Source organism: Onychomys torridus, chromosome 4, assembly GCF_903995425.1.
Source record: "Onychomys torridus chromosome 4, mOncTor1.1, whole genome shotgun sequence".
Classification (NCBI taxonomy): Eukaryota; Metazoa; Chordata; class Mammalia; order Rodentia; family Cricetidae; genus Onychomys; species Onychomys torridus.
Genome location: NC_050446.1, coordinates 107,080,722 through 107,218,900, shown reverse-complemented (window position 1 = coordinate 107,218,900; position 138,179 = coordinate 107,080,722). Strand labels below are relative to the sequence as shown.

Genomic DNA, 138,179 nt, shown 5'->3' with positions numbered 1-138,179 from the left:
TCTCCAGTTTGTTGGAGTCTAATTATTTGTATTTCTCTTGAGATGGGTTTTCAATATATTGCTTAGGCTGGCCTTGAGCTCTGGGATTATTCTCTTCCCTCAGCCTCACAAGTAGCTTTCTGTAGACACAGGATGTGCAGACAGCTAATAAGGGGATCCAGCTGCATTTCTCTTTTGTACTGCCTCGCTTCATGCTCTTTGTCAATCTTTTTCAGTCCTGGTTATGGAACCCAGAGCCTCATATGCACTAGACAAGCCCTCTACACTGAACTGTCTCCTCTCTTCTGCTTTGTTTTGGGCTTGTTAAATGACTCTGTAGGTAAGGTGCTTACTACCAAGCTGGTCAACTTATTTTTACCTCAGAGAACCAACTCATGAAGGTTGTCTTCTGACCACCACCACCCCACACACACAATGAATAAATCAAACACAATTTTGAAAATTAAATATTTTGTTTTAAAATGGGTTCTTCAAGCCTGCCTGATCTCTACCAGGATAGAAATCAGATGTTTTTTGTTTTGATTTTTTGTTTTTGGTTTTTGGAGACAGGGTTTCTCTGTGTAGCTTTGCACCTTTCCTGGAACTCATCTGTAGGCCAGGCTGGCCTCGAACTCACAGAGATCCACCTGCGTCTGCCTTCTGAGTGCTGGGATTAAAGGCGTGCACCACCACTGCCCGGCTGAAATCAGATGTTTTATTCTCAATATTTTTCTTTATTTCTTGCAATATTTTACTTCAGAAATTTTGCTTTTTTTTTTTTTTCTGTTATACACTTAAAGGCCTACAAATCCTAATGCTATCTTTGAGAATATACTTAGAAGAATGGATTTCAAAATCGCACTCTTCCTAACTAACCCAAAAAGAGCTAAAAAACAAGAAGGATTTAGTTTCAGGTAAATCATTTATTTTTATGTTTCAAAGACAGTAACATGGTCATTGTCACAGGCATGTGAACGTCTATTTTGCAGGAAGAATATGCTACAAGTCACTCTAGTCACATAGCATTAGCATTCTGGTAAAGATAAATGGTATTTCCAACTGCATCAAACATTTAATAAACAGGAAACTCTGCTTTCTGCCTTTGGGTGAGTCGATGGTGTCGTTCAGTGAACGGCCTGCCTCTTTGACCGTCAACCCCGCTGGCTGAACTTCTCCACTATCTTCTGCAGCTCCAGATCCATGGCAGCCAGGTTCTCCAGTTCCTTTTTCTGAGAAACAGAAAAGTGGAGTGCTGAAGTCAATTCATATGCTCCAGTTCACGGAGCTCTAAGGAGAAGGGGGAATTTTAGGTATAGTAGAGGCTGCCTGAGCCAACCAACATCAGGGGTCTTCAAAGTGTGTTTTTCCTCATCAGTAGATTGGGCACCCTAAGCAAGTGCCCAGGAATGAAGATTCCTGGATCCCACCCAAGACTACCGAATGAGAAACTCTGGGGGGTCAGAAATCCCTCTGACTCTGATGTACTTTCAAGCTTGGGAAGCACCATCTGACATGATCAAATTAGGTAAAGGCACTGCTTGGGTGGTCAGCATGAGCAACATGAATCACCTGGTCAGCACCAGGTGCCTAAGCACTAAGGTATACCCAACGCCCAGGCAGCACCTGGTACTCATCAGACATAATCTCCAAGGATAGATCCCAGACACAGCAGTTTTCCAAGTTCTCCAAGCAAGACGTGAAACACTGGGTGGTGGCTGGAAATCAAGCCTGCTGTGACCAGGGGGACTCACATCCCCACGGTGAAATTTCCCACCCGTCTTTCCCATGATCAGACATGTCAACGCTAACATCAACCTTGATCGTCAGCATCTAATTTTAAGCAAAAGCCTCATACTGTACCTCCTCCTCGGTCAGAACTCTCTGATCAGCCCTTCCCTTTTCTGCTTCTGCCTCCTGGTGGGGCCCCGTCTGCTCCTCTGCGTCATAGAAGTCAGGAAATTCAGCTGACTTCTTCCTGTAGTGAAGGAGCTGGTCCAGCTCAGCCACTCCATCATACTGCCTTCTCAAGTCCAGATGAGGGGCCCTGGCAAAGCTTCTCTTCTCGTATCCCCAGTTCACATCCTCTGAGAGGGGCCTTTTCTCCCACCAGTCATAGCTGTACTCTGGGAAGAAATTCTTCTCAGTCAAGGTCAAGCCATTTCCATCTTCACCTTCACCCTCAAGAAAATTGTCATCTGGGTGGCCTCTTTTCTCAAAATCGCTGTTCTTCCACTGGAGAGGGTCAAAGTAGGTGTTGAAGAGCGCCCCTAACCTCTTCCTCTTTTCAGTGATGGGATAGGGTGCATACTGTCTGTCGGGAAACATCACTTCCTCCCTGCCTTCTTCTGGGTCTAGCAGCTCTTCCTGTTGCCACCATTTGCCTTGGTTCCCTTCCTCCTCATAGTCGAGGTAGTTTTTCTCCTGTTCTTGCCATTTGCTTTGTGGATACCTTTTTGCCGTATCTATTGGGCCTTCGTGAACAGGGTAATGTCCTTTACCCAGGAGCCTTTTCTCTTCTCTGGTGTCAAGGGTAGAATAGGCACCTGGCTCACCTCCCCTGCCTCTGTGTTGGTGTCCCTTTGCCCCCTCATAGACCCTCTCTTCCTCAGTTTCTTCACTGTGTCTGTTGGCCATGTTTTCAAGTTCAGAGTTGGGGTGGCTTTTCTTGTACTCCTTTTCCTGGCTCTCCTCACTCTCGGGCCTTGGAGCTCTGTCCTCTTCACTTCCTCTGCCTCCATACTGTGGTCCCCGAAGGCCCTTGGGAGCCTGGAACTCTGGATAGCTTTTCATTTCTTCCGCATATTCGGGTTCTTCCTCTGAAGCCCTGTAGTGGGTTGGAGGGTGGCCCCTCTTTTCCCCTGAACTGGCTGTGGCCACATCTGCCTCCTCCGACTCCTCAGGGGCACGTCTCCTTCCCTCCACTACAGGATGCCCTTCTTGAGGGGACTTGGGGCGGCTTCTTCCGTGGTGGTGCCTGGGCCGCCGTTTGGCTACTTCAGAGGCCGTGTCCTCCTCATCTTCCTCGGATTCTTCTTCGCTCTGGTCATGGTTGCTAAGCTCCTGGGGTTGTTTCTCCTGCCTCCGCGCCTCCTCTCCACTCTCCTGGCTGCCTTGCTCCTTGCTGTGTGTCTTTTCATAGAGCTCCGTCGAGTGTGCATCTGCTCTGGCCACGGACTCCACTTTTTTCTGAGCCATAGTGTCGCCTCTTTTGTTGGAGAAGATGCTCTGTTTCTCTCCCAGAGCTTCAAGATGTTTCTCTTCGCCAGCATCTTCCCTGTGCTCCCCTTTTGGGTAATTCTTGCCGCCCTCTTCCTCCCTTTCCTCTCCCTCACTCTCTTCGGAATGGCGCGTCTTAGCTTCTTTGGACACTTGTTGGTTGGAGGGATGGAGGCTCTCCTGGGGTTTGTCCACTCCCTCTCGGCTGTGTTCTCCTCCTTCAGTCCACTTCTCACTGTCTACCTCTGTCTGGTCTTGAGGGTCTTCTACCGGAGCTCCTGTTTCCTCCCTACTGGGAGACCAGTGGGCTACTGAGGCATCAGCCGGGTCTCTTAGCAATCGTACTTCAAACTTTGTGTTCTCATTTTCACCTTTTTCTTCACCTTTGACCTCTTTCCCACCTATAATGAAAATACAGAAGTAAGCACAACTGCAGAAATGCTAGAGGTTCAAATACCAGCCTCAGTGATCATTAAAATTGCTGAGGATGCTGGGAAATCGTTACATGATAGATGATATATTCAGCTCTTTGAGAAGCTGATGCTGTGGAAGCTCTTTGGCTGTGTTTAAATCTAAGAGCTCTGCATGTTTAAGTTTTCACAATACTAACCCAGCATCTTTATTCATGACTGTCAATGATGAAATTGAAATCAAGATGTAACTTTATGAAAGACTGGAATTTAGAACCAGAAGAACTCTTACAATTCATCTGGTTCAGCCTGCTTGTTCTGCAGGTATAGAAGATATGGAGACTCAGGGCGAAATAAATCAGGACCATTCTTTCCATATTGGAGTAAAGTGGAAAAGTTAGTATTGTCTAAATGAATGTCTAACTATAATCCAACTAAATAACAGTAAGTAGCCAAAATAGGGATATACTAAGATTCAAAGGAGGATTCAAAATTTATTTACCAGACTTTATTGTCGAGTCAACTGTGTGCACCCTCCCCAGCAGGAAACGACAACTTCACCTAGGTCAGTCATGTGTGGTGTATTTCAATCCACAATGGACTGTGAATTTCTTGGTGGTTCCACACCATCATATCATATGATATCATCATATCACGTGAGTCATAGCCCTCTTGATTTCTATAAATGCAATCAATGATGTTTATACAGCAACAAAATGGCCTAGTGCTGTTCTTCTCAGTCACTAAATAGTTCATGGCTGTAACCGGTGACAAGAATGGAAAGGGCCTCTCTCTTTCTCCACTCAGGTCCCTCCTGCTCCACGTGGTCTTTGACGTTGAAGGTAAGTTACAGTACACTGGACTCTTCATGTTTCATGAGTCAGCAACAGAAGACATAACTGACATTTTGCTGCTCTCTCCCATCTTTTCCGAATGTCAGTAAGTCTTTACTACATTCTCCCCAAGGATACCCTATGAAAAGAGGTGTGGAGATCACACTGTCTTTGTTGTTAGTTGGGAGGGCTTAGATTTCATCCTGTCCTACCAAGTTCAGATAGAAGACCCCAAACCAAGGCCACTGGCAGCTAAGGGTCAACACCATACCCCCGTCATGAGACCCACTAGCTCTTTGTGGTTGTGGAACACTTGAGGTGTGGCTGGAGCACACTGAAACCTGGTACCTGAGACTTCATACAGAATCAGCGAATGTGTTAAAATAACAGTTTTGATAGATAAGGCAATATTAAATAGTATTTGGATAATATTAAATGAATAAAATACATTAGATAAAATTAGATATACTGTTGGCATTAATTTCACTTGTGTGCTTTTTTTTTTTTTTTTTTTTTTTTAAGCTGAGGATCGAACCCAGGGCTTTGTGCTTGCTAGGCAAGCGCTCTAACACTGAGCTAAATCCCCAACCCTTCGCTTGTGTTTTTAAAAAATTTTTAATGTGTCCACTAGAAAATTTGAAATTATATTTGTAGTTCATACTATATTTCTTATGAACAGTGCTGATGGGCCTTTCTGTTTGTTTTTAGACAGGAGCTTACTGGGTTAATTGGGTTAACAGGTAGGAGCTTAAGAGACAGCAAACAAGCACAGCAGGAGCAGACCTCAGGGGTCATTTCGAACTGATATGTACAAAGACAAAATGTATCTATTTTACAAAATACTCAAGACACTCTAGCTGGTTTGTACCTCTCTACAGCACGGCCTGGCAGGATAATAATGTTCTCATGTTTACAAAGCTGCAGGCATGTCTCTGACCTTCTGTAGACAGACATTTGAGTTCCAGTTCATTTGTCACAGTCCTGCACCGTGTAAAAGCCCATGATGATGCCAGGAGGATTGTGAGTTCTAGGCCAGCTTGGGCTACAAAGTGAATTTAAGACAACCTGAATAACAAATCAAAGAGCCTATGGTATTATAATACAGTGCTGGGGCTAATGAGGCAGGCACAAGTAAGCAGGGAGGCTTTGAGTGGTAGCCTTGACTTCTTGTGCCCCCTTTCCAAACTCCTGGGTTGAAATCCTAATCAATGCTATGATAGTTTGGGGAGATAAGGCCTTGGAAGGTTCTTTGGTCCAGAGGGTGGAGCCCTCATGATGGGAGCAGGGCCCTAATAAAAGGACACGTGAGAAACACAGCCTCCCTTCACACCGTAGGCCATGCAGCCAAGAAGTGGGACCTTACCAGGCACCCTGACCTTGTGCACTAGCTGCTACAACTAGAGACGTCAATGTGTGCTGTTTAAGCTGATGGGTCTGTGATACTGTCTGAAGCACTCACAGCTGACTCAGACAGATGCTGATGTTATTCTCGGAGTCTGCTGGAGGACAACAGAAGCCACACACTCCTCTTCCTACCTGATTAGGGGGTGGGGTGACTTAGGTGCCAAGAACAAAAGTATTTTTACTTTTTTTGAGTTAAATATGTACTGCCTATAGCAGCTTGTGCCTGGAGCTGAGCACTTCACCCTAAATTTAGCCCTAAGGCCAGCAGGTGAGATTGGAGAAGGGCTGATTAGCCGACGAAGTCTTCCCCACTCTGTAACACCGAAGTGTGACGTTCACCCTTGCTTCTAGGCTAAAAAGGGAGCATGTCTCATCCATCCTGTTGTAAAGTTGACCAGTTCAACCTTGGTCAACCCTGGCCAGAGAAATCTTGTACTTGGTAAGAAACTGGACTTCTCTAAAGTCTCTTTAAGCCAAAAACAAACAAACAAACAGCAACAAAAAACCCAACCCACAATTCTTCCTTTCTTCCCAAATACTTATTCATTCACTGAGTGCAGGAGAGTGGGAGTGGAGGCTGGGCTTGGGGTGGAACACAGGCCAACAGGGCATTTCCTGCACGCAGCTGCACATGTGAGTCTGCCCATTGGCTTAGGAGAAAGAAGAGCAGGCCGGGAAAGAGAAAACTGCCCAGGACGGCATGACTCAGAACTGGGCTCCCTTTGACCTTCAGAGGCAGTATTTAAATATCAGATGTCACTTTAAGCAGGATGTGGTGGTGCACACCTCTAATCCCAGGACTTGGGAGACAGAGGCAGGTGGATCTCTGTGAGTTTGAAGCCAACCTCCTGCTTAAATAGTGAGTTCCAGGCTGGCAAAAGTTACAGAGTAAGACATAGTGACATTCTGTCTCAAAATAAATATGTAAGTAAATAGACAGACAGACGGACAGATAATTAGCTTGGGATTTAACTCTGTGGTAAAATGCCTACACAGCCTGAGTGAGACCCTGGGCTCGAGCTTCACCACCACAAACAAAAAGAAAAGTGCAAGTTTTTAACTTCCTTAGAAATTTACAAGGTCTAAGTAGCAAAATCTGGTAACAGAGTGTGTACTTCTTCCCTAGAGGTTGAAAGCGGCACACACTCCACACTCCTGAGAAAGGTTGCAAAGTTGCACTGTGCTGCCAGCCCCTAAGAAGGGGACTACACTGCTGCACTACTGATCCTCAGAAGGGCCCCGTGCGGCGCCACTTCTCTGCTCTGAGTCTTTCCTGCTCCTTCCTGATTTTGTGTCTAGCTTCAGTGATTCTTGATGCTGTGACCCTGAAGGAGCACTTCTGTCTTCCCGGCCTTTCTGTCTCTGTCTATTCCATGTCTTTGTTAGAGATCAGAACCAAGTGTTTTGTTCTCTGAAGCAGTATCAACAGATACACAATTGGCAAGCTGGAATTATTAAGACTACAGCCCGAGGGCTAAGTACCTGATTTTTTTGGAGGCAAGGAGAGTCTGGCATTAGGTACCCCCCCCCCATTAATCATGGCTATCTGGTGACCTTTTATGACAGACCCTCTCCTTTTCATCTGGTAAATGAAGACAGGGAAGGGGAGCAGTACAATGGGTTGGCTCAAAGAAGTAGGTTTGCTTCCTGTGGTGACTTAGAACTGCGGATACAAACAGAAAGAAAACTTGAGAAAGAAGTATTTTGTCCGGAGTGATTGGGAAGCTTCCATTCATTGTTTAATGGGGATCCTCATGTTTCAGGGCTCCCCACCCCCATAACTTCAATGATTCTGAGGCAGAGTGAGTTAACCCAGATTCTCTGAGCCAATTGTCCATGGTTCTTGTTTATCACTTTATGCATAAACCCCACGTGCAGCAACTACAAGAGCATTTGTCTTAGAAGCACAAAGAAGAACTCACTGTTTCCAGCTTGACTAACATCTTCAGAGCAGCCTTTGTTTGAGTTGGTTTGACTTCCCCAATGACAAGGACTGTGTATAGTTTTGTAGAAACTGATAACAGTAGATACTGCCTACATCACTGTTTAGGCTTTGTTTCCCACAAAAGCTCTTCAGTACAGAGAAAATGCTCCACTAGCCTCAGAGTTGTTCTCCAATCTTGACCTCCTCTCATTTTCCAACACTTCCTCGGTCACCTCCTCATCTACCCACAAGCAAGCTCTCCCCACACCCCTCTCCACCAAAATGAGGACGTGTTTTAGATTTTTTTAAAATATGAAACGAAAGAATTTAAGAACCAATGGACAGTTCAAGGACTACAATCAACCAAATTCCCTCTTTGAAAACACAAGCCTGGCCAAAAAAAAAAAAAAAAGTTTCCCAAAGGATCTTCTCCACCATCAGACAGTTACTAAGGGACTGGAAGTCACATCCCTGTCTCCCTAGGTACCAGTCTAGTCAATCAACACTAGCTATAGAATTAAACTACAAGGATGCGTTTGCAGGTGAGGCAGAGCTGCAGGAAAAAGATTCACTGCAGGCACAAAGGTCTTTCTGGAGTATGGGACACTTACTCTTTTTCAGGACTTGCCGGCACTCAGGGGTGATAGTTGGAACACTGGACTTGGACAGGGCACTTGAGAGGACTTCAATAATGCAGCGAGTCACCTATGAGAAAGCACAAGAGCGGGTTGGAAAGCTGGTGTCACTAGAACACAATTCAGTCAGGAGCTCCTGTCACAGGAGCCTTGAGCATGTGCCTGGAACTGATGCAGGATCCTCAGGGCAGGGACACACACTGACAAGATCATGAGGAAGCCTCCCAGGGCACTACACTACCAAGTAGACATTGAGTGGTGATAGCCCAAAGAAGGGAGATGAAGACCCATTTCTAATGCTTAGAGGGAAATTGCCCTGTCTTCAGGAAAACTAAATCCTCTGGGAAGGTTGCATGTGCTTCCTACAGGAGAGGCAGTATCACTTGTCCTGGACTCAAAGGGACAAAACTTTGGCTTTGCAAGACAACATGGGGGAGGGAGCTGCCAAAGGGAGTGAGACACCCAAGTCTAGACTCCAGACCAACATTTCAACTTACCATTTCTTCATTGTGATCCCTGTTATCCACTGGAGCTGAGCCGACAGCTTTGAAGGAGAAAAATGGGAAATGTCTTGAGTTTATTTCTTGGAGGCTCGACGCCAAATTTGCAGACTCGCCCTGCTTTCTTTGAGGGGATGCAGAATGAATACTTCACGGAACTCACGGTTGGGATGATGACAATGATCATCATTTTCTACTCGCTTGTACACATGTGTGCACATGTACAGACTTGTGTGAATACACAAACATACACAGCTGTTTCCCAGCAATGTCTTAGACATTTGGAAAGGAATGCTGCCTTACAGCCTATATGAATCAAATCAAGACCACAAATGAGGGCGCTTCTTAAGTTTGGGCAATTTACCATGTCATGTGCTGGTCACACAGTTGTCCTATATTTGTGAAAAGTTTGTTAAGTTGTATACTCTGTGCAGTTTCTACATTATGTGCTGTAATTTTTTAAGTTGAAATAGTATCAGATGCCTTCCACAATCCTTCCCTCTGTCCACACCGAATGGCTACAGAACTATGGCTCTATCTGCCTATTCCTGTTCCCAAGAAAATCTCCCCTAAACTCACTTAAAAAAACACAGCTACTAAAGGCTACACATGGTGGTGCATACCTTTAATCACAGCACTCAAAAGGCAGAGGCAGAAGGATCTCTGTGAGTGGATTTAAGGCCAGCTTGATCTACATAACTTAAAGGACTTCATAGAAAGACACTATCTCAAAAAACAAACAAAGAAAAACCAACTTCAATAACAACAACAACAACAACAACCAAAAAAACATGGATATTAGATCCTTAATCACTCAAGACCTTTGCTTAAACAGTTTGCGTCTACATCTGTTTTAATATTAATATTTTTCTGCATTGTATACAATTGTGCAAACACCATTAGAAGTATCAAGTTCTCCAGTCCACTATTATCTAGCATATTAGGATCATTTAAAAATGTTTGAAAAGTGCCTAACAAGCTATGAAGAAAGACCCCAAGTTCTTCCTCAAACACAGGTTAGATAAGACCTGGCTGGCCAACTATTGGCACTCAGGGTCATATGCCTGGCTTTGGGGGTTTTGGTGTGGTTTTTCTGTTTCTTTCTTTCTGGCTGAAGATTGAGGCCAGGTCCTCACACATGGCTGACAGTCACTCCCCAACTGAGCTGCAGCCCCAGCACCAGGCCAGTCTTTTATGCTCCAGATGAGTGCTATTTTGAGAACATACTCACATTGACGCTTTTCTCTTTTCACCTGAAATCTATGAAATTCTCTGCAAAGTAACTATGGAAGAATTACTCCCCTGATGACAAAGAAGTCACCCTTCCCAAGTTCAGCCTTCCAGACCTTCTGTAGCAATGCAGCTCCACATACATAGCTCTGTCTGTTGTTTCCCCCAATGTAAAGTGAGTACTTTACCCTTACAGCCAAAGTATTAACCTTTATCAGATCTGATGGTCAAGGGATGTCCCATTGTCCTAGACAATTCTCAGTTTACAACTTACTATTGTATGACATCGATGTTTCTCTGAGGGAGGCTCCTCAGACTTTTCTTAATAGAAAGGAGCTAGGCTTTGCTTATGAAGGCACATTGTGAACCTTGGTGAGACTCCTAGGTGATATACATTTCTTCCAACAGAATCTGTGATAGCAAAGTAATAACTAAAGATATATTGAGTCCCCTAACCTATTGTAACTTATTTTTGTAGCAAGTAAGAAATAAATTTAACACTTATGGAAGAGTAAAATAATCAAATGGTTAAAAAAATGATCAAATAATAAGTCTGGTAATAACTTCTGAAGTGTCAGCATCCATAAGACTGTTAAGGTTTAACCCCAGATGGGAATTACAGCTGCAAAATAGATTAGCATGTTCTTCTGCTAGTAAACCATGGGCACCCCCAAAGCCCACTAGGTTGAAAGTCAAACAAGATATGCATACCGAAAAAATATCCTGCTGCACATGGTATGGATATGGATATCCTACAGTTAGGTCATCCATGTTAATCTTTGAAGTGCACATAGACAGCTGTGGATCTCCTTCTATAAGCCCTTAATGAACTAGATGTCTTCCTGAGGGCTCCCTACCAACCATGATTTTGCTAAATAACAAACTACTTGAAGTCTCTCATTGCCAGATTTGGGGAGGAGGAAATGGAGAGGTGGGTTGCTAAGATACCAGGGTCTTTCTGGGGTGATGAGCAAGTCCTGAAATTTGATAGTGGAGATGGTTACAGTCTATGGATAGCTTATATACCACTGAGTTAGACATTTTAAAGAGACGGGGTGCATAATGTGTGAATCATAGCCTAAAATATGAGAGGGTATCATAACTCCGTTTTAGTTACTATTAAATATGAGCTTTTATTTCTCCATAGGAGGTATGAAAATGTTTAACCACCACAGTTAAGTGAGTTACAAAAACATTACTATTTTGTAATCTAGGACACAGCGTACAGTATCACTGTGATCTCTTCAGCAACGCCTTTCTGAAATACTTTGAGCTTGAAGAATTCTGAATTTATTCAGTTTGTTTTCCTTAATCAAATTGAGAGCATGTATTAGTTATTCATAGGAATGATTTTTAAAGATTGAGGACATTGTGAATGCAATATAATAACCTTTGGCTCTGATTCTGTCAAACATCGAATCGAGTGATTCCTGCCAATCCAAGGCTTATATTTATAGAGTAAAGTCTAGTTAGGAATCTTAGTCTCAGAACAAAACATTTTTCTGCAGCCAAAGGGCCAAAGAAAGCTGCTAGCTTAATTTGGTGTTGTACTTACTTATCAGTATCCCAACACAAACACACTCTCAAATCATCAGAGATCATTGAGTAAATTTAGAGTAATTTGAAATTCAACCACCACAATCTTCCATACACAAATCGTCATCAAATATTAACTCCCTCTGTTTTCATCCTCCAAAATTGACTGAAACATTAGTTTACTACTCCAGAGGTACTTTTATGGTTATTACACAGTCTTGTTATTTTTATTTCTAGAGTATAAAAGAAATGTCCAGCCAGGATTCCATTCATAAATTAAAAACTGATCGACTTAAACGTGAATCACCTCTATCTAGAGACACAAATACAAAGCATAAATATATTAACCCTGTAAACACATATGCATGAAGACCTGCACACACATATACAACATGCTGAGGAAAATGCATTACATGCACACGGACCTAGTTCTAACTCGGCGTCTTTATAATAATAGAGGAAATCCGGCAGGTGCCAACTGCATGCATTCCCACCCCGCTGCAGGCGCAGTGCTGTCAAGAGTCACACATAGAATCAGAGCCTTGTAAGGCTCTCTCTAGCCCTGTAGAGAGCTTAACATCTCTGCAGAGAACACAGAATGCGACTTTGCTCGCTAGGGCCGCACAGCCCCTGCGGGGAAAGCAGGAAAAGGCTGGGAGGCCCCAACTCACAGCTCAGTGAGGCAAGGGATACAAGGGAAAGAAGAGGCCAGGTGGTGGATGAAATCTAGCGCTTGCAGCCAGGGGCTCCTAGACCAGCCCGGGAGCTGTCCGAGGTGCTGAAAGCCACTCACCGGCCAGAGCTGCAGCGCCCAGGAGGCCGAGGAGCACGGCGGTCTGCATGGCCCAGCTCGCCAGCTGCAGGCAGAAGGAGCACAGTGGGTGCGAGCTCCGCAGAGCGGCTGTGGCGCGGTGGACGCAGGCCTGGCTCTTATGAAGGGCGGGCGGGGTGCAGCGCCCGGGGGCGAGCGGCGAGCGGGGGCGCCCCTTGCTCAGCCTTGACGTCACGGAGCAGCCCCAGGGCGGCGCCAGCGGGCAGAACCTCCGACAGTGAGCGTGGCCCTTGCTCTGGGTCCCAGCAGACGCAGGCGGGGATGCGGGGATGCGGGGATGCTGTCTGTTTCAGGCAAGGAGGGGCAAGGGTCCGGCTCAGATTGCACGCGCCTGCGCTCCAGCTCCCCCGCACACAGCCTGCAGAACACAAGTTTGAGGCTGTGGGTCAGTATGACTCTGGTGTGTGTAAATGAGGAGGTCAGTTTTGTATCTCCTCTGCCCAGCTGAGGAAGATCCTTGCTTGAGACACACAGGAGGTTCTTAGGGCTGTACAAGAGAGTGATGGCCGTAAACCTAAAGTGTGCAGCCAGAAATACATAACCTGCTCTTGGTTCAGATGTTAGGTCTGTATATCTGTCTTCCCATCTATGCCTCGTCTGTCTTCCGTTTGCAGACACTTCCCACCTCATATACAGTGCTTATTCAGATGGGCTTAAAAAAATCAGACAGGCCAAAAGGATGCTCTGCAAAATTATCTCTCTCTTTTAACCGCAGTTTCCAAGTTCTGTTCCCCTGTAAGCATGTTCTGTGGCTTAGGCCTAATTTAGTTTGAAACGTATGTAACTGGTGCTATTCTTCTCTCTCCTTCCCCCTTTTCCTCTTGAATGGCCACACTGTGTTGCACTGAGTGGGTATTTTGGTATTTAACCAGCTCTTCCTGGTAGACATTTATTTAGGTTGTTATCACCACCACCCCCTGTTTTTGGCCTTTAGTTACTCCCTTATGACAGGGGCATAGCCAGAGGGCAGAGTATGAAGTAACAACCTTGCAGGAACTAGTATGTCCTTGAAAACCTGTTCATCTTCGCTTGCTTTTAAATTGAGATAGAAATGCATTTTAAATTATGTGTGCAAGGGAGATGATAACACATCTTCCAGATTATTTTTGACATGAATTCTGTTAGCCTACCTAATAAGGAATCAGGAAAAAGCACAGGCAAGTGTCCTGCCCAGAAGAGATACAATCTGCTCTGATAACAGATTCTGAGGAACAGTGAAACTGTATTTGAGATCTCTTTGGTTAGGTGATGAAGTTGTCTACAGACACAACCAAACAGAGATTTCCAGTTCCTTTTCCTGAAAAGTCTCCAATTCTTTTTGCACATGCTGAGTATATAGATAGATGCATCTTACTGGAAGATTATTTTTACCAAAACTGCAGCTACAGAATATATGTTTTTTTAATTTTTATTTATGTTTTTCTGCATTGGTGTGGAGAATATAGGGCCATGGGCATGCAGGCAAGCACTCTGCCACTGTTCTATATCATCAACCCCAGAATGCCAGAATTGTCTTGAAAATGATATGTCTGAGACAACAGGTAAAATTTGAAAAGATATAAAGATTACACCACGCTATTGTGTTGTGGTAGGAGAGCAGAAACTGGTGAAAGCAACATCAGGGTGAACATGTGAGAATTTGGCTCAGTAAGTAGAATACTTGCCATACTGTGACAGGGTCCCAACCCTAAGTAGTCCCCCCCACCCTCCAGACCTTAACACAACTGACTCCATGATGGAAATGCCATTCAGACTGGACAACTCAGCACATAGACTGAGTACCATCTGCCAAAACTAAAACAAAGGCCTAATCCATTAAAAATCCATAGTTCTGGGAAAGTCTCTAAATGTCCTAATCTTGCTTTTTCGCTTCTGTAGTTCCGATTCTGGCTAACTGTTCTGGTTAACTGAAGTATGTCAACCCAGAACATGGTACCCGGAGGAAGGCTTGGGGCTACACTTGGACCCTGAACACCCAATGTAGTTACCAGTCGGCTAATAAAGGCTTTTGATTGGCTTAGACCCATGTCCAAGCAGTCTTCTCTGGTGAATACCTCACAACCATGCAAGCCTGCTCACTGGAATTCAAACCCATTTAAAGGTAGAAGGAAGAACCAATTCCACAAGGTTGCCCTCTGATCTCCATTATTCACACACCCTTTACCACCCCCAACCCACCCCCACCCTCACCCCCCCCACACACAAGAAATAAAATAGGGTGCTGGAGAGATAGCGCAATGGTTAAAAGCACTTGCTGCACCGGAAGAACCAGGTTCAATTCCGGGCACCCACATTGTGGCTAACAATCTACTGTCTGTAACTCCACTTCCAAGAGATCTGACCCCTCTTCTGGCCTCCCTGGGAACTGCCCAAAGTACACAGACATATTTGCGGGCAAAACACCCATCCACACAAAAGTAAATAAATCTTTTAAAAAAATTTTTGAAAAGGAAAGTAAAATGTGAACATGGAAGAATCCTATTGGCAGAGAGAGACTGGGAACTCTTGCCTACCTAGGCTACATACAGAAGCAGAGGTGGTGTGAGAAAAGACAGTCTGTTACACTAGAGAGGCCAGCACTGTAAAAAACCAAAGGGGGACAAAATTCATGCTTTAAAATAGAACTTGTAAAGGACCTGCAAAAAGCCATATGCCTTGTGGCCCAGTACCTTTTAACCAGCTGCTTTCCCTAGTTCACGACATCATTCCCATCTTCAGGAGGGACTTTTTACAAATTTAATTATTTAGTTATTGAGACAAGGTCTCTCTATGTAGATCAGGCTGGCCCCAAACTCACAGATATCCACTTGCTCCACCTTCTAAGTTCCAGTTTTGTTTTCAACCATGTGTCACACTTCAGTAGGCCATCCTGTCACGTTTCCCAACCCCTCCACTGTGACCTGTGCCTATAACTGTGTTGGTATTTCTGTGTTGATTTTGAGGCAAGTCCCTTGAATATTCAAAAAATGTTCTTTGTTTTTAGGAAATGCATATTGAGATTTCTAGTCTCAAATTTTGAGAAAAAATATAAGGAAAAGAGAAAGAAGAAATCACTTTCATATTTTAAAGATTTTGGGGGCAGGGGGAACTGAAGATTGAACCACTGAGCTAAATCCCCAACCCCAAGATTTTTTTTTTAAAAAAAAAAACAGATCTTGCCCCAAGTTTATTTGTAAAAACAGCATATGTTACTGATCATCTGCAAATAATGTGTAGGTGTGTCACACCAGTCCACCTGTCTTGGCACATAGAAACCTTTTCTATGGGGCCTTCACAGGGGCCTGGGCACCTTTGGGAGCCTGAACTGGAGCTGAAGCCTGGGTCTGAGCTGGAGCTTCAGCCTCTGCCTTGGTCAGAGCATGGGCTTTACTTGGTAAAGTCTGTGCCCCTTGGCCATGTAGCTTCTGATCCACTTCCGGAGCTTGGGATAGGCAATGAAAGCAGGATGGCTGAGTTTGCAGCAGGGGCCCTTTGGCATCTTGGGCTTACACAACTTGGGTTTCACAGGGGCCTTGATGGCTTCTGCATGTGCACTCACTGCCTTCACACTGTTGGCCTGTGTCTTCTTCAGGCCTTTCTTGTGCTTCTTGACAAAGCACGTGGTCCTCAGGAAGTTGGGGGTCCACCCCCTTAAGAGATTCATGTCATCTTTGTGACCAGGGTTTCTTGATACCATTTCTATGCCATAATCAGGATTGGTTGTGTGTGGTGTGGTGTGGTTCTTGGGCTTGACCATGTCTTAATGGCAACCCACAGCTCCTGAAGCACCTGGAACCAGAAGAGAAAGAGACAGATTGTGAGTGAGTGTGTGTGTGTGTGTGTGTGTGTGTGTGTGTGTGTGTGTTGCAGCCCTGACTAGCCTGGGACTCACTATATAAACCAGGGTAACTTAAAACTCACAGAGATCCTCCTGCTTTTGCCTCCTGAATGCTGGTATCAAAAATGGGCACCACTATGCCTGGTTAAGTAAAGAAGAAGAAAAAAAAAACATTTGGCAATTGTGATAAATAATACACTATAATAGCATACTATTTTTGCATTTTTACAAAATCTGAAATTTTTCCAAAACAAAGAAAGATGAATGGTTGTGGAACAAAATAATTTACTTAGAAGCTTTATAAAGCAGTGGATACTGGAAACAGGAGACATGCTCCATGTGGTAGCTCACTATAAGTATGAGGCCAGCCTGGACTGCCTTGTGAATTCTAGGCTAGCAAGAAAAGACTTAAGGAGGGAGGGAAGGGTAAAGTATACGAGAGGTTCTCTCTCTATTGTTGACATTACACAAGGGTTAATACTACTCTTTGAAATGTACCAGGTATCTGTAGTTATTTAAAACTAAACCCTTAAAGTATTTGTGCTTTGATGCTTTCCCTCTCTTCATTTCCCCTAGAAAACCATGATTAAACAATGTTAAAGTCATCTTTTGGCTTCTCAGGTTGGGGTTGGACTAAGTGATTTTGCTTATTAAGACAACCTTGGTGAAGGAAAACTATTTTCATCATTGCCAATTAGTTGGGGGCAAGGAGGCAGCCCTGGCCAACAGCCAGTTTCTACATTCACTTTTAGATTCCTCTGCACTGGAGTAGAGGATGCTGGGAGTATACTGCCAACAAGTACATTTTTGTCTCAGGAGAGAAAGGGGAAAGGCTAAAGGAACCAGGGCTTAGATTCTGAGGGAGGAATATAATCACAGTTTTTAATGATATCGTGGGCTTGCTCTCCTGGGAATCCTGTTAAGATGGCCCTTCATAATTCCCCTATAATTTCACCTTGATGAAGAAATCAGAGTTTGTATGTGTATGGACATGTTTCTATAGACTACTTTACTTAGTGTGCTCCATTTCAGGTCTGTCTGCTTACGGACTCAGTACTCATTAACTCCATATCGCATCATTTTAATGAATCTTGTTATCTGCTGGTAAAGCTTAAAAACAGCTAGTTTTAACAAGAATGACACCAAACCCATATATCAATATAGAAGCAGCTGGCATCTTGACAATATTGGAAAGACTTAGCTTGTTGTTGTTGTTTTTGGAGACATGATTTCTCTGTGTAGCTCTGGCTGTCCTGGAACTTGCTGTGTAGAACAGGCTGGCCTTGAATTCACAGAGATCCACCTGTCTCTGCCTCCTGAGTGCTGAGATTAAAGGTGTGTGCCACCACGCCCAATAAGACTTAGCTTTTTGATTGCTGTTAATATTCTAGACATAATATTATCTCAGATAGCACAACAAAATACCAGGAAAAGAAGTCACAGGAAATAGTATTTCCCAGGAATTCTTTCAAAGAACTAAAGAGGAATAAACACAGCTCCAGGGGCCAGTATTGAAGAAGAGTGTGGCTTTGCACATGGCTTCTGGAATGATTAGCCTCGAAAATGAGACCAACAAAGGGAATTTGGTACTGACAAGAATACATAGGGATTAGAAACACTGAGAAAGCAGGTAAGGAAACTGAGAAAATCCAGAGGTTAGTAACTGCAGTTAGCTGCTACCTCTCCAGATGGAAGGATATAGCCACCCTGCAGCCCAGAAACAGAGGCCACTTAAGGCAAGATCTGGGGCCCTGGGAGAGGCGCTGGGCAGCAGCTGGAAACCAGAGAAGCTGCTACTGCCAGAGATGTAATGTTTTCTTTCCAAAGAGGGGGAGGGAGAAAACACATTTTTTTTTTTTTCTTTTCAAACCCAGTGCCTCTTAGCAACCGAAGCTACCTGGAAACAGCAGGGCAAACAAGGAAAATCATTTACAAGGGCCCAGTCTCCCAGTGAGACAGCTCAGATCAGAGAGAAAATTGGAAAGCAAACAGACAAACAAATGGCAAATAGATCAAAACACCTTAAAGTCCGGGCACTAACTATGGATTTTTGTTTCCCAGTTCACTAATTCAATTCATTTGTTTATATGGCTGGCTGGCTGTCGGTCAAGCACTGTGACTTTGGTAAATCCTGAGGTTAATTTCAGTGTCAGCCGCACAAGACTGGAGGTTAAAGGCGAGAGCATGCCTGCTGGGGGATGATGCACCCATGGAAACTGTTGCCCTGCAGGTCCATGTCCACAGAACTCCCTGTGTTGGTGGCCACCAGGATAGACATTTCTGTCTTGTAACTTCGACTTCCCCAAGCCCTCACTAGGGCCTCATGTCAGCAAGTAACTTTCCCTGGGTAAGTTTGATTCTGGAATACTTACTGTATCCAGTTTCTTTGTCAGGTAAGATTCTTGATGTATTTTGAAATAATATTTTGAAAGAAATAGCAAGCCTATCCCCAGCCTCAAGAAAAAAAGTTTTACCTTTTTTTTTGACCCACCAAACTGTGGATAATGTAACACCAGACAACTTTCATGCAGATAAATATTAATAAAGTAAACATTTCTCAAGAAAAGTCAGGACATAAAGCCATATCATTGTGTAACACAGTAGGGGGTGTTCCTCAGTTGAGGCTTGTATATGATAAGATTTGTCAGATAACATACTTGAGAGGGAGCAAGACCCTGACCGCAGGTCGGGGACTGGGGAGAGTGCATAGTGGGTAAAACCCCTTGCCGCCAATCCCGACAGCTCACATTCGACTTCCAAGCCCCACTTGGTAGAAAGAAAGAATAGACTCTCACAAGTTGTCCTCTAATGCCGCAACTGCCAAATAACTAAATAAATGGAAGAGGGGGGAGGGGGAGGGAGGAGGAGAAGGAGACAGAGGGGGTGGAGGGTTACCAATGCTTGGAGTTTGGTAAGTTTGATGAGACCTTCGTGCTTTTGGCAAATTACCCCTTGATGTTACTAACTCCAGGGTTCATAGCAGTGGTAGGTACACCACTTGATGTTACTAACCATGCAGTTGGTTCCAGTGGTAGGTACACCACCTGATGTTACTAATTCCAGGGTTGGTAGCAGTGGTAGGTACACCACCTGATGTTACTAACCACACAGTTGGTAGCAGTGGTAGGTACACCACCTGATGTTACTAATCATGCAGTTGGTAGCAGTGGTAGGTACCTAGAATGAAGAGTGTTTATGACCTTTGTGTATCCCTCCCATTAACACACACTCACTAGGTAAAGAGACTTGGTTTACAAAGCACTTTCATACATGTTACAATACAGTTTTTAAATTAATCTTATAGGACCAAATGCTTAGCTCTCTAATACTCCCTTTACTGATGAGCAAAATGAGACGTTAAAACAAAAGTTACAAAATATCCACAATTGTGCAGTGCAAAAGGCAGGGCTGAGATTTCTTTCTCTTTGTAAAGTTAATTTGAAGAATTTTCTTCCTAAAAATTCAGCTTATCAACTGAGTTACCTAGTGCAGTCCACAAACCTTACATGTACAGGTCATTAAAGTTTAACACATGTACCCATGTAGTGAACATCCAGATCCAGAACATTCCCAGAACCCAGAAAGCTCCCCATCCCTTTCACTCAACGCTCCCAACAAACAAAACCCCACTTCCAATATTTAACACCGCAGATAACTTCAGAATCGTGTATAAATGGCACCATGGAGCCTGTGCTCTTTTGCGTCTAGACACTTACTGTCAGTGTTGTATCCCTGAGATCTGTTTCTATGTTTCTATAGATCACTGTATTTGTGCTCTTTTGTGTCTAGACACTTACCGTCAGTGTTGTATCCCTGAGATCTGTTTCTATTGTGCCTATGTTTCTATAGATCCCTGTATTTGTGCGCTTTAATTCTGTGCAGTTTTCCATAATATGGTGTGGAACAATTTATACATTCTGCTGTTGGTGAGTATTTGGATTGGATTGTTCCCAGCTTAGAAAGAGCACAAATAAATACACTTGAATACTTGAATGTGAATTGGTCACATCAGCTCCTGTAGACACTACTAGCTTTCTGAAATGAGTATACCAGGCACTGAGATTTAAATGGGTATGTATAAACATCACATAATACAAACTCAGTAGAGCTGGTAGGATTGCTATCTTAGTTCCAGGATACACTGAGGCCACAGCACATGTCGCTTACTTCCCATATCTGTGTAAAGCTTGTGTCCAAAGACAAAGGCTGTCCTTGCTTACTCAGTGGTAATGCCCAGAGACAAGACAGGAAGGGAATTACCCTCACTAGAAGGACACTTTCTTCATTCAGATCACACTTATTTTTCTTAATTTTGGCATTTTTTCCTCTAGAAAATCTAGCTGAAAAAAGCAGATCACTGTGAGCATGTGAGAGGACACTTCAGTTTTCTTTGACTTCAAGCTTCAGAAGAGAGAAGAGAGAGACTACACACCTGCACCTGTGTGGAAATTTGGGTTAAAATAGTCTGTTGGGTGGTTCAGAATTAATGAGAGGCCTAGGACCTTGTCTAACAACCAAGAAGGGACAGTTGACAGAACCTGAGATAAGAATGGAAGCTGTGTCTTCAGTGTACCCTCCAAGTCCAGCAAAATGCTGTGTGTGCAACACAGGTTGAAAAATGCTCACATGTTGTATAAAGCAGATAGGTGCATAGCAAACGCAGAAAAAAGGGTCTCACAGGCAGGATTAATGCAAGGATTGGGTGACCTTGGGGTTCTTCCTAGCCACAAAGCAGAGGGGACCTGGGAGGAACTGTTAAGTTTGAGAGTCCAGGCCTGTAGCTCCATTCAGTTTGGAGTCAGAGACAGGAAGATGTCAAGATGAAGGGCTAGTCTACAGAGTGAGTTCAAGTCCAACTTGGGCAATTTAGTGAGACCTTGGCTCAAACTAAGAAGTAAACAAAGATCTGGGGTATATTTCAGTGGTTGAGAACTTGCCTAGCATGTGTCAGGACCTAAATTCAATCCTTAGTCAGATTAAAAAGAAAGTCTGATTGGGTTTGGGATGGAGGCACAGGTTTGTGGCACATGCCCCCTCTAATCCTCTAATATTCCACTGATTCTGAGCAGTGAGAGGCTGAGACCTTTGTCCTGTTCCCTTGGGGGAATCTTTCCATCTCCTAGTATCAATGTCTCTGTGTCCCTGGTGCCTGGGTACCCACAGCCTCTTTACCCCCTTCCTATTGAAGAAGCCTTTGGATATAACAGTCTTCCTATGGAGGTTTGATATTCAGCCACATTAGAAAACAACCATTTAAATATGTGGCATTTTCAGTACCAGTCAGAAAGGGTGGCCACAACTCTAAGCCATGTGGCTCTCAGGCTAGCAGCCATTAGTAAGAGTGTCCCAGCAGTCCTGCCCTGATGGTTTTGAGTTCTCCTCCCCACCCCCCCCCCCTGGCTGCTGAATTCGGTTGCCGGTCTCTGCTCTCATCCCAAGGAGCCATGAAATGTAAGTTGGTTCTGCCTCGTGAGTTTGAGATTTGATGACTTTGCTCTGTGAGGCAGCTTCCTGCTGATGCTGAAATTAAAGTTATTTATGGGGACTGTACAACATGGCAACCCCAGACAGCTCTTACCTAACAAAACTGCATTGTCCAGGGAAATGTCCAGGGAAAAATTTGCATGGAAGAATTTCAGTTTTATAAACCTATGAATATTTTATTTCTCAATAATTCATAATGGCCCTTGAGGAACCATTATTGTTAAGTAAATATCATAGCCTAAGTGGTCTCATGATATAATTACCCATATTTTTGTTTTGGGTAATAAATATGCAAATGTAATTTTTGCTAAAGGATTGCTGCCCCCCTCCCCTGTCTTACCGGCCTTTCATTTCTTTTACATAAAAGGAAAAAGAAAAAATAAATTTTATATTGCCACATGAATATGATACTGTCTAGAATGGCATATCACCAATCCATATGCTCATCTCAACTTAATCTATTTTAACCTTTAGAAGACATATTATCTTACAAGGCATAAAAAATGCTAGAACATTTACTGATTTTTGTCTTTCCTGTCTCCCACTCCACTCCAGAAGCACAGTGGAGGCAAATTCACAGAGTTCACAGGACAAAGAATCTTTGGCAGATATGAAGGGTTGAGTGGTACCCCAGCTCTAGATGTAAGCAGGAGTAGCAAGGTTTATCACACTAAGTCCATTTCAACATATGCCAACTTCTAGCCCAGAGGCAGAAAAGAAAGTCAAGAGTTTCAAAGCAACTGTCCTAGGCGCTTCTTATGTCAACTTGACACAAGCCAGAGTCATCTGAGAGGAGGGAGCCTCAGCTGAGAAAGTGCCTCCATCAGACTGGACTATAGGCAAGTCTATAGGGCATTTTCTTTATATATATATGATCTTTATTGACAGATAATTCACATAGTATGCAATTTTCCTGTTTGCACAATTTGATAGACTTTAGTCCAGCATCCTCATAGGCCCATGACACCATCACCACTTCCTGTTTTAGAACATTGCTGTCTTCAATTTCTTTCTTTCCTTTTTTTTTTTTTTTGAATGTTTTGAATGCTGAATGCTGTTTATTGAAGGAGGGAGGAGGTTTTAAATACAGGCTTACAGCACAATGGGGGAACCCCAGAGGGCAGAAGTTCACTTCCAATGTTTTACAATCTTGCATCTAAGCTGTTAATGCCCAATATGCAGGTTACACAGACAAGGAACTTCCCTTAAGCATTCAGGAAGGTGGAATCTCATGGAGAATTAGCATAGGAAGGATATCAAGGTCAAGGTCAGCAAGCAAGGCAACAGTTACCCAAAACAGGGGCCAGGGACCTACAGGTCCCCCCTTTTTTACTAAAAAAAATGAGGTTCTGGGGGCTGGAGAGATGGCTCAGAGGTTAAGAGCACTGACTGCTCTTCCAGAGGACCTGAGTTCAATTCAATTCCCAGCAACCACATGGTGGCTCACAACCATCTGTAATGAGATCTGGTGCCCTCTTCTGGCCTGCAGCCATACATGCTGTATACATAATAAATAAATAAATCTTTAAAAAAATTTAAAAAATATGAGCTTTTTAGGTTGCGTGGAACATCAGCAGGTTACCTTACCCATCATGGAGACACCTATCCAGGCCACACAGGCACTCTGTCTTAGGTTGGTGAGTGCCCCCCAGGTATTACCCATCTCTGAATACTCATTAACATACAGGCTCAATTGTGTGAGAGCTACAGAGTTAACTGTTGCCAAAGATCTCTAAGTGGCTATGGGCTTGCAATCTGTGTGTTTGACACTGAAAAGACCCATCCATAGCCGGTAGGCTAAAGGCAACTGAGCCATTCCCTTCCTTAACGAGCCTTACTGCAAATTGGAGTCCTTGTAAGATGGTATTAGGGCATTTTCTTAATTAGTGACTGATATGGAAGGCATGAGCCCATTGTGGGTGGTGCCATCCCTGGGCTGGTGATCCTGGTTCTATAAGAAAGCAATCTAAACAAGCAATGAGGAGCAAGCCAGTAAGCAGCACTCCTCCATGGCTTCTGCATCAGCTCCTGCCTCCAGGTTCCTGCCCTGTTTGAGTTCCTGTCCTGACTTCCTTTGATGATGAACAGTACTGTGGAAGCATAAGCCAAATAAACCCTTTCCTCCCCAAGTTGCTTTGGTCATGGTGTTTCATCACAGCAATAATAACCCTAACTAAGACAGCATCATACTCAATTTCAGCCCAAGGAGGGGCTGAAGATCAAAGAAACAAGAAGAAGAGAACTGTCTCTGGAGAAAAGATTATCGTTACAGGACCCCTGAGTCCCTCATTTCTTAGACTTCCTAAAGCAGACTTCCTCAAACATTCTTCAAAATTTTGACCAAAATTTTGCTTGAAATTCACTATTTGACCATATTACTTTGGAAAGTGTTCTGCCTGTGGGACTATGGAACAAGCAGACACAAACCCAAGTGTATGCCTTCCGCGTGAGGTGAACCACACAGTGCCATTTTGGATTTTGCATCTTCTTACTTTGAAGGAACAAAGAATGTCATACAAGGCTCAGAATAGTTGCTGAAATACTGAGTCGTTCACTGTCCCAACTCTTTTCTTTTTCATAGCCTTCTACATTTCTCCTTGTTCTTTCCAGTGAAAGACACCAAGACTGTTTGGGGATGAGTAAGAAGTAACTCAGGAGAACATCCTGCCTCTTTGTTATAGTGTTCTAAGAGATGCATAGAAATCATCCAACTTTCTGCTAGTCCTACAGTCTAACACCACACACATACCAGACACAAAACCAAATTGGCACTTTGCAGACTGTGCTCTTATAAAGCGCTAGTGAGTGCTGGTAGGCACCAAATTGAACATCCTTGGAGCCATTCCAAACAACCTTTTCCTGAAGATGTCCAAGAGGATACTGTCCGTGAGTATAAATATTGACTCAGTGCAGGAGCCAATTAGGGATACCTTTTTTTTTTTTTTTTCCAGAGCTGAGGACCGAACCTAGGGCCTTGCGCTTGCTAGGAAAGCACTCTACCAATGAGCTAAATACCCAACCCCTAAGGATACCTTTTAATAGACCTTTATGAGATCCCTCACTTACAACCAGTGAGTCATAGACCACTGAGTGTGCTAACTCTTCTGTAACTCCCTCTAGAGACAAAAACTCTCATGATAATATCCTTGAGGTATAAGGAACGGCCAAGACTCATCTCTATGAGTCCTTCAAAGTAGGTGGTGGACTGGAAAGCCTTTTAGAACTCCTAAGGGAATGATATTTTCTTCTTTGTACCCTGACATTTCTGGCCCAGTCTCCATGATAAGTCTCTGAACTAGGTAGTTTACATTTCATCAGGGCTAAGGAGATGTCATCTTGGACCATTACTTGGGGGCTTCTGCAGTTCTTATCTATCTACCAGGCACTTAAAGGCTCAGCTATGCCTGAGTGCCAGGGCCTCCTGCAGCCTCCATTAGAAGGGATGCAGAGAATTCAGCATCAGGATCACACTGGCCCAGTCTGGAATCTGAGTCCTGATGACTCATCTCCCCAGTCACTTCCCCTGTCATCTAAGATTCCACAGTGTGTGGTTAGGAGTTTGGGGAAATCAGATCCAATGCCATGTAGGTCACTTAACTAAGCTGTGATTATGGAGAAGTGGATTCATGCTGTGGGACTATAACTTTCTTATCTCTATGAGGAGGCTAATGATGAGAACCTCAGAAGCAGGATGAGGGAGCAAATGATGAGCCCCTACTGTGCTGGACACAGGGGAACCCCTAAGACACAGTGGCTGCTATTGCAACTTAAACATTGTATTTTGAGGTTTGGCTCCATACAATAAGTGTCAGCCTTTTAAAGTCCAAAATTTAATGGGTTTTAAAATTATACTTGCAGAGCTGTGTCCCACAGCCATAAATCACCAGCATTCTGCATAACAAATGGCTTCCTCAACAGGTTTCCAGCTTCGGTTCTTGGGTCCTCATAGTCATTCTCCACATGGCAGGCAGACAGAGTGGACTAGAATAATTATCAGTTTTCTCCAAGACAGGAAAACAAAACAATAACAACAACAAAGCAACAATCTCAAAATAGCTTTAGGAAGTCCCTAAAGCCAATAAGATTCACTAGGCCCCTCCCTCCCCAAGTACACACAAGTTGCAAAGACTGCTGAGAGATACTCTCAGACAAGCCCAGTTGAACCAGAAGAGGCTTAGACCGACTGAACGCCATAGAAAGGGTAGATCTACAAGCTGCCTGCAGGCAGAGCAGTGTCCTTCAGCGTTCCAGCTTTTGTGAACTGTCACTCATGCTGGCATTTGGTTTTGGGATGCAGCAGTCTGTAAGTCACTTCAGTTCCTGTAAGTGACCCCAATAAAACTCACTGGTTCACCAAACTGGACTTTTGATACCCTTACTGTGATCATTGATTGGTTCCTTATCCGGGGTGAGGATGTCTCCCCAGGAACAATGTCACACAAGGTTCTGTCTCTCACTGCTGGGCTGAAATGAGTATTCCAAGCTCAAGGCTTACAGTAGTCACCAGCCCTTCAAAATTTGGTTCCTCTCACCCTTCTCTGCACTGGCTTCTGCACCATTCTGGATACTTGTTTCTGCCACAGGTCCTTTGCACTTAGTATATACCCTCATACAGGGCAACAGCTCCATACCCCCTCCTTCCCTCCTCTACAGCTTTGCTTCAAGGTCACCTCTTCATCGATGCTGTCACAGACTTTCTCTCCATTTGTCCATTCTTCCAATCCATTAGTCTCTGGAGCACTTAACATTCTCAGTAAAACACCATACACATTTTACTTATTTGTAGCTTATCGTTCTGGTAGAGTATAAACTGTGGATGGGTGGCGGGGGGGGTTGCTTATTTCATCATATATTCTATTCCCAGCACCTAGAACAGGACTTGGCTTACAGTGACTGCATTGCACATCTTGTTGAATAAATAAATCAGGCACAAGCAGACATGAGAGTCATCCTTATGATGGTTAAACTTAGTTGTTAACTCCATGGGTTCTGGAGTCGTCTAGAAGATACACCTCTAGATTTGTCTGTGAGGGTGCTTCCAGAGAGAATTAGCTGATGGAAGAAGTTTCTTCTTCTTCTTCTTCTTCTTCTTCTTCTTCTTCTTCTTCTTCTTCTTCTTCTTCTTCTTCTTCTTCTTCTCCTCCTCCTCCTCCTCCTCCTCCTCCTCCTCCTCCTCCTCCTCGTCCTCCTCCTCCTCCTCCTCCTCCTTCTTCTTCTTCTTTTTCATCTACTGTGCTGCTGCTGCTGCTGACCTGCCACCATCCTCCCCTAACATCAGACTCCAGTTTCTTTGGCCATTCAACATGGGCTGAATAGCAATGACCCTCCAGAAACCTTCCAGGCCTCCAATGTCAGATGAGAACTGCTGATGCATCCATCTTCAAGACACTGCTCAGGACCTGTCACATAAGCCCATCGAGTAAATCCCGTATGTGTAGTGTGATCAAAATCATGACATTGTGTGAGTTGGGGAAAGATATGCTAAGTGATTGCTGTGTGTAAAAGACAAAACAAGATGCAACACCTGGCCTCAGTTCATTTGATCAGTGAGCACCTGCTGAGGGCTGATACTGTGATTGCTACTGGTATCTAAGGATGTGGATAACTGCACTCTGTGAGCCATTGGGAATTTAAAGAAGAGACAAATACAGGTGTTTTTTGACTTATCATGAGGGTACTCCCAGCAAACTCCTGGTAAAGTAGAAATGTCATAAATTGGGATTACATAACTAATCTACCCACATCCTGGCTGTTTCTATCCCAGTGTTATGGCTGACTTCAGCTGAGCCTCACTGCCACTGCCAGCATCACAAGAGAATACCATAACTGAATTTAGTCAGCCCAAGAAAATAGCAAAGTTCAAAATAATGTCTTCTACCAAATGCATATTGATGTTGTCCCATCAAGGACTGAAAAGTGTAAGTTGAACCATCATTAGCTGTGGAGGGGTGCGTGTGGTTATAATTTGGGACTCTGGGTGCTTCCTCAGAGGAAAACATCAAGGGGGACCAATTAGGATGTCAAAGTTTGGCAGGGGATCCTCAGGACCTGGAGGTGATTTTGAACTGGCTCTTTAGGAAGCATGTCAGAGAAGCTTACCCTTGCACAGGTTGGTGATATTGAAATTGAAACAGGAGTTGCAAAGCAGTGTGCTATTTATGCTGGAGTTGGCACACAAAACCAGAGAGAGCTGACTGTGACATTTTTAGGAATGTAAGAGTTGGTTGGAACATTAGTAGCGTGAACTTGGCTGTAGTGAAAGAAATTACAGCCCAGAGAGCAGCTGTGTAATAAATACCAGGGCTTTCTTTTTCACATCTACTCCAGACAGCACACTCAAGGGCACAGGACAGATTTACTCCTATGGCTTGTCTGAGGATGGTCACACCATGTGTCAGGGACAATACACCCAATACACTGGGCCTTCGTGGTGGGAAAGATTTGGACATGGCAGAGTGGAACCACTGCTTTCTATTTTATTTACACTCCACGATGAGCAAAACATGTCCCCCAAATTTCATGTCTACCCAGAGCACCAGACTGTGACCTTATTTGGGATGTAGGGTCTTTGTAGACTGTAAACAGCACACATCTAGCTTTCAGATCTACCCACACCCCCTGCAGCCTTGCTACCTCTGCATGTTCTAGGAAGAGCTGACAGGCCATACCTGCTGTGACCCTATAGTCTCTCTCCCCTCTTCTTGCTGTGGTATGATCAGAGACAACCTGACTACAGCTGTGTTCTGTGGACTGTTTATGTGCCCCCCCTTTTTTTGAGCTGAGGATCGAACCCAGGGCCTTGCACTTGCTAGGCAAGTGCTCTGCCACTGAGCTAAATCCCCAACCTATAATGGCTCAGCCGTTAAAGGCTAGGCTCACAACCAAAAATATATGTGCTCCCCTGAAAGACAATTCCTCTCAGTACCTTCCTCTAGATTCTACCACAGCATTGCCTTTCACCTTTCCTTCTTGCAAACCTAATGGTTAAGTCATTACCTTCTTTTACAAGTAAGGACACCAAGGGACTGGGGAGTTAAGCACCTTGTTTAAGACCCCCTCAGGTTTAAACAACAAAGCTGTTCAAACAACCCATTAGCTTGCAGCACCCATATGCCTCTTGCTGTTTCCTCACCTGGATGGTATGCTTTCCTGTGTGGTAAGAAGCTGCCTCAATGGCTCAACAGTATCAGATAGTGGGACAGTAATTGGGTATTAAAACCTTCTTCTTCTTCTTCTTCTTCTTCTTCTTCTTCTTCTTCTTCTTCTTCTTCTTCTCCTCCTCCTCCTCCTCCTCCTCCTCCTCCTCCTCCTCCTCCTCCTCCTCCTCCTTCTTCTTCGGACAGGGTTTCTCTGTGTAGCCCTGGCTGTCCTGGAACTCACTAGGTAGACTAAGATGGCCTCCTCACAAAGATCTGCCTGTCTGCCTCCTGAGTGCTGGGATTAAAGGTGTACCATTAAACCTGGCCAAAATGCCCACTATAAATGTACTAGTTGAAGAGGGGAGTGATTTTAATTTGTGAATTCTTTATTCTTTATATTTACAAAACATAGCTTACTTATAGGATATGATTTTCTCTTTTAATTACTAAATCTTTTAATTTTCTAACATAAATGCTACTATTTCGCCTGGTTGTCTTTTCTTTTTGACAGATCTCCCTGTGTCTCAGGCACCTTAGTTTCTGTAATAAAATAAAGAAAACAGGAAGAGGACATTTGAGGACTTTAGCTGTTCAACATCCCTCAAAGATGATGTGATAAAGACTGGTAAATGAGTCACTCAGGAGGTAGCACCAGTGGGTCCTACCGAAAGGAACCTAAGAAAGAAAGGGTTTCTTCTATATCACAGCTCCAGGCCGCAGTCCATCATGGTGGAGGAAATCAACAAAGACACCGGGAGCATGAGGCTGTTAGTCTATCAACTCCGGTCCAAAGAGGCCAGTGAGTGCATACGTGCTTGCTGCTCAGCCCTCCATCCTCTATTCGGTAATGGTCCCACCCACATCCAGGCTGGGTCTTCCCACCTCAATTAATCCAATAAAGAAGTTCTTCACAGGCACTGCCCCTCTCCCGAGTGAGTCTAAATTTTGTCACACCGAAGAAGACACTCACCATCATGTAGGCTATCTTAGAACTAGCAATCCTCCTGCCTCTGCTTCCCAAATGCTGAGATTATGGGAGAGTGCCAACACACTCAGCTTTTAATTTTTCTTTCTTTTTTTTTTTGGCAAGCGCTCTACCACTGAGCTAAATCCCAACCCCATTTTTTCCTTCTAAATTGCAATGGCATTGCTGTTTCATTGGAACATGGTATTTGTGGACACCCAGTTCTTGTTCTTGGGCTACTGTCATCCAACCGTCCGTAATGAGATCTGGTGCCCTCTTCTGTATACATAATAAATAAATAAATCTTAAAAAACAACAACAACAAAACTAACAGAAAATCTATCCCACCCTCCAAATCAATTTACTGTGTGTTAATTTATAAAGCAAAATTAAGCAAGATGTGGTGGTGTATTCACCTTTAGCTCCAAACTAAACCGTCCCTTTTTATCCATTTGCAGTGAGCTGTTTCTGTCATCGATGGTGCTTAGCAACCGGAATCGATTTCTCTTTGGTCTGTACCGTATTGTAGTGTTCAATGTAAAAATGAAAAACTGCCAGCCTGCGGGTCAATCCTGATTCTCCAGTGGGACATGGCTGGCATGTACCGACTGGCTGTTGCGTTTGAATCCAAGCCTTGGTTGTGATTTGCATTGGTGTTTTGCCACGCTCAGCCTCTCCACGGCCTTGCACCATGCAAGTCCTACAGCTACCGCCTTCACGCCCTTTCTTCCCGTCTTTGAAGAGAATGTCTGACAATTTTCCTCACTCTTGCAGAAATGTGTTCGTTGTTTTGATTTGCTTCTAATCCAGGTGGGAGATATATTAGCTCATGCCTCGGGGTGAGAGAGTTGAGTACCACTGCGTTCATCCTCCACCCTAAGGCCGGCACAGAGGTGACTGAAATTTTGTTGGTGGGAAAGTGGAAGTCACTGGGGCTTTATCTGAATCAAGTTAAGGGCATGTGGAGTAGGAGGACTTTGGGCAGTCAAAGCTCAGAATGGAGAGAGAACATTTCAGGGTTTCCAGGCCCAGGAACCACCATCTTAGTTCCTTTGTACCTCAAAAGAAATGAGGGCCGGGAGGTGGTGGTGCACGCCTTTAATCCCAGCACTCGGGAGGCAGAGCCAGGTGGATCTCTGTGAGTTCGAGGCCAGCCTGGACTACATTGTGAGTTCAAGGAATGGCACAAAGCTATACAGAGACCCCTTTCTCAAAAAAACAAAAACAAAAACAAAAGAAAAGAAAAAGGAAAAGAAAAAGAAAGAAAAGAAAAAAAGAAAAAGAAAGAAAGAAAAATGAGGAAACAGAACTAGGTAAAGGAAAATGAATTTATTTCCAGTTGGTCCATACTGGAGAGAGTAAAACTCTCTCTACCTTTCTTGCAGAAGCATTACAATTTTACAGAGAAGATTAAACCAAAGCTGGAAATATGTACATGCTAACTTAGTTAACACAAATTGCTGGAGCTGGGTGAGAAACAGCTCTTCCTTCAAGGCCTTCCCCCAGCCAGGGCCTTAGCCTTTTCCTCCCCCTGCATGGTTTTAAGGTTCATTGTTTGAGGATCCCTGCCTCAGAAACACTGATGTGCTAATGAGCAGTCTGACTGTGAGAAAATTCCTTGCGGCACCAACTGGACAAATTTTTGAAAACTTATCATTTTGAAATTACGGGTATGTTTGTGGGTATGTACGTGTTGTGTCAGATTACCCTGAAGCTATAGAGCCTTCTGATGGGGGTGCTGAGAATAGAACTTGGGTCCTCTGCAAGAGTGGTACTTAACCTCTGGACCATCTCCTGAACCAGCCCCGGTACAGTTTTTTAATAGACTATCTTCTATTCACTCTTCGACCACTTCCTACATGTAAACAATGAATCTTGATCATCGGCAACTCTAATCCCCTGCCACTCCTGAAAGAACCCCAACTCCCTCCTTTGACTCCTCTGGACACCCTAACATGTCCCCCCTTTCATGTCATCTCCCTTTTGTTGTTGTTGTTAATCACCCTTTGAGTCTGATAATGAAGGTAATAAAATTCTAGCCGCCTGTTGGACTGTTGAATAACCTTGTTGCCTTGGTCTTTTGCAGGTCAGCACTGGCAGAGATGTTGCATCTGTGCATCTTGTTCAGGATGTCACTAATACTAGGGTTCAAAGGGCATCACTAAAGAGGATCCGGGTTGCTGTGTCCTACAACAAAGAATTGGACAGAGGCACATAGATCACATCCAGCAAAGTGAGAGGACCGATTAAGATTAAGAACGGATACACTTCCAAGGGAGAGAGTGGCCCAAAGGGATTTCAGCAGCTCCACTGGCCCTCTCTACAGAACTGAGGCCTTTCACATGTTTCATAAGTGGAGGCTTTGGACTCACCTGTACATCCTCAGTTTCTCTGCACAGGCTATGTAACATATTTCCCATGACTCACTAACAACTTAAATATCCACCCAGAAGTCTGAGTTTAAGTATTAGAATGAGCCAGGTCACCTTCAGACACTGGAGTGCCTCTATGTCTGAGTCAGTGGTGGGTCTCAGTGAGGTTGGGATCGGAGCAGTCCAGGCTTCCTCTTTGACAACTTTAAAAAACTTTAATTGATGGTGGTGGTGGTGGTGGTGGTGGTGGTGTGTGTGTGTGTGTGTGTGTATTCAGTGACCTGTGGGGCACTTGTGGAGGTCAGAGGATAATTTTCAGGAGTTTCACTGTGGGTTCCAAGGATCAAACTCAGATCATCAGGCTGTGTGGCAAGTGCCTTTACCCACTGAGCCAACTCACTGGCCCTGCTGACTTGTTTTATCGCGTGCTAATTTTGTGAGGTTTTGCACAAAGCCTTCCAGACTTCACACTCTGCTCCACTCTTGTGTCTCATCACCATAGTATAAATGCATTTTAATTGGCCCTGCTGCTAATTGGGAGTCATTCTTCCAAATAAAGTAAATATTAGTAACTTTATTCTTTTATACAGTATAATATATTAGACCCTAAGAGTGGGTCCTAAGAAATGCCAGCTTTGGAAGCAAAAACCCGCCCATAAGTGGATTATTTTAAAGTGATTTTTATGCTGTCAGGTTCCTGGTTAGAGTAAATGCTGGATTATTTAAAGTCCCTCAGTAACTTTTGGTGGCATTTGTGATGTTTGGGTGTTTGCCATAGGCAATAGTTCTTCACATACTACCAAACAGAATATTTCTTATTTATATTTTTTAAAAATTAAAAGAAAACATATAGCAATGAAAAAATTTCTGAGCTGGGCATGGTAGTGCACAACTTTAATCCCAGCACTCGGGAGACAGAGGCAGTCAGAACTCTGAGTTCGAGGCTAGCCTTGTTTATGTAGTGAGTTTCAGGTCAGGGCTATGAGAAGAGACCCTATCTTTAAAAAAAAAATGATATTAAAGAAAAACCAAAAGAAAATAAAGAACTTCTGGCTTCTTCTAAACCCTAAGAACAAATATTGGTTGAGAATTTTTTTTTTAAGATTTATTTATTTATTGTGTATACAGAAGAGGGTGTCAGATCTCATTACAGATGGTTGTGAGCTACCATGTGGGTGCTGGGAATTGAACTCAGGACCTCTGGAAGAACAGTCGGTGCTCTTAACTTCTGAGCCATCTCTCCAGCACCCATTGGTTGAGAATTTTGAAAGAAAAAAAAAAAACACAATAAGGATGAAAAGGGTTAATCTATTTTGAAACTGTGCCTAGAGACACCCTTGTTCTGGGAGTGAACATGATGGTCTCCAAGAGGCCCCAGGTATCTAAAAGGAAGCAGAGTTACAACACACAGCAGACATCTGTAGAAGCCTCTGGATCTGCCCATTTCTGGTCCCTTGTTCTTAGTTTCACTCACGGGCATCATTCTCCTTCTGTCTTGGTTGACAAGTCAGCTCATCCAAGGAAGGATGCTCAGGGGAAGACAGCAACCCGTGGCTGCTGTGCCACGCAGGAAATCCCAGCTTTGTAAGCTTGTTGGTGTTAACTTCTCTGAGGTCCAAGAATCTTGGGTGAAGCTGTGGGCCCTGAAGCTCCCCATACAACCACTGCATGCTTTCTAGCCCATGCTACTTTGGGTGGAGCAAGATCCTTTCCTCCACTGGAACAAACGGCGAGACCATTGTGTCTGCACCAGATGCACTCAGTCCGGAGAGGCTGTCAAGCAAAGAGGATGTGTAAGATGAGCACCTGCCTGCTTACGCTCTCATGTCTATCCTGAGATCTGCTTATCTCCATTGCCCAGTCCTGAGATTACAGACCTATGCTACTACTACATTTGGCTTTTATGTGGACACTAGGGAGCTGAACTCAAGTCCTCCTGCTTTACAGCAACCATTTAACCACAGAGTCAACTCCTCAGTCTCTAGTACAGTTTCCACTAAAAGAATAGACTAGCTTCAGAAAAACTGTGATGGTTTAAAACTCCAAGTTATTATAAATAGATGTATGTGGGTTGTCCTGGCTAGTTTTATGTCAACCTGACACATGCTAGAGTCATCTGAAAGGAGGGAACTTCAATTGAGAAAAATGTCTCTATAAGATCCAATTGCAGGGCATTTTCTTTCATCATCATCATTATTATTATTATTATTATTATTATTATTATTATTATATTTATTCCCCTATCATACAATACATCCCAACTTCAGCCTCCCTCCCCTCTTCCCAGCACCACCCAGATCTCTCCCAGATCCACTGCTCTTCTGTTTCCCTCCAGAAAAAAGAGCAGGTTTCCCAGTGATATATCAATTGAACTCAGCATAACAAGATACAATAAGACTAGGCATAATACTCTCATATCAAGGCTGGATGAGGCAACTCAGTAGGAGGAAATAGGTCCCACAAGCAGAGGATGCTGTGGATATCACTCTGTATAAATAAAATGCTATTTGGCCAGTGGCCAAGCAGGAAGTATAGGCAGGACAAGAGAGAAGAGAATTCTGGGAGGTGGAAGGCTGGAGTGGAGAGACACGGCCAGCTGCCTCCATGACAAGAAAGATGTAAAGTAATGGTAAGCCACGAGCCATGTGGCAAAGTATAGACTAATAGACATGGGTTAATTTAAGATAGAAGAAGTAGATAACAAGAAGCCTGCCATGGCCATATAGTTTGTAAGCAATATAAGTTTCTGTGTGTTTACTTGGTTGGTTCTGAGCATCTATGGACCTGGTGGGTGACAGAGATTTGTCCTGACTATGGGCCAGGCAGGAAAACTCCAACTACAAGAGGAAAGAGTCAGAAACATCCCCCACTCCCATCCCAACCTAAAGAACCAGCATGCACGTAGAGGGCCTGGTGCAGTTCCAGACCCATGGTTGCCGTTTCTGTCTCTGTGAGCCCCTATGAGCCCTGCTCAGCTGATTCTGTGGACCATTTCTCCTAGTGTCCTTGACCCCTTTGGCTCCTACAATTCTTCCTGCCCCTCTTCTGCAGAGTTCCCTTCTGGCAGACTCCTTGCCTACTAGCTCTTATAACTTAACCCATTTCTATTAATTTATGTTTTGCCATGTGTTCCATGGCTTTCCAGTCGGCTGGCATGTTGTTCCTTGGTGGGCAGGCTGGTGTCTCCCTCCAGACTCCCCCTTTCTCTTTCCTGTCTCTCTCCTTGGATTTCCTCCCTGCCTCTAATCTGCCTTGCCATAGGCCAAAGCAGCTTATTTATTAACCAATGGGAACAATATATATTTTCACAGAGTACAGAAAGACACCCCCAGCACTTTTAGGTTGCGTTCATTTAACTCTGTAAAGCTGTGTTACTTTGCCTGTCTAAAACACCTGATTGGTCTAATAAAGAGCTGAACAGCCAATAGCTAGGCAGAAGAAAGGATAGGCAGGGCTGCCAGGCAGAAAGAATAAATAGGAGGAGAAATCTAGGCTTAAGGGAAGACCAAGGAGGAGTGAGAAAAGGAGGAGAGAAGGACACTAAGGGGTCAGTCACATAGTCACCCAGCCACACAGCCACCCAGCCAGCCATGGAGTAAGAAGGAAAGATGTATAGAATAAAGAAAGGTAAAAAACTTAGAGGCAAAATATAGTTAAAGAGAAACGGGATAATTTAAGTTAGAAAAGCTGTCTAGAAACAAGCCAAGCTAAGTCTGGGCATTCATTAGTAAAACTAAGTCTCTGTGTATTTATTTGGGAGCTGGGTGGCAGGCCCCCATAGAGTAAAACAAACAAACAAACAAACCACACACCACCCCACTCCTCCCAACACTGCATGTTCTTACTTTCTGCCCTGGCTGCCAGACTCTCCCAGGAGGAGTCATTTCTAGCACCCACTTGCTTGGTAACATCTTGGCTTCCAGTCCCCATCTCAGTGCCTCATCTCTGTATGAAGAAAAACTACTTTTATTTGACTTTGCTCCCTAGGGTCTGTTTCTGAGAGGAAACTGGACTCATGGGCGCTGAAGGTCTTTCTAGCTCATTGAAAGCAAAGGAGACCATATCTGCCAAACACTGACCCCAACCCAGGAAATTCAAGGGCACCTTTCGCAGTAACAACAAAGCTCTGAGCCTTCAGGAACTGTGTGCTCACAGTGTCGGCTGCAGCCTCATATTACTGAACCACACAACCCTATCTTCCATGATGAAATCTGAGAGCTATCAGAAATACTCTGAAGTGCAGAGGCAGAATCCTTGCCTCAACACATCTAATTCCAAGTCTGCCCTGATCCCGTCTGGGAGCTAGCAGCCTGTCATACTTTCATGAGCAACTCTAAGCACCAACAGAACCCCAGAGAAGAGATTTTAATGCTCTCACATTGAGGTTTGAGCAAAGTCAAGTGGATACATTGTGCTTGGATTTTCTTTAGAATTGGGCCAGGTGACAGTAAGGATGACACCAATACACAAAAAGAAAATATTTCCTCTTTAATGAAGTTAAATAAAGCCTTTGCAAACTTGGTACTCAAAATATTGATGCTTGTCTGGGGATAGAATGCATCAGGAAAGAGGATGATAAGGAATGCCTTACTTGGTAGCGACTGTAGGCTCTGCTCACCAAATTCAAGTGGCAGGACGTTTCATTTAGTTTACTACTCCACAGAGGAGGGCAAGAGCTAGGGACATCCTATCTGGAGTGTCTCTGAAGTGTGCCTTTGACTGTGTCCCTGCTGTCCAGCCTGGGCTTCATAAGGAGTTCCAGGGCCGTTGAGGCTACATGGAGTGACTTTGTATCAAAACACAAAACAAACAAACAAACAAAACAAAACAAAAAGAAACAAACCCTCACCTTGTCAATAAATATATTTTAAACATTACATTTCAAATGTATATGTTTACATATAAACACATATGCACACATATATATGTATACAGACACATGAATATTTCCAGTAAAATAGCATACAAGTGCTCCATAGAGCCCACAGCTGACATAGGGATTATATGTAATGATTCAAGTCAAGCATTTTGGTTTTACAAAAGAAGTTTTCGGTAAACAAGCAGTAATTTGCTGGAGAATGAGCTTGGTAAGTGTGTATTATGTAACTCTCAGATTATATAACCAACTGCTTTAGGCCACGGATCCTGTGAGATGCTGTTTCTGTTTCCATTGCGCTCAACCCAGGGCTGCAGAGTAAATGATGTTTAATAAACGTGGGCTAATGGACTAAACTCAGGAAATGAATTGTTATAAAGAGCAGTTTAATTTTCCATGCACTTACTCCATGCCGTTCAATCAATTTGAAAAAGCAGGCTCCCAGATCCACCCACTTTTGTCAGTGGATTTGGAGCTGTGCTAGTGTCCTCACTTGGCAGAAGCAGAAAAGAGGGCTGGAGGGGTCACAGGACATCTGTTTGTTAATGGCATGTTGCTACCGCATGCCCGCAGTTGAACAATCCCTGCTGCCATGTTGGCATTCAAAGGGCACAAACCTATCTCCTGCTCTAGCTGCTTGCTCTTAGCTTTGAGTGCCCGTGGTCTCAGCTAAGAATAGAAAGAGGTTGTTGGAATGCTTCCCCATGAGGCTGAACAGGAGACATGAATATAAAATTCATGTTCTGATTAACTTTTGCTATCTCTGGTCCCTGCCTGGCGTTGGCAGTGTAGGGAAAGGAAGAAAATGTGCATGAGCTAAGAGCTGAAAGATGCCCTGCTTGTAGGATCACTGCAGCTAAGCAGTTAGGCAGAGCCTTGGTGATGGGGGAGGAACAGAACGGCTTTGGAGGTTCAGGTCCAAAAGGCAGAGAGAACGCAGAATAACTGGGTTGGTTCTGGCATGGCCTTCCCCTTGTTGACATTCAGGGACTTGGGAGGCCTCTGTGGGGGAATATTTGGAATGCCTGTATGGGTGGACAGAGAGGGAGGGAGGATGAGAGAGCTGTGGCGGGAGAAACCGAAAGGGGGGCTTAAATAGACGGAAATTTGAAACAGGTGCTGGTCATTGGGAAAAAAAGACAAATGCAAGAGTCTGTGGGTTTTTTGTTCTGTTTTCTTTGTTTTTGTTGTTTTAGATAAATAAACAATCCTTCCTATCCTTTATGGAAGATTCTTTAAAAAAATGGCATTCGGTGAATCATGTCTCTGTGTTCATGCTCTTGCATAGTCCTTTCTCACAATACTTCTGAACTTGACCACGTACTTTGTGTCAGCCTATGAGGCATTGGTAAATATAATGAAGGGAGAGGCTTAAAGAATGCTTTGTGTGGCCGGGCGTAGTGGCACACGCCTTTAATCCCAGCACTCGGGAGGTAGATCTCTGTGAGTTCGAGGCCAGAGTGAGCTCCAGGACCAGGCATCAAAACTACACAGAGACACCCCCCCCCACACACACACACACACACAAGAATGCTTTGTGTAGTGGGAGTGGAGTATGTCTTTGGAAACTGCGCTCCACAGGATGGTCTGGTCAGCAGCTAGACCCAACAGATATAGACATGTATGTAAGGTCATGTCAGAATGTCCAGCACTAGTGGACAGGTGAACAAAACTACAAGAGCAGCCATCAAATAGCTGCTTAGCCAATCCTGACATGACTTGGTAACCCTCAAAAAATTGTTTTTGAGACAGGCTCTATGTAGCCCAGGTTGGTGTTGAACTCTCTACCTTCCTGCTTCAGACTCCTGAGTGCTAGGATTGCTGGTGAGCACTACCTAATGCCAGGCTCTTCATTGTTAGATTGCATTTATTCATTATTATTACTTGTATTAGTTGTGTGTGCACACCCGCCAGGTCATGTGTGTGGAGATCAGAGAACAACTTTGGGGGAGTGGCTCCTCTCCTTCCACCTTTCTGTGGGCTTGAACTCAGCCAGCCAGACTTGCACGGCCAGAGCTTTACCTACTGAGCCATCTCCTAGGCTTTTTTCAGTTCTTTAAACTGGATTTTAAATTTTGTTGTAAATGTATATCATCTGTACCTGTGGGAAATAACAGATATCCTGCATATTCTTTACTCCATTTCCCTCCCTGGCTTCATCGTGCAAAACTATAGTATAATATCACAGTAGTCTATTGCCATTAGTAGATGACATGGGTCAGATTTCTCCATTTGCCTTGTACCCACCCTTTTATTGTATGACAGGTCAACTATCTCACAGTGATGTTGGTGATTTGAAAGGTTTATTCAGTTTTATTTATATTTTTGAAGAATCAACTTTTAGTTTCATAGTCTATTGTTTCCTATCTAGTTTCTGTTTCTGTGATAAAAATCCTAACCAAAAACAATCTGGACCAGGAAAGGTTTTCTTTAACTTACAGGTCCATCAACAACGGAAGCCAAGGCAGAAACCTGGAGGCAGGAACTGAAGAAGGAACCATGGAGGAATGCTGCTTCCCTGGCTTGCTTTCTTCCCTGGCTTGCCTAAGCCCACCTGCCCACAGATGGCATTGTCCACAGTAGGCTGGGTCTTCTCCCATCAACCAACAATCAAGAAAATGCCCCACAGACATGTGCACAGGCCGATCTGACGGAGGCAGTTCCTCAATTGAGATTCCCTCTCCTATATATAGGGAGGGTTGTGTCAAGTTGACAAAAAACATAAAATAAAAAATATCATGTGCATATGTGTGTGCGCACGTGTGCACACACACACACACACACACACACTCACACACTCACACTCCTTGTTGATGTTCATGTTTTCACTGGTTCCTGTCCTTATTTGTAACTCCGACTCTGCTTCCTTTAGATGTATTTTGCTTTTCTGGAGGTATAAACTCAAGATTCTGGATTTACGTTCATTTCTAATGTAAGTACTTACTTCTGTGAATTCCCCCACTCAGCATGTGTTAATTGCACCCTACTGTTAGTTCTCATTTTCATTTTCTGTCTTCTTCTCCCCTTTGAGAATTTGTCCTTTGTTTGTGGGTTATGAGCATGTTGTTTCATTAGCAGTGGGCTGTCAAAATTTCCAATGTTTGAAGATAATCTGATATCTTCTGTTGGTTTCCAGGTTGACTCCATGATGGTGGCTGTTTAGAAAGTCTTGCTGGGCTTTGAGGCTGAAAAAAGACGAGTTATCAAGGGAGATTTCTCGGCTGCTGGTCATGGTCATGGCTGAAGCTGTGGAGCTTGGGTAGCAAAGACTATGGAAGTGTTCAGTGTGAAACAAAGGGTCCCTCACCCTTCCACAGCACCCTGTAGCTTATAAAGAGTTTGGGGCACTATTTGCAAGCACATATACACTGAACATTCATTGATCTGTAACTGTTTAACATGTACAAATTACAGCCTCATGAAGCCTGAGATAAAGCAATGGCCCACTAGTTTGAAAACTTAGACCCTTGGATGCTGAGTGACTTGCACAGTGCAAGGACCAAATCTCAAACCTAGGCCTTCTTGTCTCCATATTCCAATGCCATATTAGGTCATACCTCCTTCCTGGGTTTAGACAATGGAAGCTGAGGGAAGAGGAGGAGGTGGACAGAGGAAACTATGATTAAATGAGGGGCTTGGTGGAGGTCATTTATTTTAGTGGATGGGCTGCATGCACAGGTGTTTGTTTGTTTGTTTGTTTGTTTTAAGAAGCAGACCCTTGGGCTGGAGAGATGGCTCAGATGTTAAGAGCACTGACTGCTCTTCCAGAGGTCCTGAGTTCAATTCCCAGCAACCACATGGTGGCTCACAACCATCTGTAATGAGATCTGGTGCCCTCTTCTGGTGTGCAGGCATACATGCAGGCAGAATACTATATACATAATCAATCAATCAATCAATCAATCAATCTTTTAAAAAAGAAGCAGACCTGTAACTGCACAATAGAAAATGAAGCAGGAAAGACAGCAGGCTGGGGATGTTGGATGGGAGGCAGAGGCCAAGGCAGACACCATTGCATCCTTGCAACAGCACACTTTCTATCAAAATGTTCCCTCACAGCTCTCATAGCACCTTGCAGTGGGCACTGAAGACCCCACGGGAGGACTTGTAAAGGCAATTGGGAGACTCCCATGGTTTAACATGTACGAATTAGAGTCTCATGAGCTAGCCCAGGGAATTCCAGGCATCTGACAGTAGGCTCTGGGGCTGAAGGAAAGCAGGGAGTGGCCAGGGATGCAAAGTCTGTGTCTTCTGTGAATGCACCACCCACAGAGATGACATGTACAAATATTTGCTTGGAATGACTTGAGAGTTCTTGGTAAAAGCACTATCACTGGTGCATAGCTCCCAGGGACTTGAGGATAAAGCAATGAGAGAATGAGGCCAACGCATTTCACACACTTGGGTGGACCTTCCCTGGTCCACAGTGTTCTTCTTCTTCTTCTTCTTCTTCTTCTTCTTCTTCTTCTTCTTCTTCCTCTTTTTTAATTAAAGATTTTATTTATTTATTATGTATACAGCATATATGACTACAGGCCAGAAGAGGGAACCAGATCTCATTACAGATGGTTGTGAGCCACCATGTGGTTGCTGGGAATTGAACTCAGGACCTCTGGAAGAGCAGTCAGTGCTCTTAACCTCTGAACCATCTCTCCAGCCTTATACCAATGTGATCTTACTGACAAGGATGATTGCTCCATGCATAGGGAAGATGTGTTTCACATGGGAGAAAGCAGAGTCTAAGAGTTGGATGCTATAAATAACTGTGGGGGTGGAGAGGGGGAGGAAAGCAATAAACAAGTGTGCCGAGCCCAGATGTGATAGAGAGAAACCTCCAGGTTTATTGGGGTCTACACAAACCTCCAACATGCTAATGAGGTTGATGTGACCTGCTTCATTTCACGTCTACTAAAGTATTTTAAGGTAATTGTGTTCTGACATTTTATACTTAAGCCCTTTCCAGACATCTCTAAAGCATGAGGACATGTTTCGACATCTTGTTTGGTAAGTAGAAATGTGTGAGCACTGTGTTGAGTGGGCTAGGCATGGTGAAGGTGCGGGGTAGTGCCATTCAAACCACATGTTGCCTTATGTGTCTTTGGTGTGATTTAAGTCCATGATGCTGTGGTAGTACAGAAAGGAAATCCCTCCCAATGGTTCAGGGAGGTGAAGAGAAGTATAGAAGGAAAGGTCTGGAAAGATCTGTCTTAGGGAAGGACTCTTAAAGGGGAAGTAGTTGCATTTAGGAAGGCCATTAGGAACAAAGGGCAGCATCCCAAACCAGGGAGTTAAGTATGGACCTGAGACCATCTTAAAAACTGTTAGTTCTCCATGCTTCTTGAAGCAGACACAGTGAGAACTCAACCATACTATCTTAAACCACGTTGGCCACGGGGGTGGCATGTGGCAGAGGCCACCACTAACTGCCTCTGTTTTCCATCTGTTTATTTAATTACAAAGGTGATGCACACTTTCTTTTTTTAAAGATTTATTTACTATGTATACAATCTGTCTGTATACCAGAAGAGGGCACCATATCTCATTACAAATGGCTCTGAGCCACCATGTGGGTGCTGGGACTTGAACTCAGGACCTCTGGAAGAACAAGTAGTGCTCTTAACCGCTGAGCCATCTCTCCAGCCTGTTGTACACTTTCATATTAGAGTGTCTGCCCCTCATTTTTTTTTCTTTTACTGAAACAATAATATAAACAAAACTTAACACATCAGAATTGGACAAAACAAACCGAAGGAAAATAGCCCAAGAGAAAGCTCAAGAAGAAGAGACTCACTTACTTACATGCAAAAGAATCTCATAAAGACATAACATAATGCAAAGGACCTATAAGGTAGAGGGGGGATTAATATATAACTAAACTAAACTAAAAACAGTAAGACAAATTCAAAAAAAAAAAAAAAAAAAAGAGCCCTGACCCATTATGGGACAAGTTATCCCCACAGATGCTGTTGAGCTCTCTTTCTGCTGGCCACTGCTGCTGTGCATGCAGCCCCCCTTGAGAGCCCTTTGTTTCCCCAGTGAGACTCCACTGGAAGAAATTCAAATTTCAGTTGTAAGTGGTCATCGGTTGGAGATACTTCTGGGTTAGGGATGGGGCATGTGTTCACTTCTCCTTTCAGCTCTAGGCCTCCCACTGGGGCAGATCCCTGTAGGCTCTGCGCACGCTGCCCGGTCTCTGTGAGTTCACATGTGCATGTGCATGTTGATTTTGAAGGCCTGTGCTCTTGGTGTCCCCCACCCCCTCTGGCTCTTACACTCCTTCTGTCTCCTCTTCCATCATCTCCTCAACTTTTATGTGTGTACTTTAACCTCATGGTTTTGCTGTCTTCATAACAAAATTAGCTTAGAATTGGATTGCTTGCCCCTTTATTCCTGTTTCATCACCTCCCAGTTCAAAATGCAGCAAGTACTGTTAGAGTGAGAAATCCACAGAGTCTAATTAATGAGCAAAGGAATTTATTAGGGGGTAACTCACTATAGCACAGTATTTATCATAGGGTCCAGGAAAGCCAAGCTATGTCCCACGCTGATCTTTCTTCCTGGTTCAAGATCTGCCTGGTCAGTCCCAGCATCCAAACCACAAGGGAGCAAAGAGAGCTGTGCATATGTGCATCTTAGGTCTTAAGCCCCCCCCCCCCCAGGCATGTACTTCAATGTCATAGGCAGATGTAGCAGTTGCCTGCAGCCTCACTAGGGGTGGTGCTTCAAGGTCAAAGCTAGAACAGCTACCCACTACAACCTGTTGAGCCATTCTTGCCGGGCCAGAAGATGTGTGTTTTTAGACAATTTCATCAAAATTTCTTTGAGCTTTTTAGGGTTTTCTTTTTTAAAAGCAATTTTTAGAAAGATTTCCCCATTCCAAGACATCCCTCTCTCCCCATATGTGTGTGTATACTCTTTATATACATATATGTAAGTATATATATATATATATATATATATATGGGTTATGTGTATCTATCTCACACGTTTATGATTTAGATTTTTCACCCTGAACCCATCTAGAATATATTTTGATTTAAGAAGATGGGAACCCATCTTTTTACTTTGACTCTCCCTCTCCTAACGTAGGGAGTCTATCATTCCAAAACCATTGCTGAAAGCTGTCTTTGTCTTACATTTTCTTTTCTTCTTCCTATGTTGGTGATGAACTGTTGTAGAACATGATTTTAAGGTGTGTTGCTATTTTTATGTTGCATTTGTTTAACTGTGTGAAGCTGTATTACTGTGCCTGTCTAAGACACCTGATGTTTTAATAAAGAACTGAATGGCCAATAGCATGGAGACCTCAAAGTCAGTCTCCACAGTGACACACTTCCTCCAAGACCACACGAACTCCAACAAAGCCACACCGTCTAATAATGCCACTCCCTCCCTATGGGGGCCATTTTCTTTCAAACCACCACACTGCTTATACATATTTATGGACTCAACCCTTTTCTTTGATGTGTCTATTGTTACTTGGTACTGCTTCAATGACTAGACAGAAAATGTTTTCCTATTTGATAAGGCTAGTCTTTTAAATTGTCTGGCCATTCATGCATGCTTTTCTTTTTAAAACAACTTTCCCTGTGGCAAAGAGAGGCACGGGTAGCTGGAACATGGATGCATTCTGCACTCTTCGACGCCCCTGTAGCCGCCCACAACCCCTCTCCTAGAACAGTCTATTCCACCGTATCTCGGACTTCAGTGATTTGGGGGCACAACCTATTTCTAACTTCTGATGCAGCTGGTATCACCTACTCTATGATTGATTTTTATTAAATAAGCCTTTTACATTTTAAGTACTCATATTAAACTAACCCAAAGTTATATAAAACCACGGATTACACGTAGTATCTGTATTTGACTAGCATATTGAACAGAATAGGTTAGCAACCAAAGAAACGCTGTCTGTGTGTTTCTTCAGATTGTGTGCTACCCGCATCCCGAGAAAACTGGTCAGTAGCAACTGCTCTCAGCAGCTCTATAGATAGAATCCTTCCCTTAGGAGGGAGGTACCACCCGGCTGGTGAATCTTAGCTCAAGGAAGTTTCTGGTCGTACAGGTGGGTTCAGCCTGTGAGAATTACGGAGACATTCACATATAGGATGTATGCACTTTTGTGTGTAACTGTGATCCAATACAACATTAAAAAAAAAAAGCACTTTGCAAGTTTAAAAAGAATTGCTTTTTTTGTACTGTTTTGAAATTACTGATAATACAATCGGCCACATGTTCCCTAAAAGAAATCACTGAGGCTTGGGTATAACTCAGTAAAGGACGCAGGCTGAGCAAGCGCGGGCTCCCAGGCTTCAATCCTGAGCATGAGTCATCTGGAGACACAGGCCGATAACCCGAGCACAGGCCATGAACCTCAGATTCTGCTAGCAGTTCTCAGCTTCAGGATTTGATGTTTCTGGAACCAAGTGACCCTCACAAAGGCTCTGTAGTTCTGGAAAACATCACAGATGACATCGTAAGTCCCCTCACAATGTTCATGAGATGATAAGATGTCATGAAATTACCCCCAGTGCTGAAATAGGCAATTCTGCCAAAGGCCTGGGCTGCAGTATTCTTATCTTAGTCTTTATTAAAGGTTCACAGAGATAAATGGAAAATGTCTCTCTATCCTCACAGAGATCAAATTAAGGGGCAGGACCACAGGGAATCGAATATCTTGTACTGGCCTGTCACAAACACTTACTCAGATCTAAGTGAACACACACCATACTCTGCTACCCCAGGGCAACCCTGGCTTTTCCTCTCCCCCATTCTCAACTGTCAGGAGCTTCCCCTCATCAAACACCTCCAGTACTGATCTCTGTGAAGCTTAGACATTCTCTGATATTAAAATCTCCCTTCCAAATAGAAGCCACTACTTCCCAACACGAAGATTCAAATACCTTTTCTGCTGTCCTTTAAAACCAAGCATAGAATAACCCAGGTTCCCCCCGTTGGTAGCCATGGAGACGAATTGTGAGTATCCCTGTCGCTGGGTAATTTCACCGGTCTTCAAGGGTGGCTACTGGTATGCTTCAGGTTAAAACAATAAAGCCAGCAACCTTCACCTCTAACCTGCAGGTTTGGGTTTGAAATTGTACCAGTTTCAGGATTTTTGGAAGGACTGTTAATCAGGAGGGAGCATTAGATGATGCCTGTGAGAGGGAAAGCTGAGCCCCATTTGTGAGCACCTCCCAAGGTCCTATTCACTTGATTTCCTACCATGTGGGACCCCCTCCACATGTGCCTTGACATTTCCATGTAGAAGTCTCTCACTTCAGACCATCCCTGAACCGGAAGCCCACTCACACCACTACTTCTTTTTAGGTTTCTTTCCCTTCAAGAGTCCCCAAGAGACTCTCCAATGTACCGACTTGACTTTTAGTGTGTACTTGTTGGCTGCCACATTTGCATAATCCACTTTCTAAAAAGCTTTGGAGTCTCATGCCAATTAAACTTCACCCCGAGTTTCTCAAAGAATCTAACTGCATAGTGTGGCCAACTTTTGCTATTCCTCCAAATGAGGGAAATAAGCCTTTCTACTGATGTAATTTGCTGGAAGAACTCTGAGGCTTCCAATTACTGTTTCAGAGTTCCTGGTGCCAGCTGACGTCATTCTCAAACTGGGGCTCAGGACGCAACCCGCAGAGCGGAGCATCTGCCAGCGCAAGGCTGCACTAGCTATTTACGGAGCTCCCTGTCAGGCTGTGCACCTGCCTGGAGGACAGGAACAGGTGACAGCAGAGCCCTGCTCTGGGCAAGCATTTGCACTGCAGCTCCGGGTGCTGGAGGCAAGAACAGGGCAGGAATGAGGGGCGACCCTTCGGAGGATGACAGAGGGAGCTGGCGGTGGACGGAGGGCAAAAGTGACAAAGAGAGGGAAAAGCTGCCCGGCAAGCATTCCTTACTCCGTTCACGAACAAATCAGCAAGGTCACACAGCGCCACCCTTACGTGTCAGACCTGTGCTCCCATATCCTGAGTGGATGGTCCAGCGCTGTCTCCTCACCTCCCACACTGCAACCTAGTGGAGATGAAGAAGCCCCTTTGTGTGTGAATTTTAGCTTTGTAGATGGTCCAAATGTTCCATCCCCACTGTCAATACAGACAGGGAATTTTGGTTTTGGAGAGGAGCCAAAGGTATGATTAAGATGTAATGTAGTATCTGGAAGTTTTTTATGTCTGTACATTGCTTCAGGCCAATCAATTGGTCCCCATTTACAACTCTGTATAATTGTTACCCTTGATTCAGCACATCTATAGACTTACTGGCTCCATCACCAGGTACCTGCAAAGCTTGTAGCCAATGGCTGGAAACAGGAAGCTGCCAGGAGACCCCCTCAGGGACTCTGAGTGCCAAGTTACAGCATTTCCCCTCCAGCCTTGCCAACTTTCACATGCGCACCAGCTATGAGTCTTTCATTATGGTCTGCTTCAAGAGGAAACGAATGACCTCTCTTGACAGTCCTGGGGTGGGTTCTTCGTCCTCCACCGAGCTGCCTTCTTGCTCCAGAGGGTAGAAGCGGGTTTCCCTGGAATGCCGCTGTAAGAGAGAGCAGCCATCCCGGTTGAAGATAACTCGGGCCATCTGGAAACTGCGGAGAGCATACTTTTGGTTCTCCTGGCCCTGGAGTTCAGAGATTGTCTGAGACAGGCACTGACACACAGGTGCAGAGAGCTGATCCCCAGAGCCGGGCAGTGGATGGGCAAATCCTTCATAGAATCTGTCCAGTGATTTCCGAAGTCCATCCTCCTCTTCACCAGTCTCCAACTGGCCTTTCACAGAAGGATCAAGCCAGAAGTTCTCAGAGTCCCAGGAGCCCTTTCGCTCAGTACTTAGAGAACTGCCATCTGCAAGACAAAACGCATCCCAGTGCTCAAACAGGCAGTCAAAGCTAATGGAAATTGGGCTGGTGAGGCGGCTCAGTGGGTAAAGGTCTTTGCTACACCAACCTAATGACCTGAGGTGGGTCTCCAGAACCAAAGTAAAGGTGGAAGGTGAGAACTGACTCCTGCCAGATGTCCTCTGACCTCCACACACACATGGTGGCATGTACTTCCTACAAAATCTCTCTCTCTCTCTCTCTCTCTCTCTCTCTCTCTCTCTCTCTCTCTCACACACACACACACACACACACACACACACACACACACACACACGTACGTAATTTTTTAAGGCCAGAAAGCAAACCAACAGCACAAATGCCACTTACTACTCCCAAGACACTGATGACAGGCAGAATCAACTGATTTCAGAAGCAGTTCCCATTGTCCTCAGGTTATGCCACATATGGATCAAGAGTTCTTTTTCTTTTTTTTCTTTTATGTGTGTGGGAGTTGTGCGTGCATGCTTGCCTGTGCATCATCAGCATGCAGTGCCTAATGAGACCAGAGGAGGGTGTCAGACCCCCAGGACGGTGGCTTTGGTGGAGTAGGTATGGCCAAATTGGAGGAAGTGTCCCTGGGGGGGGGTGGGCTTTGAGGTTTCAGAAGCTCAAGCCAGGCACAGTCTTGTCTCGTCTCTCCTCTCCTCTCCTCTCCTCTCTTCCTCTCCTCTCCTCTTTCTTCTCTCTTTCTCCTCTCCTCTCCTCTCCTCTCCTCTCCTCTTCTCTCTCTCTCTCTCTCTCTCTCTCTCTCTCTCTCTCTCTCTCTCTCTCTCTCTCTCTCTCTCTCTGTCTCTCTCTCTCTCTCTCTCTCTCTCTCCTGCCTGTGGATCCAGATGTAGAACTCTCAGCTACCTCTCTGGCACATGTCTGCCCACATGCCACCATGCTTCCTGCCATGAAGATAATAGACTAAATTTCTGAACTTGTAAGCCAGTCCCAATTAAATGTTTTCCTTTATAAGCTATGGTGTCTCTTCACAGCAATAGAAACCCTAACTAAGACATGGAGTTACAGATGGTTATGAGCTGCCATGTGGGTGCTAAAAAGTGAACCTGAGTCCTCTGGAAAAGCAGCCAGTGCTCTTAACTGCTGAGCCATCTTTCAGTTTGGATCAGTTCTTAGCCTGGGATTCCTGGACACAGACTCATGGAGACTTGAAAAAAAAAAAATCTTATCATTACTATCTTCTACCTGAAATTTAGCATTTCCTTCTATGATGAATATAATTCATAAAGAACAGCATTGGTGGCTGAACACTGCCACCATGGTGTTCAGGCGCTTTGTGCAGGTTGGCCAGGTGGCCTACATCTCCTTTGGGCCTCATGCAGGAAAGCTGGTGGCGCTTGTAGATGTTATTGACCAGAACAGGGTTTTAGTGGATGGCCCTTGCACTCGGGTGAGGAGGCAGGGCCATGCCTTTCAAGTGCATGCAGCTCACTGACTTCATCCTCAAGTTCCCACACAATGCCCGCCAGAAGTATGTGCGAAAGGCTTGGGAGAAGGCAGATATCAATGCAAAATGGGCAGCCACAAGATGAGCCAAGAAGATTGATGCCAGAGAAAGGAAAGCCAAGATGACAGATTTTGATCGGTTCAAAGTCATGAAGGCAAAGAAAATGAGGAACAGAATAATCAAGACAGAAGTGAAGAAACTTCAAAGAGGTGTTCTCCTGAAAGCTTCTCCCCAAAAAGCACCTGTTGCTAAGGCTGCCATTGCTGCAGCGGGGGCAGCTGCTACTAAAGCTAAAGCTCCAGCCAAGAAGGCGACAGGACCAGGCAAGAAGGCTGTGGCCCAGAAGGCTGCAGGCCAGAAGGCAGCTTCTCCTGCTGAAGGTCAGAAGGCTCAGAAGACCCCAGCTCAGAAAGGCAGCTGGAAGAAAGCATGAAACTGTGCAAAGGAATAAAGGTTCTTTTTGACATGTTGGGAAAAAAAAAATAGAACAGCATTGGTAGTGGCAGCCTCTGTGGACAAGGGAGTAAGGGGGGGGGGTGCTTCTAAAGACCATGGACTACTCTTTAATCCACCTAATTATGGCATTTCATATCAGCTTGAACAGAGCAAGACACACTGCTTTGACATTACCAGCTATTAATCTCAATACTAGGTATTGTCTATGCATTTATTTAAAAGTATATTTTGATATAGAAATAAGTTTTTCTGTGTCCTTCCCAGCCACATGGTCCCTCAGCTACTAATAAAATAATCACTCAGAAGCTTATATTAATTATAACTGTTTGGCCATTAGCTCAGTCATTAGCTTATTATTGACTAGCTCTTACACTTAATTAAACCCATAATTCTTATCTATGTTTAGATACATGGCTTGGTACCTTTTCTTGGTTCTGCCTTGTCATCTTGCTTCCTCTATGTCTGGCTGGCAACTCCTGACTCAGCCCTTTCTCTTCCCAGAATTTTCCTTGTCTGCTTATCCCACCTATACTTCCTGCCTGGCTACTGGCCAGTCAGTGTTTTATTAAACCAGTGTACAAAAGCATTATCCCACATTTGTTCTTTTATAAATGTTTATACAGTAGTCATTGATGTGTGTGTGTGTGTGTGTGTGTGTGTGTGTGTGTGTGTGTGTGTGTGTGTGTGTGTGTTCATATGTGGAGGTCAGAGGACAACCCATAGAGGTCGATTTTCTCCTTCTAACATGTGAGACCCAGTGATCGAACCCAGGTTGTCAGGCTTGGTTACAAGTTTTTTCCCTACTAGTGAATTCAAGGAAAGATTATGCACAGATAGCTATATCCTGTGCTCCTCAATCACAGGAAAGGGAGGGAGGGAGGGAGGGAGGGAGGGAGGGAGGGAGGGAGGGAGAAGCTAAGGAAATGTCCCTGTCCTCTGCTGGGGCCAGCACTTTGGCCAGTCATCCTCCCTGAGTTCCCCCAGCAACCCCATCCCTGGGCAGAAGCTCGTGGGTGGCTGAAAAGGGAGGGGGGCAGATGCTGGCCTTTCTAATCCAGATGTCAGAAACACAGGGGGATGACTTTCCAGCTCATGTTCTTCCTAAGTGCCAAGTTCACGAGAACCAAGAAAAGCCTGATAACTGCAGGAGACAAGCCAACTGTCAGCAACAGGAAGTTTAGAACTGGACAGAAAGCACACTATGGGACAACTGGAGCTTTATGAATGAGGACTGTGGGTTAGAGGGTTAGATGGTTTGTTAAGGTATGACTGCCAACTTCCCGATACTGACAGCTTGATTTTATCATGTAGGAGATTGTCTCAGTTGTGGGATAATTAAGAATGATAGGCATCAGGTTTGAGTTTACTCCCAAATAATTCCTGAGGGCTAGGGATGTAGCTTGGTTGGTAGAGTGCTTGCCTAACATGTACAAAGCCCGGTTCTGCCCTCCACTACCCTAGTCTGATGGTATGTCCACATAATCGCAGCATTTAGAGGTGGAGGCAGGGAGATCAGAAATTCAGGGTCATCCTCAGCTTCACAGTCAGTTTAAGGTCAGCCTGGAATATGAGAAACCCCAACTTAGAAAAATCAAAACAACAACAGCAAACAGCAAACAAACAAGAACCCCAACATAAATGATGCATGACAAAAGTTCTCTGTATTCTAAGTTTTTAAGCAAACCTCGAGCGGGAACCACTAACACTTCCTACTTTAAACAACTAAAAGAAAAAAAAAAGCAAGTCAATGTCCTATAGATGGTTTGGCTATTAAAAGCTAGAGAAGGGAGGTATGGGAGCCACAGTGGTAGAATGAGGAGTCTCTTGATGCACCCCACAGAGAGCTGGCTGCTCACTGGGAAGGCAGAGGATGCGGACAAGTGTCGATGGGAAGGATGGCAGAGCAAGGAGATTCCCAGAAGACACTGGGGATTCCTGAACCTTCCCACCCGAAGCTTCACTCTCAGAGTGAACATGGCACGTCCTCTCAGTAACTGTCCAATGTACCCAACATACAGGTTTATGCTTTCATGTGCATTTGTGGGTGGGGTGCCTGATGAGGTCAGAAGGCATTGGAAACCCTGGATCAGGAGTTACAGATGGTTATGAACTGGCATGTGGGTGCTGGGAACTAAACCTGAGTCCTCTGCAAGAGCAGCCAGTGTTCTTAACTGCTGGGCCATCTCTCCAGCCTGGTACTATGAGGTGTCTACAAAAGAACCTAAAGACTGGCTCATCCCCTGTGTTTTTCATACAAATGTCAAGCAGACTGCGATTTATCTTCAAAGAAACAACCTCTCCTCTCGCAAAGGAACAAAGACATATGGCTGGAGTCTATTCAGCTTGTCAGTTCTGTGAATGCTGCCTCCAGGCTGTCCGGCCTCTGGTTCTCTTTCAAATGTGCTTTGGGGCAACCCCACACCCTTCTCTCCCATCATGCAGCTGCTCTGGCCTTTGGGATGCCACTGGGTCCGTGGCAGTAAGTGAAGCTGTCACTTCTCTCCTGACATCCTGGGTGTGGGACAACAGCGATATTCTTAGCTCCTCTCATTGGTGTACCCTCATGTTCGAACACTACCTCGTCTACTTGTGGACATGGCACAGATTTATAGGGCTCTCAATTGGGAACAGTAATACCTGCACTACGGAGAGTCAGGGGAGTAATTACAAAATGTTACTTATATTAAGTGGTTATATCTATATTATTTAAATATAATATTTAGCCATATTACATTTAACCCTGCCTGATTCCGAGTAGGATCAAGGATATAAACATTGTACGGTGTCTAGGACAGTCCCATGTGAAAAAGGTGCTGGTGATGTCCCCAGTAGCCTGCTCCTTCCAAAGAATGGATTGTGGGATGAATGGACCCACTGCACAGCAGCATGTTGATCTGTCTTGAGAACCCTATGTTACTTTTATTATGAATCCCCCTTCCTGTTGGTGTCTAAGTCATATGGTACATTTTCCTTTCTAGACTATGAGCTAATGATTTTTATTATTGTTGTTAGTCTTAGCAGGAACAAATAATTCTGTGCTATTTAAATTGTGTGGAACTTTTCTTACTTTAAAGTCTTAAACACTTAACTAATTAATGTGTGTGTGTGTGTGTGTGTGTGTGTGTGTGCAAGAGCAGGACTGAATACACTGTCTCCATGGATAACATCATCATTTGAAGTATATTAGATACTACTGCCAGAAAATGTGGGACCCTGCTCTGGGGTGCTACACCTCTGTTCTGGACTTTAAGCCCTTTTCTTTGTTCTCTTATGAGCTGCCTCCTGGAGGAGTGACCAGGATCACTGAAGGAATGAGACTGGGTGCTATCTCCAGCCGGGCCCTACAAGCCCTGAAGAAGGTCTGATGGACACTCACACTGTCTGCAGCATTACCTGGCTTCTTCCCTGGCCCTGACTGCATCCGTCCTCCTATGAACCCTGCATGTGGGGATGCTTTGCCTGTAAACTGGTCCATTTCTTTGTTGCTATGACAAGTACCGAAGGAAGATTACTTAAAGGAGAAAAGGTTCATTTTGGCTCAGTTTTCCAGTCTCCTGGCTCCGTTGCCATGGGCAGAGTATGATGGCAACAAGTGAGTGGCAGAGGAGGCTGCTTACCTCACCACAGCCAGGAAGCAGAGAGGAGGTCGGAAGGGACCATGGCCAAGACACACTTAAAGGCATCCCCAGCCCCCACCCACTACAGCAAGTTCCACCTTCCACAGTTCTACTACCAGCCAACAGATGATTCAAATTTACATTTCTCTACAGATTTAACAGTTCACTGCGCCACAGCTCTCATGATCGAATTGTCTCTGGAAATGCCCTCACAGACACACCCAGAGATGCTTTCACTAAAGAGGTGTGCTTTACTACTGTGGCTTGAATAAGAATGCCATACATTTAAACACTTGTCCCCAGCTGGTGGCACTGTTCCGGTAGATTATAGACCTTTTAGGGGGTGGAACCTTGCTGGAGGACATGAGAGAATTACCATGTTTAAATCAAAGGTAGTTAGTCTGGCAAGGACTTCCTCTTCCAAAGACTTGCAAACCTTCCTCTCCCCCTGTGTTTCTATCAGCCAATCATGACAGACTGTGAAGTCAAGCACCTGCCAATGGGATGAGAGGCAGTCACCATCCATGTTGTGAGGGAGTGGAATCTCTGTAACCACCACAGCCAGCACAGTAATGATCTGTGGGAGGCAAAACGTAGTTCTCTCTTCAACGTGACTCAGTAGCTGGTGTTGGCTCAAACTTGGAGAGTCTGACCTCAAGTAGTTTGTTCTAGGCATATTTAAGCACAGTACAATTTGAAAAAAGTTTCCTGGTGATAATTGACTCAATCCCATGTGCACAACAAAGCTTAAGACTTGACTACATTGAAACTCTTTGTAAAGTACAAGTGACATCTTCCATAAAGATAGGTTCTGTAGACTGAGAAAATAGTCTCAAGGTAAGGGTCTGGTGGTCTGGCCTTATCCACATCTCCAGACTTCTGCACAGAAAACAGGTTACCTATCTTTCCCTTTGAAGAGACAATCCCATGTTTTTAACATTCCTGGCCCCCCTAGTGCTTATCTGTGGGCACAAGGACCTGCATGCCTCCTGCACTACATCAGGGATAAAGGGCAGGAGCCATGCTGCTTTGGTGTGTTGCTAGCTTTAGGTTTCGGTGTACCATTTTTCACGATGAATTACACTTTCACTTTGTATGTTCCTTTGTGCAACACAGAGATTATTTATTATTGTTTCTAATAACGGGCTTTATGTTCTAGAATCTCCCCACTTCTGTTCCTTCTCTCAGCTTCCTGTTCCTGCTACCATGGGCCAACCACAGTGGACTCATCCCTCCAGAACCACAGACCAAAATAAAGGTTCTAGTCTATATAAGTTGCTCTTGGTCATGGCGTTTTATCATTTCAACCAAAAGGTACCCAATGCAAGTGCTCTCCTCCCTAAGTTCTAGGTATCAAGATTAACTGTCCCAGAACACAAGTCTGATTTCAAATGGACATGTGTGGAAAATTATCCTGTGGGGGAGAGGCAGAGAATACTGATGAACAGTGATTCAGCCAACCACATCTTCCCACAGTGTATTATTTAAAACCTCATCTCCCAATTTTATAAGAGCCGAAATGGAAGCAAAAGTGTCGACTGTTCCAGGAACACTGACCAGTGAGGAACCAAGCAGGCACCCAGAGTAGAACTCAGCTTGATTCATGGAGGGTTGGGCCCAAACTAACACTTTGTAGAAGTCCAGCACCAATCCAGAGCTGCTTATAGCTTTTATGGGTTGTTACATAACAGTGTCAAAACCCCTGCTCACGGGACCATCTGAAGGTGGAAATTTCCATCCCCATGTAGACATGAGTGCAGGAACAAATATTGCAGGGAGCAGTTAAAACACCCCTTCTTAGTAAACAGTCTGTGGTTGACCAGATAGAGGTAGTCACCATTTCTTAAGGCAGTTTCTTGCAAGCGTTTTGTCTTATCTACTGTTCTATTGCTGTGAAGATTTGTCTTATCTACTGTTCTATTGCTGTGAAGAGACACTGTGACCAAGGCAATTCTTAAAGCATTTAGCTGGAACTTGCTTACAGTTTTAGAGGGTTAGTCTATGATCACCATGGCAGGAAGCAGACAGGCATGGTGCTGAAGCAGTAGTTGAGAGCTTTATATCCTGATTTGTAGGCAGCAGGCAGAGAGAAAGACAGTGGGTCTAGCATGGGCTTTTCAAATCTCAAAGCCCACCCCCTCTGACCCAGTCACACACCTCCTCCAGCAAGGCCACGCCTCCTAATTCTTCCCAAACAGTTCCACCCACTGCAGACTAAGGATTTAAAATTGCGTGCTTACGGGGACCATTCACATTCAAGCCACCACACATTTACCTTCCCAAGGTAAGAGAAAGGGGCTTTAAGAAGCTAGCAGAACTCAGCACATTTAACCATTTCAGAAGTGAAACTTTAACTCATTCTATTCCTACACACTCCTATAGTTTCCAGGCAAAGATTGTTAATAGGCTGTCATTATACAGAGTATGAATGTGATTTTGTTAGTTGCATATATAAAGTTTACTAAGATGTATGTACGTGCACATACATACATCTGGTTTTGTGTGTCAACTTGGCACAAGCTAGAGTCATCAGAGAGGAAGGGGCCTCAGTTAAGGAAATGCCTCTATGAGATTTAGCACAAGGATGGTGGTGCCATCCCTGGGCTGCTGGTCCTTGGTTTTATAAGAAAGCAGGCTGAATAAGCCATGGGAAGCAAGCCAGTAAGCAGCTCCCCTCCATGGCCTCTGCATCAGCTCCTGCCTCCAGATTCCTGCCCTGCTTGAGTTGCTGTCCTGACTTCCTGCAGTGATGAACAGCAGTATGGAAATGTAAGCTGAACAAATCCTTTCCTCCCAAACTTGCTTTTTGGTCATGGTGTTTCGTTGCAGCAACAGAAACCTTAGTTAAGACATGTATGGTGCCCACAGATGGTTTTCTGATGAAGCTTGTTGGGTTTGGTCTGTCTCACTGAATCCCAGTCAGTCATTCTGCTTTCCCCTTTCACGGTGGACAGCTCTGGGATCCCTTGCTGTCCTTCTGAAAACTGCTGGAAAGGATGGCTCCTAGTCACTCTATCAGCATCTTGAGTCCACTTTTTGGTTGTCCTCCCCTGTCCCCCATAACAACACCTGCACTGGAATTTAAAGGAACTTATATTCTACCATATTAATAAAGTGAATCATAAAAAATGAATAAGCCTGAGGCTCCTTCATGCCTAGCAACCCTGCTACCCACAGTTTATACGTTTTGGGATTTGCAACAGTTCCTTTCAAAAATGAAATCACTAAGAGGGTGTGTGGATATCAAGATATTGAATCCAAATTAACATTTCACAAGGAGCATGGCTGCCTCTGGGTCAGGCGCTTTTGAAGCTAGGCAGTCTCTGTGGGTGCTTGTTGATATCTGAAAGCCAAAGCTAGATGAATCATCCAGAGGGAAATGGCATATGCTGCCACCCCTCATCTTAATAACGAGCAGACGCAATGCTCAAAGGACAGAGTCCTGTAACAGGCCACTGCTGAGGACGGCAGTGAGGGAGGGCTGGAAAAAGCCAAAGAACGTGTGCACAGATTATGCCTCATGTCAGGGCCAAGGCAACCGAATCCCACCAGTGTTCTGAACTGCAAATTATCTTGGACAATTATGTATTAACTTAAGAAACTAAAATGTTCTAGGGCTGGAGAGATGGCTCAGTGGCTAGAAGAGCTTGCTGTCTAAACCCAATGACCTGATTTTGATACCCAGATCCCGTGGTACAAGGAGGTAAGCTGCTCCCAAAAGCTATCCTCTGAATTCTACATGCATGTACGTATGTGCATGCATACACACACACACACACACACACACACACACACACACACACACACAAAGATACACACACAAACACACATACACAAAGACACAGATACACAGACAGACACATACACATACACACATATACAGATACACACACACAACACACACAAACACACATACACATACATACACACCCACACACAACACACACACAGACACACACACAAACACACACACTGACACATACACAGATACACACACACACACACACACACACACACACACACACACTCACATGCATGTTTGTTCCTGTGAGAAATGGGTTTTGTTTGTTTTTTTTCAAATATAATTAGCCCAGCAAGCAATCTCTGAAAAATGCCACCCTAGCAGAATGTGATGGCACACTTGAAACCCTGTCTCAAAAGAAAAAAAAAATGTTCCCCCAGATGGTTTTAACTTTCACTTCAAGGGCTGAAGAGATGGCTCAGCAGTTAAGAGCCCTGGCTGCTCTTCTCGAGGGCCCTAGTTCAGCTTCCAACACCCACAGAGTGGCTCACAACCATCTGTAACTTAGTGCTAGAGGATTTGGCGTCCTCTTCTGGCCTCTGTCTGCACTGCAGGCATATGATGCACAAACATAAACATAAAATAAAAACATCTTCAAACTTTCATTTCAGGGGATAGCTCAAACCCTGGCTTGAGCAGTAAGGACCACTTGTGAGCAGAAAAGACAAGCAAGTGATTGGGATCCTAGATTTTTTTTTATTTTGTGAGACGTGTTCTCATGTTGCCTCAGTGTGAACCACCATGCCATTTATGCTGCCCTGGGGAATGAATCCAAGGCTTCTCAAATGCTAGGCAAGCACTCCACCAACAACTATACCCCAGCTCCAACACTGCTCCCCTCATTATGACTTCTCTTCAGCAGAATCAGGTTAAATGTGTACTGCTAAGTAAGATGATGCTTGAAGCTTTAACCTTAATTATAAAACAAAAAGAGTTATTTTATCTTTAATCTTGTGTCTGTCTGTCTGTCTGTGGGTATGTGCACACGAGTACAGGTGGCTGGAAGCCGGAAGAGTCAGGTTTAATAAAGGTCTATATAGGCTGTAGCACAGGATCAAGGGAAAGAGAGGCACTTGGAAGAGAGCAAGATAGACCCAAGAGCAAGGGGTGTGGCTTCTCCAAGAAGATTCTAGAGAGTAAGACACAGCCAAGTATGGGATGGGATCCTCAAGGGAGAGTCTCAGATCACCTTTGTTTAAGATTATTTTTACAGGTTGGGGATTTAGCTCAGTGGTAGAGCGCTTGCCTAGCAAGCACAAGGCCCTGGGTTCGATCTTTTTACAACTGTCATAAAAGGAGTTTCGAGGTTGAAAGTTACTGTCTTTAGAGGGTTGCTAAGAAACTTAATTAGGGTCACAGGATGATTGCTGAGGGACACTTGACCGAAGATTATAGTTGATACACAGCCCAGGATGCAAGAAGGTAGGACATCTCTGAGGCCAAGTTCAGTCTGGTTTGAGATTCTCAGGTGATGTCTGGGGAAAGGATTAAGGCCATGCCCATGGTCATATGTGCTCAGGCCATCAGCCTGGGTTGTGGCTGTTTGAACATATAATACTCATCTACAGCAGGCGTAGCATCTCTGTCAGCAGCCTTCACAGGATGTTAACTGCTGGAATCCTTGCTTCTCAGTTAGTGAGAGACCCAGCCAGATGGAGGTGAGGGGCTCCTTGCCCTTCCCGTGTCCCTGTAATTTTCCCTGGCTTTCCATCTTGCTTCAAATCTACAGGCATAAATTTAACTGTAAACAAATATGCTACAATGGACTTACAGAGCTCAGTGTCCCCTTCAAAGTCAGCAACCAGGAACCAACGCTCTTTTTTGTAAAACTCTGACCCTGCTCAGAAATGCCAGAAATTGTCTTCAGTCCTAGAATCTTCTGAGTGTCTCCACTTGTCACAAATCTCAACCCCAGAGGATGGTATTACCCTTTCAGAAACTGTCCTGAGGCATCGGTGCTGAAATCTGGTAAATCCTGTAGGTGATCAGGAAGGCAACATGACCTAGGGCAAAAGCAAGCTTTAGCCACAAAAGAAACGGATTCCTTTATGTTTCATGAGCTAATTTAAAAAGAATCCTCACAAAAGAATCCCAAAATCAGTTCTGATCAGGGCCAGGTGACAATATGGGCAGATTTCTAAATGGTTGCCTTGCAAGGTGGATTTCAGCTCTGGCCTTGTAAAAGTTCATGGTCAAAGATCTGGAACCGGAATGTCTCTGTCCTGACAGAAGAGATGCTTGTAAATTTAGGAGGCATGTGACCTTTAGCAAGTTACCCAGCATCTCTGAATCTCATGTTCCCACCTATACAGTAAGAGCCTATAACCTAGACAACAGGACTGCTGTAAGCACTGAGTGAGCTATTAACATAAAGCCTGGAACATAGCAAGTGCTCCGGAACCAAAAGATACTTTGTGACTATTGCCATAGTAACAAGAGCAGAACCCACAGCAGTTGTTACAACCAAAAGTCAGGGAGTTTGTCATTTAACATCTGGGATTTTAAGAGGTAAAGTGCACATGCCATGTTCATCTCCTAGGCAGATAGATGCTATGGTAAGGAAGGGTATCCTTGTAGACGCTGGCCCATGCTATGAAGGATGAGTCACAGGAACATTACCCAGCTCCCCGCAGGAGGACTGTGGCTACTGACGGGTCTCAAGAGCACCCACTGCAAAGCAATCGTGATCCCAGTGTGGGTGGAGACAGCAGGTGCCTTGGTGTGTGGGAGAGTCACACACAGAAGCCCAGGCTGGTGGAGCCCTCCAGCTGTCCCCAAGCCTCTTCCCCCACGAGACCCCGGGAGGACCAGCACCAGCGTGGCTGAGACCAAGATGGTTATGAGGAGGTTTCCTGTCTCAACCCCAGCAGCAATCTCTGTTTTTGTACTCCCAGGAATTCATATGGGGCACAGCAACAGTCCAGGCAGTTAGGAGTTCAATTAGAGCCAGCCAGGAAGCAAGATACACTCGTTAGACAGAGAGTGACCTGCAGAGAGTCTCCGCGGGGAAAACTGCTTGCAGCTTTTGCAGAGGAGTTGAGTTCAGGTTCTTGTACTCATGCTGAACAGCTCACAACAGCTTGTGAGCTCCAGCTACAGAGGGCCTGATGCCTTCTTCTGGCCTCAGAGAAAAGACAGAGAGATGGACAAACACATACACAATGAATGAATGAATACATAAATAAATAGGAAAAAGTGGGTTGAGCAGAGAGGCAACAGACTCCATCTTGGCAGGTATGATGGCAGGTATGACGCCAACTTGCCAGGGCCAAAGAGGTAAGCTTCTGGACACACTATCAGAGGTTATCTTTTAAAAAAAAAATTAAAGATGAATTTTTATGTGCATAAGTGTTTGCCTGCACGTATAATATGCACTGCAGGTGTGTCTGGTGCCTATGGAGGTAAGAAGAGGGTATCAGAGTCCCCGACATGGGAGTTAGAGATGGTTGTGAACCACATGTGGGTGCTGGGAACTGAACCTGAGTCCTCTCCAAGAGCAGTAAGGAGTAGTGTCTTCCAAACTGGGAGGGATTGTGTGGATTAGGTCGCAGCATTTCCTGGGCCGGGCCTGGACCGCAAAGGAAGGAGGGCGCTGTCTGAATGTCAGCATCGCCGGCATCTTCCCGACCACCGACACATTGGGAGCAGCTGTTTTCAGTACCACTTCCAGGACTTCCTTGTCATGATGGTTTGGGTCCCAGAAGCCTTTCCTCTCTAGGGCACTTTTATTGGTGTAGAGTACCGCAGCAACAGGAAAGTGACCCTGCAGCAGCACACTGTGGCTCCAGGGCCCCTCTGCCTCCTCCAGAGGCAGAGAAAGCTCTGGTGTTCACAGACCTGCTGATGACTAAGAACTATGTGCAGGGTTAAATTTAAACAAGCTCAGTCAGAGTGGGCCTACAGACTCTCAGCCCTCCTCCCTCCACTCACCTGCAAAGCTGAGGACGCTTCTGGCTCTCCCTTCTGCGCCACAGAAGCTATGGAGAAGGCCCAGGCAGAATTAAAACTTACATAATTCAACCCAGGAAGAAAGCATTGCAGTCAGCAGAGAAGTAAGAACAAGCCAAGACTGTCTATATGACAGAGGATGCGGGCTATGAGGGGATCTACAGGGGACTGGGATGCATGCGTGTTAAAAATGTTTCTGCCACGGCTTTCTATGTTGTTGTGTGTGTGTTTTAATGAGGTCTCACTATATTGCCAAAGCTGGTCTCAAACTCACTGGATAGAGTTATTGTCCTGCTTCAGCCTAAGACAACAGGCGAGAGTCACTTTCACTTTACGTGCGTGCGTGTGTGTGTGTGTGTGTGTGTGTGCGCGCGCGATACTCTACTCCTTATTATTTGAGGCAGCATCACTCACTGAATACGGAACTCTGAATTTGCCAGGCTTTCGGGACAGTGATCTGGAGGGATCTGCCTGTCTCTATTCTCCTCCCCACACTGGGCAGGGGTGACAGGCGCCACTGTACCTAGACATGGATGCTGTGACTCTGAACTTGGGTCCCCAAGCTTGCCTGGAAGGAGAGAATCAACTCCTTTTGAAAGTTGTCCTCTGATCTCCACATGTGCATTGCGACACATGTGTGTGAACATGTGCTTGCACACACAAAATAAACAATGTTAAGAATGAATAGGTAAACAAGAAAAAGAACAAAGAACATGTCCAACTGTAGAAAAATTACAACAAATACCTCAGCAAATGGCTAAGACTGGACACAACTGGAAGGAGAATTTAAAAACAGAAGTCATAGTTGAAGGCATCACTTAGAATTCGAGAGAAGCAAAGGACACAAAGCTGAGTGCTAGGTAAGCGAAGGTGAGAGTCTAGCATGCATCTAACGGAATTCCTGGAAGGGTCAGCGAGACTGGAGAAAGGCAACACAGTGTTCCAGACGGGGATTTCAGAACTGACCAAAAATACAAGTCCGTAAGTTTAATAATCACATGGTTTATAAGAGGATAAATAAAAGGAAATCTATTGGCAGGCATGAGCTAAAACTGTAGGTTATTGAAGGTAAAGATAAAAACCCTGAACCAACCAAAAAGAAAAGACATACACCTATAAATGACTGTACTTAAGTTGGAGGAGATGTACACGCAGCATCAATGCAAGCAAGAAAGCATTGGGATAACACCTTCAAGATTCTACCAAAATAGTTACCAGGGGCTGGGGATGAAGCTCAGTTGGTAGAGTGCTTGCCTAGAATCTACAAAGCCCTGAGTTCAATCCTTAGAACTACATAAAACCAGACATAGTGGTCCATGCCTGTAATCACAGCTCCTGGGAGGTGGAGGCAGGAGAATTCAGCTACATAATGAATTTGAGGCCAGCCAGGACTACACAAGACTCAAGTTTCAAATTAATAATAATAAGAACAACTACCACCAACAACCAACCTAAAGTGCCTCAGAATTAAGAAAGCTGACTAGTGGACCACATGAACTGTGACAAATAGCTGAGGAGCCCATGGAACTGGACCAGGTCCTCTGGATAAGTGAGACAGTTGATGAACTGTTTAGGAGGTCCCCAGGCAGTGGAACTGGGAACTGTCCTTGGTGCATGAGCTGGCTTTTTGGAACCTAGGGCCTATGCTGAGACACTTTGCTCAGCCTTGGGGTAGGGAGGAGGGGACTGGACCTGCCTCAACTGAATCTACCAGGCTCTGCTGACTCCCCAAGGGGAGATTTTGCCTTGGAGGAGATGGGAATAGGGGGTAGATTGGGGGGAAGACTGGGGGATGGGAGGAGGAAGGACAGGGGAATCCGTGGCTGATATGTAAAATTAAATTAATTATAAAATAAAAATAAATCATAAAAAAATTTCCTCCAAGATCTCTGTCCTAGGTCAGACCGGCCACTTAACTCTGTGACAGGCAGAAGAGAAAAACAGAACAGCCCAATGACTCGGTGTGCTCTAGACAGCTAAGGAGTAAACTATGCCCTGTGGGGATTGCTGCTGCGTACCTGGGCCTCCTCTTGGTTTTATTCAATTCTCTAAATATGCCTTTCTCTTACATCTCTAGGACTTTTTAGACTAAGGAGGCAACAGCACTCTCCAAGACATACTGGATTGGGATGGAGTTTTGTATGACAATTTTTGTCCTGAGACTAAAAATAATAGATGAGGATAAAACCATGAACAAGGTTTATGAAAAACAGGACTTAAAAACAACATATGTTTGATGAAGAAGATATTAAAGCTGCACCCACATGCATTTATATGCAAGGATTAAAAAATGAAAATAGGAGCTTTGCAGGAGGGGGAACACAGGCCACTCTCTCACCTTTGTAATGTTCTTTGAGAGAACACCTGAGCAACCAGAAAAATCTGGGGTCAGCACTGAAGAGGCCGTGGTAAATAGACATGGGAATAAAAGGCTTTTAGTGATTTTTATTCCTCAACCCAGGCAACAGAATGAAGTTCTGTTTACTGTGTTCAGTAACTGTTTGCTCTTTTGAAAAAGGCTGAGTTACTGAGGGAAGCACAGAAACAATTTTTAAAAAGTCTTTTAAGAAAGCCAAGGAAATATTTATGTAAATAGTTATATAATGATGGAAATATTTAGTAAATCCGTCTAGGTCAATGAATGGTTTCCCAGCAGGAAAAACTGATTATTGTCCTTGGAAATGCCAGTGTGAACAACAGATCTTCTGGATGTCAGCTTTCTCTCAGAATAGTGTCAGAAGGTTTGTCCTTGAATGTCCTCAAACTGCAGAGTCTACGAACGTCATTGGTTGGTACATGCAGCAATCCTAGTAATTTTGCCAATTCTAGTTTTCACTATAAGTAGAGTTGTGGCCGGATATATCTCTGAGCTAACAGGATGCACCAACACGGGACCCAGAGGACTAGGCCCGAGAGACCCACAGAAGAAAGGTCAAGGCAGGAAGGAGAGGAATTGAAAGAGGCTGCCTCATGGACGCATTCAGCTCAGGTCACCTCCAGGAGAGCAGGGACAGGCTCATCTCATGACTAGAAAGTCAGAGTGCTCAGGCTTGGCTCCTCTGTATTTCCTGGGGGCACAAAATATGCTTGAAGTATCCGCCATTGAACCCACAGAGAGCCTGGGATCTGATGTCTTGGAGTTGAATCTCCAGGGTCCCCGTGTTGAAGGCATCCACCTCCACACTATGTTTAAAACAGAAACAGAAATTCATTTAGTCAGATGGATTCCTGGCCATTCACAGGCCCATTCTCTGTGCCCATTAGGACAACACAGAAGAGCAGGAAATAGAGACTCTTTAGTAACAGCTTTGCTTAAAAAAACAAAAGAGGGAGGAGGAGGAGGAGGAGGAGGAGGAGGAGGAGGAGGAGGAGGAGGAGGAGGAGGAGGAGAACAACAACTGCTCCCCCCACTCACTTTTCCTTTCCCTTCTTTTGTGAATCAGACAAGAAGGCCTTTCTGGTAGGAACAGGACAGGACTCAGATGAGCCAATTCCACTTCCTGGCTTAGGGCTGCTTGCCTCTGGCCAGGTTTTGATGCCAACCTGACAGTTACTAGGAGGAACTGGTATCTCTAGTGGGCTCTTCTGACTAAAGATATGACTTAGGGAAGACCAGCAGAGGTTTAATTTCATGAGACAGGATCTGGCCAGGTTTTTTGACAGGCTGAGATGGCAGACATCAGTATTATTCCAGGTGAAGGATAACAGAGACTCAAGGAGCAGATGAATGATCAAGGATAAGAAGGGATAAAAGAGGAGTTAGGAGTATGGGGTGGCGGGGTGGGGGTTAGGGCCACAGCTGTGAGCATCAGAAACTGAGGTACTAATTGTTTTAACTGAGGGGAAAATGCAATAGGAAATACAATATTCCTATCTTGTGGTACAGCAAGACAGTGGCCCAAGCAGTCTGGCAAAGAGCCTAGAGATCAGTGGTTTTCAACCTTCCTAATGCTGTGACCCTTTAATACAGCCCCTCATGTTGTGGTGACCCCAACCATACAATTATTTTTGTTTGCTACTACATAACTCTAAGTTTGCTACTCTTATGAACTGTAATGTGTGACCCACACACATTATCCAATGTGTTGAGAGCCTGTTATAGATTGTCTCTCCTTAGCTAAGGACTACTCAGGTTAATGAAACTGACTTGTAGATGTATGTCAAACCACTATGTCTTTGCTATCTTTGTTAAGCTTTAGCTATTTACAAAAACTGAGTCATATAAAAAAAAAACCTGGCATTTTGTCAGTGTACACTATAAAAGGATCATAAAAAATGAGGTTCCCAGTCTCTTCGTGGACTGTATCTATGGTTTAAAGTTTATTTTGATGCTAAAGGATCTTCAATGAAATCTTCAATTCAAAATTTTAAAGCCAAATCTTAACAAGAATAAAACTATAAAAACCTAATTTTATAAAAGCTACTTATTTGTCTGTAAACTGTTAAAGATAATTAAGACACGCAAGTTAATAATCAGTCATGGGTTTTTTTGTTTTGTTTTGTTTTGTTCTGTTCTGTTTTTGAAACAGGGTCTCTCTGTGTAGCTCTGGCTATTCTGAATCTTACTCTGTAGACCAGGCTGGCCTCAAACTCACAGAGATCCACCTGCTTTTGCCTCCTGAGTTCTGGAATTAAAGGCATGCACCACCACTGCCTAGTTAGCTTAGTCATTTTATAATTGATCAATTCTTTAACGCCCTCAGAACTATGCTTGTAGTCATGCTAAGCACAAATGTAATTCATTTACAGGGAGAAACTTTAGACTTCTATATATGTTTTCAAGGTTACTTGAAAGTAACTTGAAAGTATCAGAAGCAAGTAACTAAAAACAGTAAAGTTTTTTTTTTTTAAATCAGATATACTTAATAAATTAGATGATTGCCCTCAAACCCCTTAGAGAAATCTGCTGAATATGGAATTTAGGTGTTTATTAAAAAGGCTTCCTCTGATAAACAAAAATAACAACTTCTGGTAGCAGCAGCTGAAGCTACCTACCTCCAAGAAGATGGGCAACAACAGACTCCACCTGGAGCTTACTTCAAGCGTGGTAATGCTGACGACTGGGCAATACACTGTCCCATGCCTCTCCCATCATCAGGGTCCTGCCCAAACAGTGGACATTGTTGGGTTGACTGCTCTATTCTGCCTTGCCAAGGTAAGTCAGTTCTCCTAAGTTCTTCCTCCACAGGAAAAAAATCTCTCAGACCACCAGGTCCCACAGCCAAAGGCTGATGCTGCCTGTGTGACAGGTGAAGACTGATGACCTCTGCCCCCAACAAAGCCATCGAGATCTCCATGGAGGAGCCCAGGAGGCTGTCCAGGTAATGGGGTAAGTCTCTGTCTCTTTAACTGATACAGAGGCATTGGATTTATACTTCCTGCTCAAACTTTTCTTTCTCGGATCTCTGTGATGGTGTTGCTAGCCAGCTGTAGCTTTCTAGTTTAGCCGCAGCAAGCCAACCTTAGGCAGCCCCTCCATGCAAGGCTGCAGCTGCCTGGTCGGTCCATTTCACACGAAAAAATCAGAACTTGCTTCTCCTAGAGCTAGTAAGTCTCCTGCTGAGATAGGCAGACTCAGACAGGTTCACCTTGCCGACAGGCTTCACATCGAAAAAGATAACAGGCGTCAACGTGAAAACCAACTCAAGCTTTGTTACTGACTCAAAATTTACTTTTTACTATTCCATTATTTAAAAGAACTTCCTTTTCAATGACTGCTCTCAGTAGTCAACCAACTATGTTTCATTTTAAATGACTGAATAAAAATGTTTAAAGTTTATGTAAGTTATGAGGGTCTAAGGAAATTATTTAAGGTATATAAATGTAAGTTGTGAGGGTCTAAAGAAATGTTAGAGGTGTGTAAATGTAAGTTATAAAGGTCTGAGGAAATTATTTAAGGTATGTGAAAAACGATACACAATATTAAGAATTCGAAAGTTCAGAATCTTAACATTAGTCAATGGAGTTCTGAAAAGGTATGAATCTAGCCTTGTTAAAACACTGGCTACACCGGGCAGTGGTGGCGCACACCTGTAATCCCCAGCACTCGGGAGGCAGAGGCAGGTGGATCTCTGTGAGTTCGAGGCCAGCCTGGTCTACAAAGCGAGTTCCAGGACAGCCTTCAAAGCTACAGAGAATCCCTGTCTTGAAGAAAAAAAAAAAAAAAAAAAAAAGAAACAAAAACAAAAAACCAAACACTGGCTACTATTATCATAGTCACGGGTTCAAAATTTCAAATTTCCTTTGGTCATTTTCTAAATGTAGACTTAAAAGTGCTTCTCACTTTGCTGAAGACATCTCTGTCATATATGTGGATATGGATACAAACATAGATATATTTCCAGGCCTCTGAACAGAGGAAAGAGTGTTCAAGCTTTTAACCCAGACTGCTATTTTAGTCTTCCAGTTGTTGGCATGGCTCATAGGCATGAGTCTACTCCAGCTGTTTACAGACTCTTGTTAACTGCTGACTCTACAATAAAGATTTCAGAGCAGATTACAAACAATGGTAATGCTACACATCAGGAATTTTTATCTCTTTTTGTAAACTTTAAAATTCATGTATACTTCAGGGAGTCACAACATGGATTCACCTGTCACAGGTCAAACAGACTCCAGATAGCGCTCCTGTCAGTCACCAGCTTAAGCTTTCCCACCTTCTACCTATCCCTGAGGATGGGCTTGTCCTTCCCTTAAGCTCCTTAACTTCACCCTTGGTCCCAGTAGATTTCCAATCAGCTGACAGTCACTTTCCAGGAATCAGCTGTGGTCTGCAAACTGTTCCAAGTAAGTGGCCCTGAAGAACCAGAGCCCTGGACTTGTTAAAAGCTGATGTAAACCAGTCCAGCCAATGTGATTGCTCTGTCTTTTCAGGCTATGTCCATGAACCAGAGGCTTCTGAAAAATATCCCCCTACCATTGCCTCAATTCCCTCCCCTTTCCAGCCTTTGACCAGCATTCTAGCCTTCCTGGGCCCCAACACTGATGTCCTAATTTCAACTGAGAAGCAGTTACAGAAGAGAGTATGTTGCTCCTTATCATCAACAAAAGGCTGGAATGTTATCCAAAGGAAACTGGTTCCCCGACCAAAAGGAATCACCTACTTCCCTTATTTCTGGGAGAAGGAGCAAATGGCAACCTGTGGTCCTTTTAGCATACCAAAGCTCATGTTGGCTTCCAGGCTCCTACAGAATCACAAGTGTAGCTGAAGTTTTCCTGTGCTGGTCACCATTTGTGACTGGAAGTTTTCCTGTGTCCTGGCCTACCAGCAGTCTGAACAAATCTCTCCCACTGATGTCCCCCAAGTAAACACACAGAGGCTTATATTAATTAAAACTGCTCTGCCATTAGCTCAGGCTTTCTACTGACTAGCTATTACACTTAAACTCAGCCCATTTCTGTTCATCTATATGTTGCCACGTGTTCCATGGCTTTACCAGCCATTACATGCTGCTCCCTGCATGGCGGGCTGGCGTCTCCTCTGCTTTCTTCCTGTCTTTCTAGTTAGAATGTCCTGCCTAACCTTATTCTGCCTCACCATTGGCCAAACAGCTTTATTTATCAACCAATCAGAGCAACACATACTCACTCATAAACTACAGAATGACATCCCCATCACACAAGTATAAAAACTTACAGAAATGGCTGTCAGATGGGAATTGCAATGTGATTGTACAGCATATTTCACAGTTACCAATCTTTACCTGGGTTAAAAAAAAAAAAAAAAGGTGTTTACTTTGCTCTGTCTTGCTATTTTATGCATCCTAATGCTAATTTGTGGATGTCACTGTCTACTCCTTTGTATCTCCCCTGGCCAATCAGAAGAAAGAGACACTATAGATACCAGAGGCCCTAAATTTAAACTTCCTAAACTATGAACCAGTGATTTGTTTTATTCTCCAAGGTCCAGTGGAGAATGTAATGGGCTACTGATCTATAGTTATGCTATCTCATTAAAGTATTCCTAAGAATACTTGGAATGCTAAAACCATCTTGGGTAAACTGGTCTCTGGTCACTTAGACCAGTCATAAATTCTTAGAGTAAACTCGTCTCTGGATCAGCCATAAATTCCTATATAATGTGTCCTGACCTAACAGTTATGAGAACAGCTTAACTGCCATCTCTGTTTCTATAAACAATGCTTGTTTGCTGCAGATGTCCAAAGCTGCCTTTATATATGTCACAATGCAGTTTTTGCCTTTTAAAAACTTGAACAATTGGAGGTGGAAGCTGCTTCCTGCTACTCTGCCTGGGACAGCCCCACCAATGGTAAATAAAGACTCCATACAACTTATTTGGCATCTTGGGTTTTTTCTCTTCAGATAACCCCTAACAGGCCAAGATATGAGTTCTCAGTTGTTCCTGCCTCCATGCCTTCACTCCACCACCATGGACTCTACCCCTCTGAAACCATAAGCTCAAGTAAACACTGTCTTTTATAAGTTGCCTTGGACAGGGCACTTTGTCATAGCAATAGAAAAGTAACCATATGAAAATTGGTACCAGGGACTGGGCTATTGATGTGGCAGACCTGACCATGTGGTTTTGGGGAGGAATGTGAAAGACTTTGGGACTTTGAACTAGAAAAGCAGTTAAATGCTATAAGCAGAACTTAATGGGCCATCTTAGTTGGAGCTTAGAAGACAGTAGTGCTGACAGCAATATGGACTATGGAGGTCCAGATCCAGGTTTCAGAAAGGAACAATACTAGCAACTGGCTAGAGACCATTTGACAGAAAATGTGGCTGCCTTCTGCCATTTTCCTAAGAACTTTCCTGAGACTAAATTGAAAGGTATAGGATTAATCTCTTTGGCAGAGGAGATTTCAAGACAGACTAATATTGACTCTGTCATGTAGTTATTAATGATCACTCTTATACGCAGGTCTACAATGAAAAAGAACAAATGGAGCAAAAAGAAATACAAAATATACAGTTTGAGGAGAAATAAAACACCAAGAGATTTAATATTAGAGCCAAGGCTTGTGCTGAAAGAGATAAGGAAATTAAGGAGATACCTGATTGAAATGGAATAAAGGCAAGGGTTGACCTCAGAGCAAGACCCCACCCAGCTAAGTTCCAATTTGTGAAAGGAAAAGGCCTGAGGAATGTTCTCCAATAAACAGCAAACAAACTAAGTGTGGTGGCACATACTTTAATCCCAGCTCTCAGGAGGCAGAGGCAGGTATGTTTCTGTGAGTTCAAGGCCAGCCTGACCTATATAGTGAGTTTCAGAACTGCCAGGGTTGAATAGTGAGACCCTGTTTCAAAACAAAACTCCAACACACAAAAACCACTGTAAATGTGAATCAAGGCAGCCAGGCTCTACACCAGACAGGCAGCAGAAACTGGCAGTGTTGTTCAGGGGGGTCTGGCTTTAGATCATGAAGGGTACACCAGTAACGGGGTTGTGGACTCTTCCTCTAGTTAAGGAGAGCCCCTGAGGCCAGGTGTGTGGCAGGGGAGGCCCTGCACAGAGGCCCTAAGAGGCCATGACATGAACTCTGAAGACTGAGTATAGCAGAGACCCCAAGATGCTGGAGATGCTGGAGTCATAGACTATCTGCCAAGGAGAGCTGCACATAGTGTGGAATCAGGCCAAGAGAGAGAAGTATGTTACCGGAAAAAAACTGGAAGGGCAGAGCCTCTAAACCCTCTGATATCAGACATGAAACTACAGAGTTTGGAGCTTGCCCTGACAGATTTCCATCTTGCTTTGGTCCAGTATGGCCTCACTATGCCCTCCTTCCTCCATTTTGGAATGATAAGGTATATTCTGTGCCATTGAATGTTGGAAGCATGTAACCTGCCTTTTTATTTTACTGAGGACTGCAATTAAGAGACTGACTTGAGTCTCAGAAGGTACTTGGATTTGGAACTTGATTTGTTCATTTTTTTTGAGACAGAGCTTCTCTATGTAACAGTCTTGGCTGACCTGGAACTTGAGGCTGGCCTCAAACTCACAGAGATCCACCTGCCTCTGCTTCTCAAGTGCTGGGATGAAAGGCGTGTGCCACCACTGCCCGACTGGACTTGAGACTTTTAAACAGTGTTGAGACTGAAGGACTGTGGGGACTTTTGGAGGGACTAAGTGCATTTTGCGTTATGAGATGGCTGCAAGCCTGTGGGGACCAGGGGCTGGAGTGTGACGGTTTGAATGAGAAAGGCCCACAGCCTTGTATGTTTGAACGCTTGGTCCCCAGTTGGTGAAACTCTTTAGGAAGGATTAGGAGGTGTGGCCTTGCTGAAGGAGATGTGTCACTGGTAACAGGCTTGAGGCTTCAAAAGACTCCTGATATTCCCAGTGTATCCTCTCTGCTTCCTTCTTGTGGATTAAGATGCGAGCTATCAGCTGTTCATGCCCTTGGTCTGTCATCATGGATCCAACCCTCTAAAACTCTAAGCCCAACTAAACACTTTCTTTTATAAATTGCCTTAGTCATGGTGTTTTGGTCACAGCAATAGCAATGTAACTAGCATAAGTGTGGACAGCACAAGTTGGACTAGATGGATTATTAAAAAAAAGATGAAATTGGGAGTGGGTGAGATGGGTAGATCTAAAAGGAATCATAGGAAAGAGGGAGTGAGTATGATCAAAATGAGTGATATGAAAATTGTAATTAGTAAAAACATTATATTGTTAAAAGCAAAAATAGTATGTTGTTAAAAGCAAATACAGTTGTGGCACACACCTTTAATCCCAGTACTTGGGAGGCAGAGGAAGATGGATTCCTGTGACTTCAAGGTCAGCCTGGTCCACAGAGAAAGTTCCAAGACATCCAAGGCTACACAGAGAAACCCCGTCTTGAAAAACCAAATAAATGAATAAATTCATTTATTCAGTTGCTAGAGAGTAACTGTGGTGGTTTAATAAAAATGGCCCCTGAAGGCTCACAGGCAGTGGTACTATTGGGAGGTGTGGCCTTGTGGGAGTGAGCGTGGCCTTGTGGGAGGAAGTGTCACTTGGGGGGTGGGTGTTAAGGTTTCAGATGCTTGAGTCAGGTCCAGCTTCTCTCTCTTCCTGCTGCCTGATGATCTGGATGTAGAACTCTCAGCTATCTCTCAAGCACCATGTCTGCCTGTGTGCAGCCATGCTTCCCACAATGGCAGTGATGAACTAAACCTCTGAACTGTAAGTCAGTCCCAATTAAATGTTTTCCTTTATAAAATGTGCCGTGGTCATAGTGTCCCTTCACAGCAATAGAAACCCAAGTAAGGCAGTAGCTCAGTGGTAGACCACTTGCTTGAATGTACAAGGTCTTGAGTTAGTTAAATCCCCCAACATGACAAACAAACAAACACTTGTTTGAAGACATGAGGCTTGTAAGTGGTATAGCTAGGGTTTAAACTGAAAAGACAGTAAGAAAGCAGGCAGGAGAACAATACTATAGCATATAGGCAAGCACACAAGTCACCTTCCAGCATGACACACAGACTTCTGCTCAGATCACTATTAGCTGTATGCAATACTGATATTACCTCTAGGAATTCAGTCTTGCAGTTTCTCATCTTCAAACTTAAAAATATTAATTTTATTGACCATTTCTGATTTTGATCTAGAAGTGTTCTCAAATGTCTTGGAGAAAGCAGATAGAGGAGTGGGTGGAAGAGCTGAAACACTAGGATTGATGTCACACCCAGGCTATGCTCAGTACAAATTAAAATCACCGCAGGTTCTTCTCTTTTTTTGGGGGGGAAAGGGGAGGTGCAGGGCAGGAAGGTAGTGCTAATGATTGAACTCTGGGCCTTCAAAATGTTAGGTGGGTATTTTACCAAGCCATAGCCCCACCCTCTTATTTCAGGTCTTTCTAATGGAGCACCTTACTCATTTTACACTTGCCAATTAGTTTGGTAAACTATGCTGGATCTAAAGAAAGATTGTTATTTAGGTTCTGCTTGGAAAGGTAACTACAATTTAGAGCTTACAGACAGGGGAACCCTGAGAGAGTAAGGCTTGCTATGTAGCTTTGTTCCCGGAAACTGTGTTTCACACAGCCCTACTGCTGTTTACTCTTGAATGTTCTGTCTGCTCTCTCCATCTCTCTGTCTCTATCCATCTGTCTGCCCACCAGCATTCATCTGTCCATACCATCCATGTCTTTACGACAAAACTATCAGACTAAAACATTAAACTGTGTTTACATAAACACCACTGACACGAGACTAAGGTTGTCTGCTGGGTTGAACGGGATTATCTCCCACAGTCTCAGACATCTGCATACTTGGTCCCCAGCTGGTGGCACTCTTTGGGAGGTTTAAGTGGCGCAGCCTTGCTAGAGGAAGTGTGTCACTGACTTTGAGATTAAGAGCCTTGTCTCTCTCTGCTTCCTGCTTGCCACTAAAGATGTGAGCTCTCAGATTCTTACTCCCCTGCCTGTCATACTGCCCTGCCATGACAGACATGGTGTCCCTCTGGAAGCATAAACCAAATAAACCCTTCTATATGTTGCTTGGTCATGGTGTTTTGTCACAGCGACAGGGAAGTAACTAATACAAGCAGTGAGGAATGATAGGGTGAGTTTGCATACAGAGAATGGACATGTCAAATGCTCTGCACACAAGGAAACACGTCAACTATTTTAAAAGACAGTTTGTGAACAGAGATCCTTATGGAGGCACAGGAAAGAGAAAATGTTTAATTAGAAATGAGAAGTCATAGATTATAAGTCTGCCAGTTGGGGAAGGTAAATGTTTGCTGAGGATTATACACATGGGAAAGATACATCATGAAGTCTAAAGTAATTAAGAAACCCAATTTAATATGACAGCTTTACTCAATTTTAATAAAGCTACAGCCTCAACAACCATGAGCCACAGTCCAATCTGTCTCCATGACACAGAGAGAAATGACAACCGTCCTTAGCATGGCTTCTAGTGAGGCAAACCTGAGTTAATTACTCCCAAAGTAAATGAACATGGTCTGGGTTCAGTAAATGAGCCTGGCCTACAAGCTCATTTCCACATGCTGGAGAAACTTCCTAGTAACCAAACATCAAACTCTTACCGGGACGTGTCCCAAAGAAGGGCCATCAAAAGGCAAATTTTAATTAATGACTAATTTTTAGTGGTGTTGACATAGTGATTGCTTGTAAATTTTGAAAGAAGAGACTAAGAGTCCTGTGCTAAAGAGCAATGGTTCCCCATCCCTTCTGTGTCCCCCACAGTCACCACTTCAACTTACTGCTTTAGTTTTTCAGATCTCTGTGTCTAATCATTGCTCTCAAGGCAACATAACAGTTTGGGACATCACCTGTTCATCCCCTACTTGGTATGGTCACAACAATTTCATTAAGGCACTATTCAGAGTTTATGTTGTAACTACACAAAAATTGATCTTGTACATTCTTGTTTCTCTTCTGTACGTGTTTGCTCTGATTTTGGGCAGGGTCTTACTATGTAGCCCCAGCTAACTTTGAACTCACCATGTAGACCAGGCTAGCCTGGAACCTCTATAGATCCACCTACCTCTGCCTCCCAATTGCTGGGATTAAAGGTGTGTGTGTGCCCGATTTATCTGCTGTGCTTATAGCTTACTAAACTACCTAATCCTGCACTAACCTCTCAGTACGATTTTCCTGTTAAGTGACTGGGAGAAACCCCCACTTTCTCAGCCCCTGCCCCCACCCCAGAACCTGCTACCCCCTCACTCCAACCTGCTTGGTCTCTGCCCCATTCTGGCTTTGGTGTTTCGTCTTTGCTTGCAGACTTCTCCGTCTCCTTAGTGGTCTGCTTCTTCACATTCCTCACTTCTTACCGTACTTTGGTCACCACAGCTCTATATTTTCTAATAGGAGACTTCCTGGAATGGCCGAGTCAGTACGGGGGGGGGGGGGGGGGCATTAAAATGCTAATTGGAAGCTCTCAAATAGATAGAAAGTAGATATATCCTCTCACCATCTGACCAGCCAGATAGGAAGACTCAGAGTCCTCTTTCTGGAGACAGCACTTAACCAGAGTCCAAAATACAAGGAGGGGGCAGTGCAAAGAACAGGTCAGGCAGGTTACAGACAGAGGGAAGGTAAGGAAACTGTCCTGAAACGGGAAGAGGGGAGCCAAGGTGGAAGGCAGCCTCTGCAGCCGGAGCCCTGGGAACAAGGACTAGCAGGTCAGAGTGAAGGCAGTTCCAGATCATGGAAAGCAGTTTTTACAGGTCTGAGCAGGGACATTTACAAAGTCAAAAATGAAAATATTCTGTAATACTTTATCAAAGGAATCCAAATTATTTTTACAATATTTTCCATCAGACATAGAAAAATCACCTCTGATTTCCTCCTGGTTAATCAGACAGGGTAACAGTTACATGGAATTTTCTACAGTCTTCATTCAACCTAATGAAGAGTCTGAAAAAAAATGATAATTTATAAACACACTAGAAATTCCCTCAATAAGTCTCCACAGGCATATATCAGCTACACCAAGGAAGCAGCTCATATTACTGAAAACAACAACAAAGTAACAGAGGCAGAGACAGCCTGATCTCTTGAGGTCAGCCTGGTCTACACAGCAAGCTACAGGCAAGCCAAGGCTATATAGTGAGACTCTGTCTTAAAAACAAAAACAAACCCCCCAAACCAGCTAGTAGTTGGAATAGGGGTTGGAGGTTGAGAAAGAATCAAGTTTTCAACTTGGGCACTGTGAGGTCTGGAACCAAAGTTCCTTTTCACCCTAACCATCACTTTAGCCCACAGGACAAAGGCAGAATCCCGTTGCCAGGCCACATGCTCTTACTACGAAGCTGGGGGAGAGAAGGACGTGAATCCTGTGGATCACACGCTCAGGGATGAGAACTACTTCATTCACACAGGATTCTGCAGCTTTTCCTGCACAAACTGCAGAGAAGCTCCGTTTGTCAGCACCACACTGAACAGTCATAGAGAGCTCCAGAGCCTTGGCCCTCAATGTCTGTAATCTGGAGTGACTCAGAATTGGGTCTAAGAGCCGTTTGTGACCTTCCTCCACCAGCCACCCTGCTGAAAGCCCCAGGAATCATATACTGCCAGACATGTTCCCAAGTCTCCCATTCCTTGTTTTCTCCACCCGAGGCCTCTGGTATTACTTGAGAACACTGTGGCCAGTGCCCATCCTGTGGGTTGCCATCCTAAACTCACCAACGGAGCTGGCTGGTCCCCACCTGGCCCCACTAGACTCAGTGCACAGACTCAGCAGGTTATTTTGTCTATATTCCTCAGGTTGTCATTTCCTGGAGACAGGGACCCTGTCCTAACTACAGTGTTTTAGAGAGTGAGGAAGAATGAATGAATGTACAGTCCAGGTTTTTAATGTTAAAGGAAAACCCCAAATAACCATCCACATAAGCAGCACTGAGAACCTGGAAGCTGATAATGGGGTGGGAGGCAAATGTCTGGTCCCAGCTCAGTCCCTAGCTAGTTCTTTGGCTTCTGAACCTGCCTTCTCCACCTGCATTCTCTCTCACACACAAAAAGGGTGATTCGAGTTCCTAAGTTGGAGAATAAACAGCAGGATGCTTGGGTCTGTGGATGTGTGTCTCTTCAGGTACATATGTTGAAATCCTATCATATTTGATGGTGCTGGGACCTTTGGAGAGTGATGAAGCCATAGGGGAGGAGCCTTTATTGGTGACATATTAGTGACTTTATAAAGGTGAGCTCAGATATCCCTTTCCACTGCCTAAAGACATAGCTCTGAGCCAGAGACCAGGTCCTCATCATACACCAAATCTGTTGGCCCCTTGGCCTTGGACTTGCCAGCCTCCAGAACTGTAAGCAATAGACTTCTTTTATTTACAAGCTATTTAGTCTATGGTATTTTATTACAGCCATCCAAACAGACTAAGGCAGGCTGTCGAACACATTGAACTGGTCTATTTACAGCAGACTTCTACCCACAGGGTTAGAGAAAATTGGGCTGGGTTGTAAAGAGAAGTGCTACCAAGGACTAGCTAACTGTGGACTCCAGGGATTGTGTTTTTCTTGGTTTTGTTGAGACACGATCTCATATAGTTCAGGCTGGCCCTGAACTCCTGACCTTCCTGTTGGGATTCCAGACATTCGTCACTCCACCTTTGATCTGTGGGAGTTTTTTGTTTTTGTTTTTTTAATTACCATCATCCTTCCTACCACACTCTGTAGATGTTTCTCATCAACTTTTTAAAATTTCACTCAAAATGTTAGGCAAATTAGAAAGGAGCCAAGTGCAGTAACTTTGGGGTGTTTTGTGACTGTATCACTAGACAAGTGGTCCCTTTCCTGGTTCTCTGAGGAAAGTTTCAAAGTGCAAACAAACAGGCTGAAAAGATGGCTGGGTGAGGAAAGGCTCCTCCTATGCAAGCATAAGGACCTAAGTTTGAATCCCCAGCACCATGTAAAAACAAAACAAGAAAACAGCTGAGCATGGCTTTGCATGCCTGTGACCTGAGCATCAGAGGCAGAATAAGGCAGACAATGAGCCTCAGGTTCACTGTGAGGCCCTGTTTCAAGGCAATAAGGTGGACAGTGGTGGAGATTCTGATATCCTCCTCTGACCCCCACATGTGTGCACATGTGCATGCCTATACACTTATATGCATGAACCAATATATATACACACATACACACTAATGGCCTTTAAAATTTTCTAAGGAGAAAGACTCAGAGTCAGATCCTCTGCTGCAGAAAGTCCCCCCTACACCTCCTTCCTGCAGGAAGCTGCTCCCGAACTGAGAAGTCTGTGCGCTGAGAAACTGAACGCCCACTGCCTTCGTAACCAGTGCAGTAGCAACCCCAGGACTGCAAACTGGCCATCCAGTAGGTACTATAACACTTACAGAGTTAGAGGGGATGACATACAAATATCCCTGCAGCTGTCTCCTCAGTGCCAAGGACAGAGGAGTACCTCAGGTGGAGTTCCCAGAAGGAAGACTTGGGGAAATGGGGTGCCGTCAGATAGGCAGTGGCCAGAGGCTCAATAAAGTAGAAATCATAAAGGTGCCAGTAGAAGCTGCTTCCCCTTTGCATTTTTCAAGAAACTCTTTGGGCCAGGTAGCAGTGGTAGCACACGCCTTTAATCCCAGCACTCGGAAGGCAGAGACAGGCAGATCTGTGTGAGTTGAGGCCAGCCTGGTCTACAGAGTGAGATGCAGGACAGGCACCTACTCATTTAGATGACTCTTTTCAGGATGGACAATAACTCACAGCTACACATTTAAACTGAGGCCCTGTGACAATGAGACTATCACACCACCCTAAACCAGAGCAGAACAAACAAAACAATGCACTCATAAGGTTCGAGAAGACAGTCATCAGTGCTGTGTGCTCCTAGGGTTGTCCACACACTTCAGAAGCCTAAAGAGGAAGAGAAAGCTCACAGGAGTCTGGTAGGAAAAACCTGAAGGAAGTCAAGAAAGGCACCTAAGAGCCTGAATCGGAACTGTCTTAGGAGCCCATTTTAGGAGGCAAAAATGAGTTCAAAGAGTGTAGGTTGTGTGTGCCTACAAGCACTCAGGCTGGGAACACCATGGCAACAGAGTAAAGCCACACTAGTCATACTATGCCAGCAGCTACTGTGATTCCAGAAATGTGGAGGAGGTCACTGCAACTACCTAGAAATCCAGGCAGAATCCAAAAAGGAAAATCTTAAGATTCAAGGTCAAGTGCCCAGGAAGCACGGAGTTTGAAAGCTGGAAGTTCTTAAAGTGTATACACACACACACACACACACACACACACACACACACACACACACACAGGCTTCCACTAAAGTAAAGTAAAAAAACCTAATGAGGGTGGAAGAAAGGGTCTGAAGGAAGGGAGAAGAGAGAGGAGGTAATGCTGGAAACATAAAATAGAATGTTTTCTCTCATGTATGGAAGCTCAACTGAACTATAATATACATTTTTCTGTATAACATAATAGCAGAAGGATGATATTTGGGGGAGGAAGTAGTCCCACAAGGAGGAGGAGGGATGGGGAAGGGACAGGCTTATACAAGACAGTTACAATGGTGAAAATGGCACGGAGAAACTCCGTTCTGTACACTAACAATATTAAAACAACAACAAAACACCAATGCGGGGTCAGTGCTGGATGTCTGCAGCTCAGTGGTGTGCCTAGCACGGGCAAGGGAAAGGTTCATTTCCAGCACTGACTGGAGAAAAGCTCTCAGCTCCATGGCTGCATCCAAGAAGATGGTAGAAGAGATTTAGAATAAAAACAAAAGCCAACAGTGTGGTTCTATTCTGAAGAATTATGTCTTTTTGTTTCTTACATTTATTATTTAGGAAGACACCTGTGCGTGTGTGTGCACATGTCATGTCCCACATGTGTATGTGTGTGCACATGTCATGCCCCACATGTGTATGCAGAGTACAACTTGTGGGATCTCTGAGTTTGAGTCCAGTCTAGTCTACAGAGTTCCAGGACAGCCAGGGTTACACAGAGAAATCCTGCCTCAAACTGCAGCCCCATAAAAAAAAGAAGGAGGAGGAAGAGGAAGAGGAGGAGAAAAAGAAGAAAAGGAAGTAGAGGTGGGCATGATGGACACAGGCTTGTAACTCCAGAACTCCAGAGGCAACGGCGAAGTCTATGAGTTTAAGAAAGACTATCTTTCTCTTTTGGGCTTCTGCATATTTCCTGGTCTTTTACAATGAATATGCAAACCAGAAACTTGTGGAAGAGAGCCTGATGACTGACTCACAGAGAGCGGTGTCACGGGGATTCATCCAATGCAGAGACTGAGAAAGGGCAGCAAGAGCGCTGCCTATTCAGTCAGCAGTCAAGGGCGTGTCAGACGTTCAATGCCCACAGTGCCTGAGGTGGACGGGAAATGACAGGTGAAGCAATGGCTTCAACAAACTCAGTCGCAAAATAAGAAAAAGAAACGGAAAAAACTAGCACACTGCTGACTGCTCAACCTGTCCTTTTTACAGTGGCCCTAATCACAGACTGGAGAACCCAGGAGACAGAGGTACCAGGGAGAATTCACAGAACTAAGATGGGTGTGGACACAGGCCTGTAATCCCAGCACTTGGTAAAGGAGTTCAAGGTCCCCCTGACTATAGAGCAAGTTTGAGGACAGCCTGGGCTACATGAGACCCTGGTAAACACTACATCAAGACTCTGGAGTCAGTCAAATAAAATAAGGACTTGGATAAGTTCTCGGGATTCTGGAAGAGTTGCAAGGCCTCTTCCACTCTTGGCAGAGAATAAAGTTGCATCTGGAGACAGTGCAAGCCCCTTAACTTTACATAAGCAAGCTTTAAATGGTTCCTGAGCTGTGGAGACTAGCTTTACCTCATGAAACAGCACCGCGCACCCTGAGTCAAAAACACCCTTCTTTAAGTGACCACACTGCCACACTGACTTTTTAACACTTCCATTAAACTACAGTATATACAGAATCATCACAATCTCTATTGGTTTCCACAAACTGAACACATCTAGAATAATTAGCTCAGAGGTCAAGGACTCGAGAACCCCAGACCATCACAGTGCACCCCTCTATTTATAATCTTTTTAGGCGTTACAACCACTCTGGCTCCCATTACCTATATCACTTTGTGTTTTTAAAAAGTACTATTATTTTCATTTATTTGTGTGTATTTGCATGCCACATGTGTGTGTGGGTGCCCACAGAGGCCAGAAGAAGTCACCAGAGTCCTTGGAGCTGGAGTAAAGGGTGGCTGTAAGCGTCCTGTCCTGATGTGGGTGGTTGGAAAGGAACCTGGGTCTTCTGCAAGATCAGCGGGTGCTCTTGACCCAGAGCCCTCAATCACTCTATACTGCTATCTTTCTGACTTAGAAACAGGAAGTCACACAGGATGTGCTCTTTGAGATCTGGGTTCTTTCACCTTTTACTGGGTTGTGACAGTCATTCACGTTAATGTTGTGTACTGTGACAACGTTATTGGGTAAGGATACTGCTAGCAATCCACAGAGTCTGCTTAATGGGCAAAGGAGTTTATTAGAGAAGGGAAACTCACGATACAGAACAGAGGAATTATTGCAGGGCCCTGGAAGACTGAGGCCCAGTCCCATGCTGCTCTTTTGCCTGGTCTGCCTCTAGCATTCAAAACCACGAGAGAGGCCATGTACTACAACCCAGGTCTTAAGGGTCCTGAGTGACCATGCCCCAGGGACATGTACTTCAAGGTCATAGGTAGGTCTCACAGTTATCTACTACCTCACTAGGGCGGTGCTTCAAGGTCATAGCTAGAACAGCTACCCACTATACAACGTGCACATTTTCAATGAAGAATCACCACTGATGGTCCATGTCAGCTGTGGGAGCTCCTGGGGGGTTTCCGGTTATCATCATCATCAGTGCTGCTGACTGTCAGTGGAGTATTTCTATGAACATACAGTGTGTTCCTTTTAGGGATGTGCCTAGCAGTAGAAGGGCTGTGCTCCCGGGTACACACGCTCAGCTTTTCCAGATACTGCACACAAGGAGTGTAGCTTCTCTATGAACTGAGGCCTGGCTCTTCTCCTGCCTGCATCCTAACAGTGCTATCTTATGCCAGGATTTGGACAAAACTGACTTTTCATCATCTAGGACTAAAAGCACGCAGACCATCTACCTTAAAAGTATTACCTGCAAGGGCCAGTGAGGTGGCCTGACTTCATTCTCTGGGCCCCTGTGTGAAAGCAGAAGGCAAGACAGGACTCCACACGCTTGTCCTCTGACCTCCACAAGCATGCCATGGGCCACACATGTGCTCCCTCCATACCCTACTTACACACACACACACACACACACACACACACACACACACACATGAGAGAGAGAGAGAGAGAGAGAGAGAGAGAGAGAGAAATTATTAATAAATAAAATGAATATCCTCAAGCTAGGCATGGTGGCTCATGCCTATAATGTCAGCACACAGGAAGCTGAAGTAGATGGACCACCAAGAGTCCATGGCCCCTTGGACTAGTGAGTTCCAGGTCAGCCTCGGCTAGAGCAGGAACACTGCCTCACAAAACAGAAGCACAGCACGGAGGAAACAATGAAAGTTCCCTTCACAGATACTCCTTAAGCTTCTTCTTTTTCCCTAAAGAAGAGGCTATTGACCAAGAAGGGCAGAAGAAATAACACTGCAATTAAAAGCAAATTATAAAGGACAAGGGGCTGAGTAAAACACAATCTGTAATCGCAATGAACTCCAGTCAATGATCCACATAAACCCAACCACTCACTGGTAAACGAATGAAAAGAAGTTAGACAGGGTTGAGCTTTTAATAGCGTCTGCTACAAACGCCACACGTCTCAGCTTAGGTGACCAGGCAGGCAGTCAAGAGGCAATTAGTTTGCGGCAGATGCACAGTGGAAGCCGCTGCAACAGGGCTCATTAGGACCATCTGCTCGTTTTATTTTTCCAGATTTTCACTTTATATAATCCTCCCAGTCCCTTCAAGCTAATTGCCTTTTGCTTTTATATTTGGTCAGTATCTGTTCCTAATATGCTCGGTTTATGAGCTTCACAGGGCTCTGCTATCTCAAAGTGCCTGTTCAATTTCCTTTCCAGAAGCTTTTTCAAAGTCTTAGGCCTGGGGGAAATGGCAGATGAAGAGATTACTAGGCCATGCAGGGCTTAAATAAATTAAGGATTTGAGCCTATGTTGCTGCTTCCTGTTTCCCAAAGTAATCTTTTTTCAGGTTATTAAACATCATTTATGACCTTTAAAAAGGATTGCCCTAGGTCATTAATAATAAAACCCATCACAATAGTGAATAATATAAAATGATGTCAGTGTTCGATGATAAGACCTAAAGCCTATGTACATATATTCAAAATTACTAAATAGGCTTGAAGTGGTCCAAATTATAACTGAATATATTTTACTTAGCACCACAAACTAAGAAACTACAGCTAAAACCAGGCATGGTGGCACACACCTTTAATCCCAGCACTTGGGAGGCAGAGGCCAGCCTGGTGTACAGAGTGAGTTCCAGAATAGCTAGGACTACACAGAGAAGCTCTATCTCAGAAAAAAATTAAAATGAAATAAAAATAAAAAATAAAGATGGAAACTAACTACAACAGACAAACGAGGACCAGTGAGACAGCTCAATGGATAAGGGTGATTACTGCGAAGACCCCGGTGGCCTAACTCAATCCCTGGAACGGGGATAGGGATAGGACCAGTTCCAAAAGTCGTCCTCTGACACCGTGTGCATCATAGAACACAAACACACACACACACACACACACACACACACACACACACACACACACCCCAAAGAAAATAATTTCTCAAACAGATAAATAGGAAATATAAATAAAAGTACTCATGAATGACTTGTTATGGTCCATATGCTGTTCTAAGACCTGGAGACTCCATGACAAGCAACACAAACATGGCTTCTGCCCCCATGCCCTCTGGAAAGATCTAGAGGGGACATGGCAGAAATTAAATGTGGATGTTAGGGAGGGCATGAAGAATAACCTGGTTACACAGGACATGTAATACAGTTAGTAAGTAATAATGCTGGGGACTCCACTGTTCTTAAGTACCAGTCCTATTCTTAGCTAGGTAAAGAGTGCTTGCTATTTACCTCCAGTGTTATCCACTCCTAACCTTCTTTACATCTGGGGAGACCACCTGCCCATTTATTCAGGCAACTTTGGGCCACCATAAAGGAATGCAGAGAAGTATGGCTGTCTGCCCATCAGTGGATGATCGAATATAGAGTTCTCAGAAGGACCAGCAAGGTCAACACATAAAGTATACCTAGTGAGGTTGTACAGAGTCATTTGGCTATCATGGTACCTTCCTGAAGGCAGGGGGGATCTGCAGAAATGAGACTAGTTGGGGTGGTTATTCCCAACTGGTTATTTCTCCAGACTAAAATGGTAGGGAATTCTAGGAAAGGAGACAGGCATGAAAAGTGAAAGAGATGCAGAGGTCATGAGTAGGTGAGCAGCTCACAGACCTCAGAGTTGTAGAATGGGAGACACAAGGGTTCCCCAAACAGTCTGGCCACTTGCTAGCTGTGCAGACGTGACCTGGGAAAATCTTGCTATCCTATACAAACTCTGCCCCTGCAACAAGAAATGACTGTGCATGGGCAGCTGGGTAGCAGTACTACTCAACCAATAACCATATCCAAGTCAGTTGCTGGAGATGGGAAGATGGAGGTTCAAAGCCAGCCTCGGCTACATAGAGGATTCCAAGCCAGCCTTGGCTGCATATGAACCTCTCTCTCAAAATAAACAGGCAAATAAATGATGATTAGCTCTGCTATAAAATCATGGTTATGTTCCTAAGGAACCTCACAACATTAAAAAACATTAAAAATAGCTATTCAACACGGAAAAGGACAACTGAGGCTGTAGATAAAACTGGGTAATTTTTCCTGTAGGAGCTCAACAATCGAAAGTTGGATTTTGCTACATGTAACAAATGGCTTGACCCCAGACCAACAAGAGAATCAAAAGAAAAACCTAGACAGCAGGAAAAAGAAACTTGCAGTCAGTTCACAGCCACAAACAGCAAAGCAAATCCTCCTTGCTGCCTGCCAGTGTCTGGCCTCTGGCTGCCTTTCCACACCTCCTCTGTGTGCCCAGGCCATGAGGAGCACTTCCTTCCTTCAAGCCCAGGCTCCCTCTGGGTGCCCCTTCAAGCCCTAAGGGTGCAGAAAACCCTCACTCAATCAGTTCCTAATCACCAGTGCTTGCTATGAGAATTTCTGAAATGCTGATAAGTCATTTGTTTAAGGTCTCTTGCAGCAGATAAGATCACGAAAACAGCATTCTGTTAAAAGTGGACTACTTGTGATGTAATAGCCCCATGGCACATCCTGCTATTTGTTTTAGATGGCATCTTGCCATCTTATCCCAGGCTGCCTTTGAGCCCAGGCAGCATGCCTACTAATATCAGAAATAACTTCCCCAGCAAGCACTTACCCCCCCTTAAGGAGAAAGACAGGAAGGAAAACTGCTCCCTAGTCACAACCACAGCTTTCCCATTTGCACCACGGGCTGCCAAATGTGCCAGCTCAGCCAAGATGTAATGAGGACTCTAGCAATGAGCTCGAAGAAACATCGTCAGAGGGCTTTGCCTTCTAGTGGGTGTGGGCGTGAGATAACAAAGTTGGCTGTACTGATGGCCTGACCTCAAGCTGCTCTCTCCCAGAATGGCCTCATACTGTGCCCCATGGACAGTAGAAGGACTGGAGGAACAGTCTATTTCTGCATTGTTCACTCACTATCAAAGGCATGTTAGTTACCATGACTACATGAACACTCAGCTTTTCCGTGCAAGTGGACAGCTGGCAGGTAACACTTGTCAGCCAGTGATGACCTATATATTCACTTTAACAGGTGCCAAGAAAAACAGGTGCAAACTGTTGATTTGTTTTAAAGGAACACACCTTTAAAAGGTACTTTCCAAGGAGATGATTAGGCAAGCATCCCTGTGATTTGCAAGAAAGGTTAAGGTCTCCAGTAATTGCAGCGCCATCTATACAACCCACAAGAATCAAAACACTGTAGATCTGAGAAATGTCAATATGAGGATCCAGAAAGGCCATCAAAATTCAAGGATCCCGGGTTGGGGATTTAGCTCAGTGGCAGAGCACTTGCCTAGCAAGCACAAGGCCCTGGGTTTGATCCTCAGCTCAGAAAAAAAAAAAAAAAAGGGAAAAAATTCAAGAATCCCCAAAGAAACTGGAAAAAGCAAACCTCAATGTCTATGGTTGAAAACTGGGCATTTGGGGAGCAGGAGAGAGGCTCAGCAGTTTAGAGTGGTTCCTACTCAACCCTGAGGGCTACAGTACCAGATCCCAGCACCATGAGGCAGCAGCTCACAGAAAACTAGACATTTTGTTGTTCCAGAAGTCCCTTTTAAAACCTCAGCCAGCTGGGTTGGGGATTTAGCTCAGTGGGAGAGCACTTGCCTAGCAAGTGCAAGGCCCTGGGTTAGATCCTCAGCTCAAAAAAAAACCAAAACCAAAACCAAAAACCAAAAACAAAAAAACCTCAGCTAGGGTGATGGTTCACGGGGTTTAATCCCAGCATTCCAGCAGTAGAGACTCCTGGTACAGAGTGAGTTCCAGGCCTGCCAAGCTACACAGTGAATCCCTGTCTAAAAAACAAAATAAACAAAACCAAAAAAGAAAGCGCCACCTTCTGATGACAAAGAGGGTACCCAGGAAGTCTGCTTTTCAGCCTGCCACTCCACACTGACTGTGCCAAGGCAGCTCTGTGCTGTGGGCAGGACTTCTCTTGGAGACTTCAGTGGTGGCTGGCGGAGAGGACAGAAGGGATTTACATCTTGTTCTGTCCATCACAAGCACCAGCTCTGAGATAGTTTCCCTAGTCACATCCCACTGTGTGTGCTTTCAAAGAGCTAGACAGTATTTCCAGCCAAGGTTGGTCCCACGTCTTCTCTGGAACGTGGTCAGAAATGACATGCACTCCTGCAATTCATGGCCCATTAAAGATATCTTGCCCATTTCTCCATGTTTCTTCTTGTTTTGCTTTCATGAATAATGACAAGACCTGGGAGCCACATGATAGAAGGAATCTGGGTTCCCAAGGGGCTACTTGGAGGAAAGCCCCCTTGCTGAGCTGATCACCTACTTAGGAAGTTTACACAGTCAAGCAATACATTTCTATTCTCTTCTTTTTTAAAAAATAAAATTAGCCGGGCGGTGGTGGCGCACGCCTGTAATCCTAGTACTCGGGAGGCAGAGGCAGGTGGATCTCTGTGAGTTTGAGGCCAGCCTGGTCTATAGAGCTAGTCCAGGACAGGCTCCAAAGCTACAGAGAAACCCTGTCTCAAAAAAAAAAACAAAAAACAAAAAATTAATTAATTAATCAATCAATCAATTAATTAATTAATTAAAATTTTAAAAAGTGGGGTGGGGTGCACTGCAGGGATGGATCAGTAGTTAGGGGCACTTGTTGCTCTTCAGAGGACCAGAGGTCTGTTCCCAGCACCCATATCAGGCGGCTCACAACTGCTTGTAACTCCGGCTCCAGGGGAACTGACACCAACTTCTGGCCTCTGCTCTGTCGGCAGGAACTAAAGGTGTGCACCACCTCCGCCCGGCTTACTGTGCCAATTTTAAATCATAATTCAATATAACCAACATAGGCAAGAGTTGTCCACAGCCCAACACAGGAGGGCACACAAAGTAAAGGCCAGGACGAGGGCCAGCCCTTCAGAGCTCCAGCTCTAAGTGGAGAATACTGCCCTGTCACAAGGCCGCCAGCAGTCTAATTTTCTGATTAATGTGATCATGAATGAAACAACAATTCAAGGGAGAAAAGAGTAAAGAATTGAAGGCCAGGCCCTTACAATCAAGGACCAAAAGCAAGTCTTAAAGACACCAAGTATCATCTTAGCAGCGAGGGTAGAGACAGAAGGCTGGCAGCCATCACAGCCACCACGCCATGCTTTCCCTAACCCTAGGTTCCCCAGTTCATACACACTTGCTGTGGATGATTGATAAATAAAACACTGATTGGCCAGTAGCCAGGCAGGAAGTATAGGCGGGACTAGCAGAGAGGAGAATTGAGAGAACAGGAAGGCGGAGAGGAGGAGACACCAGCCTGCCACCCAGGTAGCAGCATGTAAAGGCAGCAGGTAAAGGCACAGAACATGTGGTGACATGTAGATGAACAGAAATGGGCTGAGTATAAGAGTAAGAGCTAGACAATGGTAGACCTGAGCTAATGGCCTAACAGTTTAAATAATATAAGTGTCTGTATGTTTATTTTATAAGTGGGCTATGGGACTGCTGGGGCTTGGCGGGACCCAGAGAGAAAAACTCTAGCTACACCCACTGGACACACAGAAACAAAAACTCATATATAAAGAAGAAATATTGGTGTCTTGGCTGATCTGCACAACACCATCAGGCAAGATGGCTGAAGTCAAGTTAACTTTCCTATCACCCTGCAATGATGTAGTGATGCTGTGTCTGTGCAGAAGCAGGCAAGAGTACCTGGGAGCCAGCACAGCGGCTCACGCCTATAATCCTAGCACTCAGGAGGCGTAGGCAGGAGGATTACAGCAAATTCAAGGCCAGCTTTAGCTACAGAGTGAGTGACAGCCCAGCTGGTACTATGTGAGACTTCGTCTCCAAAGCCAAAGGAAAATCCCAAAGCCCCTGGAACAACACTTACGCCACTTCTATCAAAGTCCACTGTTGGAGTCTAGAGAGGTGGCTCAGTGGTTAACAGTACTGGCTGTTCATCCAGGGGACACAGGCTTCATTCCCAACAGCCACAGAGATTCACAAACAAGCCCACCACCCTCTTCTGGCCTCCCCAGACATTGCATGCGCACAGTACAATTGACATTCATGCTGGAAAAACACCCAGACACATAAATAATAATAATAATAGTAATAATAACAATAATAAATAATTCTGTTTGACCCCCCCCCCATGGGTCTCAGCTCACAAGTTTGAGAACCACTATTTTAAAACCTTAGAGGCCACTACCTCCCACTTAGAGAGGAATGAAGGTCACCAGGCCCAGCCACCAGTCTGCCATACTAATCTCACTTCTTTCTGACTACAAATTTGACAGAAGTTCAAACATTTATATTCCTATTTTGTCTGCACTAGTTTTCTTTTATCCTTCCAAAAATATTAACAGCCAAGCATGCATTCTCAACACTGAGGAGGCTCAGGCAGAGGGATGGAGTTTGGTGTCAGTCAGGTCTATATAGTAAGTTCTAGGCTAGCCTGGGTGATATAGTGAAACCACCTTAAAAAAAAGAAAAGGTATACACTTCCCCAGCATCAGGGAAGTGCAGGCAGTAAAATTAAGACTTCAAGGCCAGCTGGGCATGATAGCACAACTCTTGGGAGGCAGAGGCAAACAGATCTCTGTAAGTTCAAGGTCAGGCTGGTCTACATAGCAACTTACAGGATAGCCAGAACTACAAAAGAGAGAAGCCCTGTCAAAAAATAGTTCAAGTTCAAGGCCATCCTTGGCTACTTAGCTTTAGCCTAAGACGTCCATCTTAAAAACCAAATCTCTAAAAAAATGTTTAATTTTATTTCTAGTAGACAGCTTCTACAAAGAATGAGAGAGGAGCTGGATGTGTGGCTTAATGGTAGAGCTCTTGCCTTGAATGCACCAGGTCCTGAGTTCAATCCCCAGGTGTAGGGGTGTGTGTGTGTGTGTGTGTGTGTGTGTGTGTGTGTGTGTGTGTGTGTGTGTGTGTGTGTGTGTTGGCCATGGGGAGGGTAGACTTAATCAGAGCAGAGAGAATAACACACTTCACTTAAATGTCACCCCCCCCCCCAAGAATTAAGGCTCAGTACTATGTGGACAGCAACCACAAGAGGGCGGTAGAGTCACACAGTGCCAAGTCCAGGGCAGCAGTTTAGGTATCACTGAATAAAAACTGGGGAATAATTGTAGCCAATTCCACCCAAACTGGCCTTGCTTAGTATATAACTTCTTCAACTTTGTACTCACACCATGCTTTACTTAAATTCTCTAATCACCACTTTCCAAAAAAAAAAAAAAAAAAACCTTTGTGAAATCCCAGCTTGGTGGCTCATACTTGTAATCCTAGCACATGGGAGGAGGCAGGGGGATCATGAGTTTGAAGCCAGTTTGAACTACACAGCAAGACCACATCTCAAAAAATAAAATGTTAGAAAAAGGTGAGAAAGAGAGATCTTGGAAAACCAACATGCTGGGAAGAAACATGTGAATTTGTTTTCTCAGCATTTCCTTAAATTTGCTAGTCAACTGTATCACTGTATAAACAGGAGAAGACACAAAGTTCTGGAATATGACAGAAATGGTTATCTTCGGGAAATGGGTGAGATCGCTCAGTAGTGAAAGTGTCTGTCATGAAACAAAGATTGTTTCAGAAAGTGATGCCTAGAGAGTGTAAGTTAAGCACACTGTGAGTATGAAGTTGAAGGGGTGACGGAGTGGGTCTGGTCCTTGGACCCCACATAGGAAGGTGAGGACTTTAAAACTGTATTTATGTATGTATGTATGTATGTATGTATGTATGTATGTGTGTATTTTTGAGACAGGGTCTAATGATTTACAACAGGCTGGCCTTGAAATCAGGGATCCATCTGTCTCAGACTCCCTCGTGCTCACATGGCTACCCGAGGGTTTTCAACAGACCTATGAAGTCCCCAAAAGCTGGAGAGCAGTTACGGGGGCAGGAGCTGGGAAAGTGGGCATATATGTGCCTGTTCTGTAGGCTGGAAAGGAAGTCCAGAGCTTGTCCATATACAGCAACATGATTGACAAATATGATGGTTACACTGCCTAGGATGGACAGAGGGGGGCTAATGAAGGAAGAGGTGCTATACCCAGGCCTTGAAGGAGGAATTGTGTTTGTGTATTTGTGTGTTTGTGTGTGTGTCTGCCTCTGTGTCTGTGGTGTGTTTGTGTGTGTGTGTGTGTGTGTGTGTGTGTGTGTGTGTGCGCCTGTATGTGTGTAAGTGGTAAATGTGTATCTGTGTTTGTGTGTCTGTGTGTGGTGTGTTTGTGTATGTGGGATGTGTGTGTGTGTGTCTGTATCCACCTGCATGTTTATGTGTTCGTGTGTTGTGTGTGTTGTGTGGGTTGTATGTGTGTCTGTATCTGCCTGTGTGTTTGTGTGTCTGTGTGTTTGTGTAAGGTGTGTATGTGTGTGTGCCAGAGGATAGCCTTGGGTATTGCTCTTAAGAAGGCATTCATTTTTGAATTTTTTAGTTGGGCCTCTTACTAGTAGGCTGAGCTACAATAAGTCCCAGGAATCTGTGTTTCCCACCTCCCAAGCACTGGGATTACAAGTGTGTGCGACCATGTCTAGCTTTTCTTTTTTGATGTGTGAGAAGTGACTTTGAAAATTTTCTTCTGACTTCCATATGCCATTGTGCAAGTGTGCCCATGCTCAGACACACACCACATATAAACTAAACAATAAATAAATTCTGGAACATCTTTAAAAGCAAGCTGGGTAGTGGTGGTGCATGCCTTTAGTCCCAGCATTTGGAAGGTAGAGGCAGGAGGATCTCTGTGAGTTTGAGGCCAGTCTGGTCTACAGAGTGAGTTCCAGGACAGCCAAAGCTACATAGTGAGACCCTGTCTCAAAACAAAACAAAACATCTTTAAAAGCAATCTTTAGAGGTAGCTATAAGCCTATAATTGTATGTACTCTTATTAGAAAATATTTGCTGAATTAAGAAATGATTTCTGGGGTGGGAAGATGGTTCAGTGGGTAGAGGTCCTTGCAGAGGATCCACTCTAGGCAGCTCACAACTATCAATCACTTCAGACCCAGGGGAATATCATACCTTTGGCTTTCACAGGCATACACACTCACATATACATATCCACACTTAGACAAACACACATATTTTTAATAATAAAAATTAAACCTTAAAAAATAAATGAAATGAATGAAACAATCCCCTCTAGGTGTGGTGGCATAAGCCTATAATTCCAGTACTTGGGAGGCTGAGGACAGAGGATTTTGAACTCAAGACCAACATAAGCAACACAGAAAGATGATGTTTCAATAAATACCAGCTCTTAAGAGACAAATCTCGGGGGCTGGAGAGATGGCTCAGAGGCTAAGAGCACTGACTGCTCTTCCAGAGGTCCTGAGTTCAATTCCCAGCAACCACATGGCAGCTCACAACCATCTATAATGAGATCTGGTGCCCTCTTCTGGTGTGCAGGCATACATGCAGGCAGAATACTATATACATAATAAATAAACAGAGAGAGAGAGAGAGAGAGAGAGAGAGAGAGAGAGAGAGAGAGAGAAATCTCTGTGTTCAAGGCCAGCCCTGTCTATATAGTGAGTTCCCAGACAGCAAGGGATACACAGTGAGACCTTGTTTCAAAGTAAATAAAATAAATAAACTCTCACCTAGGAACATATATGGATCAGATTCTACTCTGTAACATGATACATCCTTAAAACTGTTCTGTTTCCTACCATGCTCTTTCTGTTTTGATATTTTATTTTGTTTATGTATTAATTACATTTTTTTATGGAGCTGGTTCTCTCCTCACACTGTGTAGATTCCTGGGATCAAATTCAAGTCATCAGACCTAATTGTCTTTACTATAACACCTTTACCTGTGTGGACACCTCACTATACAGCCCAAGATGGCCTTTGCTGTAGAATATTACTTTAACTATGTAAAGGTGTGTTACAGTTGATAATGCTGCATTTGTTTAATTATGTAAGGACATGTTGCTGTTTCACGTTGCCTGCCTAAGGCACCCAATTGGTCTGATAAAAAGCTGAATGGCCAATCGCTAGGCAGAAGAGGGATAGGAGGGATTATTGGACAGACAGAATAAGTAGGAGGAAGAATCTAGGCTTGAGAGGAGAGCAAAGAACAAGGGAGAAAGAGAAAGAGATGCCCGGGGCCAGCCCACCAGCCAGCTAGACGGGGAGGGGGGGGGACGACGACATACAGAATGAAATAAAGGTAAAAAGCCTCAAGGCAAAACATAGATGAAGAGAAACAGGCTACATTAAGTTATAAGAGCTGGTGGGACAAGCATAAGCTAAGGGTAAGCATTCATAACTAATAATAAGTCTCCATGTCATGAGTTGAGAGCTGGCTGGTGGCCCAAAAGAAAGCCTGCTACAGGCCTGAATTCACTATGTAGTTCAGGCTAGTTTCAAAATCTTCCTGGCAGAAGAGGCTGTGGGATCCCTTGGAACTGGAGTTAGACAGTTGCAAGATGCCATGTGGGTGCTGGGACTGAATCCAAATCAGAAGAGCAGCCAGTGCTCCTAACCACTGAGCCACCTCTCCAGCCCTTCCTTCCTTTCAATCTAAACAAGTTTCATTTGTTCAGTCCAGCAACCTTACCAGGTGCTGCCCCGAGAAGCTACTCACGGGTCAAGGCCCACGTTGGCAGACAGCCGCTGCACACGCTGTGTGGTGACTGCCAGTCAAACATAGGGAACCCAGAAGTGAATACAAAAGCATTTACTCTTAAAATCTGTGCTGCAGGAAGCATGTCAGCAGCAGTGTGCAAAAACTCCAGAGAGGACCCTGGACGAACAGCTCAGTGGTGATATTTGCCTAAAATACAAAGGCCTGGGCTGGAACCTAGGCACCAAAGAGCAACTTCAAAAGACAAAGAACCAACAGCCCTACATGCCGGGGAGAAAATGTCTTCTGGGTAAAATAAGGGCTTCACTCATTCCAGCCAACACCTAGAACTGAAACTTCCAACTGTGTCTTTTCCGGTTTTGACCTAAAACAGTGGCTCCTGCTTAAAGGGACACTGAACTGGGAAGCCAATGTCTTCTCCACAGCTGGTCTTCAGGTGGCTGAGCAGTGCTTCTTCCACAGAGCAGAGCTGGGAAGGATAGTAATGTGTGTGTGTGTGTGTGTGTGTGTGTGTGTGTGTGTGTGTGTGTGTGTGAAGTGAGGCAGGAGGCTTGGTTGGCCCCTGAGAAGTACTGGTATTGGAAGGCAGTCAGCAGAAAGGAGCTGGGGAGGGGTAACTGGAGGTACTTAAGGCTTAGTCCTTCACAGCCCTTCCTTACACTCCTGTTGGCATCTCTTTAAAGTCCTGCCTTTGAGGTCGGCTTGACCCAGATTTCAGTCTCAGTGTTCCAGCACTCTTTAAACAAAATCTCAACACCAGCCGCTCCAAGGCTGTTTCCTCAGCGGTAACACGGAGGTCAGAACAGTACTTACTTCTTTGGGGGAGGTTCTAAGATCAAAAGGAACAGCACACTGGGGTGCACAGTGCTAAAGCACTTGACTAGCGTCCTGGAAGCCCTGGATTTGCTGTCTAGCAGCAACAGCAAAAGCCACACACACACACACACACACACACACACACACCCCTATGACACAGAACCTACAGAGTAGGTGTACAACAAGGAATAGATATTCACCGTCTTCCCTTATTGCCTCTTGTGAATGAGGCACAGTACCAGTTCTCTACATCAGTCAAGTCTTTTCCTGAACTGCAGGAAGACAGAACTGAACAAGTCCTGAACGGAAGCTCTTGCAGGAGTCAGTGAGGAAAGCTCATGAGTTGTTAGCAGGCAACCACTGTGCCCACAGGCTCTGCATCTAAGGGCCTGCAGTGTGGTGTCAGGAGCCCGGCTTGGTTTTCAGATCTGCTCAGATTTCCTTTTTGGACTGTTATCTCCCACAGATGGCATTGAAATTCAAAAGGGAAGAACAGAGGAAGACATCACGGACAGAAGCAGCATCCTCAAGCCTTTCAAGAACGATTAAACCATCACCACCTCCGATGACTACCTCATAGAAGCTGCCATTTGGAACTCTAAAATAGATAGCTCTAAGCGTACTTTAGTCTATTTACTTATTTATTTAGCAACAGGGTCTTACTGTGTAGGCCTGGCTGGCCTGAAGTTGCTATGTAGACCAGGCTGACCTTGAATTCACAGAGATCTGCCTGACACAGGATTGTACATGCATATGCATGTGTGGGTGTATGCGCACACAAGCACTGGCATACACAAGCACTTGCTCATGTGTGCACATGTGTAGGCCGAAGGTTGACATCTGGTGTTTTCTTTAATCGCTCTCTACCTAAGTTTTTAAAGTTTTATTTTGTTTCATAGTCTGTGTGTGTGTGTGTGTGTGTGTGTGTGTGTGTGTGTGTGTGTGTGTGTATCAGTTCTTTCATATAAAGACGTGGGCCACCATACCTAGCTTTAAGTGTATTTTAAAAGGGACAAGGAATTGACAGTTAAAGTCATCTGCAAGATGGCCAACTAGGAAATAGTTTCCAGGTTGCTAGTGACTTTGGGTGGTTTTGCATCTTAAAATTCAGCTTCCCCATGTGGGAATGAGATTAGGTGGGCTGGTGGTTTTCAAACTCCATTTGGAAAACTTCTCTTCAGATGAGTGCTTGCCTGAAGACCCAAAGAATAAATAATCTAACAGAAGCATGCCAAGATGGGAGGTAGGATACCATCCCTCCCAAGCCTCAGCCTGTAGTTCCCAAAGGAGTGTCCACAGCATGCTTGAAAACCACCATCCCTATAACCCCAGCACTCAGGAGGCTCAGGCAGGAAGATCGTGAGTTCGAGGCCAGTCTGGTCTACATGGTGAGACTATAGCTCCTAAAAGCAGAACTAAAGGAGGGAGGGAGGGAGGGGGGGAGGGGGGGGAGAAGAGAGCCGTAGTCCAGGAGCCCCACCACTCTGCAATCCCACCACCCTCAAACACACACACTTTACTGTCAACCTCCAGGCAGAAACCACAGCTGCCTTCCACCAGTAGAGGGCAGAGTTCAAAATCCTATCACCAAACTGAACCTTCCTTCTAGTCGGCTAAATATGCAAGGAGAGGAAGGGAAGAGGGGTGGGGGACAGGAGAGAGCCAACACTGGAATGTACTGCCATACAAAATAACCAAGTTTCTCAAATAAAAGCCACCAGGGCATGTGATGGGAACCCGTTTGGTTTCTAGTCATGCCTCAGAGAATCAGTTTGCAATCACTGCCTTATTCTTTCCTTTCCTTGCTGTATCCTGGAGGGGAAGGGAAGGGGTAGAGGAAGAGGATGGGAAGGGAGGGGTGTCCTTAGCCACTAGGTTAGATATTGCTTATATCTTCATCAAAATAATTATTTGACATCATTTGCATGTCTGCCATACAGCCTGACTTTTCCTTAATTGCTCTCTACCCAAGTTTTAAAGTTTTATTTTGTTTCATAGTCTGTGTAGTGTGTGTGTGTGTGTGTGTGTGTGTGTGTGTGTGTGTGTGTGTCAGTTCTTTCATAGAAGTGCAAGTGCACACAGCACTGGGGAAGAGTGTCAGACCCCTTGGAGCTGGGGTGACCGTGGCTAAGAGCTGACTGATGTGGGTGCTGAGACCAGAACTTGGGTGGGGTGTTTTTAATTCCTGACCCCTCCCTCCAGCCCACCTTATCTTGTGAGTCTGAACCTGGGGGCACACTGTCTTGGTAACTCCGGCTAGCAAGTGAGGGCCCAGGATCTGCCTGTCATGGACCCCTCCAGTGGTTACAGACATTAGCCACTACAGCCTGCTTTCACATGGGTGCTGCGAACCTGAGAACCCAGGCCTTCAAGCTTGCTCAGCAAGTACTTTACCCACGAGCCATCTCCCCAGCCCCAAATCTAGAATTTTACAATTATTATGTAACTTCTATGAAGTACTGACTGTAAGACCTTTTGTTTCATTGTGGGAACAGAGTTTTATACAATTACAAAGAGATAACATGTGAATTATAAACAGGATAAAGCATATTTACCTATTCTTAAATATTAAATTATCTGGCTACCTTTGAAGACTGGGATGTTGACTCCCCCCCCCCCCCCAAAAAACCCAAGGGACCTTAAGGCACTGTTAAAAGTTTATAGCCACCTGCCAGCGAGGCCTTTAATCATCAAAGACTTATTGTGCTTAACACTCAGGCTAGCTGTCTGCATTCCAGTTCCTAGCACTGTTCTCAGACAAAAGTTCTAGTCTGTGGAAAGCGCCAAGGTTTCCTCCACTCGCCTTGCCTCGTCTAAACAACTTCAGAGAAACCCTCTGTTCTGTGTTAGAATGCACTGCTAGTATCTGCCTGCAGGACAAAGGTTCCATGGGCCCTGGGAAGATATGCTACAGGACCCACCTGGTCACCAAGTCACAACAGAACACAGAGGACCATGCCCTAAGAAACCTCGTGACCTTGCCTTTGAGATATTTAAGGAGACAGTTCATCCCCTAATATGGCTTTGTTCCCCTTTAGTCTTGCAGCCAGGACATCGAGTATCTAACAGGCAAGGAGTTGGGTCCATTGCCACATCTGAAGTCAGGGGTGATGGGTGGATCCCATTCACCAGCCCATGGAGTGAACTGGCGCTGATCCCAAGAGGGAATCTGGAAGCTCAGGCTCTAAGGCTTGGCTCAGCCTAAAACAGGAGTCCAGGATTAGATGATGAGAAGTCCCAGAGGTCTGTGTTCAGCGGCCGTGTGCCTGTGCAGCCTCGCACTGCTACTGTGGCGATGGTTTTGAGCAAATAAGACAGCTAGCAGATTACAGGAGAGCTTGGGGCTGTTGGCAGAGAAGTACAATCTCAGAGAGATTCACACACTAGGGTGGAAATGTGTCCCAGGAAGACCTTGGCAGCAGAGTCTTCTGCCTTATCTACTGGGACAGGCACGGGTAGGAGATTCATGACCCTGTGCCTGTGTGAGGCAATGGTTGTTTACTTCAACAGCACTTCCTGAGAAGTGGCTAACTGGTAACCCCAGGACAGACACATGGCTATGGAGGCAGACAAATGCCCAGCCTATCCTGCCTTTGTATACCAGACTGGAACAAAAGAAACTTTTGAGGTTTTCTGGCTTATTCCTGGGATTCTTATAACCCATTAGTTTCTTAGAAAGTGCTCCAGACTCAGGTCTCTTGCCTCTAATAGCCTCTTCCAGGGCATGAACAGTGGTGTGTGTGCGATTAGATATATCCAGTGAGGCTAGGAAGGCTCCACCAGTGTGCCTCCTAGACACGACCATGGGCATCTGTGCCAGGGTAGGCTTCATCCCATGGATGATGGGGTGGTGGCATGTGCCTGGGGAGGAGGAACAATCGAGGGGTGAAGAAGTGGAGAGGGCTCTTGGTTCTGTGGGTCCCTGTATCAGGTGAGTTTGGAGAGGCAACTGCTTGGGTCCATCCACCACTGTGTGCAGGCTCAGGATACCTGGCTTGCTTGCTGCAGGTGCAGGTGACTGCCTGGAGTGGCTGCCCCACTCCATTACTGTATACTCTACCCTTTGGCCAACTCATGCCTGGATTTCAATTGGAGATGTTCACGAAGGGTTATTTTGATGGAATTCTAACACATCTTTCTTAATTTTCTGGTGTTGAATTGAACTTGGGGCCTTGAGCATTGCCAGGCAAATGCTATACCACTGAGCCCTCGGCTCATGACCGGACTCTCATAGTCAGCTCCTGGATCCTCCTATCTGACTTAATAGCCAGGGAGACGAGCTACTCAGTTCACTGTCAGACCTCCATGCCAAGCCTCCACCATACCCTGCCAGCTTTTCATGGCTGACTCTATTTGGAGCCAAGCACAAGCCACATGAAGAGCCAAGCTTCCTTCCTGAGTATGTACTGGCGCTGTAGACCACTGCAGAGCTGCCCCAATGACTGTCCAGTTGGAATACTCCTCGGAAGAGGAATTCCCCCACCACACAGGACAGGAAACACACAAACCAACATCTGCTTGGCCTCGGAACTGGAGGTGTTAAGAATCTGGACTAACACAGCAGCTGTGGGGACGCGCTGGAGATCAAAGCAAAGGCAAGCCTGGATCTGAGCAGACAATGGTCCAGAGTTGTCAGAACAGGGTGGAACCGTTGACAGCTATCTGCTGAAGGGCTACAAGGGGAAAAGCCACAACAACAACTACCTACAAACATGCAGTGACAGGAGGGAAATGGACTCAACATGTAAACATAAAAACAGGCTCCTGTATGGAAACTGCAGGTGGCTAGGCCTGGTGGCAAGCGCTAACATTCCAGCACTCAGCAGACAGAGTGAGGAGGACCAGGAGTTCAAGCCTAGCCTCCTCCCCATAGCAAGCTCAAGCCTGGCTTCCATTGCTCGAGACTCCATGGAGCCAGAGGTGGTGGCACACACTTTTAATCCCAGTTCTCAGAAGGCAGACACAGGTCTACATAGCAAGTTCAGGCCAGCAACTGGTACACTTAAATTTTTTTTCTTTCTTTCTTTTTTTTTTAACACTTAAATTTTAAATCCAGGTTTGTGGACTATAGATTGAATAATTAATGAGCAAGAGATGGGCTTTCCAGCTCAATAATTACCATTAGCCCTAAATTATCAACTTCTGCAATCCAGTCAGGAAAACTGATAGAAAGAATCTCATTTAAATCCAGATCTGAGGGGCTGGTAAGATGGCTCAGAAGGTAAAGGTGCTTCTTCAAATCTGATGACCTGTTCAATCCCTGGGGCCCATATAGTGGAAGGAGAGAATAGATTCCTTCCAGTTGTCCTCAGCTACTCACATGTGCCATGGCAAGCACACAGTAGCCCACATTGCTATTCTCTACCATCCTCATCACCCACAGTACACAGTGCTTACACTGCTGTTCTCTATCATCCTCATCACCCACAGTACACAGTGCCCACACTGCTGTTCTCTATCATCCTCATCACCCACAGTATACAGTGCCCACACTACTGTTCTCCATCATCCTCATCACCCACAGTATACAGTGCCTACACTGCTGTTCTCTACCATCCTCATCACCCACAGTATACAGTGCCCACACTGCTGTTCTCTACCATCCTCATCACCCACAGTATACAGTGCCCACACTACTGTTCTCTATCATCCTCATCACCCACAGTACACAGTGCTCACACTGCTGCTCTCTATCATCCTCATCACCCACAGTATACAGTGCCCACACTACTGTTCTCCATCATCCTCATCACCCACAGTATACAGTGCCCACACTGCTGTTCTCTACCATCCTCATCATTCACAGTACACAGTGTCCACACCGCTGTTCTCTATCATCCTCATCATTCACAGTATACAGTGCCCACACTGCTGTTCTCTACCATCCTCATCATTCACAGTACAGTGCCCACACTACTGTTCTCTATCATCCTCATCACCCACAGTACACAGTGCTCACAATACTGCTCTATCATCCTCATCATTCACTGTATATAGTGCTCACACTGCTGTTCTCTATCATCCTCATCACCCACAGTACACAGTGTCCACATTGCTGTTTTCTGCAGTCTTAAAAAGAACAAAGCACAATTCCACCCTCCTTGTCAAACTCAGTGTCCTCCTGCCTCAGAGCACATCTGGACAGAGATCAGAAAGGGGCCCAGGAAGGAATAATGAAACACTTGCTTCCCTTCTGGTCCTCTTTGTCTAGACACACTGTGTTTGGATCACCCCAAACTCTGAGCTCCCTCCAGGAAGGACCTGGGCATTCACCTCTGCATCCCCAGTTTCTATATACCACCCTGTTACTCTGGGAGGCTTCTTTGAAGCCCTTCTCCACAGCTTTTCTGGGTAAAGTGTTTTTCTAGGTAAGGTAAAAACTTACTCCTTCTGGGTGGAGAAACAGAACTACCTTTTGCCTGTGTCTCTGACAGTTGGTTTTGTAAAGTTAGTTTGATTCAAATTCTGCTTATTACCTGGATCATCAGTCAAAGAACAAGGGAAAGACTGGGGTTCCAGAGGACTCAGAGACTTGCTGCTGGCTCCCTGGGATGCTGCATGACCTCTGAGGTCGGATGCTGTCGGTAGATCCAAGGTGCAGCTCTCCACTGACTGGCTGCTGGGTGTGTCTGCCTGGGGTTCCATAGGCCTGCAAGGCAAAGTCAAACATTCCACATCACAGGCTGTGCAGCAAGAGCTACCCTTGACTACAGCCTGAGGAGTCCTGAAGACCAGCCACTCTCTTCCCCTAAGACAAGGGGTTTCTTCTCCGTTGACCCAGTGTTTGGGCACCAAGTTCCCTTAACTGTGAGACAAGACAGATTTTCACCTGAGAAAAATCAACTTCAGCCAGGAGCATGGCATGACGGCAAACATCTGTAATTCCAAAACTCAGGAGGCTGACATAGAAGGATTGCAAGTTTGAGGGCAGCCAGGGCTAAGCAGCAAGACTATCTCCAAACAAACGCACAGTAACAACAACAGCAACATATAACTATAATTTCAGCTGGGAAAGGAGGCTGAATGTTAGAACATGGGAAGTCTCATCAAGGCACTCTTCTCTGGTACGTACTGCGTAGAACAAGAACTTGACAGCAATGAGTATATATATATATCTGGGGTTTTAGGTCGGGGGGCATCAGGGGTTTCTTTTCTTTCTTTTCTTCTTACAAAAATCTCACACTGTAGCCAGGCCTGCCTGGCACTCACTATGTAGCCCAGGATGGCCTGCAAACAATCCTCCTGCTTTGCTTCAGCCTTCCAAGTGCTGAGACTACAGGTCTGAATTAAAACACCTGCAAAATACTTGAAGAGATGGGAAAATGTCCAGGACACAGTAGAGGTATACAAGTTTCAGGTACTGGAAGCGCTTGATCCAGGTTTTATATGAAACACTAAATATGTCTGAAACACAGACCAGCTGAGAGCCATGATATGTCCCAGGTTATTCTCTGGTTATTTATCGGGTAGTGAGAACCACATGACACGGATCCCCTCTGTAGCCTGCACCTGGTCCTTCCTTCACAGAGCTGAGACCCGTCCATCTCTCTTATAAGTTGCACACAGCAATCAGCTTTATAGTAGCCAGTACCTGATGCTAGGCTGTCACAAGCCTCCATGCACCATCCAGAGGTTGTGCATTCACAGTCTTGCTTGCACACTTAGTAGCTGGAAAGCAGAGGGGCTAACAGGACTGGAGCCTGTTTAATACTGGCCACAGGCAATCCCATGAGCCACAGACACTCACACCCTGCAGTAATCTAAGTAATGGAGGAGGCTGTATGAGATAGGCCAAGGTCCTATGAGTCAAGAGTAAGGGAGAGATTAAGAACACAGTTAAATTAAAGCTGGGAGGTGGTGCACGACGTTAATTCCAGCATTCGGGAGGCAGAGGCAGGTGGATCACTGTGAGTTCAAGACGAGCTTGGTCTAGAGTTAGTGCCAAGACAGCCAGGGCTACAAACAGAAACCCTGTCCCAAAAAACTGAAAAACTCAAAACAAAACAAAAAAGCCAAGAACTAAAAGGAGACCAGAACTTAATAACTGAATGAAAGGAGAAAGGCATTAAGGAGGACCTGGAAGTCAATTAGAAGAGACAGTCTGTGTGCCACGGCTGTGTTAACAAGGGAGTCAAGAGAAGGTAGCGTTTTGGAAGGAAGCATTATTTCAAATCAAGGAATACTACACAGCTATTAAAATGACAGATCTAACAAAAAAGAATAAAATGGTAGAACTTGAAAGATCTCAGAGACATACGTTTAATGGAAGAGGCAATTTCAGAATAACATGAGCTGTTAACAAGGATAGACCACCTTGCCAAGTGTATCACTATACATCTGATTTGACCCGTACGCCAAGTGTTTCACCTCCAGTAACCCCACTGGAGCAGATACATCTGTCATTACCCTCATTCACAGTTAGATACAGACAAGGCAGGAAGCATACCAAGCCACCCAAAGAAACACATGAAAAGCTGCTCCCACTGAATGAGCCCAGCTTGAAGGTCCCCGGCCTCCCGAGTCTGAGCAGCCCCAGGGCTGATCAGGCAAAGGCAGCACGTGTACAAACCAACACTACCACTTGGCAAGGACACCCAGTCACAGGCTTCGGACACTTGCTCAGGCAGAGAATCAGCCCAGGCATCAGCTGACCATTCCTAAAAGGAGTGGAAAGATAAGGTTCCCCCGAAACAGAACATCCTGTCTCTCCACCTCTCCGCAGGCATTCTAACAGCTAAGCAACCTTGGAGCTTCAGCTGGGACCTCTGTGTGGCACCTCTGGCTCCGGCTTCGGTTACATAACCCCGGGCAGGAGGCTTGTGGAAGGAGTGAAAGGTCACAGATGAGACCAGTAAATTCTGCCCGCCTTCAACGAACACCAAACTGATGTCGTTAATGAAAGGAACCCCTGATGTGATAGTTTTGCTTTGGGTTTTGAATCGCTTGCATTAAATGCCCAAAATTCCAAGCTGAGCACTGTGCCAAAAACAAAGTGAAAAACCCTGGAGAAGGCAGAACCCTTTGCATTATAAAGTAAGCATATGCACGTCTGCTTCTAAACACACTGTCTGAGAGTCAGTAACTGGACACAGGGGAAAGCAATGGGACAGAGGGAAAGCGGGGATTGAACCTGGGTCCTCAGCACACGGGACGTGTGCTTTACCACGAAACTACACTCCTAGCCCTACATAATGAACTTACATGGTTCCTCTTTGAAAAAAAAAGAAAGACAGAAAGAAAAGGCACAAGAATACCATCCACATTAACACAAGAAAACCACAATCCTGTGTCACAAACACACATCCTCCGCAGAACATCAACAGTGTACACGAAGGCTATGACTCCAGGCTGGAGGTGTGGCTCTGTTCTACTCAGAGGGCCTGTGCACCCTCCCACAGTCGTGTGTCCCGTCCCCCCCGGCCCACAAACAACCAGTATTTCAGGACTAGCTAGAACTAACCCCCCAAATGCAAAATTATTTTATGTTAAAAATCATTTTATTCAGGTTGGGGATTTAGCTCAGTGGTAGAGCGCTTGCCTAGCAAGCACAGGGTTTGATCTTCAGCTCAAAAAAAAAAAAAAAAAAATCATTTTATTCGCCGGGTGGTGGTGGTGGGGCGGCGGCGGCGGCGGCGGCGGCGGCGGCACACGCCTTTAATCCCAGCACTTGGGAGGCAGAGCCAGGTGGATCTCTGTGAGTTCGAAGCCAGCCTGGTCTACAGATCGAGATCCAGGATGGGCACCAAAACTACACAGAGAAATCCTGTCTTGAAAAACAAAAACAAAAACAAAAAAAGGCATAGAAACAAAACATGACTGTATTAAGTAAGCTTAAGATGTACACTAAAGAAAAGGAAGACATTCTGTGTTCATGCATCAGAAGCCAGTATCTTAAGATGGTACTATTCACCAGGGGTGGTGGCATATGCCTTTAGTTCCAGCAAAGGCAGGCCGATCTCCGTGAGTCTGAAGCCAGCTGACCTACATAGAAAGTTCCTGTCCAGTCATAGCTACATAGTAAGACCCTGTCCTGAAGTGAAATAAAACAAAATAAGATAAAATAAAATAAATGATGCTATTAGAGCCTACACTAACCTAAAAAACAACAGAAATCAGTGCAAGCCAGATATGGTTGCACACTCTTGTGATCCGTGTCTGGGGACACACAAGCAGGAGGACCTTGAATTTGGGGCCAGCCTGGACTACTGTGGCAAGACATTGTCTCAAAAGGCCAAACAAAAGAAACCACTATAGTAATGAACCATAGTCGTGGCACAAGTCAGTGAAAGAGAACAGCTACCCCCGAAGGAAAAAAATCACACTGACAGGCAGTTGGTGGAGTGCTTTGGAAAACAGTTAGGAAGGTCTTGATCAACAGAAAAATAAAAATATGCAATAGGTTTCCAAACAGTTATGCATTTTTTAGCTTTAAAGGAATGCAAGACTCTCAAGTCCCAAACAAGCCTTACAAATTTCTGGCCAAAGACGCTAGTCACATACTGTTTGATTCCGTTTATATAGCATGCAATCGGACAACCATACAGACAGAACTCTGGTCACAGCCCAGGACTGGGGCCGGGGCAGGTGGTGGGCAGAGCGATGCTCCGGGTTCAGGACTATGTTCCTCAGAAGTTTTCTTTGGGGTGATGAAAACAGTCCAAGGTTGTGATGACTTGTAGTTTACAGTTTAGATTTTATGAAAACATCCGGTTACAATATGGCTGTTTAAAATTATAAGAGACCTGGACTTGTTCATCCCAGCAGAGGCAGAAAGATCTGTTAACTTCAGGCCATCCTGATCCACATAGAGTTTCAGGACAGTCAGGGCTATGTAGACAGAGACTTTGTCTCAAAACGCAAAACCAACAAGACAACAATAATTTAAGGTGTTAAAATAGAAAAATAATTGGAACTAATCCTTTGTCCCCCTCCACTGCTAAATTCTAGAGCCAGGTAAGAAGGGCGCGGTGGGCGGGGCTTGGGCGGAGGGGCCGGGCAGGTGCCGGAAACCTCTGGGATAAAGTGTCTCGAGAATCGCTCCTCCCTTCCCTCCTCGTTTCCCTGCTCCCTTCCCAAGGCACTCCAGAATGGAGGAAAAACCGACCGAGATTCCTCCTCCAGGCCCCATGTCACTCACCCCACGACAGCAAAAGCCCGGAACCGGAAACGCCGGCTCCATCTTTGTTGTGGAAAAAGCGAGGTTTAAAAGGAAGTAGTCTTTGCTGAGGTCAGAAAAGGGCAAAGCAAGGCAGCTGCGGCCATCTTAACTGAGGGCATTCGCCTGGCCCCTGCAGCTTGCAGGTCATTTGGGCAATTTCTAATTGCTGTTAAGTGCGCTTAGTGGGCACCAAAGGTACTGGAAAACTGTTAGCATGAAAAATTTCTTTAGAAGAACGTAAAAAACGGGTTAGGGATTTAGCTCAGTGGTAGAGCGCAAGGCCCTGGGTTCGATCCTCAGCTCAAAAAAAATAAATAAATAAATAAATAAATAAAAAAGCCGGGCGGTGGTGGCACACGCCTATAATCCCAGCACTCGGGAGGCAGAAGCAGGTGGATCTCTGTGAGTTCGAGGCCAGCCTGGTCCCCAACGTGAGTTCCAGGAAAGGCGCAAAGCTACACAGAGAAATCCTGTCTGGAAAGGAAAAAAAAAAATCCATCACTCAAGAGGCAGAAGCAGGCTGTTCTGTATGAATTCAAAGCTATCCGAGTCTAATTATCTATTCCAAGCAGCCAGGGATAGATAATGAGACACTGTCTCCAAAAGGAAAAAGAAAAAAAGCAGAAGCAAATAGTGCTTGAGATTTGGGTATTCAAACACTACGTACTGTGAAAATGTGTACAAAGGTAAAGACCTCCTCACTACCACGCCCGGCCCTCCACCTACACACTGATTGAATGTATCTTTTAAATACTACACGCTTGTTCTTTCTCAACCTGAATTTTTCTTCATCACAGTTTCATTCCTTATTAACATTCTTCTCTCCCTTCTGGTCTTCGTAATATTTCAGACCTCAGCTTTCCATAGAGAGTTCTCCCTCCAGGAACCTCCTCCGGCTTGCCCAGTGGGAGTTAACTGTTCCTCCCAGAAGACCTTACTTTCTTCTACTTATCCCTTCAAATTCTTTTGCTCTTTCTTCATTTCCCACAGAACAGTAGCTGTCTCCAGGGCAAGGGCCAGGTCTGTGTTTTGCATACCTCTCTCCAGATCCCAGTTCAGTGACTCAGGGTGATATGCTGCTGTGGTCAGGAATGGGTGGATACTCCCTCCCCAGGTGGCCCTCTCTTCCCAGCCACACCTGACTCAGCAATTACCTCAGACACAGCTTTCCCGTCTGTTATCGGCGAAGCAAAAAAAAAGTGCAGCCTTTTGCCTTTATCTCCTTCGTTTGGAAAACAATTCCTGAGTCTACTTTGCCGCTCACGTGTTTTGATGCCATTTTTCCATGGTGAGGCTTGCTTCTCCTGTGGTGCTTCCTGGAGCCAGTTCCGAAGTCTAGATGATGTTGTTTTCCCTGTAGCCTGCTCCTGATCATCCTCTTCCACCACTCCCGGGGCACCAGAAATGAAAACCGATTGAAGTGGCCATCAAAGCAGAATCTCAAGTTGGGTCTAGTGCATGTCCCAGCACTCAGAAGGCTGACGTGGGGGAGTGACTTGAGGCTCGCCTGGAGCACTCTGTCTCCAAACAGAAAAGGGGAAACGACAATGAATCCTAAAAATCGGCAAAATAGAGCGTGTTAGTTAAGTGTGGTGGTGTAGGCCTGTAATCCCAGCGTTTAGAAGGCCGAAGCAGGACTGTGAGTTCCAGGCCAGCCTGGGCTACATCGTGAGAGTTACAGATGCTCGTGAGACACCATGTGGGTGCTGGGAATCAAAGGAGGGTCCTGTGCCAGAGCAGCCACTGCTCTTAACCACTGATCCATCTCTCCAGCCCTGATTCCCAGTTCTTTTGCCATTGTTTATAGAAAGGCTCTATAAGTTGAGTTACATCACAGTTTTATACTTGTGTGTTTTTAAGGTTTTATTTTTAATTAGTGTGTGTGTGTGTGTGTGTGTGTGTGTATGGGTTTGTGCACTTGAGTGTAATGCACAAGAAGCACAGAAAACAGTCAGATAACCTGGAACTGGAGTTACAGGCAGTTGTGAGCTGCCTGATGCGCGTGCTGGGAAATGGACTTAGGTCCTCTTAAAGAGCAGTACATGCTCTTGACCACTGAGTCATCTCTCAAGCTGCTGTATTTGTATTTTATGATTAATTATCTGCCATTAGCTAAGCCACCTACTCCAGCCAAGTGTCTTTCAGCAGGGAAAAAAAAAAAAGTCACTTAGCTGAAAGACCAAAATAGCTCTTTCAAACCAGGGTGAGGTCCTTTGAAACTATCTTATCTCTGTGTCATGTTGAACTTTGACCTACCTAATTACTCTCATTTGTGAAATTAGCCTTAAGAAAGGGAAAAGGAAATGTGGTGATATATTGCTTGTAATCTAAGAAATAAAAGCCTGGCTGAAGATCCGAGGACAGAGCTGGCCACAGAGTTAGCCATAGCGGTCAGGCAGTGGTGGCACACACCTTTAACTCCAGCACTTGTGATCACACACCTTCAATCCCAGCACTAGGAAGGTTGAGGCAGGAAGTGATATGGCTGGGCAGAGAAAGGAGTATAAGGCTGGAGGAGATAAGAACTCAGGTCTTTTCAGGCTCTTGCAAGCCGAGGAGTCGTTAAGAGGTGGCTACTCTGCTTCTCTGATCTTTCAACTTTCACCCTGATATCTGGCTCTGGGTTTTTATTAAGACCAGTTAGGATTCATGCACCAATAAAAGTTCAAGGGTCAAGTAATAATGAATCTGAAAGCATATTATTGCTGTTTCAATCTTGTGATAATGTAAAGAGATAATTAGATAATAAGTTGACACTTAAACTACTGTGAAAGAGACTGAGGTTCCCAACCAGATATATAGATCTCCGAGGGTAGTTCAAGTTTTATTTCCCAGTCGATTCTCAGCACACAGTGTCTAAGTCACTTACTCAGCAGCACCTTCAGTGTTTATAAGTGACAAAAGGTTGGACTGTGAAAGTGAGAATTACTAACACAAATCTAGTCAAGTGGCAAATACTCTGAAAACATTCATTAATGGCAGAAACTACAGTTCATTTCCTGGCACCCAAGGTTGTGAGGCCGTAGCAAGTAGTGAGTCTATTGCCGATTCTGATGGCTAATAACTGATTATCAACTTAACAGGATCAAGAATCACCTATGAGAAGCCTCTGGGCAAGCCTGGGAGGAATTTCCTATGCTTGTTCATTGAGACTGGAAGGGCCTTCTTAACTGTGTACCATTCCATGGCCTGGACTCCCAGACTGAACACAGAGGAGAAAGTGAGCTAACACCCATCATGCTCTGCTCCCTGGCTATAGATGCATGTCCTGCACCTGCTGCTGTGTTTTTCCAGCTGTGTTGGACTGTATTCTTGGGAACTGTCAGTCAAAATAAACCTTTCCTCCCTTAATTTGGTACTTGTCAAATATTTTGCACTTAAAAAAGTAATTAATACGATGATGCTAGGGGCAGATATATCTAATCCATGTCCCAGAGCTACTCCCAGATATCTATGTTGAAGAGAGAAGCAAGCAAGTACCTTGGACATGGAGTTGAGACTTTCAGCCTGAACTCTGGCTCTCTTGCTGACAATTGTATGACTGTAGCTACTGAACCTCTCTGAGCCTTGAGTTTATCATCTAGAATGAAAAAATAAAAATCAATTAACTTCTGGGACTACACCTTCCACACATATGACCCTTGCTGGGTTCTAAGTCCAGACCCACATAGATTTAGTATTGTGGAAGCATCAGAAGTTTCTTTGGCTTCAACCTTTTTAAATTGTGTGAGTTCACTGCTGACCTGGAATATTTCCATTATATCAAACATTTGTTCAAATCTCTATATAGGAATTAATAGCCATTAGACTGACATTTTATCAAGCAAGATTAAAAAAAAAATCCAAGGATTGACGATGTAGTTCAGTGACAGGAGCACTTGCCTAATGTGACCTGATGCCTGGTCAGACCTCCAGCATCTAAACACACAAGCAAAGCAGAAGCTAACACACCTTACTGTGGGGCTGTTTTCTTTAGACTGAAACACTTCCTCATGCTTGGAGGGAGAGTGGAGGCTCAGAAAGTCCATGAACCCACAAGGAACTTACAAGGCTTTTGAGAGACTCTCCCCAATATGGGGGACAGGAGACTTTTCTGTGATGCTGCTGCCTGCAGGCTGTGTAGGAGACTCCACTGGCAGCTCTCATGAGCCATCACCTACCCTAGGGTGGGCTTTTAGGCGCTGTATTCAAGTCACCCATGTTCCTGTAAGTAACACGGCCCCCATAAAACCACTGGTCCTCCAATCTGGACTTGGATGTAATAGTTTCCTTGGTCTGGCATTGTCCTCTCTCTCTGGAGTACATAAAAATCTGTGGTCGGACATTTTTGTCAGACTATCAGCTCCCCAATAATGACATAGAAACTTCTTATTAATTATAAAAGCTCCGGCAATAGTTTAAGCTTTTTTTTTAGATAGTTTTAAATAATATGACCCATTTCTATTCATCTATGTGCTGCCCCAAGGCTCATTTACCTCATCTACATACTGTCCATCCTGCTTTCCTGCTTCTTCCATGTCTCCTGGCATCTCCATCCTTCTTCCCAGCATCCTCTGTGCCTGGGAATCTTGTCTAGCTATTGGCCATTCAGCTTTTTACTAAACCACTCAGAGTGACACATCGTCACAGTGTATAAAAAGATTATTCCACAACATTTCCCCCTTTTTGTCTAAATAAAAAGGAAAGGTTTTATCTCTAACCCAGTAAAACTAGATATAATAAGAATAAATATGGAGCTGGAGAGATGGCTCAGAGGTTAAGAGCACTGACTGCCCTTCCAGAGGTCCTGAGTTCAATTCCCAGCACCCACATGGTGGCTCACAACCATCTGTAATGAGATCTGGTGCCTTCTTCTGTGTACATAATAAATATCAGGTAAGAATTACATTCATAATATCCAGTCCATTTATTTGGACAGGAAGAATCAGGCAAGGAAGGGATTTACCATACAGCATGCTGACTACAACTAATGATATGTTGTATCCTTAGGAGATGCTGAGGTAGGTATAAAATGTCCTCACCACAAATGATACCTGTGGGAGGGAGTATGTATATAACTTAGCTAGACTGAGTCATCCCACTGTGTATATATACTTAAAAACATTGTGATATACATATCATTTTGTCAAAACTATATATAGTATAGAAATATGTCTCGGTTGAAATATAATTTGTTCTTTAAAGACAGTGTCTCTCTCTAGTGCGGGTTGGAACTCACTGTGTAGCCCAGGCTGACTTTAAACCCACAGCAAACCTTTGGTCTCAGCTTCCCAAGAGCTGTACTTTCAGATATGAGTCACCACCTCTGGTTCTTTCTTTGATAACCACTTGCCTTATAATCAAAGACTTTCTTTTTCTTTTGGTGTTGCTGCAACCCTTGTACATCCTAAGCAGACTACTACTGATCCACATCTCCAGCCCTCAAAATGTGGGAGGGGGGAGCAAAGTATGTATATTTACACACACACATGTGGACACATATAAATTTTGCATTGAGAATGTGTCTCATTGTGTAGGAATAGCTTTCCTGGAATTAATTCTGGAGAACAAGCTGGCCTGTAATTTACAGAGATCCACCTGCCTCTACCTCCTGAGAGTTGGAATTAAAGAACTGTGCCACTGTGCCTGGATGATATATATGTAAGTGTAAATCTTGGTTCTGAATGTAAGAGAAAATATGTGAGGCTGGGCATGATGGCATACATCTTTAATCCCAGCCAGTGATACATTGTGAGACCCTATCTCAGAGATGAGGGAGGCAGCATTTGTCTTTCTGAATCTTATTATTTGATTTAATATGATTCCCAGTTGTGTCCATTTTCTGTAGTATCAGGATTTCATCTTTCTTTCTTTTCTTTTTCTTTTGGGGGAGTCTCTCCATATAGCCCCGGCTATCCTGGAACTAAGTAAACTAGACTAGGTTGACCTCGAACTCAGAGATCTGTCGGCTTCTGTAACCTGAATACTGAGATTGAAGGCATGAACCACCACACCCAGCCCATTTTTCTTTGCATTTATATATAATTTCCATTTTGTATATATGCTGCATTTTCTTTATCCATTCTTCTGATGACCGACATCTAGAGTGTCTCTTTGAAATAGGATCTTTCAGAGTAGCTCAAAATTACTGTATAGCCTAGACTTCTCTGGAACTTTGGATCCTACTACCTCACCCTCCAGAGTACTGGGATTAAAGGCTCTTGGCCCCAGGAACAGATACCTTTCAGTGATGTACTCCAGATAGGCCTCACTGCATAGATTAAGCTAGTACACAAGGAACCCAAGAGACCTTGCCAAGAACTACTGGCTTCTGCTGCTTTTATCAGTAATGTTTGAGTCTCTAACTGATCCTGCTGTCATTACCTTTAACAAGGACCTTCGGAGATGAGAAAAGACAGCACTCCATGCTGCTTGATGCATGGGCTCATCTACTCCAAAATGACTAGCAACAGATGGTTTACTCTCCTCCCTGCCTCTCCTGTCCCTCCTCCTCCTCCTCCTCCTCCTCCTCTCCCCTCCCCTGCCCTCCTCTCTTTCTCTCCCCTCACCCCCTTGCCCTCCCCTCTCCTCCCCTCCTACAGCTCACCTGGTGGTGTGGTGAGGGCTATACACTTCTAATTCTTAGCTAAGGGCAGCGTTTCTGGGAATCCTAGGAAGGGCTGAGTAACAAATCACAGCATTTGTAATGTGCTCAGAAGTTCTCTTGAGGTATGCCCTTTCTTTGCTTTGTTTTGTTTCCAATTCTGGCACCTGGGAGCTCCTTGAAGTCGCTGCATCAAACCCAGCCGGTATGAGTGGAATGGGAATTTGATGACCTAGGCCTTGACCATGTTGGCCTCCTCCCTCAGCCTCCTAAGTAGCTGGGATTCTAGGGCCATGCCGCCAGGCTCAGATCTCAGTTGTTTTCTTTAGTTAAAACTTACTCGTAATTTATGTTTGAGTCAGCCATGGTGGTTTGTGCCTGTAATTCCAGTACTTCAGAGGTGGGACCAAGAAAAAGAGTTCAGGGCAATCCCCACCCCCACCCCACCCCACCCCACCCTACCCCCCCAAAAAAACCTCTAACTCTAAAACCTGGATATGGTAACCAAATCAGCTTTCTGTTGCGGAGACAAGGCAGCTGAGCTAATGATAGTCAACTTAAAGGAAAAAGGGTTCCTTTTGGCTCCTGATTTCAGAGCTTCAGTTCATGGTTACTTGGCCCTTCGGCTTCTGGGCCAGTGGCCATGGCTGAAGAGAGAGAAGGGAGAGGGCCAGCTTCCCCTCAAATGCAAACCCTCAGTGGCAGAACTTCCTTCTAGGCTCCACCTCCTGAAGGGTCCACCATCTCCTAACTGTCGGCAAGTCTTTAGAGGCCTGTAGGTAACATTTGAGAGCTAACATATAAATCAGACGGTACACATGCCTGTAATCCCAACACCCAAGAGAGGGAGACAGGAAGACTTTGAGTTCAAGGTCAGCCTGGGCTACACAGCAAGATGCTGTCCCAGAAAGAAAATAAGGATTGGGGGTTTAGCTCAGTGGTAAAGTGCTTGCCTAGCAAGTGCAAGGCCCTGGGTTCGGTCCTCAGCTCCAGAAAAAAGAAAGAAAGAGAGAGAGAGAGAGAGAGAGAGAGAGAGAGAGAGAGAGGAGGGAGGAAGGAAGGAAGGAAGGAAGGAAGGAAGGAAGGAAGGAAGGAAGGAAGAAAGGAAGGAAGGAAGGAAGGAAGGAAATAAGCAATTAAGTAAATAATAAGATCTAAACTATAGCAATTCCGTTCTTTGGAGGATAATAATGTTTCTTGAAGTTTATATATATTATTTGTTTAAGTTGAGCCTCCTGGCCTTCAATTTTCTAGTAGCCAAGAACAATCCTGAATTTCTGATTCTCTTACTTCTGCTTCCTGAGTACTGGGATTATAGGATTGTATCACTGTACCTGGGCAACTTAATGAAGACTTCTCATAAAATAAAATGCTGGAGAGACGGCTCAAAGAGTAAAGACACTTGAATCCAGGCCTGATGACCTGAGCTCAATCTCTGTGACCCATATGATGGGGTGCCTTAGTCAATGTTCCATTGCTGTGAAGAGACACCATGACCATGGCAACTCTTAGAAAAGGAAACATTTAATTGGGGCTGGCTTACAGTTCGGAGGTTTAGTCCATTGTTATCACGGCAGGGAGTATTGTGGCATGCAGGCAGACATGGTGCTGGAGAGGTAGCTGAGAGTTCTACATCTGGATCCACAGGCAGCAGGAAGAGAGAGACTCTGGGCTTGGAATGGGCTTTTTAAAACCCAAAGCCCACCCCCAGTGGCATACTTCCTCCAACAAGGCCACACCTCCTAATCCTTTTCAAATAATGCTACTCCCTGATGACTAAGCATTCAAATGTATGAGCCTATGGGGGTAATTCTTACTCAAATCACTATATGGAGGGAGAAAACCAACTCCCCCAAGTTGTCCTCTGACTTCTATATTCACACTGTAGCATATGTGTGTATATATGCACAAAGGAGGTCTGGGGGTGTGGCTCAATGATGATGTGCTTGCCTGGCTTTCATGAGCCCCTGTCTCCCAACATTGCTAAGTCAAGGTATATTAAATTAATGAATTATTTTGTGTTTTTTGCTTTTGAAACCATAACATTTATTTTATGACTGACTGAAACTCCTCAGTATGAACTGGATGCTACAACAGCTGCCCTCTTGGGTTTAGGTATTGTCCCTTCATGGAATCTATGTCTGAATCTTCGATAGACAATTTCAGGTGCCTCATCTGCCCAGTCCTGGTAGTGTTTCATCTCTTAGCCTTGGCACTCCAGTCATGCTTTCTTTTGCACTTGGCCAGGTAGCCACATTTGCCACAGGTCGACTTCTGAAGGTGGTAGGCCTTAGAGCCACAGGGGCAGCACAATATGTGTGCCGATGCTTTCCAAAGGATGATGTTCCTTTTGTCATCTTGCTTCTACTGTGGAGGCCAAAGAGACTGGAAAAGCTTGTGTATATTTTTTAAAGTTCCTAAAGTAGACAGAGCAAGCAGTCCTCACCCAGATATCAGTGTCCCAAATCCTTCCTGCATTTTGTTATTTTGTTTTATCTTTCCCACCTGCCTGCATGAATTTTAGAGGCATACTTTGTGTGTGCTATATTAACCCCAGTGTCAGAGTGTCTCATGCTACAGTGGCTTTAAGGGCAGCAAAGGAAAAAAATCACTAATAAATCTAAGTGAGGAGAAATATGTAATTAAGACACTCACTCACACGCCTTCTAGCCCATTGATGTAGAAAAAAAAGAACATGCCCTGGGCTCATTATCTAAAATTGGCTCTCTTTGTTGTGGAAAACTGCACAGACTCAGGAGAGGGCCAAAGTGCTAAGGGCATGTCTGAGCTACTGCTCCAGGTCTACCATTCCTGTGGCTGCTACCGCACCTGGTCAATAAAAAGGGGGTAATACAACCTACCTAGCCTCTTAGCCGACATCATAATAGAGAGTGAGACCCACCATGCTGTGCACATGCCTCAAGGGACTGTCCCGACTGCTCCCTTTTCTCTGAGACATACTTACCTGCTGCCTCCTCACAGCTTCTATAGTAAAGAACTGCCATCAGTAAATGCAAATGCCTTAAACCGGAGAATTTCTCCACAACACAGGAGCCAAAGAGTCTGAAGTTTTCACAGAAAGGAGCCCACCTCTCAAGAGGATGGTGAATGGAAATCACGGCAGCTCGTGTTGAGAACCAGCTGTCTGCTTTAGGCCCCAATCGAGGCTAACAAGCTAAATGCAGTCAATTCATGTGTATTTGTGTTCCAGTCACCAAGATGAAACTAACTGGGAAGTCCTTGATCTGATCTTCCAAGAAATCCAGATGAGGGAGCTAACAGTCACATGAAAAGATGGTCTTCAGGAGACTGGTACTGTCTTCAGACAGTTCTTCCACCTACCTCAACTCACAAGGAAAACAATGAGCAACCTACGTTCGTCCTTGCTCTCCGCTTCCTTCTGCCTCTTCCCACCCAGGAAACCAACTTCGGCCTGCCTCACTCACAGTCTACTTCAGGGGTTCTCAGCCTGTGGGTCGCGACCCTGTGGGGTTGACTGACCCTTTCTCAATGGGTCAATATTAGATATCCTGAATAGCAGGTATTTATAATCACAGTTATGAAATAACCATAAAAATAATTGTAGGCTGGGAGTCACCACATGAGGAACCGTATTAAAAGGTCACAGCATTAGGAAGGTTGAGAAACAATGCTCTACTCTATGGAATGAAGCTCTTTAAAGCAAATTGTTGGGATTTAGTCCCTTGGCAAGGAGTGCTACCCACCTATCAAGTGATTTGAATAGCCCCAAGTGGGACATCCTGAATCACAGTGCCCTCATCACCGCACACATTGAAGTGCTCCTCTTAGAAATATATTCCTTTGCTGCGTGTGGAGGTGCATACCTATAAGCCTAGAATTCAGGAGACTGAGGCAGGAGGATCACAAATTTGAGGCCAATCTGGGCTACGTAGCCAGGTTCAGGCTAGATGGACCTACACAGACAGACTGTTAGTTATGCGGCGCTAGGAACACGTCCCGAACAGGACAAGACCACGGAAGAGTTTTATTAAAGAGGATAGAGGTGACAGGCCTGCGTGAAACACACGTGGGTGAGGAGATAAGGAGAGCCTGAGAGACTCATGCAAGATGGCACCGGCCTTTTAAAGGTTGGGCCACGCATGCGTACAGGAACTCCTGTGGGTACTCCACGCATGCGTGTAGATTACATGGCTGCGCGCGCGCTTTACACAACCACGTAAGGCCACAGAGTCCTAGTCCCGCGAGATGTCTGACCCAGAGACGGCTATTCTATACTGGAAATAGTTAGGCGGTCCACCGGGCAAGCCCAACCGTGTGGACATGTAATCTCTATCACAGACCTCTTCTCAAAAGAGTGAAAAGGAAAAAGTAAAGCAATTCATTGTATTCAATCCTGTACGGTCCTTCACAATGAAACAAAAACAAACAGTTCTCTACACACACACACACACACACACACACACACACACACACAAAAAAAAAAAAAAAAAAAAAAAGGAAAAAGAAAAGCAGAAGTCCCATGCTTTAACCACCAGACCTGACCATTTGGATCCCAACCCAAGATGCCTTACACAAACATCTGGACCCTACCCCTAACTGTTACTAAGTGTCACCTGGTTGTTAGGGTCAGAGCCCTGGCCCTAACAAGCAGCTTGGCCACCTGTCTTCAACAGCCCTTGAAGAGACAAGTAAGTGAAAACCAGAGAAAGGAGATTTATTCAGTGTGGCCACTCTGGGAAGAGGAACAAATAAAGAGGTCCAGGGAGTCAGGGTATGTCAAAAAGACACAGGCTATCCTTTTAAACAGTTCTTAGGTGGAGGAGAGAGGAATGAGGAAATATTAGGTAGAAAGATAGACCTAGACAATGAGGAGAAAGACACAGGATAACTTCTGTGGGAGGGGGAAGCCTGAATCAATACCCAGTTAGCCTAAGCTTTAGTCAAAAGGGCTTTTTATAATATGCCAAGGGGATCGGCAAAAGACCTCCCACTTGCACACCTCAAATTAAAGATGCACTAGCAGTTTTTGATCAAAATAAGTAAAGATCAAAGCAAATTAACTCAGCATAGTGTAGACCCTTCTAAACACCTGGTAAACATGTCCCTGGCCAAATCATCCATTATGCAGCCCTGCTGGGTAAAGCAAGCTCAGATTCTCTGACCCTGAGTAAGGTCTCACTAGATAGCCTCTGTGGGCCTCCACAGTCTCTAAATGCACTAACCTTGCTTTTTGGCTTCTATAGTATTGACTCTGGCTAACTGTTCTTATTAACTGAAATATGTCAACCCAGATCATGTTTTGTTTTTTGTTTGTTTGTTTGTTTGTGTTCTGTGTGTGATTAAAAGCTCACCCCGAGAAAGGCTCAGAGCTACCCCGTGTAGTTGCTGGCTGGCTTTTCATTGACTTAAACCCATGTCTGAACAACCTTCTCAGGTGAGTACCTGACAATACTCTTACCTCTAAGCACTGACAGACATCCTGATCCTGTATCTCAAACAAAAAGAGCCAGGCTGAGATTCTGCTTTCCACACTTTCTCCCATCCCCAAACAGGAGTTTCCCAGAAGACAAAGGCTACCAATCAAAGGACTGGGGGACTCTCCAGCATCTCTTCTCACCTGAACTAGAGGCCCTAGAGGTTCATACCGCCTCAGCTTTCTCAGAAGGACCTGAGACTTCCTACATCTTTACCCCCAAGAACTGTCTTTTTGTTTGTTTATGATTTTGAGATAGGCTCTCACTGTGTAGCCCAGGCTAACCTGCAATTCCCAATCCTATCTCAGCCTCCCAAAAGCTAAGACTGTAGGTGTGTACTGCACCTCTATGCCCAACAAGTTCTTTCCTTGTTTGCTTCCTTTTTTTTTGGTAGGAGGAGAGGCTGGGGTTCAAACCCAAGGTCTTGCGAATTCTAGGCCAGCACCCTACCACTGAGGTACATCCCTGGCCTTGGTTGTTAATGTTGTATTTTCCCTTTTAATTATATCTTTTTCATAGAGAACAAGGGAGTATTCTGCTATGACTAAAGGCAAGAGGTCCTGGTGACCTTTCCCCTCGGAGAAAGACCTAATGTTTTCCACATTCTTCCTCACTCTGTAATACACCAGCCTCTAAGCTCCAGTCACCTCCAGCCTGTTTTTATTGTTGAGAATAGGGTGTTTATCCTAGGCTGGCCTCAAAGTCATGATGCTCCTGCCTCAGCCTACTGAGTGCTGAAATTACTGCTTCATCTGGCTTATGGCCAAAAACTGCTAGTGCATCTTTAATCTGAGGATGGAAAGGACTGTGGCATAGTTCAGTGGTAGAAGATGTGCTTAGCATGTTTGAGACCCTAGGTTCCATCCTCGGCACCAAATGAAAGCAAATGGCCTTGAGTTGGGTGATAACAAAACCTGCTGAACTGCAAGGATGCACAGGCAGACTGTGCCCACTGTCCAGCGGTAAAGAGCGCCCAGCTCACCCCTTTAGAAACCAGAGTAATAGATTAGGACTACCCCGAGTTTAGTCACACCATGATGGTATAAAATGAAGGGAAAACATGTCCTAGGGCTGGGAATGTAACTCAGTGGACAGAACACTTGCCCGGCACACAGGAAGCTCTGCATCTGAGTGCCCGAGTACTGCATAAGCCAAGTGTAGTGGTACTCACCTGTGATCTTAGTACTTAGGGTATTGAGGCAGGAGGATTGGAAATTCAAAGTCATCCTCAACTACTTAGTGAGTTTGAAGCTAGTCTGGGCTACTTGAGCCTAAGTTTCAGGAAGGAAGGAAGGAGGGAGAGAGGAAAGGAAGGAAGGAGGAAAGAAGGGAGGGAGGAAAGGAGGAAAAGAGGGAGGGAGAGAGGGAGGAAGAGAGGAAGAGGAAGAGAGGAAGGGAGGGAGGGAGGGAGGGAGGGAGGAAGGAGGGACATTTGCTAATCCCATGTGACAAGACAAGCTTGTCCTTGGCCTTGCTACTCCCTCACTGACTGCCCTCGGAGTCTCTGGGCTTCTCTCCCTCTCTTCACCTGACATTGCTGACATGTTTTCCTTGACAACTTTAATGAGATGGACGTAACATTTTTAGTACAAATTAAGCTGTTTCTTACTGGCTGCCCCTTTAGTTCTCCACTCTCCCAGATCTATGGAGAAAAGGTCTCACAGAGATAGCTGAAGAGAAGAGACGCCTTTTCTGACGAGACGATAAATGCCAAAGCCGAACAACCCAGTCCTTGAGCACTGACAGGGGAAAGCCACTCTTGGGGTACAGTGTCTTCTTCATCAATTTTGTCTCCACCAGTCGCTCACACTCAACAGAGTCTGGTCATCTCCCAGGTCTTGCACATGTACCTGATAGCATATGTATAGTAAAAACATTACAATTCATGATATAGAGTAGTCTCAAACATGAGCTGAGGGGTCTCAGGCAGCTTTCCTCAGCAGTGCGTGGTGTGACAGCATGCACACTCCCAAGCATGAAGAGCTGTGTCCCCAACCAAGGCTGCTTTGAACCTATTAGGACTTTTTAATGAGCTCTCTGGCCAACCTTTCCCATGTTGTCTTTAGCCGGTTGTTGGTGTTCATGAGATTGCTTCAGGATCAGCTCATCTTTTTTCAGAGCTTCCAATTTCCCCTATTTGCTAAGAACTCCCTAATCTCCACCTGTAGATTAAAGTCTTTAGCGGCTCTCACTGGCATCGACTACCATGGCATAATCTTCTGCTCGTTCATCTGCAGCTCAGTGTCTATATTTGCTTTTCTGTCTATATCTGTCCTTCTGGTTCTTCGCTTGTTTGTTTGTTTGGGTTTTTGAGACAGGTTTTCTCTGTAGCTTTTGGTGCCTGTCCTGGACTAGCTCTGTAGACCAGGCTGGCCTTGAACACACAGAAATCCACCTGCCTCTGCCTCCCAAGAGCTGGGATTACAGGCATGCACCACCACCGCCCGGCTTGTCCTTCTGTTTTTATGACAGGTCTCACTGTGTAGACCAGGCTGGTCTTGAACTCACAGATCCACCTGCCTCTGAATTGCTAAAATTTCTTTCCTTGGGGAGAGATATAAACAATGTCTGCTCCTCCTCCTAAGGTCCCAATGGCAAACTGAGGTATGATTCCACCGAAGTTCATTGGGGGTGGGAGGAGGGGAATTACTGAGTTTATTAGGCTTATTACAGAGTAATGGGTGAGGGGTTATGATCAGGAACACAAGTGATCTGAAAGTAGCCACCGTGGTGTCCTTAGGAGTGATGACTTCCCCACGAGTACATAGTTGGAACCTCTTCTCCTTATTCTTCCCCACTCCTATACTCTAGCCTCTCCCAGAGACCCTGGAGCCAAATGTATTAAAGGCAGAATTACATTCAACTGCCCAGGATGGGGGCATGGTGATCTTTGGTGAGCAGGCCCAGGTGGACTCCTGACAATGGAGGCAGTTTGGCTCACAGAAATAGTCTGTCCAACACTCAGCCTCCTGGGTGCCGAGGTTAAAGGCCACCATGCCTAGCTAGCATTGTTTTTTGAGATGGGGGTTTTTGGCAGCCCAAGCTGGCCTCGAACTCACTGTGTAGCTGAAGTTACACTGAGCTAGTCTGTGGCCCGCCCAGCGTGGAAGAGCCCTGCAGGCCGTGACTGCTTCTCACCCTCTCCTTAGTAGCACAACATGCTACGTCATGCTATTTATAAACAATACACTAACATCCCAAGTTGTGGGCTTACAAGTGTAAGAGCTTGTATTTCTTTAAAAAGATTTTATGTTTAATTGTGGGGGAATGGTAAGGTATATATGCATGTGAGCATAGGTGCCTCTGGTCTCCAGGTACCTGTACTGGATCCCCTGGAGCTGGAGTTACAGACAGTTGTGAAATGCCTAATGTGGTTGCTGGGAACCAAGTTCAGGTCCTCTGGAAGAGCACTACAAAACCACTGTGTCATCTCTCTGAGCCCCCAGAAATTATATTTATAATAAACTTCCCAAGGCTACTGACTATTGGCAAATTACTTTTTTTTCTTTTTCTTTCTTTTTTTTTTTTTTTTGGCAAATTACTTTTAAGAACCATCAGCACAGAGTTTTCTAACTATTTTTTCTCAGCTTATTTTTATTTTATTTATTTGTTTGTTTGCTGTTTTGTTTTGTTTTCTGAGACAGGGTTTCTCTGTGTAGCCCTAGCAGTCCTGGAACTCTATGTAGACAGTGTTTTTCTTAGTTTATGATGACAGCTGCCTTCCCTTCCTTAATTAACTGGCTCTTAAACATTAGTGGATGAGCCTCTAGAGAACTTGTTAAAACATAGCTCTACAGCCAAGGAAAATGTCCAATGGCTGTCATCTCAGCGTTTGGGAGGGGAAAGCAGAACAATCAGTAATTCAAGGCCAACCTGGGAGTTCTGTTTGGTGTTTTGTCAACTTGACCCAAAGTCGGGTCATCTGGGAAGAGGAAAACTCAATGGAGAAAAGGCCTCCACCAGACCGCTCTGGAAGCACCTCTGTGGGGCACTGCCTGGATTAACAATAATGTGGGAGGGCCCAGCCCACTTAGTGTAGGAGCACCACCCTGGGATGCTTGTCCTGGGCTGTTTAAAAAGCAATCTGAGAGGGCCGAGGAGAGCAAGCCAGTAAGTACCAGTCTTCCAGGGCCTCTGCTTCAGATCCTACTCCAGTTTCCTGCCTTGAGTCCCTGCCCCTCCTTCCTTCAGTGATGGAGTGTGGCCTGAGAGTCGTAGGTTGCTTTTTGTTGTGGTGTTTCATCACTGCAAAAGAGAGCGAACTAGAACATGAGGCCCTGTCTGAACAAAACCAAACCCAAGTATAAAATTACTCCTACCCCCTTATCTCCAGCTTTCATCCCCAGAGGCTCCTCCCATTCTGTGGGTTTGAGATTATGTTTGTAACAAGCTCTCAGGTAACACTGATGTTGCCTGTTGTACCACACTTGGGGCATCTCAGCCTTAGCACAGGCTCATGTGGCCTTACCCCTGTTGACACTGAGACATGTTTAGCAGGGAGCAGGCCTGTATGCCACAGGATGGGTAGTGGCATCTCTGCTCACTAGATGCCAGCGATGACAGACCTTTCAGATATCCCCACGTATCTTCTGGAGAGTGACTGAGAGCTACTACTTCGAGACAAGCCTTAATAACAACCCTCTTTAGCCTCCACATTCCATCAGAGCAAACCTGTTTCCGTATCCACAGTGCCATGTGTAGGCCACCAGATACCTGCTAGGGAATGAATGATCTAACAGAGGTGAAGCCCATTGATGATTTCCCCCCATCCCTTTCTTGGGACCCCTTTTTGTCTCATCACGATAAAGCATAAGAAGGATCTTCCTGCTACCACCAGGAAAGACAGGCTCTCAGCCTCCTCTCGCCAGGAACACAGAGACTGTCAACATTATCAGCATCCCTTCTTTGTTCAGAAGGGCTGGTTCCCTATGGGGAATTACATCAATGATCCCACACGGGTAAAAGGAACAGGTCTTACTTTCCCAGGGAAGAGTGTGGGGTGATGTTGGATTCCCCCCACCCAAGCCACACCCATACCACTCTATCCAGGAGCAAAAAAAAGCAGATGGGTCTAGCATCTGCCTTCTCAGATGCTTGGGGACCCTGGCAGGACGAGCTTTGGGACAGTCTGGGGAGACTGAGTGGCAGTGAGGGTCTCATTGAGCTAGCCCGGGTCACTGAGCTGGTGGCCCATCCAGACTGCAGAAGCATGCAGACAACGCCTCTCCATCTAGGCTTCTCTGTGCCTCTACAGTACACAGCTGTCCCCCTGCCACCATACTCTATAAACAGCACAACCAAAACACTGCAGGGTGAGCATTTTAGAAACTAGGAAACTGTAGAAAGAAAAATATTTTTGGCCAAGGGCTGATGCTTCCTCATCAACAGCATCAAAACAGCTGCTCTCTGCAGCCATGCATAACAATAGCCAAGGTCAGGAGCTAAGGATCTGAGAACCACAATAGCCAGTCAGGGAGTTTGAGGAACTACCCCACAATCAATCCCTGCTCTTGCCTGGGCTTCTGGCTACTGCCATGTATCTCTAAATCTAGAGCAGCTTGGTGAGGCGTCACTGTCCTATCTAAGATAATTAGAGAATAAACTGTTCCTTTCTGGGTTGTCCTGGATCAAACAGAAGCACCTTGCATTTGTGCCAACCAGGTCTCCAGGCCAAGTTTAATGGATGCCGCAGGGTAGTTGATGTCTTGCTCACCGACCTGTGGGGGAGATCACCACTCATCATACTTTCAGAGCTGTGAAAGGAGATTCTTACAAGAAGTGGAGTGGAGTAGGACTTTCCAGTTCACTGACAGTGTGGGTGTGTTTTTATGGTGTTTTCCGGATTAATTGACTCTTTGATGGGCTGGGACAAAATTTGACGGAGCTAGCCAGTGCAGCCAAGCAGGTGTAACCCTTTGAGCATTTTGCAGCAGGAATAGAAGGTAGTGGGGCAGGGGGACCTCACTGGGGCCACAGCAGCTAGTAGTTGGAACCCCATACTTGCCAGAAGTCAGAAGAATGCAGGAATTCCAACTAGATGATCTGTCTTCTCACATTATCCACCTGGTGTACAAGGAGGAGACAACACTGATTTAGGACCCATCTGCTGGCGTTAAGGTCTTCCCCAAAGGGGAGGTCCTCACCAACCTGCAAGTCACCACTCAGGAGAATCTCTATGCCAGAGCTCTGTTCAGTATGAAGCTCCTACTGGGCAAAGACGTCCCTTTCTCCCCACCCAAGGCCTACTCTCTAAGACCTTCCACCCAAATGTGGGTGTCAATGGTGAGATCTGTGACAACGTGTTCAAAAGGACTGGGTGACTGAGGTGGGCATCAACATGTGCTGCTGACCAAGCGCCTACTGATGCACCCTAACCCAGAGGCTGTGGCCAAGAAGGAGGGTGCTGCTTTTGGAGAACAATGAAGAGTAGGCTGCCAGTGGCCCATCTGGTATGCAAGCAGCCCCCCGCAGGTGGAGGGCTGAGCTACCTGGGATCTCAGCATGGTACTGTAGCCTCCTCCACTGACTCCAGGACCCCAGAAATCTAGGAGGAGCCAAAGACCCCATGGTGAAGAAGCACACAGGCTAGCAAAAGTAAGCAGCCAAGAAAATGTCCAACAGAGGCCAGCACTGAGGAGACTGTAGGGGGCTCTTCTTCCTTCCTTCCTTCCTTCCCTCCTTCCTTCCTTCCTTCCTTCCTTCCTTCCTTCCTTCCTTCTTTCCTTCCTTCTTTCCTTCCTTCCTTCCTTCCTTCTGTTCTGTCCCCTCCCATGGTGTCTAAGTTACTTCATTTATGACTGGGGTGGGAGAAGAGAAGCACCCGAACCTGGATTTGTTTGTCAAAATAAATCTGGAAAAGAAAATTAACAAAAAGGACAGAGATAGCTTGTAAGACAGAGAGGAAACTAATAGACAGCTTCAGCATGGAGGGAGCCGAGTACAGGTCTCTGGCTGCCCGGTCTCCCTGCAGATGGTCTTTCTCTGCTCTTGCTCACATGGTACTTATGACGCTGTTCCTCCTGCAGATACCACCCAGTGTCCCCTCTATCTGATACAAGACTTTAGGCAGAGAGAACCTGAAAAGCTCAGCTGGAGTCAGGTGTGCAGCTTGGGTCAGCCAGCTCTGAGGACAAGCAAGGCTCATCCATCCTGAAGAGAAGGGAAGAAGGGACACAGTGCTGTTTAGACTGGTTCCCCCAGGGGCAGATTTGAATCAGGGATCTGAGCACTTGTTCATCTGGGAAGAAACATGTAATGGTTAATCTTTATTGTCAACTTGACGGGCTTTAGAAGCACCATGGAAACAAATCTCTGAGCATGTCTGAGAGACTATCTAAATCAGGGTAACTGAGGTGAGCAGACCCACTCTCCACATGGGTTATGTTGTTCTGTGGGTTGGGGACTCAGACTGAATCAAATGGGGAAGATGAGCACAAGCATGCATCCCTGCTTCCTGCCTGGATGCAATGTGACCATCTGCCACCTGCTCCTGCTCCTGGCCCCAGCTCCCTGACATGACAGACTGCACCCTTCAACCGTGAGCCAAAATCAACCCTGTCTTGCGTAAGTTGCCTTTGTCAGGCATTTCATCTCAGCAAGGAGACAAATCACGAAAACAATGCCCAAGGCAGTCTTTCCGTTTTCACTCCCCTTCATTACTGGTTGGGACTCTTCATATGCCAAGTCTCACCCAAAAGGCAAGGAAGCCTGATGCATCAGCCCTCGCTGGCCAGCCTCCCTGGAACAAATGAACCCAAAGGCAAATGGAGGGCCTTTCTTGAATTTTGAATAGAAGGAAGTAATGAGAGTAAGGAGCCACAGACACCGGCGGCTGCAAAGTGCCACGAAATGGATGAACTCTCAGAACCTCCAGAGTAAAGCTGCTCTGCTGATACACCGGCTCAGCCCAGCAACACTGAGGCTGAACTTCAGGCCTCTGAGTATATTGAAATAAAAGGCAAGCAGTTCCTGGCCCAGACTACTCTGGTGAAAGTGTCTCTCTGGAGCGTGGATCGCTCCTGGTGTGGGGGAAACTTCACAACTGTATTTCCAGAGTGAGATGGTCTAAGAGTTACTGATATATTTTACCTTGCTTTTACGTCTGTGTTTTGGCTGACTTTCTTTTGGGGTTTGGAGTATGAAATGAGAATGTATTTGTCAGAGTCAGAAATTCATAATATTCTGGCAGCCCAGGTATAAGGCCAGTAAAAGGGTCACATCACAGAGCTAAAGAAAAATATCGAGTATTCAGAAGCACCAGGGAACCTGCCCATCAGTTCCATCTTCTTGCATGCACACATGCACAGTAAATAAGGAACCATAAAAAGCTATGCTGTACTTGTCTGTTCCTGGTTCACAAGAAGGAAGGATGTCCACACCCATACAGATAAACACTGTTCAAGAAAGAAACTGTCAGCCAGGCAGTGATGGTCCACACCTTTAATCCCAGTACTCAGGAGGCAGAGCCAGGTGGTTCTCTGTGAGTTTGAGGCCAGCCTGGTCTACAGAGCAAGATCCAGGACAGGCACCAAAACTATATGGAGAAACCCTGTCTTGAAAAGCCAAAAGAAAAGAGAGAGAGAGAGAGAGAGAGAGAGAGAGAGAGAGAGAGAGAGAGAGAGAGAAGGGAGGGAGGGAGGGAGGGAGGAAGGAAGGAAGGAAAGAAAGAAAGAAAGAAAGAAAGAAAGAAAGAAAGAAAGAAAGAAAGAAAGAAAGAAAGAAAGTCTATTTAGCTTAAGCTAGACCTTTATTGGGTTTTCAAGTATAGGTTGTTAACTCACAATGAAGCTTCCTAGCTGAATTTGTAATTCTTTTCCTACACCTTGGATGCCTTTAGTGGAACGAAGAATCATGAGATTCTTTAAGAATATATCATATGAAACATTGCACACTGTATAAATTATAATAGCAACTCCAGGGGCTGAAGAGATTGCTCAGAGTTAGGAGCACCTTCCAAAGGACCTGGGTTCTATACCCAGCACCACTGTGGTGGATCACAGTTGTCTGTAACTCTAGTCTGGGGTATCCACTGGCCTCTTCTGGCCTCCATGGACATTGAGGCATATGGTACACAGGCATACATTCAGGCAAACACCCATACAGATAAAAATAATAGTAAGTATATAATAATATTACCAGTTATTTGGCTTTTCTCTAGATGATGTTGATGGACACATGAACGCTATGTACAACATGTTATTGGATGTTATTTCTAAATTATTTAGGAGAAATAAATCATATTTTAAGTATTCCATAAGAACATTATTATTAGAAACCTTGTAATAAGCTGAGCATGGTGGTGTACACTTTTTTAAAGATTTATTAGTATACAGAAGAGGGTGCCAGATCTTGTTATAGATGGTTGTGAGCCACCATGTGGTTGCTGGGAATTGAACTCAGGACCTCTGGAAGAACAGTCAGTGCTCTTAACCTCTGAGCCATCTCTCCAGCCAAAGTGCTATACACTTTTAATCCCAGCACTCAGGAGGCAGAGGCAGGTGGATCTCTGTGAGTTCCAGTTCAGCCTAGTCTACATAGTGAGTTCCAGGACAGCCAAGGCCATGTAGAAAACCTGTCTCAAAACAAAACAAAACAAAGCTTGTAATAAATACATTTTAAGTGAAAGAAAGGGGATTTTTTTTTTTTACATTCTTAGCACCAATTTGAAAAATCAATTCATTCCATTAAAATATTTGTATTAATTATTTGAGAAGTTTATAAAATGTATTTTGAAATATCTAGGGAAGAAAACAAAAAACAAACAAAAAGCCCTCTAAACATCAAGAAAACAAACATCCCAATTTAAAAATGGGACAAGGAACTAAACAGAGAATTCTTAAAAGATGAAATGCAAATGGCTGAGGAACATCTTTTAATATGTTCAATACCTTTAGCAATTGGGGAAATGCAAATTAAACTACAGTGAGATTTCCCCAGTTGGATTGGCTAAGATTAAAACAAAACAAAACAAAAATACAGGATGACCAATGCTGGCAGGGATACGGGGAAAGAGGAACGCTGATTCACTGCTGATGGGAGCACAATCTGGTGCGGCCACTGTGGAAACCGGTGTGGAGGTTCCTCAGAACTGTGGATGGATCTGCCACATAATTCAGCCAAGCTTCTCTTGGGCACACACTCAATGGACTTTATATCCTACTACAGAGAAACTTGTTCATCCATGTTTATAGCAGCTCTATTCACAACAGCCAGGAAATGGAAACAACCTAGATATCCATCAGCCGATGAATGGATACTGAAAATGTGGAGCATTTACACAATACAGCATTATTCAGCTGTTGAGAAAAAAAGAAGAGATTATGAAATTTACAGGTAAACAGATGGAGCTGAAAACAATCCTGAGTGAGGTAACCCAGACCCAGAAGGACAATGTTGCATGTTTTCTCTCATTTGTGTTTCTGGCTTTGACTCTTTAGATACGTGTGTTCTATTTGGCACAGCACCTCCACTGAGCTCCAGGATGGAGATGTCTTTAAAAAGGATTGAAAAAAAAAAAAAAAAAAATCTAAGGCCATCAAGATGGTTTAGCAGGTAACAGTGCCTGTGGCCTAATGGCCTGAGTTTGAGGAGAACCTGCTGTGGTGTGTGTATTTACGTACATATCCTTACTTACATATCCTTACTTACATACATATCCTTACTTACATATATATCCTTACTTACATACATATTCTTACTTACATACAAAATAGTGTTATAAGAACACGGAACTCCCTGGTATTACAGAAAAGAATTCCTAAGTCAATTCATAAAAGCAGTACCCTGAGCTGGAGCCCTAGAATTACCTAAGTCCCAGAGATATGGATATGGTATGTTTTCGGGGGCATATTTCTGCCTGCCATATTGTCATTAGGGTCATCCTTCTGACAGTACAACATAAACACTATGAAGAAAGACCTCTCTCGGTCTACTCCTCCACAGGTGGAGTGAAGGAAGGAACACTTTATATTGTCTCAGGGAGACTGAGTCCTCTGTTCGTAGACATTGTGGAGGCCCCATGCGGAGGAGGAAGAACATTTGGACAGTTTACCAGCAGTCCTTGGTCTTTTGAAGTTAAGTCTGTGCTTCGATATACACAGAGTTGGGTGCTGCCAACAGCAGAAGAGAGAGGCTGAGAAATGTCTCTGGACACCTGCAAAATGGGTAAAATAATCCTTCCAAACAGAAACTGTGGTTCTTGGAGGGGAAGGAGTGTGGGCATTAGGGCCACATCAGATCCAGGGTGGCTACTGCTAGCTGATTCTTCATGCACTTCCTGCTCTGTTGATACTTGGCTTTCTCCTAAGCCTTGCTGCTGTTAGCCTGAGCTAGCCTCCTCTCCCATTCAAGTCTTAACTCCATTTTCCTTGAATTTGATCAATTCTTGAGGTCCAATGAGGACACATGGTTCTCGAGGTGTAGAGCTCTTTATCAATAATCCTTACTTTCCTGGGCTGGTTCTATATTAACAAAGGATTGCTTTGTACTCTCACAGGGTACAGAGAAAGGATCTGTTTTAAACTTATTCAAACTGTACAAACAGATTCAAAAGGCTAGAGCCATTTTTATTCTGACAGTACTTGAGAAAAAAATCAAGATGTGTTTTATACCCAATGATGCTCCTCACCTTGCAGTTCCCCGAGGTAACGCCTGCCTTCTTCCTTATCTTAGAAGTAACTGACAATTCTCCCATCCAGAGGTGTCAAAGGCTTCTGCCTCCCTGAACTGGGTGGGCTATGATTACGGAAGGGACATGATGTGACTTCCAAGGCCAGAACGTAAGGAAGCATTCCTCTCCTCAGGCTCTCTGGAGAAAGTCGTTCCCTCACCAGCCTCTCATGCCTTGTGAGGAAGCTCAAGGATGCTGTGAGCTGCTGCACTAGCCAACAGCCCAGCTGAGTTCTTAGCCAGCAGCCGGGAAGCACTACTACCACAGGACGGGATGCTCGGGTGATAGTTGTCAGTGGATGCTGTTTGAGGCTTCTCAGAAGAGACCCAGGCACCACGCAGCAGGGGTAAACTGTCCTTCTGTGCTCTTGCAATCTCCTGACTAATGGGATGCAGAATCACAATAAAATAGCAGTTGTTTTAGGAGTTGTTTTTGGTGTAGCAATAGTAGCTAGTATTTTGGCATCTCAAAGATAGAAAGCCTTTTTATTTTATTTATTTATTATTTTGGACAGAGCCTTACTCGGTAGCCCAGGCTAGCCCTAAACTTGCAATCCTGCTGATAGCTCCTGAGTGCTGGGATCATAGGCCTATGCCACCATGTCTTGCTTTGGCAGACATGTTTACCAGGAAGCACAATAGTCTTAGCAAGATGCCTGAATCATACCAGTCTTTCTAACCTATTTATTTCTTTTCTGATTCATTACATTTATTCTTTGACAATTTCATACATTTATATAATGCATTCTAATTATTCTCTGCAACAGTCTTTTTACCTCCCTTCCTTCTCTGCCACCCCTTCCCCCTTCCAAATCCCATTCCTAAATTCACGTCATTTTGTGTCATGTGACTGGCTGCATTTTACCAGGGCTGTCTGTGTGACCGTGGTTGTGGAACTACCCATTGGAGCTCAGTAGGCTCACCAGTGTGTACAGAGCAGAGTACAATGCTTCCTCCTCTCCCAGAACCTACAATGGCCAACAGCTCAGCAGTAAGGGGTAAGGTGCAGAGCTCCACCCCCACCTGTGGCGGACTGTTGTCAGGTGACTCCTGTGCAGGCCCAGTACAGATAATGTCAGCTGACGTGAGTTCATGTTTTCAGCGGCTGCCATGCCCAGAAGACTGCAGTTTCTGGCACTTGCATTCTTCCACTCCCTCTGTCTTGGTGCTCACTGAACCTTACAGGGAGTGGCAGAAAAATCTTGTTTAGAGCTGAGTCCTCAACTGTCACTTACCATGTTGGAAAGCCACAGTCTCTTCATTCACCTGTTTACTGCAAAGAGAGAAACCAATGTGGCGGTTTCTCAGAAAATTGGGACTCAATCTACCTCAAGACCTAGCTATGCCAGTTTGGGGCATATACCCAAAGGATACTCAATCATACCACAAGGACACTTGCTCAGCTATGTTCATAACAGCATTATCCATAGTAGCCAAAACCTGGAAACAACCTTGATGCACCTCACTTGAAGAATGGATAAAGAAAATGTGGTTCATTTACACAATGGGGTATTGCTCAGTTGTTAAAAACAATGACACCAGGAAATTTGCAGGCAAATGGATGGAACTAAAAAAAAAAAAAAAAAAAACATCCTGAGTGAGGTAACCCAACCCAGAAAGACAAACGTGGTATGTACTCACTCCTAAGAGGATATTAGACATAAAGCAAAGGATAACCAATTATGCTATAATCCACAGCCCCAGAGAGGCTAGATAACAAGGAGGGCCCAAAGAGGAAAGCATGGATTTTCCTGGAAGGGGAAATAGAAGAGATCTCCTGGGTAAACTAGGGGCAGGTGGGGATGGGGACATGGGGAGGTGGGTTGGGAGCGGGATGGAGGGGAGAGTAATGAAAGAGATGTCTCCATGGGGCGGCATTTCAGGTTCAGGTAGAGACCTGGTACGAGGGAAACTCTCACAAATTTACAAGGATGTCCCCAGCCAAGACTCCTAGTAACTGAGGATAGGCAGCCTGAACTGGCCATCTCCTGTAATCAGATTGGTAACTGCCCTAATTATCATCAGAGAGCCTTTGTCCAGTAACTGATAGAAGCAGACTCAGAGATCTACAGCCAAGCACTGGGCCGAGCTCTGGCAATACTGTTGAAGAAAGGGAGGAAGGACTGTAGGAGCAAGGGAGATCAAGGTCATCACAAGGGATGAGACAACTACCCTTGGGGCCATAGGAAGTCACAGACACTGAACCGACAGCTAAGGAGACCTCATGGGACGACTTAGACCCTCTACATAGGTGAGACAGTTGTGTAGCTTGGTCTTCTGTGGGACTCCTAGCAGTGGGAGCAGGCCTGTCCCTGATGCTTTGGCAGGCTTTTGGAAACCTATTTCTCATGCTGTGTTGTCTTACTAAGCCTTAATATGAGGGGAGGAGCTTTGGCCTACCTCAACTTGACATGCCATGCTTTGTTAACACTCATGGGAGGCCTGCCCCTTTCTGAACAGACACAGGAGGAGTGGATTCTGGGGGTGGAGGTAGTGGAGGGAGGGGAAATTGGTTAGGTTATAAAATAAATTTAGGGCTGGAGAGATGGCTCAGAGGTACTGCTCTTCCAGAGGTCCTGAGTTCAATTCCCAGCAACCACATGGCGGCTCACAACCATCTGTAATGAGATTTGGTGCCCTCTTCTGTATACATAATAAATAAATAAATCTTTAAAAATTTTTTAATTTTAAAAAAGGCTGAAAGTAGCATTTATCCAATTTATTTCTTTAATTGTATTATGTTTATTATGTATATGGGCCTGTGTGTGCCATGGTTTGCATGGGGGGGATGAGGTCAGAAGAAAATTTTCTGGAGTCAATTTTTCCTTCTACAATGTAAGTTCAGGTCCCCAAGATTGGTAGCAAGCACCTTTACCCACAGACCTAACTCGCTGCTCCTCAACTAATTTTCTTTGTAGACTGGAAGAAGGCATTAGATGCCCTATAACTGGACTTACAGATGGTTATAAGCTGCCATGTGGGTGCTGGTAACTGAGCCTGGGTTCCCTGAAAGAGCAGAAAGTGCTCCCAACTGCTGGGCCATCTCCAGCCTCCCAAGTATTTCCACCCTGGCGATCCAATGAAGGGCAGCCTTTTCTCCTTTCTCCTGTGAAATTTGTCTTTTCCAAGCAGTTGTTGTGGTCCAAATACTATAACGTTTATGAACCTCCTAGAACAATGGTTCTCAAACTGTAGGTTGTGATCCCTCTGGGAGTTGTCAGAAAACCATTAGAAAACAAAGATATCTACATTACGATTCATAACAGTAGCAAAAGTACAGTTATGAAGCAGCAGCGAACTTTCTGGTCAGGGGTCATCACAACAAGAGGAACTGTATTAAAGGGTCATGGCACTGGGAAGGTTGAGAACCATTGTCATAGAACCTTTATCTTAATGTGTGTTTTTGAAAAATGCAGCCAATAAGGCAATAAAGCAAGAAGGGGACAGAACCAATGACAGAGCTTGAGAGAGAATGTGTAAGTTGTCTCCTGGCGGAGCTGGGCTTGAACCAGTACTCAGCATGTCCTGGAGTCTGATCTCCAGGACAAGGACACACACCTGAGCAGGAGAACAAAACAGCTTATTTGACTTTTCCTGTGTTTCCCCATCCAGAAAAGCAGTGATATACCGTCCAATGGAACCTTTTCTAAGGGAATTTTCTCTTCCATTTTCTACATAGGTCGCTTCCCTCTCTCCCTTCCTTCTTTGTGATTTTTGGGTTTTTTTGTTTGAAGTAGGGTCTCACTTTGTAGCCCAGTCTGGGCTTGAATTCACCATAATCTTCATTTCTCCGTTTCCCACATGGTAAGTTTATTAGCCAGCTAGCTTCCCTCTATCTCCTCCCTCTCTCCTTCCCTCCTTCCTTTTCTGACAGGACCCTGCTGGAAGCCAGCCTGGCTTGGTACTCACGATCCTTTCTTGCTTTCTGCTAAGTATCTGTGCCACTCTGGCCTGCCCTGGCATGAACGAATCCTTCTTCAGTCATTTGCTCACACTTCAAAAATATCTGTCATCTTAGACCTTAGAAATAATGATCTCCTGATGAGTGTTTTGTGAGATCAGTACTATGGAGGAAAGTATTTATTCTGAGCTCCGGCAAATATTTGTGTTGGCCCTGTTAAAAGGAAGGATAATAAGGACAGGATGGATGTGATGAATATTGGGGTGGGACAGATGGTTGAGTTAATCAGTTTTTAAAAAAGTGTAATACCCAAAAGTTTGTTCATTCTTTTGTGTTCTTTCAGAGTTCTTTGTTTTGTTTGACACAGGGTTTCTCTGTGTGTCCCTGGCTGTCCTGGAACTCTGTAGGCCAATCTGGCCTCAAACTCAGAGATTTACCTGCCTCTGAGCTACACCACTCCCCCAACCCGGCCCCTGAACCAAGTGCTGGGATTAAAGCATGTGCCACCACCACCCAGCAAGAAAGTCGTTTTTGGTATTACTTAAATTTTCCTTTTTCTTATTGTTTAGATGCATGCGTGTGTATGGAAGTTAGAGAACAACTCTGGGGAGTGTTTCTTTCCTTGTACTGGAGGTTCGTAGGATCAAACTCAGATCATCAGGTGTTTGAAGCAAGGGCTTTTATTCACTGAGCCAGAGCCATCTTGCTGTGTGTGTGTGTGTGTGTGTGTGTGTGTGTGTGTGTGTGTGTGTGTATGAGCGTGTGTATGTGTGTCTGTGTGCTCATATATACCAGCTTCACTGATCCTTCTGTTTCTACCTCCCAGTCATGTACTACCATGCCCAGCTATTATTATTACTATTAATACTGGTTTTTGTTTTTGCTTTGCTTTTGAAGGCAGGTTCGTACTCTGTGGCCTAAGCTAGCTCTGAACCCATGGTGATTCTCCTGCTTCGGCCTCCCGGGGATTGAGATTGCAATGTGACTTAAGTCCTAGATGGAAATCCCTTTAGAGTGTGATAGAGAGAACTGGTTTGTAAAACAAGCCTCTTGAATAGTTTTGTATAGCAGGCATTTGCCTTAACTGTTAAATGTTATTTGTTATTATTAGTGTGTGTGTAACAGAACAGAAGTGCTTGAGAGCCACGGCATACCCGTGGGTGTCAGAGACGGCATCTGGGAGTCAGGCCTCTCCTTCCACCATGAGTTTTAGGATTGAACTCGGGCTGTCAGGTTTGTGAAGCAAGAACTTTTACCCACTGAGCCATCTTGCTAGCCCTAGCTGTTTGTTGTTGTTGTTTTTAACAGTAGCTATTTGTTTAGAATGTTACTGTTTTTGATTTGTGGGTTTTTTGTTGTTTGTTTGCTTACCTGCTTTGTTTGTGAGGTAGAGACTCACTCGGCACATTAGACCTCAGCTTTTGTATGAAGTTGAAGATAATCTTCTGATCCTCCTGCCTCTACATACCAAGTGCTGGGTTACAGACAAGAGTCACTATGCCAGTTTTTGTGATCTGGAGGTTGAACCCAGGACTTCATTCCTTCTAGGCAGGCACTGTACCACTCAACCTCATGCCAGGCCCCAAACAAAATCTGGGCGACCAAACTCTCTGAGCATTTGGTCCCTACTATAGGATCTCTGCCACTGGTCAATAATTAGAAGCAATGATTCTAATCTTTTGGACTTCATTCTGATCTGAAGAGAATTAGGACACATTGCTTGGGGAAAGTTGTTCTTGGAACGACTATAACTAAGATCCAGGGCCCGTTAGACCTGGTATGCACAAGAGTCTACAGTCCAGTAGTCTGTTTTCAAAAGTTATCACAGCTTCTAAAATGAACTCCAGTACATCAATCATACCAGAAATTGGTATGGGGTAAATGCAGCTAACTTTTTACAAAGGTCTGGAGCAAAGTGAGAGGCTTTCATTAGTGACCAAGATATAGTCCACCATTCCATCTCTCTATAGCTCTGTTTCTAACTTTGCAGACCATCATCCTTGGTGGCTATGCATTTATTGTCAAAGCTAAGTGATAATTATAAAGTACATTCAGTTCACCCATATTTATTATCGACATTAGTTGTCATGACTACAGCATCTGCCTAAGCACCTCCCATTCCTTCACATCATCCTCCCATCTAGAATGGATTTGAGTTTTGAATTCGGGCTTAGCTATGTAAATTGTTTTGTCTAATGGAATGTTCACAAATAAGATGCAAAACAAGGCTTGAAAATGTTTATGTATTGGGCTCATCTGTTGCTGAAAGTTCTTCTTCTAACATGGGAACAAGTCCATATTCTATTACCCTCCATCTCTTTCATGGGTCTTCCCTGGCCACCCTGTGCTAGAATTAGACTGTCCTCCTGATCAATGTATATGATGAATATGGCTGGAGAATTTCTGGTGTTTCTTTCTTTTTTGTTTTGTTTTGTTGTTTTGTTTTGTTTTTGAGACATAGTCTTACTCTGTAGCCCAGGCTAGCCTCAGAAATGCTGGGATAACAACAGATGTGAGCCAACACACCTGGGGCTTGTTCCAGGTATCTGAAATTTATCCTTCCAGATCCAATCTTTGTCTTTCCCTATTGTATCCTGGGTCCTAGATGCTGATCTCTGTGGTCTGCTTCAATGGGCCCCACCCACTGGCTTCCCTTTTGGATTCAGTCAAGAATGGTTCTGGCTGAGGAGAGTAAGAATTGATTTTCTGAAGTTCTCCCTACAGAGTTCTGTAGCCTGGCTATATCCTGTTGGGAGCAGAACTGTGGTGATATTGTGTCCCCCAAAATATTGTGACCCTAATAAACTTATCTGGGGTCAGAGAACAGAACAGCCACTAGATATAAAGGCCAGAAAATGGTTCTCCCAGTCCAGAGCCCAGCACACTTTCAGGCTTCCCTAGTCATTTCTGCTAGCTGTTGCCAAGTGCCTGGTTTGACAACGTTGCTTCCTCTCTCAGCCAGGTGACTCTAGTTGTTCCAGCTGGACACTGTAAGTCCACGATGTTAGGATGCTTTTACCATCTATATGATGCTTCCACCCATCTACTATTTAATCTGTTGCTTTTGTTTGATATATACTTAATAAAACTCATTCCTCTGAAGACACATGCATACCTACTGTAAATCAATCTCCACATGAAATACAAGTGTGAGCCACCACACTCAGCTTGTTTGTGGGCTTGTGTGTAAGATGTAGGCGTTGCATGTGAGTGTGAGCACTCACCTGCCACAGCATGCATGTGGAGGTTGGAGTCCAACCTTTTTGGGTGTCTGTTCTCTACATGAGTTCTGGTTTACAAGGGATTCTTTTTTTTTTTTTTTAAGATTTATTTATTTTTATGGACACAGAAGAGGGCACCAGATCTCATTAAGGATGGTTGTGAGCCACCATGTGGTTGCTGGGAATTGAACTCAGGACCTCTGAAAGAGCAGTCAGTGCCTTTAACTTCTGAGCCATCTCTCCAGCCCCTACAAGGGATTCTTAACTAAACAAGCTAACAAAAACTGACAACAACAATAGCAACAGAGGAGAATAATTTTTTTAAACAAAGTTTAAATATTCCAGTAGCTGAAGGTTTTATTATGTCTAAAAATAAAGATGCAAATGCAATGTTTGATTACACACACACACACGCACACGCGCACACACACACACACACACACAAACACACACACACACGGAGACCAGGTCTCACTATGCAGCCATGGTTGGTCTCAAACTAAGAGACATCCTCTTGCTTCTGCTCCCTGAGTTCAGAGATTAAAGGTGTGTGCCACTGCGACTTTACCTCCTTCTTCCTCTTTCTTTCTTTCTTCTTCCTTTAATTTCCGCTTATTTTATTTTTATTCTCTGAGTGTGTGGATGGGTTTGGTTTGCACACATGGATGTAGTGCCTATGGATGCCAGAAGAGGGCATCAGATCCCCTGCTGCTAGAGGTTATAAGCTGCCTGCTATGGATGCTGGGAACTGAACCTGGATCCTCTGGAAGAGCAAGCAAGCTCCCTTCACCAAGGGCCACTCCTCCAGCCCCAGATTCCTCTTTTTCCATGAATGAGGACAGTTTCTTTATAACAGAGGTTTATTGGCTGGATATGGTGATGCACAGCTTTAACCCCAGGCTTCAGGAGGCAGAGGCAGGTGGATATCTGTGAGTTTGAGGTCCACTGGGAGATGTAGTGAGACTTTTTCTCAAAAGAAAGAAAGGAAAGAAGGAAGGAAGGAAGGAAGGAAGAAAGAAAGAAAGAAAGAAAGAAAGAAAGAAAGAAAGAAAAGAAACACACACAGTCCACATTTCTTCTCAGTTTTAATACACAGTGTTAAGAACATAGATGAATCATAAGTAAGATGTTTAAGAAAAAGCCCGGATAAGAGTAAGTTACATCCCTGTGCACACCAGTGACAAACAAAACAGCAAACTAACCACTTTTAAGGGTTGGAGAGATGGCTCAGGGGTTAGGAGCAGTAGCTGCTCTTGCTGTTCTTTCAGAGGACCCAGGTTCAGTTTCCAGCTTCCGCACAGTGGTTCACAACCATCTATAACTCCAGTTCCGGGGCATCTGATGCCTTCTTCTGACCTTCATGGGCATTAGACATGCACACAGTGCACATATATACCTGTAAGCAAAACACTCATACAGTATAGTAAAATAAATATTTAGAAGAACAACCAAGTAAGCAGCACTCCCCAACAGAGTAAATGTTAGTACCCACAGTAGGCTCATCATATTTTCTTCTGTCCAAATTCCAATTAAAATTTTTTTTACATGTATGAGAATTTTGCATGCATGCATGTATGTGCACCATGAGTACACCTGGTACCCAAGGAAGCCAGAAGCCAGTGTCAGATCCTATGGAACTGGGGTTACAGATGACTGGGAGCCACCATGTGGGTGCTAGGAACTGAACCCAGGTCCTCTGCAAGAGCACCCAATACTATTAACTGCTAAGCCATCTCTCCAGCCCCTAGATTCCATTTTTCATTAAGCTCATATTGTATAGATTAAAATCCATGTTCTCTAGCTAATTAGAATGTATTAAATTTCTAGTCAGAAATGTGTGCTATTCAAGGTTTTGGTGACACAAGAAAGTCCCAAAGAACCACGTGACTGAGGAGAGCTGACCCATCAGATAGCAACACTACCTGCTTATTCCTGGAAGGTTCCACAGGGTCGAGGGCCAGCAGTATCACTTTCCATCTGTTCCGTCTCTGAGAAGGAGTCCTTGTCTTGTGCTGATCACATCACTGGGCTGTTCTATTTTAGGCTAACCTTGAACAATTTGGCAGTTGAAAAAGAAAACTTGACTTTAAAAACAGGATCATGTCACGTAGCACAGGCTGGTTCAAACTTACTATGTGGCCTGAGCTGGCCTTGTACCTGGGATCTTCCTATGTTCTGGGATGACACGTGAGCATCACTGTATCTAGCTATTTGTGTTTTGCTTGTTTTAATAGCCTTGGTGTGCCAACCCAAGGCCTCAAGTTAG

The 138,179-nt window shown here is 44.7% G+C and overlaps 3 protein-coding genes and 3 pseudogenes across 6 annotated transcripts; 2 read left to right on the top strand and 4 right to left on the bottom strand.

Moving 5' to 3' along the window:
• Positions 1-882: 882 nt before the first annotated feature.
• Chgb (chromogranin B) lies at positions 883-12,808 on the bottom strand. The gene is made up of 5 exons (XM_036185380.1): positions 12,461-12,808; positions 8,899-8,945; positions 8,378-8,471; positions 1,840-3,596; positions 883-1,208 (listed from the first exon to the last, which is right to left on the bottom strand). The coding sequence occupies exons 1-5, from the start codon at positions 12,507-12,509 to the stop codon at positions 1,131-1,133; spliced, it is 2,025 nt and encodes a 674-aa protein (XP_036041273.1). The 5' UTR covers positions 12,510-12,808; the 3' UTR covers positions 883-1,130.
• LOC118581898 (60S ribosomal protein L29-like) lies at positions 12,598-16,235 on the bottom strand. Its single transcript, XM_036184304.1, has 2 exons — positions 15,989-16,235; positions 12,598-12,857 (listed from the first exon to the last, which is right to left on the bottom strand). The coding sequence occupies exons 1-2, from the start codon at positions 16,233-16,235 to the stop codon at positions 12,598-12,600; spliced, it is 507 nt and encodes a 168-aa protein (XP_036040197.1).
• Positions 16,236-44,534: 28,299 nt separating this feature from the next.
• Shld1 (shieldin complex subunit 1) lies at positions 44,535-105,111 on the bottom strand. 4 transcript variants are annotated; one of them, XR_004944739.1, is made up of 4 exons: positions 105,065-105,111; positions 100,404-100,576; positions 47,420-48,001; positions 44,535-45,603 (listed from the first exon to the last, which is right to left on the bottom strand). XR_004944739.1 is itself a non-coding variant. In XM_036184850.1 (4 exons), exons 2-3 carry the CDS (start codon positions 100,570-100,572, stop codon positions 47,559-47,561), a joined length of 612 nt encoding a protein of 203 aa, XP_036040743.1. In that variant the 5' UTR covers positions 100,573-100,576; positions 105,065-105,111; the 3' UTR covers positions 44,535-45,603; positions 47,556-47,558. The 4 variants fall into 4 exon arrangements, 2 of the variants coding, with proteins under 2 accessions (XP_036040743.1, XP_036040742.1); XR_004944738.1 differs by having other exon boundaries at positions 47,439-48,001; XM_036184850.1 differs by having other exon boundaries at positions 47,556-48,001.
• Positions 49,301-49,922, top strand: LOC118581261 (annotated as a pseudogene).
• Positions 105,112-113,739: 8,628 nt separating the features above from the next.
• LOC118581897 lies at positions 113,740-114,025 on the bottom strand (annotated as a pseudogene).
• A 9,117-nt stretch (positions 114,026-123,142) lies between these two features.
• LOC118581896 lies at positions 123,143-123,554 on the top strand (annotated as a pseudogene).
• The last annotated feature ends 14,625 nt before the right edge of the window (positions 123,555-138,179 follow it).

What these genes read in the sequence shown, in the direction of transcription:
- LOC118581898 (XM_036184304.1), bottom strand. Translation starts at nt 16,235, where the DNA reads ATGGTCAAGCCCAAGAACCACACCACACCACACACAACCAATCCTGAT. An exon ending in CCCTGTGAAACCCAAGTTGT is followed by an intron (nt 12,858 to 15,988) that starts GTAAGCCCAAGA and finishes TGTGTTCTGCAG; the next exon opens with GCTGTGTGCGGGGGAGCTGG.
- Shld1 (XM_036184849.1), bottom strand. Translation starts at nt 100,572, where the DNA reads ATGGAACCCCAGGCAGACACACCCAGCAGCCAGTCAGTGGAGAGCTGC. An exon ending in TTCTTTGACTGATGATCCAG is followed by an intron (nt 48,002 to 100,403) that starts GTAATAAGCAGA and finishes TTTGTCTTGCAG; the next exon opens with ATGGCAGTTCTCTAAGTACT.
- Chgb (XM_036185380.1), bottom strand. Translation starts at nt 12,509, where the DNA reads ATGCAGACCGCCGTGCTCCTCGGCCTCCTGGGCGCTGCAGCTCTGGCC. An exon ending in GGGATCACAATGAAGAAATG is followed by an intron (nt 8,472 to 8,898) that starts GTAAGTTGAAAT and finishes GCTTTCTCATAG; the next exon opens with GTGACTCGCTGCATTATTGA. An exon ending in GAGTTCTGACCGAGGAGGAG is followed by an intron (nt 1,209 to 1,839) that starts GTACAGTATGAG and finishes TCTGTTTCTCAG; the next exon opens with AAAAAGGAACTGGAGAACCT.